Genomic DNA, 126,893 nt, shown 5'->3' on the forward strand with positions numbered 1-126,893 from the left:
CTAAATGTTCTCAAAATGTTCTTGAGCATTTAATTGTAATGTAATAAAATCATTTCAAGTTTTTTAACCGTTTTTAAAGGCGTAAACTTAGCTGCCCAAGATTAACTAAGTACTCAGGCAGTACTTTCTGTTTTCAGTTCATTCCTGCTTCTATTTTGCTACAAATCTTGTACGTTAACTCAACTATACTTTTATAACTTTAATTCCTTTGTTATTTTGCATAATTATTTGGGAATTTATTCATACTTTAGGTTTCCTTTTTGTATCTTTTTTTAGTTTTCATTTCTATGAATATTTAGACAAGTGGGTCACCTTAGCCTTCCGTGTATTATCTCTGGCAGCATGTTTCTTTTTCTGTTGTTCATGAAATTAACTATGGCTGTTACTTAAATTGTGTGTGTGTGTGTGTGTGTGTGTGTGTGTGTGTGTGTGTGTGTAAAAACAAAAAATAAACGCATTTCCTAGCTTTGTAACTTGAAACGTTTCACTCATTAAAGGTTTGGGCTTTTATTTCGGCGAGTCAACCCGGATGTATATAGCGTACTTCCGTTAATTTGTCGGCGCTCGAGCGCTGCCCTTGACTGACCCACGTGAGCAAGTCAACTTCTTTACCTCGTTTTGCGTCTTTGTAAATTAGCAGGCGACCTGACATTATTCCTCTCGGATTTTAATTTGCGTCTTAACGTCTGTTCTTCGTATGCGCCAACTGTTAGCTTGCTGAGATCCGGTTCGGTTCGCCTAAAATGTCCGGTAACGCTAAATCTCTCTTGTTTTTACTGCAGCGGTGTGTCGCGGTCAGACAGCTAACGTTAGCGACAGGTAGCACAGCAAGAGGCACCGCACTGTCAGGCAGGTTTGGGCTTGTTCAGCAGCGAACATGGGCATCAGCGACCTCGACAGTGTGTCAGCAGAGGGCCGGTGAGCTGCGGTCCTCAAAAAGAACCAGCCAGTATAGCTTCTGCACCAAGGTAAGTCTCCTCCGTGGTAGAAGGTAACTAAGTACATTGAGTCAGGTGCAGTTCTTATGGGCCAGCAGACTCAAATTGGGGAACAGTAAATCACCTTTAACGGAGTTGTGAAATCTCCTCTAAGTGTCTTTGTGTTATATATTGTGTGGTGACAAGGTGTTTTGAGCCTGGTATAGTGAGTTATCCGTCCAGGTTCTACATCGCAGAGAGATGAGCCAGTGGTACCTAAAGGACTCATTTACTGTTTAAAGTGTAAATGTGTAAAAATTTTAAAGTGTCAAAAGGGCAGAGCTTGCTATGGGTTATATTTATACTGTGAACAATTATTAAAAAATAGCACGACGGAAAACAAGCCCACATTTTTCTACTATAGATTTTGTGTAGAGTGGTTTGACTTGCTTAAGAGATTTTTCAGCATTTGGATCGTAGTATCATGGTGCTTTACGTTTCTTCCATTTGTTTGCGGCCCAATGGCCGAATTTCACACTGTGCCTTCCAGGCAGGAGCCCCCTGTGAAGAGCAATACCCACCACTGCCAGCATACCAACGCGATGCAGAACCAGAGAGAAGGGAGGTGTATATCGTGCAGGTGAAAGGTTTCCCGTGGTCGTGCACGGCCCAGGACCTCCTGCAATTCTTCTCAGGTGACGCCTTTTTACTCCGGATGTAAAACTTGAATGACAGCTGGCCGATTTGAACACATCTTTTGGACGCACTTTAATTGTATGACTGCAGCTATGCCACTAAAAACACATCGGGCACATAACAGGATGCGTTAACATATTTTTGCACTTATTATTTCACTTTGTTCAGATTTTTGTTTTTTCTTTAGGGAAATGCGTACTTCAAGGATTTACTTTATTGTTAATGCAACAGCTTATGATAATTTACTTCTATTTTGTACTGTAGTAAATGTTACTGTAACTGTTAAATATTCTGGCCACGCAGTACTTGATATGTTTAGGTCAAAAGCTTGTACTTTACAATAAAATCAGTTTGTTCTCTTCTCTAGATGCAGCCCAATAAAACCACAAAATTATATAAAATTAAAGGAGTATGTGTAGACAAATTGTTCATAATGATGTTGTCTTAGTTGCAATCACGCTGCTATGAAGGCTTTTCTCATGACGCGATGTGCCGTGCTTCAGAATGTAGGATCCGCGATGGGGTGAAGGGGATCCACCTCACCGTGGACAAACTGGGGAGGCCATCAGGTCGAGCCTTCATCGAGATGGAGCACGAGGAAGACGTCAGCAAAGCTCTGGAGAAGCACCGGCAGTACCTTGGTCCACGATACGTCGAAGGTGTGTTTGTGTCTTTGTGGAAATCTTGGCTGATTTGTAAGGAAACAGTTCAGAGAGAAATGACTGATACTGTCTAACAAATTCAGCTCACACTTTGAACAAGTGTGTGTGTGTGTTGTTTTTTTTTTTGGGGGGGGGGGGGGGGGGGGGGGGGGGGGGGGGTTTGTTCACATCTTAAGTAACTTAATTTGTCCAATACAATATCATTCTTTTAAAATGGATGATCTACATGACAGAGTACTAAAAGTACAATAAATGAGGGTCAATATCGTGCATTTAAATCATTAGTGTCCTGCTCTGTGTTTGCAGTGTTTGAAGTGACAAACAGCGACGCTGAAGCCATCTTGAAGAAAGCCCTCCAGACTCCAGCTCGTGACGGAGTAGTACGGCTCAGAGGTCTTCCCTTCAGCTGCACCGAGGCCGACATTGTGCAGTTTTTTTCAGGTGAACTGTCCTAAAGTTTTCCTGCCTTCATTGGTAGAGATAACACTGGATACGTGTTGAACTGTGGCTTAAAACCACAATGTCATACAGTCTGAGTACTTAACACTTACAGCTGCTTTTGTTGTCTTGTAGTTCAGTTTAACTGATTATTAAAATACAAAATAATGGGTAAAACAACTGAAAAATAAAGTTGACTGACAATATTTATTGGAATATAACTGATAAGTTTACAATATCTGTACCACCTTTTCAAAAGAGATTTTTGTCGGGACCCCAACAAAGATATTAGCCACATTAATCGTTTGGAGTGTAAAAAAATACTTATATTGTTTGTAAAACCTTCACGTTGCCCTTGAAAGCAGAAAGTTGCATTTATAAATTTTTTTTAAAAAGAATCTCATCAAACCAAAAATTAGAGAAGCAAAGCTGAGGATCTTGCTTTCCTTTGCAGGTTTGGATATAGTGGAGAACGGGATCACCCTCGTCACAGACCAGAGAGGCAGAAAGTCTGGGGAAGCTTTTGTGCAGTTTTCCTCTCAAGAAGTGGCTGATGAAGCTCTGCAGAGAGACAGAGAGGTCATAGGAAACAGGTGGGATGCTGCACATACACTTTTGTTCCAATTTTATAATCCCGCACAAATGTTTCCTTTATCTGTCCATGAGACGGAGCAAATGTTTCAGTTCAAGTAGCAAAACATGTTAGTTGGTGCTTATCATGTTTCGGTTGTAACCTTTGCAGATACATTGAGGTGTTTCCGAGCAGAAGTGACGATATTTACTCTAGTTGGAGGCGAAAAACGAGCCCAGCTGCTTCTCACATGGGCCTTCAGTCATCTGACAGGACTGTTCCTGAATCACAGACCAATCCCAAAACTGGTGTGGTGAATTTTTTTTTTTTTTTCTTTGCGCAAAAACTTTAGTTCCTCCCAACAAAAGGGTGTAATTTAAAAATAATTTGAAAAGAATTAGTGACGAATGGATTATATAAGATTAACATACAAACATCAGAAAATTTATAATTTCTTAGAGGGACTTTGGTGCTTAATCTGCCTCTTAATTTATAGTGTGGCCACTTTTTCCCCTATTATTCTTACGGAACGATTTTCCTAATGAGTAGGAGAAAACTGTAGCTTTATTATTTTTTTTTTTTTTCCCTCAATGGTTAGGAAACTGAAATTCTAATAAAAATTGTTTTAGACTGAACTATTCCTTTGAAGGAACTTCACTAAAATTGATGCTAACTGATTAGATTAGAATTAAAGCCCTGATGATACTTCATCAGTTATGTTAGCCGACAGTGGTAAACTGAGATCGTATAAAGATATTTATAGTTTTTACTGTCTGTGAATAAATGTGTTGCTCCTAAACGGACACGTGTGCTTTATCAGGATCCCCTCAGAGCTCTGCTGCACCGCTGCATTACGTCCATATGAGAGGTCTTCCTTTCCAAGCATCCGGAGAGGACGTTGCGAAGGTGAAATTAAAGAACATGAACCTATTGAAGCTGGTTGTGGTGTTGAAGAAGAGGACAGCTGGATGTGATGTTATAACATGTTTGCTTTTCCTCCTGCAGTTCTTCTCTCCTCTGGTCGTGTCCAAGATCCTGATTGAGTGTGGACCTGATGGGTGGCCGAACGGAGAGGCTGACGTTTACTTCAGCTGCCACCAGGACGCTATGTCTGCCATGTCCAGAGACAGACAGCACATGGGTAAGTCTCACGGAGAGTCTTTAACATGTGTTTAACTAATTCGGGATGTTTTTTAGGCTAAATTAGGCTGTGAATTTAATATTTGAACCTATTTTCCAGGAGAAAGATACATCGAGTTATTCCTGAACTCCGTACAAGCCTCTGATTGAAGGTGAGAAATCATGAAGTTTGGCTCCTTACTAAGAAAAGCTGTATTCAGTTCTTAATTAAATTAGCTTGTTTAACTTAGTTAAATAGAAAACTAGACTGTGCACTTCCTAGAACCCGTTTACTGGTTGTCCTGGTTTATGTGGAATAACAACTCACCAGCTGAAAGTTTCCACACTTTTGTGGAACAAAGGGTAACAAAGTAGTTTCTGTGCTGCTTCCCTTTTGTCCAGATTCTAATTTTAAAGTGTTGCATTTTAAACAGGAGTGAATTCAGTGGTTTCACCTTCTTGCACAACCGTGACCTTTTTAACCTCTTTCCATGGGATTTAACATGGCTCTTTTTCACCTGTAGGTGATTGCTGCTGACACACCGATGCCAGACACATGTGCAGGACTATTCTATTTATTTTCCAACCTGATTCAGACAAACAATAAACATTCCTGGTGTCAAAGAAACCAAATTGTCTTCATTTAACAGGAGGAAATAAGTTTTAAATGAAATAATATAATCTAAAGATGTATTAATCAGGAAGGGTTTTTAGTAACCATTCATGTAAAAATACATTTGCTAAAAGAAACTGTCCTATTAGAGTTTCACAAAGTAAGTTTTTACTTTAGAAACTTGCATTAAAATGACCAAGTATACTGGCTGCTATATTTGAAATATTATAAAACTTGCTATATTAAAATTTGGTTGTTAAACTTTTTTATTAAATATGATGAGGCTTATTTTCAGGAAGGGCATCCGGTAAAAACTGCCAAATCAAGCTGCAGACAATGATTTGCTGCGGTGACCCTGAACTCATGGGAAAAGCTGCCAACGATCTGAAAGGCTTATTTTAATCACTCAGCATCCTCTTTAACCAAGAAGCGTTTTCCTCTGCAAAATACACTTATTAAAAGCAATAAATAATACTTGAAATTAAATTTGAGTAAGAACTGAGCTTCATTCTGCTCGGTCATTAAGCACAAAGGCAACATCCAGTCGCACACTTGGAAAATGTAAATACGTTTTTATTGTTGAACTAAGAAGCATTTCCATGTTGAGCTAGCTACAACAGGAAAAGCCTAAAAGTTAACCCGGTTTCACTCAGCATCCAACTCTTCATATAAATCAACAGAACATAAAATCATCGCTCACGTATAGATGCTCTGATTTCCACACATCAAACCAGTCAGGCAGAGCTATGTATTTAACAGTGCATGTAAATGTAATTTGATAAGAGAACATTAAAATGTGTCTGCATGGCTGAAGAGAAAGCAGGCTGATATTACAATATTGTCAACATGAGGTGAGCTTTGGATTAGTAAGACACTTCTAAACCAAAGTGTGAACCAAGTGGGCCAGAACGGAACTTTACCACCTTGGTTCTCATCCGCTTTGTTTTCCACTGCCCTCAGCCTGCTGTGGAGACAGGAGCTACATTTCAGCACATTTAAACACATCCTGGTTTTCCCCCTATTCCAGTTAATGCCAATGAAAATGCCTATCAAGCTTCTCCTCTCAGCCTGGGAGCAAATGCATTTCCCAGTTGTTCCTTTAACCCTTCTGTCTGACAACAGAATGATACATGTCCATTTAATATTCACATAAATATTGTTATAAGAGAACAGAGAAAATCTAGAGAGGGGTTATAACATTGCAGTTTAGCGTAAATGTCTTTAACTTAAATTCTGCACTTTCTCTGAACTTATTGATTGAAACCCTTTTGTAACAACATTAAATTACATAAAAATCTTTTTACATAAATTCCCTCAATACTGTTTCGAATGTTTAATTTAGTCAGCATTCCCTTGAACTGACGCCACTTTAAGCACAAATTGTTGACTTTTTATATAAACCCTTTGCATCAAATGCAGTTCCAGCGGTCGACATCTGACACACTGAGTTGTGTCAAAGTAATTCCAGTTTTTTCTTTATCTTTTAAAATACAGGCTAAAATTGTCACTTGACCCTGAAACAATAATAGACTTAGTGGACATTTTGCAATAAATTACTGAGATGATTCCTGTCTCATATATATTGGTAACGTCCAACCACGTTTCATTTGCAGCATCGCAAGTGCAAGTTACTATTGCAGCTCAACACACACCTTCACCCAGAAGAGAGGGTTTATGATTCTAACATTTGATAAAATAAAAACCTGCACATACACAACTCTCTGTGGCAGCTGTTTCAACACTGCTGACTTAGAAGAACTAAAAAATATCCCACTTGCAGGACTCTACCAGGTCTTTCGCTCCAAGTCAGAAAATGGCCAGTTGCAATGCCACTGGCATCTGGTTCCTAGGTGTCTGATCACTGTGTGCAAGTGGGTTCATGTTGGTGTTGAAGCATATTGCTGGAGTAGTTGGGAGTTGCAGGTGGTACACACGGTCTCTGGCAGAATGGAGGAAGGTAACGGCAGCTCGTTGGATACACAGCTCTCGCAGAAAACCCCGCCACAGTTCTTACACTGTTTCTAGAGAAAGAAAATCAATAAACAAGACCACTTCTATCATTTATTGTGGTCTCCAGATTTAGCCACTGATTCAAATGTAATATTCAACATTTGGCCAGCAGATGTCACCACCCCCATTTGTGTCAAAAGCTATAAAAAGATGACCCAAAATAGGAACTGTATGTTGATTGAATGTTTCAAACATCTTTCTTTGATGCATCACTACAGTTACATTCTTAGTTTATTAGACGTGTCCAACACCTGTTCCAAAGAGGTTGATGTGCACACAGTGTTATTCCTATACATGCATCCTTCAAATGAGCCTACTGTACTTCACATACTGAATGACAGCTTTAATAGATGCTTCTTATATAAGTAATGGGAGGCAAAATGTACTGCTTTAAAAGGTAATTGGACAAAATTTGGATTCACCATCTTGTTACTTTCATTCAATACTAATGCATCAGGAAAATGACAGGCAATTCAACATTAATCGGAACTATTGCCTTGATTTAATTGACTCGGGCTGTGTGGAAGCCTCATATTAGGAATAGATTTACATTTTTTTGCAGGGGAGAGACTTGTTTTTGATTTGTTGTTTTTCCCCCCAACTGCTCACATTAAAAGCGAATTAGGAAGTTGGAATACTAGTAAATGACAAGTCCATTAGCAGGATCAATTAATTGGTTGACAGAAATAAAATAAAAGAACAGCTTTGAGTTCTCTTGAACAAATGTGAATCTGTCCTTTCAAAGTCAACAAATCTCTTTCAACTGACCAAAAATTACAACGTGTTTGTTTCTTTACACCTCAAATACATCTTGATAGTGTAAAATTAGTGTCACCTTCCAAACAGGACCTGACTGTGTGAGCTACACTAATCTAACTGAAAACCGATGGTAATGCAGCACTGTTTTCACATTATGAAAATTATTACATTTCTATTTAATGTTTTTGATAAATTAGATTCAACATTTTAAAATAATATTTGGTTTGAACACAATCTTCTCCTCTAAAATTATTAAAATATTTGTTTGTGCGTTTGACATATAACCTCGGTAAAATGCTTTTAGGTACTACGAACCTTTTAAATAAAATGCATATAAAATACAAATCCCTCTCAAATTAGATTCATTAATTTCTCTTAACAAGGAAGAAAGGCTGCAAATCCACATCTGTGCATTTCATCCGGGTCTCCCGATGCTTTCATAAGAGTCAACGAGACAACTAAATTGGGGTCCTCATACCTTTGTCTTAAGGAGGGAGTCGTCCTGTTCACACATTGCACAGAGTGACGGCTGACTAATCTCCACAAATGACTCGTCCTGCTGGAAATAAAAAAAATCCAACAATAATGTTTGAAGCTTTCCCTTTATTAAATGTCGCCATGTTAAACCTTTGTTAGTCCTTTTTTGTAGACTGGACTTTTTTTTTTTTTTTTTTTTTTTTTTTAAGTTGCCGTGAATTCTGTTTTATAGTTTGACCAAGTTTCATCTGTCGTATGTTAAGGTAAACATTGTATTTGTGCCTTACAGAGCTTACCTGTTCATCTTCATGGTGTGACAAAGATCTTAAACAGGGACAACAAAAGGAGGTAAATTATTAAAACGTTAAAAAAAAGCCATTATATTTATACTTTTAAAACTGTAGACTTTAACTAAAAAAACTTACAAGCTGGAGCTCAGACTGGTTTTGTCCTCCTGTCCGCTGTGCATCTGGTTAATCTCCCTCTTGACTGAAGGGGATTCTGGGATATGCTGTTGCAAAATTACACATACTGTTGAAGGGCAAAGCAGGTGACTCTACGTTGATTTTTAACCTTCTTTATTCTTTCTTTATGCATCAAGGTGAACACAGACTCACTTTTGGAATGTTCTCTGGGGGTCTTCTCACTTTTTGCGGAGTACTAGATTGTCTGAGATGATGCTCGCTCCTTCGCTCTCGTTCTTTTCTTAGCTCATGTTCCAGTTGAGACCTAAAGCAACAGCAAATTGTGAAGCAAAAAAAAAATAAAATACACTTCACTTGAACTGTTGAGCAACTGAAATCCTGTATAACAAGAACACATCAAACCATTGGTCTCTACAGGTTTAGTAAAAGAAGAGAGGATGCAACATGGTAGTAAACATGTTCCGTCCCAACTTTTTTTAGAGTTGTTTCTGGCATCAAATTAAAATTCATTTGTCAAGAAACAATCACATTTCTTTTAAGTACTACACTATATTTACAATGAAAAATAAAGAGCAGGAAAAAGACATCAGAGGACGCCGATTTTAAAGTTGCTTCTTCTGCTTCTAGTTTGGGTAGTAGATCTAATTAAATGCCATTAAACCTTCTGTTGACGTCCCTATATTAAAATATCTCTCTACTTCTAGCTGAAAAACGCCTCCAGATGACATCATGTGGAGGAATCTTCAGTTCAGATAAAGAAGTTGGTTATCATTGTCAACCTGCTTTTCCAGAGCTCCTCCAGATGACATCATCTGAACTACTAATGATGGAAAACTCTGGGTGATGTCATCTGGAGGAGATTTGTTTGATATAGAGGAAGTCAGAGGGAAATTTTAAAGCATGAATACACATTTACCTCCTAAAATTAAGCCCTGGAAACATGGTTGATATTGGTGAAGTGGCCCTTTCAGACTTGTTAGCAGGATCAGTTCATTTGTGGACAGTAATAAAATATTTATATTAATAGCTTAGCTTTCCATCTTCATTCCCTCAGACTTTACCTGTGTCTTCTCAGCTGCTCCACCTCAACCTGCAGGCTCTCGATTTTGTCACCAAACTCCTGTTTGAAGAGCCGGTTGGCCTCCAAAGCCAGATCCCTATCTCTCCCGGCCCGTTTGCATCTGGTTTTGGGGTATGAACGGGTTAACCAAAATTTATGGTAAAATGAGAGGTGGAACGAAAACAAACATGGCTGGAAAGAAATGCCAACTAAACCCTAATTGAAAATTAAAAAAAAAAATGAGGAAAATATAAAGTGTCCAAAGAGTGAAAGGCATCAAGGACAACAGGGAAACCTTAGTGAAAGAAGATGAAGCAGGCTGATTTTGTTTATTGTTTTATTAGCCTAATGATTACTACAGTTTACATCAATGGTATGTTCACATACTTTTCAAAATTAATAAATTAATTTTGCCCTTTTCTTCGCACTTTCTCTTGCTCCAGTCCTGGTCAAAATAACAAACTGCTCAAATAACGGTCCCTAAACATCAGCTCACTCTGTTTCATTCTGCCAGTCTCTGATGGTTGAAGATGTTTAAGCAAAGTCCTTTTGGAATGACATTACAGCAAGTCCACCAGCTCCCCAGATGTGTTTGTTGGCACATAAAATCACAGTGGACTTTCAGACCTTCTACTCATCATGCGTTTGCCCCCCCCCCCCAAAAAAATAAAACAAATAAAAGCATAAACCTGATGTGTCAGGAGAACACAAGGACTGAATGCTTGTAAAAGGATCGACTCATCCATCCATTCATTCATTTTTCACAGGGGGGTTGGAGCTTATCCAGCCGTCATTAAGCAAGAGGCGGGCTTCACATTGGACAGGTCTCCAGTCTGTCTCAGGACCAACACATTCAAACTCACAGTCACACCTAGGGGCAATTTAAATTCACCAATTAACCTGACATGCATGTCTTTGGACTGTGGGAGGAAAATGAGAGTAGCCGGAGAAAGCCCACACAAGCACGGGGACAACTGCAAACTCCACACAGCCAGCAGGTGGATTTGAACCGGGGACCTTCTAGTGAGGCAGCAGCACTAACCACTCCACCCCCGCGCTGCCAGGATGGATTCAGTCCACACTATTCAAAGCTGACAGCCACAGCAGGAGGTTGTGGGAAGATTTTTTTTTTATTATTATTTTAAACAACAAGGGAGCATCGTACAGAAAAAAGATAAGATCCTAGTTTTGGTTATTTCTATATTTCGGCAGAGTTGTATATTTGTCTTCAGATTTATGAAAGCACAGGGCTACTGCTGCAGCTGGAGCAGCTTCCCTGCTGCTGAATTCAGGTTTTTGGCCTGCTTCACCAAGTGTTTATCACTAAGTTATGAAAAGAAAAGATAAAGAAATGATGGGAAAAAAATAATAATAATGAAAGTGAAGGAGAAGAACGACACACAGGACAGTAAACAAAACCATTATAAATCCGTCTACTGTAATGATTGGGAACACACATTTTGGTTGTGGTAAACTGTCCTCACCTGGTCTCCAGCTGTTTTATAGTCGCTGTCATCTGGTTTATTTTTTCCTCCAGGCGAGTGATGACTTCACTCTTCTGTTTGGAACTGGCATCTGCGCTCTGCAGAACATGAGCCATGTGAGTCAACTAGTGTTTCATCCACCAAAAAAAAACTCTGTACACTAGATTCTGATGCTTCTGTTTAATTTTAGTGATGTGTCAATGTCACTGTTTTTCATTCATTTTGTTCAGACTTTACCGACAGTAATTGAGACAGTGAAAACCACATCCTCAGGTAATAGCTTCTTTATTTCCATCATTTGCCACTAGATCACCAGAGTTATCACTTAGTTCTTTCAGAGTAGTGAAATCCTTAATGACATTTACTGGTCAACCTGCCCTGCTGCAGTGCAGTCTCAAATGCAAAATACAACAGCGTGTCTCTTCATAGGTCAAAATATTTTTTGAAACTGCTGCTTCAAATGATCTGAGTAGCTGTAATTCCCGCAAAGAGGTCGTGCACATGCAGTGGAGTCTTGCATATTTCACACCCTTCTACAAAGTATTGGGGATTCAGAGCATTTGAGGCAAACAAACAAGCTGATTCAGGTCTGTCCACGTTATGTACGTTACTGGTGAGTGGTCGAGGTTTTAGTCTCAGCATGGAGATTATTAATAATTTGGTGGATTTTTAAAAAATGGACAAAGTTCTACTTAAGGTCACAAAAATGCTGCCTCACCTGTGACTTGTGGCTAAGCTGTTGGTTGATGGCACGAAGGTCTTCCAGCTGCTGTCTGATCTCCACCAGAGCGTCCTGTTTCTCACAGATGTCTTTCTCCAGCATCTTCATGGACAGCTCCATCTCCTGCTTCATTCCGATCTGCACCTCCAGCTCCCGCTCTACATCCTGCACAGCAATCAGGTCAGCTTTAATTTCACAATCAGATTTCAAGGCATTTCGTAAACTTGGCAGACATTGCCCCGAATATATTCTGAGGCAACAAATTACATAAATCCATGTCTTTTTAGACCTCTGACAATAAGATTTTTCCAAAAGCATCTATAACTTTCCTTACAGTTCGTTGACAATCTGAAGATCTTAATAGACTTAAGTCTGCAGCCATTATGAAGAGGCTGAAACTCACCAGTCGAAGCAGAGTTTCCTCTTTGAGCTGCTTGCGTGTCTCTCCCAAGGCTTGTCCGTCTGATGCAGAGTCGCTTTTCAATGCCTGATGGAATCAGCAACATATATAATATGACAAAAAGTACAACTTTTTTTCTTAACAGAGGAACTTTAGCCTTTAACTCGAAGCTCAGAGCTCTGATGATGTACAACATGAGGAAAGTATTTGCAGTATTTGCTTTGAGGATGCTGATGGAGAAGAACAGAGAGGGTCAGAGGGAGTTGCACTGTGTCTTCGTAGATTTAGAGAAAGCGTATGACAGGTGTACGAGGACGTCTGGAGTGGCAGAGAAGTTTGTGAGAGTGAGAGGGACCGGAGTGGAGCGGTGAGGTTACAGGGAGCAGAGGTCAAGTAGGTGCAGGACTTTAACCCTTTGACCTGCATTGTAACTGCACGGTCGACCTCTTTTGCCGCCATATTTCTGTAGTAAAAACTCCAGTCAAACATGTCTTTGGCTGTTCATTCTCATTTACCTCATTGAGTGCTGTATGCAACGCCAATTATATCCACTGTGTGGCGCTGGTGTACAAAAATATTATTGTCTGAAAGCTGTTGAAAAATCTAGAAGTACTTTAGAGTTTATAGAGGACATTTGTTCACCTTCCTGGACTCCAGGTGATATGAGCTCTCCTCCTTTACTCTCTCCACATCCTCTTGTAGTGTGATGATCCTGTTGTTTGCCACAGCAAGCTGTGGAGAAACACCAGCATAACACATCTGTAAACACCTGCAGCTGCGCAGAGAAACGTACATGTTTAGAGGAAATAAATACTGAGAGGTTTGGCTCACTTCTTCTGTTAGCTTCGTGTTGGACTTTTCCAGAGCATCCACCTTGGCCTGGAGATTATTTACCGATGCACTATGAAAAAAAGGAAACATGAGTCACTGGGTTCAATGAGCTGCTGAACACGGTGAAGAGAGTGAGTACAGACGATCACTCTAACAAACCTTAAATGTCTGTTCAGCTCCTCGACATAATTCTTCTGGTCGAGAATCGCTGTGATCTGACCGTCACTGAACACATAAATCAAGCAGACAGAAGAAAATACACCATATCATTCAGAAGAATGTGGCCACCTTAGGTATAACGAATACATAATAGTTTCAACAGTAAATCTCTACACATGGCTGAAGCTAGTAATACAGATTGTTGTTATTAGCATCTAACTAAGCCAAGTTGCACTTTCTTAAGTCCTAAAGCCCCAACAAGATAGATTGATGTTGGCAAACATTTGTCTCTCAGCCCAGACTGTTGAGTTAAATATGACAGCTGTTGGTAGTTTCTGAGATTAGAAACAGACTCAGATGAAAAAAATCCCTTTGGTTCAAAAAAGAGGAAGCGGCAACTCACCCTTCTGCACTCTTACTACTGTGACCACCATCTTTGAGGTACATTGAAAAATCAATCACCCCCACCTAAAGAAGCAATGTGAAAAACAGGAAATGAATGATTACAGAAAACACACCTCAGATCTGATTTTGAAAAACGTTGCTTGACCATTCTTTCCGAAGTAGGAGGGATGGGCAGGGTGTTGTGATGCATTTCAACTCAAACGGGGTTTGTTTAGATTGAAAAGACACTGCATTAACAACTATGGAAGAGGTTTTACTGCACTGCATCTGCAATAATAGTCATTAGGAAGATGATGAGGAACTGGCAACCCACCAGCCCTCCCAGTCATTCTGGCCTCATTCCCAATTAGACAACTAACAGAGCACGGAGCAAAGATTCTTTTGGTGTAGGGCTTGAATTGAAATGTTATTGAATTTTAAAGTAGATACAGATGTTCTAATAGCAAAGACGTCGAATATCTTTGCCTCTAGGTGTTGAGACAGCAAACACTGTAAATGTAATGCTCATACAAATTCCCTCTATTAGATTAGTTTAATGTCACCCCCCCCCGAACTAAACCCCCCCATGCACGTTCCAGTTTTGCGGACATGTTTATGTGCAGAGTTTCATTCGTGAACTTATTCTCACTTGAGACAAAAAAACGAAAACCACAACATAGTGGTAGATTTCTTTTGTCTTTTACTTTCTGCACCTACTTCAAAAATGAGGAAACAACCTGTGCTACTGCAGCTGCAAATGATGAAGTGAAAGCAGAATAACCTGCGAGTCCAAGTCCTCTCCTTTCATACAGAGATTGGCATCAATGACGTTTAGCCCAACGAGCAGCCCGGCAATCACAGCTCCCTCCTCCTCCATCATTAAAGCATTCGGCTCGTAGAACTCACTACCAAGAGGAGTTGGAAATACAGTTACTGACCGTCTCTGTTCGTAGTTATAAATCTTGTGCTCAAATAGTCTTGAAGAGAAAGGAAATGAATGCAGTATGTTGCCAAATGTTGTAATGTTGTTTGGACCTTAACACACCTGAGCAGGTCCTTTCTGTTGATGATAGTCTTCATGTAGTCAGAGAGTTTCTTCTGCATCAAGGCCAGCCGCAACCAGGCCCGCCCTCGTCCTAGGGGAGTTCTAAGAGACAGGGAAGTTAGATACACATAAATACACCTGAAAGCTAACGACTAAAACCCCCAAACTTAAAGGAAAAGCAGGCACATCATCCCTTAAACAGGTTTAATTCTGCCTCTTCGAGAAAGCGGAGTGACAGACGTACTTGAGTCCAGGCAGATCTTTCACGCTGGCAGTTATCTCTCCAGCCTCAGGCGTCAGCTTCTCAACCAGTTCCAGCGCCCCCCAGAATGACTTGTTCTGACCCAGGAAGGTCTTCTTAGCTGTTGGTTTAGACAAAGTATTTGTTGAAACATTGTATTTGGAGAAAACGTAGGTCGGAGAATCCCCACATTAGACCTAACGAGCAACGGACACTAACCAGGACGTATCCAGCTGTACAGAAAAAAGAAAACAGTACACTTACTAGCGCATTTGTAGTTTTAATCCTTTATGAGTCTATTAGGTTGTTTCTAATATGATATATAATGTTGTAATGGGGTAATAATGCTTTGTCAAACTACCAAAATTGAGGATTTTATATTTTTCCCGGTGACTGAAATGGTCAACAGTGTTCTTAGAAAATGTTTATGTAAGGATGAAGTTCGCTACACATACTTTTCAACCCATGTTTCAGACAGTGCTCCATCACAACAAAGAACTGCTGGAGAGGTGCGTAGTCTGAGTCAAGTGTGCGTCCAAGGTTGAGAGCAGACTCGATGAGGCCCTTGATGCTCAGTTTGGCCATGTTCATCAAGTTAAGCCTTTCGATCGCAATGGGATCTTTAGGATCTAAAAAGAGAAAAAACAAATACAAAGGTCTAAAAGCAAGAATGACTCAAAAGCGGAACTTCTCAAATGCTGTTGGGTTGGTTCTGTATTTTCGTCATCGCGACATTATCCACCGTTTCCAGGAAGTACAGATAATAAAGTTTTATATAAAAATACAAAATAACGTTTTTTAGCCAGATGGGAAAAAAAGAAGTGTTCTGACTTAATATAAAATGTTTATTCTGTCATCATAAAACCTAAAACTGACTTTGAGTCCTAACAACAAACACCTTTATCCATTTTTACCATAAAACGAGGGATCAATTTAAGAAAGAAAATTGTTCAACTAGGAGTTTTTACAAAACTAATAAAGTTACCACTCTCTTCCCTCCTTGCACGATAACACTGTCCACGTGAGCCGAACAGCGCCGCGCATGAGAATCTGCAATACGACGCATGTCACCATACAGTAAGCGTTGCATTGCAAATTATTTTGTGTCCAATTTTAGGAAAGCTGTCATAGTATCAGGAACACGGCATCATGTGCATTAAACTTGAGCAAAAGAGGTTTGCTGTTTATGCAACCAGAGCAGCAGCATCAGTGTATTTCTGTAGTCATCGGGTGTTTGAACACAGCACAGAACAACTTTCTGATTTTAAATCGATTGTAAATCGTTTTTTAGAAATGTATCAAGTTTTATTGAGTGTGTTATTTTTTTTAACACTCCTAGTGCCTAACCCAGTCACTATGTAAGCTGATATTGGTTCTAGACCAGATTTTTCTTTTTTTAACAATGCAAATAACTTGGTAAATTTGAATATATTTGATCTGTTGTTTGCATTTACAAAGCCTCTGGTACATAGATTGTGTGTTCACTTCATTAACACACTTTACTACATTTATTTAGTCCAAAACAACTTAACACACAGATGAACGCAAACAAAATTTCTGTATTTAACATAAGTCAATGCCAGATACCATAAAAAGGATCTTTCCATCTTCACTCAGCTTCAAAAATTCCTCAAAAAAAAAAAAAAGAAACCGAAAGAAGCAACGTGCAAAAATGCTGTGGGTTGAACAGGTTATTTGAGTCCACAGAGCCTTAAAGTTTCACAGGTTAACTGTACTAAATGAACCAATAAGAAATATTGCAACAAATATATCTATCTATCATAAATTTGATATATCTATATATCAAATATATATCAGAAATAGGTGAATAACTCAACATTCAGTGTTCCTGATAGTTTGACTGGTCAGACACTTTTTGTCCTGCAAATAAATAATAACACGAATGTTTCCTTAACTTTCTGCTGGGAGGATTCCTCAGTCAACCAGGTTATATTTATCCTAATGAACCACTGAGATTCACTGACTGACAGTTATTGGTGAAGTCATTATGGCAGATCATTAACCTTCTGCAGGGGCTGAATTTGCCAACTGGCGGAGGAAAAGTCTGAAGTGAACCCCCGAACCTGCAAGCTCTCTACTGTGAAAAAGCTGTGGTGAAAGAAGGGGGAAAGCCTTGTTGTGCAACAGATATTGTGTCTCCATCAAATTCAAAAACACAGAAACAAAGGGCAAACTCCAGAATGTGTTTAAAGCAAGATGATCCCACTGCCTTATTTAAATATTTGTATTCATGCACACTGTCTTGTTTACTATAGCTAAAGCTGACGTATTTATATGTTAGATTTGATAGGATTTTGGGAATAGACACCAAATATTATCTATTAAGTAAACACCGTCCAACTGATTTGCTATGATTGCATTCTCATGCCAAAAACAAGCTGCACTTCCTGGTTGTTCTGGGCCCAGCCCCGGCCTTATTTACACGCAGAGTCATCCCACTGTGTAAATCTCAGCAACAGTAAACAGCTCTTCCCTGAAATCCCTCATGACATAACTCAAGCTGGACGCATCACCACAGATCACCTGGCGAAACGTGTAATGCCTGTGGACCTTGTGTGACACCACGCCCTAACAGAGATCACACAAACCACCTCAGACACTGAGCTTATCTGGCACATTACCTTCATGAGCTGGCTCTGGGTCTGGGGTGAGGGAGATGTCGTTGAGCTCGCGGAGGCACAGCCACTCGCCATCGACAGACACGCGAAAGTTGCACAAATAAATGGTCTCCCGGGCGGCCTGGGTGATTTTGTCTGTGGTGGGAGTCGGGGTTTCGCTCTGAGGCGTCAGATCAGACATGATGACTCAGCTGATGCAGGGCAAAACCAAACACCACAGAGCGAAAAAGGCGTAGTAAGCCTGAAAAGGCCTCAGAAAAAGAAAAAAGAAACAAAACAAAACAAAAAAAACCCCAACAGGTCAGAGAGAAGAGGGAGTTAGGGAGGATGAGAAGAGCATGAAAACAAGGGAGAGAAACGGCCAAGATGGAGAAGGCCCACAGCAGCTTTCAGCAAGTGGTGAGACAGGGTGCTGCTTTCCCTCCTCTCTATGCCTGCATCCTCCTCTCCTCCTTGTTACAACTGAGTCAATACGGCTGCTTCTTTGAGAAAGGCGGGTCTGCCTTCTCCTCCTCCACCTCCTCTTCAACCTCCTGTTATCCCTTTTGTGCAGACTGGCTATTTAAAATGCAAAAGAGCACCGTGCTGGAAGTCACAGCCCTCCTCTGGTCAGCTTTGCACCGGTTCGCTCTGATTGGACTGCCTGTGCACCGCAGTGAATACACTGGGTGGGTGTTGACCAAGATGGCTGACAGTAGTGCTGGGTACAGCAACACACTGTCACGTGGGCAGATGGTGCATGCGTAAAAAAAAAAAAAGAAGAAGGGGGGAGGATGGAGGGTCCCCTGAGCACCCAGGCAACCCTAATTATGCAGCTGAGAGCTCATCAGTCTCTCAAACCTCAACAGTGTCCCTTGACCTGAAACAGAGACCTGGGACTTGACAGTGCAATGATTGAGCGGCTGCAGCAGCAAAGCAACACATTCCCAGTCCTGGATGTCAATGGCAATAGAAATATTAAGTGATTCCCTTCTTACAAATTCAGAAAAAGGAGAAAAACACTTGCATCCTGGTATAGTTTCTGAGGCCTAGTGCATGTTGAACACATTTAAAGCCACACTTGATACTGACAAGAAGATTACAGTGAGAGTCATCCAAAGCCAGAATACACACATGACAGAAAACAACCTGCTTACGATACACTGATTATTGTGGACAAAATAACCAAGGCAACAGATCATTGCCAGCTAATTTCATTTTGGCACAACAGCAGCGTTATTTGACAGGACTAAGTAGCTATCCCAGCCGAGCCGGCTAAAGAAACTGGCAAAGCTTCAGGACTACATTGCATCCAGCCCCGTGCTAAAGACGCTCTGTGGTACTGAACGTAGTGTCACCTCCTCCCTGTTTTATTTTATTATTATTATTCCTCTTCTTCTATTCTTTCCTTACATAGGATCAGCCAGGCTAACGTTAGCTGACTGAAACATAGAACTGAGCCTATTTATGACGTAATTGTGTCAATATTACATAGTGCTGACATGATGGGCAAAAATGAACATATGATAACAAAAACATTACAAGTGTTTTGAATAATTTCTCCAATATTGTGCTATACAAATGTATTTACTGAGATTTATTATCCACTCAATTAATTAAATTATATTTTTTAATCCAATTCCCAAAATCTGTAAAAAAAAAAAAAAAAAAAAAAAAAACATGTGCACAGTAGAATTTCACTTTATCCAAAAAGGTTCATTAACAGTCTTCAATATTAACAAGCCAGCACCAGCAAATGTTAAGTATTTTTATGATTAATGGAAAGAGTAAAAGACAAATTCCAAAACTAAGTCGTACAGAATCAAAAAAACTGTTATATTTGGCAAAATAGCTAAGATCAGCCTTAGTTTGGCCTTAATATCCAATGATAGAGTTATTTTGAAATGACAAAGAGAGTGAAACAAAAAATTGTTTTTTTTATTATCAGAGGTAATAAAATGGCTCCTGTTGTGATTTCAGAATAAGGGGATGCAAAGTTTGGCACCCAACTGGAATCAGTGTCATAAATTAATACCACGGACAGTTTTTTAATACTTTTTTAACACTAACAGAGGCAGCTCGCACCTTTTAATGGGATTTTCGTAGCTTGTCCCTCCACCCAGGATATTAAGGATCCACCAATAAAACAGAGCAAAACTCTCACATTAGAGAAGCTGCCTGTTTTTTTTGGGGGGGGGGGGGTTTGCCAGTGGTTTACTTTATCAGCTGTTGGTGAATCAACTTGATAAATTATTATTTTCTGCAGCGATCTTCCCGGTACTGACCTACTTACACGCCACTGCGCGCGAGTACTGTGCTCCGCTCCCCCCCCGCCCGGTCACAACATATGACAATAGCGCATTCATATTTCCAGATGCAATAACTCAGTCATAGCAGGACATGATTGGTTAGTTACGGTCACAGAAAATAAGAAAGCTGCACACAAACCGCTTTGACCTGAACAACAGCAAACAGCAGCGTAACAACTCCACCGGGGGAAACGGGACGAACCACACGTCTTGTTGACATCAACCATGTTTCACAGCAGCAACGTTATTTACCTGAAACTATGTTCATTTAGCTTTTTACAACGATAGATTTGAGCATCTATAACGTTCTTAACGTTGGCTAAATTACGGACGGTTTTCAAAAACGCCAAAAAGTAGGCAGATGTTTATTTATGGGCTGTCAAAGTTCACCGACCGTAAGTTAGCTAACACCCCCGCGACGACAAGCTAGCAGCGCCGAGGGAAGGCGCAGCTGCTTTCCGTACGAAGTGTAAAATCGTGAGGGAGGATGAGTTGGACTTTTCGGCACTCACTTCTCCGTTTGGACTCGATCCTTTCAATCCTGAAGTCATACTGCCGAAGTGGAGTGGCTGACACCGAGCCAATCTTCCCAAACCTCAAGTTGGAGTTTAAAGCCTCCTTGAAGTAAATCACCGAGGTCGGAGACAGAGTCCCATCCGGACTGTCAGCGTGTCCGTTTTCATCCGAGGAATTCGGGACCCCAGCACTTTCTGAAGCCTCCGAAGAGGAGTGCAGAGGTAGATCTCCCAGCGGCGCCTCCCGCTCCGCCATCCTCCCTCCGGACAAATTCACTTCATTGACCAGAGGGCGGGCTGGCAGTCAGCGGCTGGCTAACGTCAGCTAGCCGGCTGCAGTTAGCTCCTGTCCCGCGGCAACACCACCGGAATGCCCGTTGGACTCCTCCAAAATCTGCCCAGTAATCACTGCGCCTTTCGCCCTGTCCTCCACGGTCTCCTCCCGACCCGGAAACAGCTCGGCGCTAGCATGTTGGTTAAATCCGAGGCTAAATTCGCGAGAGTTTGTGCGCTGTCAGCGATCCAGCGACCCGTTCACATGACCAGAGAGGGTTCCTGCTACTGGAGATGAGTCACTAGTAGCAGATCCACAGGACAGAGGCCCGTGGCCCGATTTCTCCCATGATCCTTTGCGACATACGGCAAACGCTCCGGTGCGTCTCCAGTTTCTGGGGCTTCTGCGCCGTGTAAAGTACAAAGAGCGCGGCCTGCTGGACACAAACAAGTCCAACGTACAGACAACAGCGATCTATGGTACTACGGTGTTACACATTATTATTATTATTATTATTATTATTATTATTATTATTATTATTATTATTTACCACATCACAACCGGGACACAAACACCACATATATGGCGTCATTTTGTGTCTCCCTCTCTTTTTTTCAGTCCTTTTTTAGGTCCATTTATTAAATGTTTCATATTGCTTAAATAATGCTGAATATGAGACCTATTCATACATGTGTATTTGTACCAAATTATGACCCTATAGGAAGATTTTATTCATTATAATTATATAATAGACATAAAATATACTTATTTTCGAAGCCTCTTGTGTCTTCATTTGTAAAGTATTTTCATTAAATAAAGCAATATACAGTATAACTTAATGCAAAATTTAAATACATTTTTAGTGCAAGTAATTAAACATTAACCATATTGTAGTATTAGAGCTTAATTGTTTTCCACAAGGTTAATACTCGAGCAATTCTTCCTCCTCTGGTATTTTTCAGATGAAGAGAGAACTCTTCCACTTGTAAACCATCAGACATACACAACACTGGGAGATGCAAGACTAATATAGACTTGAACGGCAGAGGCTTGGGAATATGATATGTGTCTTTATTAGTTTGGATTCAGATTTGTTTCAAGTGCGCAGAGAGTAACTTATTTTAGTTTTGATAAGACATTGAAAGTTTTAATCTTGATACATTCAGGGTAATGGTGCTGTGTAGACCAGCACCCCACTGTTAAGAAAAACATAAATGACATTATCCACAGTGCCATCAAGCCACAGTACGAAATGCAGTCTGCATTAAACAGTAGTTTTAAAGCATCACCGTAAAGGTACATATTTTCTTGAGGGCACACCTCAAGGTCAATGCGAGGACCTCTCCGTTACAGATTAACTGTCACGTGAAAATTAGACAAACACTGACTCAGTTAGTCGCTCGGCAGATCGTGAGGAATTCCATCAGCTTTTGCAAGTGCGTCAGCCAAAGGTCGTCTTTTAATGACACACATTTTTAGGAGAAACGTCAACACAAGCAGTTCAATCTGTAAATGCTAGATTCACAGTATGACTTTGTGGTGCAACGTGCAAAGACCGACTGCACACGAGCTTAAATACATCATCACATATTGGGCAAATGGGGATTGGTAGGAAAATTGTCAGTCGAGCAACAATGAGCAGTTGCCGTTAATCACTTTTTATTTACTTTTTATTAGTTTCAAGAATAAATGTCATTAAACAGCTGTTGTCTTTGGAGCTTGATATTCTGAAAAAAAAGTACAGGATTTGTTTTGGGCACTAAAAGTAAAACGAAGCAGTGTTCAGAAAGGAGGTTGTAAAGTAATCATCATTTGTATGTATTTATTAATTTCACGCAGTTCAGTAAAAAGCCCCCAATCAACCAATTTTCCGTGACCTCCAACCCGGAGAAATCCACGCAAGCACAGGGAGAACATGCAAACTCCACACGGAAAGGGTGCGGCCGTCCAGGGATACGAACCGGAGACCTTCTAGCTGTGAGGGAGCAGAGCTTGTCCCAAAATGTCCTCACAGTACTTAAGTATCGGACTTAAAGATTATCTCTCGGCAAAGCACATCAGTCCAAGTTGGGCCCAGTGAGACTCAGAAAAGGTTTTTCCGTTTACTCTAACAGATTTGTTCCACAGAGTTCACAGTAAGCCGCATAAGCACATCTGCCCAACATCTTGTGCACATGCTGAAGCATCAAGGCTTTTTTTGTCGCTTCTCAACTGACGATGTCCCGTTGTCCTGCTTAGACAACAGGACTTTCACCTTTATAAAAATGCTCCAAATATATAATGGTTTTTGAGCCAGTCCCCATCTTTGCACTAATATGAAATCCACAGAATTCTTTAGGAACTGTTCCTCTTCTCTATGAACATTAGTTCATCACATGTCCTGTCTCATTTGTCCTTGGCTTGAAATCCAACTCTCTTTACTATCCCTGACACCCACACTTTCCTGGATTCATGTGTGATTGACTTGTAGACTTTTTTTAGTTTTGCGCCATATCTTTACGTTAAGTTCTTTAAAAGGTTCGCTGTTTTACATCCTTATATGTAATTTACTGATTCTAGGCTGTGAGACTTTTTCTAAAACCTCGAAAAGCATCTTTTAGATGAATTATTAGATCAGAAAGAAGTCAAAAATATAAAACATGTGGTTCTACAGTACATACCTTCCCAACACAATACTATGTATTTCTGGATTAACAGTAGTACTACTAGTAGTATTATAACATCATATAATGTATCTCAAAGTCATTTAAATGTAGATATGTTCATTTTATATTGTAGAAAAGGTTGAAAACACGAAATAAATCTAAAAGAGGGGAATGGTTTCTACAGTATTTCCGTGTCTTTACTTTGTCACTATATGAAGTTTGCTCTGTTGTCATGGAGACAGCAAAAGTAAAAAGTTGAAAGTTCTGTGAAAAGCTACCACATAAAATAATGTTTTCTGTTTCCTTTTTTCTCAAACCATACAGCTTATCCACAAACACCGATGTGGATAAATGTTGTGTTTTGGGTTCTTCTTCTATTTTTCTCATTGTTTATATGTTAAATATACTGTCTGTGGAACTGTGCACAATAAACAATACTGACATTTAGAAAAAAGATGTATCTGTGCCGGACTCAGCTTGCAAGAGACGCACTTTACTTCGTTGTGTTTCTATTTCTTACTTTTGCTGTTATGATCAGTCAGCAGGGTTATGTGGATGTTGAGTAGTAGAAAATACAAACTTATACTAGGGAGGGATGGATCTACATTTCCTGGAACATTTTCACATCAAAGGCGCGAGCTGGCACTAAAGAAAACCCTGTGGACAGACAATAGAGATCAAAACCACAGCATCAAATGCTCACCTACAGCAGAAGACGTTTCAAAGTGGCAGAAAGCTGATGCAAATAACTCTCAAAGCCTCCTTAAAGGTCAAATGCTTGACGGGTTTTTTTCTTGGTTTTGAAATGGAATCTGTAGTAAAGCACAAACTTGTCTGTAACGTTATCCCATTTTTATCATCTCTCCCAACTTTGCCGGCCACTTTCCACAAACAAAACTGGCCGTGCACGGGGAAAGCACGCTGACAGATTCGGGGTTTTTTGTGTTGTGAATAAAAACCCCAAATAGTGTTTGGAGAAGAAATTTCTACTTGCAGAAATTTTCTGTAGCGAAGGTAAAAGCACAAGACATGTTAAATGATAATAAATTCATTTACCATAATTTGACACACGAGTCCAAATACTTGCTCGGAAAATCAGGCAACATGCATCGATCTGTTTAAATATATTTTTAACATAAAAAGATTTTCAAAACATACATTACTTACACACATAAACCAGATTAGCCTCTGGCTACAAAGTTTGTACAAAGGACAAAAACAAATTCCCCTCATATATCACAAGCTGGCTTTAAGGCTTTGATTTGTTGTTGATTGCCCATACTTTCTCAAAAGTATTAGATATTAGTGTGTGTGTTATGACACCTGAAACATTTAACATTGACAGAAAGTGATGTACCCCATCCATTTGTTTTTTGGGTGAAGTGAACCTTTAGTACAATAGCAAAGACTGAGGCAACAATACAAAAAAAAAAGTATAAAGTCCACCAGGAAAACTTGTAGATAAGTGTTAGCAGGGTCGAAGCACCATGGTGTAATTTGGTCCCAGTAACCCCATTAAATGTGCACGTACAGTACACGGAGTCACTGTGGTGGGAAAGGAGAGAGAAGAGGTTCTGTTCTGTCTCTTCGAGTAATAAAACTCAAAGTTGCAGGACTTGTGACATCAGCCCAAGGTAAGTAAAGTGTTCTGGTTGGAACCTAGTACACTTACCGTGAAATGATTTTGATGTTTTAAACAGTAATTCCAAATACACCACACTGAGTTAAGTAGGTCACCTAAAGTGAATGTTGTACTGTACATGTGGTCACAGTTTTTCTAGTTGTGTAAACTAAACTGTTAGTGTATTAAAGTTAAGCAGGATACAATTCATACAAAGTACAATTCACGCTTCAGATTATTATTATTATAGTAGTTAAGGTTAGTTGATGTGAACTACTTTCCTGCCAGGTGGTGAATAATACACAAAAATCCCTCATTTAATTACATTTTGTATGAGTTAGACAGTAATTCAAACTCTAGAACTGTAAAATAGATTAATATAGTGGGTTTTGTATGTCGGGTGCCCTTCCTGACGCAACCCTCCCCAATTTCTACCTCTCACCCATTTCTACCAGACTTGGCCCAGCACTGCTCAGCTGGGGTTGGGAATGAGCTGTTTAAGGGTTCGGTGTCTTGCCCAGAGACACTTTGACCGGGGATTGAACCACTGACCCTGTGGTCGACTGCCTTACCACCTGAGCTACCGCCGCCCCCAAACAGACGCAGTAACCATAAGGTTTTTTTCTTCTCTGACATGTCCGGTTACATAAAATGTGGTCAGTAAGTACATGGATTGAAATACTGTGCAGCTTTAGTGGTACTTGTACTTTACTGAAGTATTTCCATTGTACATTACTTTACCCTACAACAATTATTCGGAACCACTGTCCTTTTATCTCGCTACATTTATTTAACAGTTTTAGTTACTAGTTACTTTGCAGATGCACAATTATAATACATACAATCAACTGGTAGTACAAAAAACTGTTGTTGTGTTTTTTTTGGTTGCTCCCCAAATCACAGGGTTACAAATGTGTGACTCTTGTTATTTAGTTTTCCCTCTTCATAGTTTGGTGAACAAATGTGAGAAAGACTGCTGCTGATAACGTTCATGTTTTCAACAGCATCAAATTAAATCCTGTTTAAAGTACGTTGTTGTTCTATTGGAATATTTTTGCACTGTAGATACATGTTAGTTCATGTAGTTACGCATGAGTAAAAAGGGTTAAAGTAAAAATAGATGTTTTTCTTATATCATGAAAAACCCAATAGTATAATGTGTTGCACTCCGTGATTGAGTGAACTGTATATAACATGGAACAATAAAACTGTAATGGATTAAAGGTTTTAAAGTGAAAGACTTGAGTCTACGAGGATCTGAGACCAGCTCCAACCAGAGAAAAATACACCCAGCTGCCTGTTGTCCTTTTTACATCTTCCAATAATAAACCAGGAGCTTTGTTTGAAATCCTCCTTACAGAAACCCCGAAAGCTTGTGGAGAAACTGAGTCTTTGAATGTAGAAATCCTCAAAATGTATGTAATCTAGTAAAGACGATCATAGGACTGGATCTACATCCAGAAGGGACAAATATCACACAGCCTACTTTGTATTTCTGAGAAATGTAATACTTTTATGTAATATTATTTCAGCAGATCATCCATTGAATAGTGTTCATACTGAAAACCATAATCCTTTACTTATTTATGATGTGATGAGAAATGAAAGCGTGAAAGCTAAAACAGTGATGACAAAGCATCATACAGAAATAATTAATTTGCCCTTTTTCCGGATCGTGACACTGCTTAAGTTTGAACCCAAAATGCTGAGCTATATAGCAAACGCATTTTCTCTTTTCATAAGTTTTCATAAGCAGATGTGTATGTTGGGGTCTGGAGGTGGTCGGTCAATCATACCGCGTTCCCTCCGACAGGTGGCGCTGCGGATTTAAGCTACGCGGTTCACAGCTGAAAGACAGAAACAATCCCGGCAAGCGGAGAGATGACGAGACACGGGGCAACTATCCCAGAAGAATCAGGACCGAATGATTTAGGGATGCGTTACCTGTATTCTATAGATAAAGAAGCAACGCGAAGATGCTAGAATTTTACTGATTCATTACCTAAAGAGACGGCAAAACGTTTTTACTAGTGCAGGTTCCAGCAGACACGTGGCTTTGTGTTTATTTTTTGTTTTCATTTCATAATACATGTATGTTGTTGTGTTTTTTTTCTAATGATATAACTATCACAAACTACGCTTGGTTCATGTTGGACCGTGCGCTGACCCCGTGCAATGACCTGCTTAAATCCGCCTTACGTGTGATTGACAGTAGCGATGAGGGTGCAGCTGTGGCGCGGTCTGACCTCCCACCGGAGGAGTGGCATGGACTGAAGGATGGGGGGGGGGGAAGAGAGAGAGAGAGGCGGCTGCTTGCTGAGCGCACCCGCCACGCGATGCCGCATACAAACTTCACCGAGCATTGGAAGTAGGTTTCTTTTCCTTCTCGTTGCCGCCGCCGCCGCCGCAGCAGCGTTGACGACAGGAGCGGAACACGCCGAGACAAATTAGCAGGTAAGTCCTCTTTACAACTTGGCCCCGTAAACCTGTGTCGTGAGGCGCGTTTTCACTGGAAACCACCTTGTTCGTACAGCGGCCTCAACCTGCTCTACGCTGCGTTGAATTTGTTTGAAGTGACGTCGCCCGCGTGCTTGCGACTGTCGCTGCAACGCTGAAGGACTTTAACAAAAGCATTTAAGCGCCGAGTTGTGCGTAAACGCGCAGCTGGAGTCCGTGTTGTTTTGCTCAGTCAGCTCTTCGGACCATTGATGGAGTTTTAGCGGAGAAACTCTTCTGTTTACATTCGGAGCCTTGGAGCTAAACCAGCTGCATCACATTATAAGGTTTAGATGGGGCGTTTTATGATATTGGTCATAGGAGTAATTCGTTCTTGCAGTGATGCAAAAAAAGTGATGGGATGACATAATGCTTGGCTTTCATATATCATCAGTCATTTCTTTTTGGATCAACAGCAGGTGCACAATAACTCGTGCTATGAAGATTTTGTGGTGTCACTATGTAATTTGGCAAAGCTTGAGCTTCATTGATGCCACCTGGAGCAGAGAAACGACGTCTCCTTGTGTTTGGCAGGTCAAGGATCAGAAGCCGCTCCAGTGATTCGCTCTGCCGGGGCACATTCAGAAAAAGGGATTTGTCCGAGACAACCTGAGGAGATGAGTGGCAGCAAGAAGTAAGTGACTTCGACCAGCATTAAAGCAGCACTTTCTACTTGACTTTAAATAAATACATTGACTGTGACACAACACAACACAATGACCTGAAATCAGCAGCAGGGTTCAGGTGCACTTCAGTAAAAAAAAAGCTCCAACATGCTCTGACAGGTTGAGAAAAAAAAAAAAAAAAAAAAGTGAAATATGTGAGTCACCTATGGTAGAGGTGGGTTAAGTGACTTTGCGCCACTTCAGGTTCACTCGAAAAGTAAATGATTATAGACACCTCAGCATGAGCGGCATTATTTAGAAAGTAAGCAAACTACAGAGAACTGGACATTAAAAAACTCCTTAAAGGTCAAATAGATCGAACACGTTAAAGTGTAAGCGTCAAGGCGTGAACAGCTATGCAATTACTTTGCGAGCAACTTTATCCCTGGAGGAAAAAATGGAACTGTAGTACAGTGACCCTGAACACACAACTTTTGTTTCTTTAGTGCTTTGTGCCACTTTGTGTCACTTAGAACCATGAAAACCATGACATTTGTATACAAATAGATCCCTGCAACCAAATTTTTACACAGAGACTCTTATGTTGGAGGCGATCGGGACCTAAAACATTACAATTTACTGGATTCCATTAAAGGTTTCGCCAGAGTAAAGTCAGTTTTAAAAGACTAATTATTCGAGGGTCCTCAATTCCAGTTTAACCCTGTTTTTTTGGCGTCATTTGTTTGAAGTAAGTAATAATGACTTTAAGCCAAAAGTGTGTGTATTTTTATTGTGGTGAAACCTTTTAGAGAGTCATGGAAATCTGATATCCTGTGACATTTTGCCTTTATTGCGTTAGAGATTTTGACTTGGGAAATTTGATTGCAACAGGATGCTTGATGCATAACCTGGACACACGGAATCTCGTCTTGTCGATATTGTATACGGTGACATGGTCCGGGTGCTTTCAGGCTGTCTGATCTTTCCGTAGTTTGGAGACAGTTGCGTCAGCATGGGCACAGCGAAACAGCGAGTGCAAGCTTCGTGCAGACCACTGTGGGCCTACAAGGACGGAGATGTTGATAAGTTATCTGTGCAGTGACACACTGTGCCCAATAAACAGTTATGAGTGCACGAGTGACAGCCTTTCAAGTTTGAATTGCTTTTGCATATTGTAAAAATCACGGGCCATTTTTCACCCCCCCTCCCCTTAAATAGGAGATGGTTCAGCTCAAGGGTTTTGTTTTTTTTTCTCCTGATAAGTAGTTTTGTTCTTCTATTCGTCTCATTGCTTGTAGTTGGACAACAGCCATTAGAAGTCACTCTCAGGTCCTTTATGTGCAGCTGTAACACAGTTTAGAATAACAACTGTTTAAAAAATCCCACTATAAAGGAAGTTTAAGATCAAGCTCCATGACATGTCATAAATGATTACAATAGGCAAGTGAATGATGATGTTCCGGAAGACAGTTGATAATGAAAAAGTGTCCTTTCAGAACATCACAGAATGATGGAACACTTTTACGTCTGACATGCAGAGAACGTGGTTGGACAAGCACCTTTTCTTAAAAAAATAAAAAAATAGTAACTAAATTCTCAGTGCATTTGTTTTCCACTGATGTGATTGATAACAGGCTGGTGCTCGGTTCCCCACTTCCATTAACTAGATGTGACCGAGCTCCTAACAAAAGCAAATTAATCCCAGTGGATGAGTCTCCGACAGAACTACAGCTTCAGCTGGGAATAACGCATTGTATTAAAAGCTGATATCAGCAGTGTTCAAAGGCAAGATTTTGCACCTCTAGAGTTTTTAGTTCTACTGTTTAACTTTGTGACGGGGCGTTGGAGCCATTTGCACACAGATCATTTCAATACATTTCTAACATACAGCAGCTGATCTGTCATTATGCTATTTCACAATGTTACATTACTAAACAGTATCGCTTAAAAAAACATCGAATGTTTTTCTCTTGTTTGCATGTAAACATGAATAATGTGCAGGTGAAAGGAAATTCATATGTCGGTCTGTGATAAAACTCTTCTGATTAGGATTCTAGGACATGTAGAAAATATAACGTCTAAACATTTTTCTTCCTTCTCTGCTGTATAAGGTCGTCCTGTGCTTTTCTGATAACGCGCTGCGTTGTGTCTGTACACTGATCTGAGGAGCAGACATGTAGGCTGTCAGCTGAGTGGAGTTTGGCCTGCTATGTCCATGATTGTTCCATAGGTGGCAATGGAAGTAGTGGGAAAGCTCTTACTAGTGGGGAAACCAGCAAAGTCCAAAGATAAAACTTTTTTTTTTTTTTTTTTTTTTACTGCGGCTGAGTCATGGTGTTATTTGTAAAACTGTTTGCAGCTTTGCCCGAGGCAAACAATGCTGCACATCACAGCTTCGGCTTGACGAAGCGCTTTCATCAAAGATTGAATTGTCGGCTATATCAGGTTTTTAATTAATATTAATCGGAGCAACTGTGAAAAAGTGCAACTATAACCCACCAATGTAAAGGTGCTATTATCCTTTAAATATTAAAGACTGGATCCATTTGTATAGACTGTTTAGTTTCAGAGGGGGGGGGGGAAACAAATGGTGTCGTTATTTTCGGAGAATAACAAAAATGGAAAAAAGCAGCCTGCGAAGTTACCTTTTTTATTTTAGGACGGCTGTACTTTGTGACATCAATAGCTAACGCAGGAAGTGTTTCAGGGTTTCAAAGTGTTTATTTTCAGCTCCACGTGCGTTGATTGAGATGCTGTTTATCTACCCGCAGTGCTGATAATGCTGCTCCAAACCAGCAGCCAGTGTTAAAACAGGGCCGAGCGCAAATGACACCGATCATTGTGCAGTGGTAGAACTGGATGTAGATATTTCTTTTTTTTTAAAAAAAAAAGAATTGATCCGAAAACACACTTGTAAACTAAATCTATTAGGCCGTGGGATTTGTACTCCATACAGCACGATGCAGAGAACAGAGAGCATGTCCTACTCCCTCTCTTTGTGCTGAAATGCCTGAGTTCGACATCCCAGCCAGCTGGAAGAACATTGTTCTGTAGCTGACCTTTGACCCCTTAACCGCTTGTGTCCAGGATATCTTTCCATGACAGATTGGCCTCGAGTGAACAAAGCGTCTGAAATGAAATTACACCAAATCTATACACCAATTATCCACAACACCAAGTTCAGTAGGTGGATTTAACCTTGCTGATTTAATGTTGTGGCTGATCAGCCTGTCTTCAGTTCATGGCATAGACAGAAATGTTTGTGGCCATACGAATGTCCAGTCAACTCACTTTGCCCACTTTCTTCCCCTGCTGATATTAAAATCTAAAGGGTGTGTTATTTGTTACATTCGAGTTCGTGAACGAGTGGGTGGCTGTAAATCCGTCTGTATTAAACGAGATTAATTGTTACACTTAGACGATAAATTAATGTTCGAAATTTTGAGCGAGTTTGTTCCCTTTTTTTTGGAGCACTCACTCCTGCTGAAACACAACGTTACCCCCCAGCAAAGAAAGCGGGCCATCAGTGACATTTTAGCTTCAGAGCCAGAGCCTCAAACATTTTAAAATGGTATTTCACGTTGCTGTTGGGAAACAAACCAACCTGTGTGTGTGTGTGTGTGTGTGTGTGTGTGCTGTCACTTAGGCAAAGCTGGCGTAATCCTGTAAGGGTGGATGAGTAGACAGACATGTGATGCCCCACTTGTTTCTTAGGTAGAGGGTGGTGACGAAGGGGGGCTTGGCGGGCATTACTGACCAGATGGAGAGGCTTTGTAGTGTGTGTGTGTGTGTGTGTGTGTGTGTAGGCGTGTGACTGATTATACACAAGACTGACACGTTTTGAATTGGTTTTTTTTCAATAATAGAACTCAACCCCATGATTCAGTGTGTGTGTGTGTGTGTGTGTGTGATTGATGGAGTGGAGACCGACCCAGGTATCGTCAGTCAGTTGGGTGTTTTTTTTTTTTTGCGCATAACCTGCACGACTTACTGCGCCGATCAGTCAATTAGCAGACTTCCTGTCCTCTCCCTCATCCCCCTACACCAGATTAAATCCAAAACCAAAACAGCGTTGCCATCGACTGCGCACTTTACTGCCGTCCAGGGCGACCCGCTCGTTCTCACACTCGGTGGTGGTTTTCCTATCAGATCTGAGGTACAAAGAGTTTCTTTAATGGGTGGAGATGAGCGCCACCAGCAGCACCAGGCTGAGCCCCAGTCCCAACTTACTGCAGGTGAACGAGCCAAAGTGCTATGGCTCCACGCTGTCGCTGGAGGAAAAGTGTGAGCAGTCTTTCTTCCTTTTTTACTACTACAGGATGGAGGATGAGGCGGTGCTGGACCGGGGTGCGTCCTTTCTTAAGCACAAATGTGACGAGGAAGAGGTAGAGGGTAAGTTCACCTGCTTCGACACCTTCATTGCTGTGCATGTGTTTTGAACAAGTGTTTTTCTCACTTTCTTTGTCGTGCAGACCGAAATGCACAAGAACCACAAGATAGTTGAGTTAGTTATAAATGAAGAGAAAAGTTTAAAACTCTGAGTGAAGCAGGAAGGGAGTCATTTAGTCTTTGGAAGGCAGCCAAATTTATCAGGCTTCCTGCGCGTAGCAAGCTGCCACGTGAAGGATGTCGAACTCTGGAGCACGTGATCCTGTGTTTACCTCACTGTTCCCCTCAAAGAGCTATAGCACAACAAAGACGGGATCCAAAACGGTCCTTTTGTGAGGAAATCTGAACTGATTTAAAGACCATCAGCAAGTGCACAGGAACGCGTGTCTTCTAATCAACGGGTTTTTCCTCACAATAAGCTGTCGATTTAGTTTTTATCAAGCAAATTGAATTAGCATGTAGATTTACAAAATAAAAGCCTTTTTAAATTTCCTCCCCTCTCAATAATGCACTAAAAGAACCTTTTCCACGTTTTATTTTATTTTGTGTGTCTCTCCCAGTGTTGTCGAGCCCCCAACTCTTTTCTTAACGATTTACTGTAGCTTTTCCTCGCTACCATTCTAATCTATACTGTATTTTTCTTCTTTTGGACCAAGTTGCCATAGTGTCACTTAACTGTTATTTTATTCAGTGGTCGTTTTTTTTTTTTTTTCCTTTTTTTTTTTTCCCAACCTTTAACCTCTCGTTGCTGCTCGTAATGCTTGTTGTTGCATAGAAACAAGGTTTACATGGTGATGACATAAACCCTTACCAAACATCAACAGGTTTCTTAGATCTGGTCTAGCGGAGTAAAAGGGGTTTGGCACAAAGCCAGTCTTGACATCCAAGAACCCTATGGTTGGGTTTTTTTTGTTTTTTTTTTTGGTGGATGTGCTCAATGGTTCCAGCACCAGCTTTCAGTTGTTCACTTTCTTTATTATTATTATGTTTCATTCGTTTTTCATCTTTGGCTAAAGATTTTCGAATGCGTTGCTTCATCTCTGTACGACTTGAACCTTTTTAGATTCTTGGAACGACAGTTAATTCATCACAGTGGATATCAAAGGTCTTGTTAATGCACGGATTTCAATTCGGATCAAATTTTATTGTCATTTAGCAACAAAGAGTTATTGTACTATGTGGTAAATAAACTCTTTAAGCTTCCAAAGTATCTTCATTAGTAGGAAACAATGGCTGTATACTGTATGTACTGAACCGAAAAATCACAGAAATCCACTCAACCTCGACTTCTCTCACTTGCTCAGTGCGTCTCGTGTTTAGTTTTTCCCCAGCCGCCTGTAGCAATAATGGTATTTGTAATAAAACAGAATTGAAATAATCCTTTTCGCTAACTTAGTTGTATGACATTAACCTGACAGAGTGAATGTTTGAATATGTGCAGCACTGTTGTTTTGGAGGTCATCCTTTTGTCGGGCATCACCTCTGGCTGAACCCTGCTTCAATCTCTTCCTGACTTCCTGTGCGTAACCAGCGTCTCAGCTGTTGTCTGCATGTGTCTTTGTCTGCTGGCTGAATCTCCCCTGAGCTCAGCGTGTTTCCTGCTGCCCCCCTCAGAGGCGACAGCCTGACAAAGACTGACCCACTGATTAAAAAGAACAAATGGAAATGAGGTAGTCTTGCCCCGATGGCCAAATTATCTTTGTCCGACACTGATTAGTTCTCCACGCCGGCACTGCGTGCTGCCTGCGTCGGTGTCATTGCTCAAGACGGCCACTGCGTTATGCCACGAGTGTTTTTTTTTATTTTTTATTATTATTATGTGAGCCAACTAATGGTGTGAGGTCAAACCAAATGAAATGATTAGATTGGCTCTCAGGCCACAAGAGCTGATATAGGTATAGATATAGTGTCTGATCTAAAAATATATTTTTCAGTTTGTGCAGCATTGGCAAGCTGTTAGTGCTGTTGGCCATGTTTCCACCCTCCCTACTGGTCCGGGCCTGTCCCAGTGGTGCGGTTACTGGGGAAACTGGGGGTGGCGTTGCCTCTCTTCAGAAATCTAGTGAGCTAAACAAACCTCCCAGTAAACACAAGGATTTCATTTCATTCGGTGTGTGTGTGCTTACGGGCAGCTCCAAAAGAAGTTCTTCTACCCCGAAAAGAGAAGAGGAAGTCTTTCACAAAGCTGCTCTGGCAACGTGCAAATCTTCCTTTCCAGCTCCCTGACTGGACTGTTTTTATTTATTTATTTTTTTTATTTCTTCTCCTCCATCAATCTCCTTTATTCTCTCACCTCCTTTCTTGTTGCCGTTCAGCCTGCGCAAACGTCTTCACGCTCTGCTTTATTGGTCATCTATCAGTCCCAATGGCACTGGGGTCTTTATTTCCTCCAGTCCTCAGTCCATGTCACTGTCCAGCCATCTGCTTAAGCGTCTTGTTTTAATGCCCACTTGCTCTGTGGCAAATCTGATTGCTTCTTTGGTCGACTCGAATGTTTCTATGTAAACCAGTGTAAAGGTAAAAGATGAAGTAGGACTTGGCATTTGTGTGTGAAGCTGGCACAGAACTCGTTGCAATGCCACTATAAAGACGGCAGCAATTCCGTTACAGGGTTGTTGCATCAAAACAGATTTGCTGATTTGATTTCAGTTTATTTGTATTTTTTTTTTATTTTTTTTCCCTTTTGCCTTATGTGGTGAGTTCAGAGTCTCCACAGTTGGCACAGTTTTTACGCCGGGCTTGGCCCAGTGCTGCACAGCTGGGGATGAGAAAAAGGCTGTTGGGGGTTCAGTTTCTTGCCCAGAGACACTTTGACACATAGCCGGGACCAGGGATCGAATCACTGACCCTGTGGTTGGTGGACGACTCCCTCACCAATTGCCCCCTGCTGATTTGATTTCATTAAGGTCTAAATATTAATGTTTCATGTATGAAATGGGCTATAAGAATGTACATATGAATAGATCTAACATTAAAAGTCATAATGTTTGAGTGAGCTGTTTCCACACAGAGGAAACAAAGGTGCTGCTCACAGCTGGGAGAAATAAAGCTATTTCAAATGTTGGCGCAACACATTATGTTACATTAAGTTACTATATCTGTATATTAAGTATTAAGTATTTTCTTTTTCTATGTTTTTAAACTCAAATAAGCAACAAATTGAAAAGTCTCAACCATCACATGTTGAGTAGATTTTTAAAATTTTACTTATATATTTTTTTTATTGCCAATGATGCCAGCAGGGCTCCAGCTGTGTGCGCTTGATCTCGTTTTTACGTTATCCCGTAAAACACGGGAGAGCTGCCATCTTTGTTTGTGGGGGATGTGGGTTCTGTCTACACGTGTTTCCTCCTTCTTCTCTTTTTTTTTTTTCCACCCTCTGTCATTTGTTGAGACTGATGGACCAAAAAAAAACAAAAAACGCCAACAACAACAACAAAGAACTCTGGTACGAGGGAATAATGAACGCTGTTGTGCTTTAAGAGAGATCATTGTACTGTGGGCTTCAGCCACTTCCTAGTTGGGCCATATGCAGTTCTTGGCTCAGCATTACCCGACCTGCTATAACAGGCGATGTTTGACATTGATTGCATAGAGATTTTAGTTTCAGGGCTTGATATTAAAATATAACACCCACACGTTAGATCAATTACCCGTAGACTATAGTGTTTTTTTTTTTTTTTTCATTAAATCAAATTTGCTGTGGAAGCATTACTGCACCATGCTTCTTGTTCTGTCCAAGTATTTGTTTAGACAGTGGACCACAACCTCTGTGACCCTGCTTTGCTACGCTGTCACCAATCCGTTGTGGGGCATGTGAGAATGTTCAGCACTGTAGTTGTGTTTTGTAACTAGTTATGCTCCTAAATTTCCACTTCCTCAAAGGGCTTTTCACAGTGAAACTCAGGTGCAGCACTTGCATCCTATCAATTAGGCTGTTTAGTGTCAGAATTGATCTGCCATTTTGCTTCTTGCAGGTCACCATACCATTTACATTGGCGTCCATGTGCCAAAGAGTTATCGGCGTCGGAGACGCCACCGTCGGAGAACCGGCCACAAGGACAGAAAGGAGAAGTTGACAGAGAACACGTCTGACAAGTCGGACACAGAAAACAACGAGGACGCCAACAACAGCATCCTGAAACCTCTCAGTAAGTTCCGACGGACTCCAAGTCAAGTCCGATTAGTGCTCATGTCTGTCTTTGCTAAAGGCTGCTCTCTTTTCAGGCAAAAAAAGCCTGTGTGACACTCAGTGACCCCAGCAAAGTTGCTGAGTCCACTAAGTGGCCAGAAATAGCTGTGCATGTCCTGCTGACGGACGAGTCTGTTTTGACAGAGCAGAGTGAATTTTCATTGGACTAGTTGCACTAGTGCTGATATAAGTGTCTTGGGTTCAGTGCGTAAGTGCGTTTCTTCCCGTGCTTTTGTCCGTGGTTGTGGTGTGTCCCGCTTCGTGCGCGCGGGCGTGTTGACATCTACAGTACACGTGTTTAGTCCTGTGGTTTTGTTTTGGGTGGAGCTTCTTCTGCTGCGTACAGTATAGAATGTGACGTATCCTGAGGCGCTGCAACCGATCAGCTCCAGCCAGTTCGAGGGGAAAATTGACGAAGAAAGGGGAGGAGAGAAAGATCACGTCGGAGGTATATAAGCCAACCAATCGGTGCTCAGTTCGGGGTTTGAATTATGAATAAAACCTTTAGCAGACCATTGATTTATAATGGCCGTTTTCTGATCATCGCGGAAAAAAAACAGAAAAACATGGGGGAGATGAATTCTCTGATTACAAGGTCTGTGTGGGATCCTAGTCGGCTCAAAATGTATTTGCTTTCTGTCAAATCCAATATTGCGCCAGGCCATTGTCATCGCTAGAGAATGATGTCATTTTACACATGCTTGCTTGCACACTGGATTTTATAATATGTACACATCACTTGATGTGGGGGATTTTCTTCGGGACATAAATCCAATCAGAGGACAGATTAGAGCCAGCCCCTCTGGTTGTTGCTACGGACCGTGGCGACGCATATTTGTCATACGCATATTTGTGTTTGAAATGAGGATGCTGGCCAATTTGAATGCGATGCAAAAAGGCCAGTGTGTAATCACTGCTTGTGGTTCAGTGTCTTTACCGAAATGCTACACTTGGGTCCAGCCGTGGTTCACGGAGTAAAACCCATTTAACCTGATCTTTCCCAGTGTGACTCTGGAGTAGCTCCGACTCTTTGCAGGCATCTGTTCCGGACTAAAAACAAATAGGCATGCAGTAGGCCTCATGTCGTACCATTGTGCCCTGGCCTCAGAAGTATTATTCTCTCTGGAAAACATGCCCAGCCCCAGGGAAAAAAGGCCCTTGTCTGTTGTCTGGACTTAAATCCTCTTGTTTGGTCAGATGGGCGCTGCAGGGACTGAGAGAACATCCTCCTGGTTACATGTGTGTCCGCCGCAGAGTTATTTGACCTCTGCTCGTTTTGATGGTGTGTGTCTGTGTGTGTGTGTGTGTGTGTTGTCCCCCCCCCACTCTTTTCCAACCAGCATCAAATGTTCTTGCAAAGTGGATTAAAAAGATTACTCAAAAACTTGGTTCTTATACAAATGGGTTTAAATGCCCAGAGTCAGGGAGAATGAGCTACACCTCTTGTGTGCTCAGTTGTGTGCGAACGCATTTCAAATCTCAGAGGAATTTTAAATTCATGCTTCCTGCTTTTATGAGAAGTAAACGCAAGAACCTTAGATTTACAAAGATGTTTATTAGAAAAATGTTTTCCACATTCTGTTATGTTACGGCCTTATTCCAAAATGGATCAAATTCAATATTTCCCTCAGAATTCTACAAACAATACTTCATAATGACAAAGTGAAAGAAGTTTGTTTGAAATCTTTCAAGTGTATTAAAAAAAGTACAAAAGTATTCATGGCACATGGCACATGTACATACGGATTGGACGTGTATACAAAAAAAATAAATAAATAAAAGTATACACCTGTCTGCATAAGGTCCCACAGCCAACAGTGCATGTCAGAGGACAAACCAAGACATGAGGTCCAAGGAATCGTCTGTAGAACCACTGAGACAGGGTTGTATCGACGCACAAATCTGGGGAAGCAAAACTGAACTTTGTCTCCTTCCAGTAAATTTCCCCTTAAGGATGAATGAAGTTGAATATTAAAGGTGCTTCAACATGTTTTTTTTTTTTTTTCATCAGGACACACAGGACAGAAGCTGTTACCAAAGAAACAAATTTGTCTTGCCAACACTTAACATCATGTTTCTTGTACCTTGAAAGCTACAAATGGACTCATCAGCAACAGTTAGTGTAACTTGTTTCATTACCTTGCTGGACGTAGACGTAGACCTCTGGCATCAACAAGACATTTTTGCCCAGAGAACTGCTGCTCACTTCAGGTTGTTTTGACCATCTTTACATGTCTAAAATCACTGAGTTGCTGCCATGTGATTGGCTGATTAGATTAAATTCGTGTCAACGAGAAGTTGAACTGGTACCTAATAATAAAGTGGCCAGTGAGTGTAGGTTGAGCGTTGTGATGTCGTACGTCCTACAGTCGACAGACTGAGATTGTTGTCTGGTGTCCAGAGGAAAAAAATAAATGATATGATTAGAAAAGGTCTGGATATTGATTGGACAAATGTTGGAAATGTCATACTGTTTGTTTGACTTTGGGTCTTTCTGGACAACATGATTAGTTAATCTTCACTGATCTTCTACTGACACACAGTAGAGCATCACATGCACAACCTTAGATGTATAGGTTAATCAGAGATGATGCATTTAGCTGTGTACCACAAACATAAGTCCGTTTTATATCTCAGTCTAGACCCTAAGATGAAATGTTCTTTGATCTGAAGTAGTACATGGAAGTTGACTCGGTCCAGTTACAACAAGAAGAGAAGAAATGTTATTATTGTTACGGGTCTACCTCCTGGTTGTGTTGCACCTTTTAGTAAGCGACCACGCATCTCCTCCGGCCCACGCGTTCATCGCAGGGACGTCTCGTTTACAGCGTTGTGTGCCGTCGCTCACAAGGCGCATGTTTCACGATGTACCAATGAGCAAACGCTGTGTGCAGGTAGTGCTCATGGGGAGCTGGAGAACCACATTGCAATTATTTAAGATGGCCTTTGAGACAAGAATGTCAAAAGACACACACACACACACACACACACACACACACACACACACGACTCAATCCTGTATGAGAGAAAGTGGCTCTTGGGTTTAGTACAGTCTCACTCCAGCTGTTAATCTCTGCTTGCTTGCTCGGCTCACTCATGCTGTTTTACTCCCACTCTGAATACATTTACACATCAAATAAGTGTTTTCCTGATTGCGAGCCATGGTTCCCCACAGGTCTTCATTTCAGGAGGCCGGTTTGCAACTTTAGAATTGGGACCAAAGGTTTTATTTCCTAAGTCAAGATAAATCCTGTTTGGAGTGGGTGCTTCATTAACCGCATGATGAGTTATTCTATAGAGAATTTTAAATCATTTGGTAAATGCTCAAAAAGGAACAGGCCAGATTTCATTAAAAGCAGCACCAAGACTTGTGATCTGATGCAAATCTCGACGAATGTTAGGTAAGTGTAGCTAGATCTTGTGCATCTCTGAATCTGATGTGGGTAGTAGTAGTAGTAGTACTTTCCTACTGTTGTTATATTTAGCATGTTGAAGACTAATCAATTTAAATTCTACTATCTAGTTTTACTAATCACAAATTTGTCTCAAAGGGCCTTTACAGCCTTCAAATCAGAAGGATAAAAAAAAAACAACTCCCTTAAAACCTTTTCAATGGGCTGGAAGGGATCCGTCTTCTGACAGCCGTCGCATTGTCAAGTAGGAATCAGATCTAGGGCCAAAACTCCCTTTGGAGAGTCTTCAGTGGGCCCTGACTCAGCATAAGATTTGTACAAAGCACACATGTGGCCAAGAGATGGACCCGTCCAGGGACTTCTGAACCTCAGGGACCCTAACCAAGATGGTGTCTACAAAGTGCTTGTACCTTCTTCCTATTCGTACAAGACGGCACATTTCCTTTCAGATTCCTCCCCCCCAGCTGGCATTTGTTATTTTCTCATCAGAATTTGCCCGACTCGGCTACCGCAACAAAGTAGCCGAGCTTGAGGAAATGCGGCGCTCTCAGTGGATCCCCCTCGGGGTGTCACTCTGCATTCAGCCCCGGCCCTGTCCGCTGCCTGTGTGCTAGCTGCCCTGCATACTGAACGTCCGACTTTGTGGAAAACAAGCCCTGTGCTCTGTGATCTTCTCGCCCCTTTGAACGATGCTGCACGTACGCTCACACTGAGCATGATGTTTGAACGTACGATTAGAACCGATGTAGCCTTTTCCCCTGTGCTTAGTTTTTTTCAAAAAGGTCAGATGAAGATGGAAGATATTTGTGTAGGATGCATGTCAAGAGTGGGACTAAACAGGCCTTTAGTGGCAGTCACACTAAGCTTTCTGCTGGGCAGTGGGCATTCTTCCTCCATCCCCTGTCCCATGAGCCTCTGCTGCTGGGACAAAGTGTTCTTTGTGTGCTCATGGCTCTTGGCTAGAGCACACAGAGCTTTGAAATTGCGTTTGGACGATGGGATTTTCATTTGTATCCCTCCTTTTCGTTCTTGCTCTCACCCCTCTTTTGCTTTTACTCTGCACCGAGCCTCCCCCCCCCCCCCCCCCCCCCAAACCTCCTCACCCATCCTCCCACCTTTTCTCTTAGCAACTGCTCCGAGTGCGACGGCGTTACATCGACACCAACCCTGTGCTTGTTATCAGCTTGGGGTTTTGCTGGATAGCATTGATGGGTTTTATCAGCTTCCTCAGTAGAATTATGAAAATCTCCACAATTTGAAAGTTAAAAAATATTTTACAGACATAGTTGATGAGGTGAGAGTAGCAAAAAAAAAAAACGTCCATTTCTATTTTCTTCCTTTGGCTTCCCGCTCTATCCTTAAGCATAAAAACATGACATGAAATCTGAAGTTAGCAAAATGTGAATATTAAAAAGCAAAAAAAGTTTCTTGATCTGAAGCCAAAGTGTATTGGACTGTATATCAGACTGAGCTTCACTGCTGTGCTCTACCTGCACGTCTTTCCCTGTTGGTTATTAGAAAGAATCGAGCAGTAGGTTATTTGCTCGAAACCCTTGCTGTGCACCGTTTGCTATTGTTTGCATGTAATTTTGACCATATCGATATTTAAAGCTAGTTCCAACTGTTTACTGTAATCAGCGTAAATCTCTGTATATGCGTGTCAGCTGAACACGGAGGCACATGTAAATTATTCCACCTGAGGTGTTATTAAGCAGGTCGCAGTGACTTAAGCTAGTTGCAGCTTGTGTGTGTGTGTGTGTGTGCCAGCAGACAGTTTATCCTCCACCTAGTAATCTTACAACTGCTTGTCTGGCTCATACTTGCTGCTGTTACTGTGCTGCAGGGAAAAAAGCACAATGAGGCGAAACTTTAAGCCTTCACCTCATGAGTCAGTAGTGTGATAGGTGGTGTGTATGTAAATGTGTGGATTTCACTTTTCATTCACACCTACTGTGCGTAAATAAGTCATTTTACCAATGTTTTAGGTGTTTTTTTACTTTCTACTATAGTTCTACTTGTCTTCATTACAAATTGTGGGTTTTCATTCTGCCAGAGCCTGCTGACCATTTCTAGGGTAAGTTGTCGTGTCCATGGCATTAAATGTTTTTTTTTTTTTTAAACCGTCTAAAGGAGACACTGAATAACAGCCATTTGGGAAACATGGATGTCACATTTTTAAGTTCAGCATCCATTGTCATCTTTGTGTTGCCACCGCATTCGCAAGCTCTCGTGCAGTCAGAACAGGCGGCTTTGTTATTATCTCCACAGACATGTTAACAGAACTTCAGTATTTCGCTGGCGTGATGCTAAGCTTGACCACTACTACATGACCGCAGTCTTATCCGAACTTGTACCTTGGTCAAACCTTAATCCTAAACCTAAAGCCATAACCCTTTAAATCCCTGGGGGGGGGGGAGAGAGAGCAGCCACAGAACATTACAATGTGTTTGAACCAATAACATTTAATAGACACAGAAAAATGAGTCAATCTACTGGGACACGTTTCACAGTAGCTGGTGTTGATATTGTGCAGCATCCGTGTGACAGACACGGCACAGCACACGTCACGCGGATCCTAATAGACCCTTTCGATGCAGATGCAGTATTTTGACGTGTCACGTGTTTAATCTGTTGTCTTCGTAAACCATCGTACACGAGCGTGAGCTTGGGGTTTGTTGTTTAAGTGCTGTCATTCAGAGGGCAGATACTGTTACACTTGTTACAACAAGCCGTGGGGGTGTAGACCCTTTGCAACATGTTTGAATAGCACTAAAAAGTAATTTTTCATTATCGGTCCTATTGAAATCCTGCTTGGTTATGTTTTGTGTTGCTCGCTAAATATTCAAATGAGAAGACAAGGGGAAGGACAGCCAAGCCTCCTCTAAAGAATAGGCCAGTTTGTGAGCCGCTTCCTAATTGTTAATGAGGGGCTCCAGGGTTGTTTGCCAAGGCTGGATGGCCAATGGCAAAGCCCTGTTTGACAGTGAAGTGGGGAGTGGGGGCAGAGCATGAGAAGGGCCTAGCTGTGGGGACACGGTCACTGAGAGGACCCCTAAACCCCATCAGCCCCCTCCTACCTGGGTTCCCGAAGTGCTGTGGCAGGCAGCTGAGAGCGACTGTCACTTCCACCCGAGACTTTAATGAGGCTTTAGCTGCTGCTTTGGGACTGTGGTGAGTTTGTGCTGCTTTGCCCACTGCCGCCCGAGGAGCAAAGCCTGTGTCAGCTGCTTTGAAAGAGTGAAGCTGGGGATAGTTTGAAGTTTTAGAAATGTCCAACAACAATAACCAAGAGGAGAAGGAAGAAAAGGAAGAGTACACAGAGGAGAAAGCAGAGGAGGTCATGGTGAAAATCCCACCACCTCCGCCTCCCCCTGAGGTCACTGTGAAGCCTCCGGCTGAGGAGGGGAAGCTCACGTCCAAACCCTTGCCCAACGGGCACCATTGCCAGCCTATGAACCGCAGTATTTTTCCTCTTTCCACAGTCTCTCCGGCAGCCGAGAGGATTCGTTTCATCCTAGGGGAGGATGACGACGGCCCAGCACCTCCGCAGCTCTTCACAGAGCTGGACGAGCTTCTTTCGGTGGATGGACAGGAGATGGAGTGGAAGGAGACGGCCAGGTAAAGAAATGGGCCTCGGAGCTGGGGGGGGCTTCTTGTCACGGCTTCTGTGTTTGCACCAAATTTCACATTCGATAGGATGTTTAGAAGCCACTGACCCTCACTCTGTCATTTGAATGATATAATAACTGACTATATATAAAGTCCAATTATTTGGGTGTCAAATAGGCACCGCAGAGTCACAAACGTCAGGTACTCGCACTGAAATCAGTTCTTCTAACATGTTGGAGTTGTCTGTGCTCTTCTGTACTTGGGAGCACAGGCAGTTTCACAGCTGCCTCCTGTGTGGCCCACTAGAGGAATGAAATGGGATGAAGATGGGATGATTGTTTATGCATCATTAGCACTGGGTGAGTGAAGCTCTCAGGGGGGAAACTGGATCCCTGGGCTGTTGTTTGAGGCTCTAAATGAGTTGACTTGTTGTCCTAACCTCTGGCCGACTGTTCTGAAGACAGAAGTTACATTTTAGTTCCCTGTTGGTTGAGCTCTTCTTAAGAGCTGTTCTTGTACATTCAGCTTTTCAGTCTACTTTCAAACTACAATGTTTCCATATAATGTATCGAATTAAATTTGGATTTGGTTTTTACTGTCCTCACCTCTTCCAGAGCCACAGACTTCTAAAAACTGTAATTTGTCGAGAAAACAAATACACTGTTGTCCTTGTCGTCTTGCAGAAACCTAGAAAGCTACTAAATTAGGACACATAATTAAATTAGTTTACTACAAAGACAAATAGGATTAGAAGCCGTGTGATGGGAAAGTTCTACTAGAAGCTTTTCTTATGTTCAAAAGAGCAGAATTCCTACTGACGTTTTTAACACTTATTTACAGTGTTACGCCTGTTGTAAGCGACGTGAGAGTCCTGTATTGTTGGCCAGTGTTGACTGAAGAGGTGAGGAGCACCCTCAAAGGACTTGAGATGAGTAAAATATCTCCCAAGTGCTGGGTAGTGTTGGCTGTGTGCCAAGTGCAGTGTCGTCGGCCAAACTGACCCAAGAGGGGGAAAAAAAAAGCCCTGCTGCAAAAAAAAAAAAAAGCTGCTCGGTACCACTTTTGTTCATCAGCCCTCTCATTTTGAAGAGGGGTGGGGGTGATGTGTTAAAATTAAGATGCAAGTACATAACTGCTGACCTGCACAGACGTACTCGCACATACATATGTGCAATTTTGTCTTTTTGTCTCCTTCCTGATTGTAATTGCTTTTTTTTTTTTTTTTATGACCAGCACGTTTAAACTTGTTCCGTAACTGAAATTTTGTCCTATGCATCCAGATGGATCAAGTTCGAGGAGAAGGTGGAGAAAGGCGGTGAACGGTGGAGTAAACCCCACGTGGCAACGCTGTCCTTGCACAGCCTCTTTGAGCTGCGGACTTGCATAGAGAAAGGCACCATCATGCTGGACATGGAAGCTTCCACTCTGTCTCAGGTTGTTGGTAAGTTCGGCCCCTGCAGTTTCTAGACTTGCAAACTTCTTTCCTCCTTAGTCAAAGAAAAACTTATTGAACTTTACACACAGGCCGAATCCTACCAGCCTTTAAAACGAAACACCGCAACCACATAATCAGCAGTGCATTAACTGCTAAGAGTGTGTATATTTGTCTGGTGCCAAACACGAGCAAACGTAAAGATGAAGCCATTCTACGCAATGGTTTGATAATTCGGGGAATATTGTGCGAGTATCTTCAGGCAATTTGTGCACAAAGACATCGATGAAGCGTCTCCCTGCCTGTGATGCAACAACACAATAAATGGTGCATGCAGTGCTGGTTTGCAGTGTTGCGTGCAGGATTATGGATTGATGAGCATCACGCAGGTTTTTCTTCCCTCCTGTCACTTCCATGTCTTTTAAGAGGAACGAATGGGCAGAAATAGTAGTTTTAACAACCATGCAAAACGTCCTACTCTGAGGACAGGCAGGCCTTTGCCCTTGTTCGGAGATGATTATGTGTCCGGCCATCCTATCTCACGCCACCACCCCAAAGTTTTTGTCTGCATGAGGGAGCAGGAGGAAGAGTTAGAATCTGCAGTGAATAATGGGAAGTAATTGACTGTGCTGCATGGACTGTACAGGCCAAGCGGAGCTGGACCTCTTACTCTGAGGGCGGCCAACTTGACTGATGGGCCATTAACAGCACTCGCCCTCCACAAGAAGAGAAACTCCCCGAGGCTGCTTTGTGTCGGCTTCTGACCTTCTTTTTAAAAATAGGCTATTGAGGTACTTCGTGATCCCTCAAACTGTCAAACAGGAGCATTACAGTCTGAGAGGCACTAATTATTACCCACAGGTGTAAGAACTCGATTTTGAAGCTGTTATTGAATAAAGGATGTTGGATAAAATCCACCATCGAACAATTGGAAACATTTGAAGGTATAACGTAAACTGACTTTGACATTATGCAGTTTGGTGTCTTTCATAATCAGTTCCCATTTTGATTGGTCAGAGTCTAAATGCTTCTGAGAACTACGGTGCTTTCAGAAGTAAACTAACTTTTGCATCGGCGTCAAAGGAGCTGATTCAATCAATTTATGTAGAAATACACGGAAATTCCGATGCTGGGCCAAACATTTAATAATTAGTAAATCATTAGAAGTAAAAACAACTTTTTATTAATTTAGTTTTCATGCTCCTGTCTCTCCTCTCTCTTCACCTTCAGAACTGATTGCTGACAACCAGATCGAGCTCGGGCAGCTGAAAGCAGACTTAAAAGACAAAGTGATGTACACGCTGCTGCGGAAGCATCGCCACCAGACCAAGAAGTCTAACCTCCGCTCTCTGGCCGACATCGGAAAGACGGTCTCCAGTGCAAGTAGGCTGTTTTCCAACCAGGAAAACGGTAATACAGCTGCCAGTTTGGTGCAGTCGTTTTATTTATTCATTTATTTTATTCAATAATTTGAGGAGAATAACATCAATGGTTCTACTTTAGATTAAATTAGCTTTACACACCTGCATCATTTGGTGTATTTTTCGTCACCTTTGGTTGAGGTGTACAGTGAGTTGTGAGGGCAGCAAGAGTGTAATGACACACTACTGCCCTCCTCTGCATGAACCTACTAACATACAACTAACTAGTTGTAAACCTGTGTCAGCTTCCTCTCAGTAGATGTCGAAAGACTCATAACTTTCTTAATATTTTGAGTAGTAAAAAGAAACAACCTCATGTCTTTCACTGCAACTGACATTTGTAGGTTTATTTTCCACTAGAGGCCACTAACTGCATTCAGAGGTGCACCGAGAGCCAAAGCTCACTTATGTATTTATTATGTATTTATTATGTATTTAGGTACTGAAGGGTTGTGTTGTTGCATGATTTTATGAGGGGGTTGAGGAAAAAGTCCAAGGCCTGCGTAACTGATAAAACGGACCCAGTGCAGATATGAGCTTGAGAGACGATTCTTTACAGCAGTGAGAATCTCTGAAACTAAATATGTACATTTTGTATTATTCTCACCTTGTTAACTGTCATTTTGAAATATTGTAGCTCGTTTTTACCAGCATGCATGTTTTTAACAGAGTGGTTTTAATCTGAGCAACTGAACGTTTCACTGTATCGAGATTATAATCAGACGTGGACCTTTGGACAGTGCAGCTATTTATTACCTGCTCTATCAGACTCAGGAACTGATTTATGATTTCTCAAATGAAATGCTCCCTCTTGCCATAATACTGATTTTTGGCAAGACTTGAATAGAAATTTGCCTTAAAGAAACTGGAGCCTCTTATCATGATCACAGTACTGAGATAAAGAGGTTCACATATAATCGATGACTGATTAGAACTTTGGAAGGATAAAGTACAGTTACTCATTTATAAAAATACAACTTGTTCCACTTTATCCTCCTCTTCTTTAATGACCTCCATCCTGTTGTCTTATTGTTTCTCTGCACAGCCTGTACAACTGCAGATTAACCATGTTCGGCCTTTTCCAAGTCTTTTAACAGCCTTTTGATTTTGTTCTTCTAGCAAATCTCCTGCTTTGGCTCATTTATCAACTCTCCTGTCATTTCTCTGTGCCATCTTTCTTTCCTCCCCCCTTTTTTTCTTCCTCCTTGGGTTGGATGTGATAACCTGCCGTCGCCGCTGCTGCTGCTGCTGCTGCTACTGCTGCTTACTAAAGCTCGTAGTCCTCTTGAGAACTCTGTAACTTGCCTGTCGGGCCGTAACTCAATGGAGGACTTGCAAAGCCAAGGGAGTACCAGCATGGACTGGCTCAGTAAGTTCCCCTGGACCCAGTCCACGTTCACACTGCAGACCCCACCGACCAGTTCTGGTTGTGTTGCTTCCCTCTCCTCAGGACACAAAAAGCATGAACCTGTTTGTGCTTTTTAGGACGTTTCTTCTGTGTTACAACTGTGTCAGCAACATTACACTGAATCACGTCTAAATCCATCAATGTGACCTTCAGGGGGATTTGAAAACTGCGACTCTGTTTCAATGATCCAGAGCTGGAAAGAAATCTGGTTTCACGTATGAGTGAAAAGAATCAGAACTGGGGTTTTTTATGGTGACATGCAGTTTTAACATAACCACACTGTCATGTACAACCACAATTTCCAAAACGTTGGGAGGTGGGACGTGTAAAATGTAAATAAAAACGATATGCAATCATTCGCAAATGTCGTCAACCCGTATTTTACTCAAAAGAGAACAACATATCAGATATTACAACTGAGCCATTTTTACCAATTAAGGGAAAATATTGGCTCATTTTGAATTTGATGGCAGCATCACATCTCCAAAGTTGGAAGAGGGGCAACAAAAGCCTGGAACAGTAACTGCCACAAATCAAAAACAAATGACGGAGCATTTAATGACTTTGAAGTCGGTTAGTTAGCAACAGCTCAGTCACACGACTGGCTATGAACGGGGCATTTCAGAGGGGCAGAGCTTCTGGAATGTAAAGATGGGCAGAGGTTCACCAGTCTGCGACAAACTGCATCAAAAAACAAACAAAACAATTTCATAAAAATGTCTGTTTCAGCATCAGACATGATGTTTGTTCTGTTGTGAATATAATATGGTTTCAGATTTTCTAATCATTGCATTTTGCTTTTCTTTACATTTACACATCCCAACTTCTTTGGAATTGGGGTTGTAGTATTTTAGAGTATTTAGAGTTTCGAGGTTGGTCATTTTCAAATACTACAGCTTCCTTTGGCCAAGAAGTCATTTAAAAATACCGGCTGCATCATACTGACACGCATGTTATTACCCACACTGCTGTGGTGGCAGAAAGGCAGTGGCATCAGGATTTGCACTCAGTCGGCCGTTCACCTGCTTCAGATGAGGGAAGCAGTTGCTGCAAGATCGTTACTAAGACGCTCGGTTAATAACCACAGTGAAATTATTGCTATAGCGTGAAGATGGATGCACGCAGAACATTTTTAAAATACAGCCTTGAATGAGCCTCAGATCTGTGTGACTATAGATTTTACTGCAAAATTGTAATAGTTTAAATTGGCCTAACAGCCCTTGATACCTGGTTGTGCTCTACAGTCTGTCTGGCTTGATGATGAGCAGTGCTTGAAATTTCTCTGTATCTCTCTGATTTGCGTGAATATCGCCGCTTTCTCTGTTGTTCTCTCTGGTGCTGCATGGAAATCAAACGGTCTCTGCCATCTTCTCTTCCACTCGGTTGTCACAGTCCAGTACATCCGGGTGCAGGTGACGCGGGTCTAACTACTCGCTGTTTTATTTTAACAGATAGTCCCACCACCGCTCACAGGAACCTGACCTCCAGCAGCCTGAACGACATTTCTGACAAACCAGAAAAAGATCAGGTGAGCGAAAACCATCGTTGTCTCATTTTTTAAATGAATTAATTTATTTTAATCTGCTACACTGTTTTGTTTGTACTGGACGCTGCTGCATTGCAAATTGTCTGGTCGGCAAATATGAAGTTAACTGGCTTCTGTTGGTAATGTTCTGTTCTGTTTTCTAAGCCGTTTTACTGTCAATTTAAAATGGACAACAAAACGGGCATCAAATCAACAGTATTGTCGGGTTCAGTTTTTTGTGGTCGGATATGTAATAAAGTCAGTGATTTCTTTCTTCCCACTGAAAACCTCCTAAGTTTGAACTCATTTGTGGGCCAATCAAGTACAGTTTTGGCTCGTTAACAGCTTTTTAAACCAGGCGTTGTTGATGAGAATGTTTGTGTGATTCCCTCACGACATTTACCTGCTATTTTTAAACCGTTTTTTTTTTTTTTTTTTTTTCAATAGTTAGGAGAAATTTCTGTTTAGCACATCTGGAAAGCTTTGAATACTGAAAATCAAAAGGAAAGTGGGGCACTGGACTCCCCAGATACAGGAAAGGACAAGAAGGGTGAGACATTTATTTACCAAGCAGCTCGAAATGACGTTTGTCTTAAGCGAAGGCCTTTGCAAGTACAGCTTGGCCACAGGTGGCACAACAGCAGGCTGGGTGTGTGATGCTATCATGTTTGCCTGGTGTTGTTTCATCCACTATAATGGCTGCAGTGAGGACGATGCTTAGGCCTGAAGTGCTTGTGATAATGATGATGAACCACCGAGAGAGGGAAAACATGATTAATCATTCATTTGAAGTGGAAAGTGCACAACCAAGCAAACCGCCGTGCTCCTCATTATGATACACTGATTATCCGTCACACCCAGAGGAGATGGGAGGTTCTGGTGCACAGTACTAACCAATAACGTGTTGTCATTTGCGATGTGTTTACTGCACTTTCGCTGTTATCACCCACAGCGGTAAATGAAGGAAAATGCATCGAGGGCCAAGTGTAGCAGGTGACGCACCGTAACTGTTCCTCGTTCCTGCCAGAAAGTAAATGTAGTCGGTATAATTTGAGATGCATTTGAAGGTGTTAGGTCAGGCCTGTATTGATAAATATTGTTTGTATTTAATCCCGTCATGTAGTGTTTCACTGTGCTGGATCACTCGGTTTGGGATAACTCGCCATTAAATTCCATAGTTCCCATTTCATTTTCCACTTTGAGTGGATTCATGACTTTAGAAAATGGGATTAGCAGGGAAACAAATGAGATCATAGATCACGTTTTTTGGACAGAGCTGCTGTTGGGGTGTGTGTGTGTGTGTGTGTTTCTTTTTTAAGCACTGTAAGCTTTACTTACTTACTCTACGATAGTGGAATAGTTGCCACCAGTTCACATACTTAAATTCCAGACCACCTCTCTGGACGAAGACAATCGGGTCAGAAGGACCTAGTGAGTCGTACTTTGGGAGTAGAAAAGAGACAAATGGACAGGAAGCATGTGTCCTAAACGGAAACTTTTCAACACCAACTCCACCTATTAAGTGTGTGTGTGTGTGTGTGTGTGTGTGTCCCGAGACACTGGGATCATTTTTCCACACTGACCACATGCCTGAGAATTTGGTGCTTAAGTGTAAGATGAAGAGAGAGGCTGATTCCCACTGTAGGAAATGAGATCATGTTGTCCAAATATTGTTGGTTTGATAGATTAGACCATAGAACGGATTATTTCTCACGCCTGACTTCTTAACGTCAGGACGCACAATACGCAATGTGTGTGTGCAATGTGGGGTGGATGGAGTCTCCTATGATGCTGCTGGCTCACTGACTTGTGACTAGTTTAAGAATCGATTGCTGTTTGCCTCCACGTCCCTTTTGCCACAGGAATCCATCCGATGTCTTTGGTGGTTTGGTTCAGGTCTTTGGTTGATGTGTTTATGGTCCTAGTGGCTTGAAGAACTTCCCAGATTCCACTCAGTTTTTGCCCTAAAACACACGAACATCAAAATGTGCAAAGCCGCTCAGTATCTTGCCGTTTTAAGTTTTCGGGTGTGCAGAGAAACAAAACAGTAACTTCAGTTACAGCTCGTGCCAGCATCATGTGGGTCAGGAACAGATTCAGGTAGGTCAGCGTGCTGTGGATTAGCAGTGTTCGGACACAGGTCAGGGTGTGGACAGATTTAACCTCCAGACTCAATCATTTACAGACAGACTCTTTGCCAAGAAGGCTCAGCAGCCTCTGATTGGATCGCGCCTGCAGAAGGTCACGGCTTTATGGGGATTCTGTTCTCAGAGGTTGATGGCAGTAGTCGTGCCAGAGCGTGATCTGAGTATGGTGAGCACTGTGAACAGTGGTGGAGAGATCACTTAGCTTTATCTTGATTTATCTGGTTCTAGTTACCGCTTGGCTCTTGTCCTTAAAGTTAGTTTATGGCAAAGTTAAACTAATCTTATTGGAAACGGTGCAGAATAATAAACGGTCAGCCTACAGTTTATTCATCAGCCTGGTTCTACAGGAGGTGTGTGTGGTGTATACGAACCACTTTAGGCTGACTGGAGGAAATGTGGGTGTTTGTGATCTAATCCAATTAAAACCCCGGACACACTTACATGTACCATCATCTGAGGCTAGTCATCATCACCGTTCTCTGAACCCTTTTGTCTCTGTAGCAGCAGGCTTTACCACAATGTACAAGAAGCGTAGTTAGACTGATGGGAAAACTCTAGATCCCAGCTCATCACTCGCTGTGTTTTAGTAACTGTGTCCTGCCTGATCTTTGCTGTGTTGAAGTGGCAAAGCTGTTTTTATGCTTCCCATGAATCTTATCGGGACAGTTCTTTTAACTGTTATTACATTATGTAACCAACAAACTGGAACCTCACTGGGCCCAGTGACTTGGCTTCAGTGCAGATTTGTTGCCTACTTTGGCCACATGCTCATTCTTGTGAACAAAGGGCAACTACAGAGCCACGTACTCAAGAACGTGAGGCGCACACAGTAACCATTACTCTAAAAGTACCTTAGCCCACAGAGAAGCCGAAGAGAAGCAGCTTTTTGGGGAACTAAAATGGTTTGGCTAAAGAATCAAAAGGGTCCTTTCATTTAGATCTCGGTGGCATTAGAAAGCTGTAACAAAGCACCTGCTTTCTGCTTGTACTTGGGGAAAGTCACAAGCTGGTAAAACACATGAATGTCAGCGAAGAAAAATGGTTCTGGCTGAGAAAGTTTAATGTCCTCAGAAGGTAAAATGTTGAACCTTTAGAGCTCTGCAGGTGTCCGACCTCCATCCTCATACATCTCATTATCTTGCTGACAGCTACCTTGAAACCATGGCGAGTCCTGGTTTGGTATTTGCACTGCACAGAGCACCTTGATGGTGTGAATCTAACATTTAATGTCTCCGTCTGTTCTTGTCTTTGTACCTGTAGCTGAGGAACAAGTTCATGAAGAAGTTGCCGAGAGACGCAGAAGCCTCCAACGTGCTGGTTGGGGAGGTGGACTTCCTGGACGCGCCGTTTGTGGCGTTTGTTCGTCTGCAGCAAGCTGTGATGCTGGGAGCTCTAACGGAGGTTCCCGTTCCCACAAGGTGGCTTAGATTTATGCCCTTCATATTATAAACAATACTCATGGAGACAGTTGTGGTCTTGTTTTAAAAGCAAGCTTGTTTTCCACATACCTTCAACTGGGCAATTGTGATAAGTGTTAAATCTCACACTTGATGGAATTTAATATCATTAGCCTCACAGGTGTCGAATGGATTGAATTAATTAATAACGGTGTTTACTTGGTTGTGTTCTACCTCCTAATGATTTTTATTTATTTTTTTTGCATTGGTTTTCATAACTTTATGGATCTGACTCTGAATCTTAAACTGGACACAACAAATGTAAAAAAAAAAACAACCCAAAAACTGCATGTTATCTGGTTTTGTGGTGGATTTCTATTCTTCAACTCGAATGCAATGTTTTTGTTCTGTTTGCAGATTTTTATTCATCTTGCTTGGACCCAAAGGCAAAGCCAAGTCTTACCATGAGATTGGCAGAGCGATTGCCACGCTGATGTCTGATGAGGTTAGAGTTTTAATTTTACTTTTACATTTATCACTCGCAGTATTAAAGTCCTACTGTGAGCTGTGAGGAGACGAGCTACCATAACGCTTCCGCTGGAAATGCTGTGATTCAACTCTTCAGGCTGCAGTTTTATGCTGCTGAGCAGACGCTTTTAAAGTGACTTACAAGTGAAGTACGAGGCAGCAAAAATCTAAGTCGAGGAGAAAACATCAAAGCAAAGTCCTAGATTTGAAATGCGTTTGTCTGTCTGTGATCAGGTCTTCCATGACATTGCATATAAAGCCAAGGACAGACAGGACCTGCTGGCCGGTATTGATGAATTCCTGGATGAGGTGATCGTGCTTCCTCCAGGGGAGTGGGATCCTGCCATCAGGATAGAGCCTCCGAAATCCCTCCCCTCTTCTGACAAGAGGTCAGTCCACATTATTAAAAACAAAACCTTTTACTATTACTATTTCATGACAATTAGTCAGCTTACACATTTTACACATCTTTGCATTTTACTTTACTCCCTATGCAGGGGTCACCAACCTGGGGGGCCTGTTCTAAAAATAGCTCACCATAGCCACTTACCAATGAGCTGCATCTAATTTTTATTTAGTTTTTTTTTTTGCTATTCTTTTTTTAAATCACATTTGATAGTTATTGTGAGAAAAAGGTTTGTGACCCCTGGCCTATAGTAATAAACCCTTCCTGTCTTGCCACGATTTACTATATCGGAAATTATTTAAAGGTGCGCAAATCATGGAAGACGGAAGGCAGTTTATACTATTAGAGTAACGTATAAGTAGTGTAAGTGTATACATACTTTTTCTCCATTTGTCTTTGGGGAAAAATATGAATAAAACTTCATTTGCTGCCATTTTCCTGCAGTATTATCTTCCATGACACATAACTTTCAAAAACATTTCAGGTGTTTATAGATTCACAATGGCTTAGGGTGACCCCCTGCTGGGTTACCTGCTTCTCTCACAGCTTTGATCGTCTCGGAAACCAAACGTTCACGGATTTTAAAAGCATGGGGAGTGCGAGTGTGTCTCACATTAAACATGCAGGAAGTGAATGCTGTGTGTGCAGGAACTACGCTATGTCATTAAAGAGCAGTAGTTGCTAAAACCCTGAAATGTGTTGAATCATAAAAGAGCAGCAGTGGGGTTTTTCTCAGTAAAGCAGGGACCTCTCAGCTATTTATGTCAGCACTCATCAATCAAAGGAGAGAGAGCAATAATGTGACGGCGCTTCGGTATTTGAGGTGTTGGAGTCAATGATTAGCATCAGGGCATTTTTATGTGAAAGCTAAAATGTGTTGTGTATTTCAGGAAAAACATGTATTCAGGAGGCGACTCTCAAATGAATGGCGACACGCCTCACGATGGAGGTCACGGAGGAGGGGGACATGCTGTTGGGGACGAGCTGAAGAAGACTGGGAGGTATGAGATTAAAACCCAATATATTTACATGAATGGGAGAGTATGGATCACCATATTTCGGACAACCAACATTGTATAGCCTGAAGTGCAAATATAGGTATTTAAAATTTAATTAAAAATATTAGTCATCGCCGACTGGACAGACGCAAAATGTAAACAGTGTGCACGGGTGGAGTTCACCTGATTACACAGGATGTCCTCCAGGATACAACATCTTTTAATAAACTAGTTGCATGCAGCATGTACGGCAGTTCCTCAGGACTACGTGCCAATACTGTAACCTGATACGTTAGCTGAACGTAGTTTGCCGCATGATGGAAAAAAGAAAAACAGGCCGGCTTCTGTTTCCAGGTTCTGTGGGGGTCTTATACTTGACATCAAAAGAAAAGCGCCTTTTTTCGCCAGTGACTTCACCGACGCATTTAACATTCAGGCCCTGTCGGCCATTTTGTTTATCTACCTGGGAACTGTGACCAACGCCATCACCTTCGGTGGTCTGCTGGGGGATGCAACGGAAAACATGCAGGTCAGAGAGAAAGTTTGGAACATTTTAGACAAATTTTGCAGAGTGTGCACTTTTTTGTTATTGAATGATTTCTGCTGCCCTCCATGAGTGCAGGGCGTGTTGGAGAGTTTTCTGGGCACCGCGATCACTGGAGGGATCTTCTGTCTGCTGGCTGGCCAGCCCCTCACCATCCTTAGCAGTACTGGTCCTGTTCTGGTGTTCGAACGGCTGCTTTTCAACTTCAGCAGGTACTAAACTTTCGGTTGGCCACAAACGCAGTCGTTAATCGCAGATTAGCTTGTTCGTCGTCTGAAGAAATATTAAACGTATCATCACATTTAATTCAAACTAGTGAAACTCAAAGGGGTCCAAACATGCATTTTCCCAAAGTGTTAGGCTTGGTAATGCCGCCTGGGAGTAATAGTCAATACATTCGAATGGAAACAGGGATACAACTTAAAGTATTGTGACTCTTTCCTTCATATTTAAAGCCGTAATCTTTTGAAAAGCAACGCGATGAGCAAGCTTGACATTTGTTGCAAATGGATGTTATTCTCAAAGGCCTGTGTTCGTCATGCAGAGATAATGACATTGACTACATGGAGTTCCGGCTGTGGATCGGCTTGTGGTCAGCGTTCTTCTGCCTGGTGCTCGTGGCCACTGACGCCAGTTTCTTGGTCCAGTACTTCACCCGCTTCACTGAAGAGGGCTTCTCCTCCCTCATCAGCTTCATCTTTATTTACGATGCCTTCAAGAAGATGCTCAAATTAGCTGATCACTACCCCATCAACTCCGACTTTAGGATAGACTACATCACACAGTTTGACTGCCTCTGTATGGCCCCTACTGTTCTAGGTAAAAAGAAAAGAAAACCTTTATTTATTTTTTTATTTTTATTTTTTTGTCACTTTGAGCCATTCTGCTGACGTTGATATGCCAGAATACTGGCACAAAGACAAAGATGGAATTAGTCTTGGCATGTCTATGGTGTTATTTACACGGAGCGTTTCTCGTGTTTGGCTAATCAACTTTGATAGGACACAGCATCCCTCTGTTTTTATCTTCGGTGGAGGTTGGGAGATGAGCTGGTCCAGCCAGGTTCGGACTAGTTGTCCCCTGCTGCTTTCAAAAATACCTGACACACTTAAATGTGCCGCTCCACAAGTGTAGAATATACCCAGGATGAGGAAAACGCATTTAATCAAAAAAAAAAAAAAACAACCTTTAGGGGCATGATCACATGGTACTTTCAGATTATTCCCAACATGCAAAGATGTTCCACTGTAATGTACCGTGTTGTACGAATGAGACTTTGTGTTTTTACAGAAAACAGCACTGTCATTGGTGATTCTTTCGAGGATGTCTGGATCTTGAACAACACTTACAATGTAAGTGTATTTGTATTTTATGTAATGTCATCTGTTTATGTCTAACTGAAGGACTCTGGTCCAAATTCTTTGACAATGTTGAGAAAACTTTGTGGTATTTGGTTGATGAGCACAAGTTATGTTACAGGGAAAAGTGAATCAGCAAGTCTGATAAGATGAGCAGACTTGTTTCCAATGTTGGGATAACTGTGACATTGGGACTTGTGCTTTCATTTGAAATAATGAGACCGGTGCAAGTCGGCTATTACTGTAATGAAGCGCTATAGTGTATAGTATCAGTCACAAGATTAATATTATTGTCCCGATACTTTGTGTGTCCTCCGTGCAGCCGAGGAACGTCTCGTGGTCGACTTTCACCAAGAGCGAGTGCCTGGAGTACAACGGCGAGCTGGTGGGGAAGTCCTGCGACTACGTCCCCGACGTCACCCTCATGTCTTTCATCCTGTTCTTTGGCACTTACACCTGCTCCATGTTTTTGAAGAAATTCAAGACCAGCCCGTTCTTCCCCACCACCGTGAGTCACTTCCAATGACGGCGACACGCTGAGAAATGATTAACACGACCCGTCACCTGTGGAGAATATTAATGGGGTTTCCAAATGTTATGGAAAAGGAAAACGTGTTTGTGTTTGCTTTCACCCAGGTGAGGAAACTCATCAGTGACTTTTCCACCATCCTGGCCATTGTGATTTTCTGTGGCGTTGATATGCTTGTAGGAGTAGATACTCCTAAACTCATTGTGCCAACCGAATTCAAGGTGAGTCCTCCGCTTCAGTTTCCATGCAAATTTCACAACTGCAAAAAAAAATGGTAGACATCACTTTGATTCATTATGACTTTATTTATTATTCATTTTGGCTTTAATGAGAATAATTTGTTTATGAGACATTAAGAGGCGAGTTTTCCCCATTCAGAACTCTAACATTTGTTTTAGCTTAAGCTACTGTCTTCCTTCATCACAGCCTACAAGTCCTAAGCGGGGCTGGTTTGTGCCCCCGTTTGGTAGAAACCCCTGGTGGGTTTACATGGCATCAGCACTTCCTGCCCTGCTGGTCACCATCCTGGTGTTCATGGACCAACAGATTACAGCTGTGATTGTCAACAGGAAGGAGAATAAGCTGAAGGTAAGTGCAAAGCATTACCGGGAGAAACCTCTGTTGAAGGATTTGTTTGGGGTCATTTCTGTTGAGGTGCTCGTACCACAGATGGGCAGATATGCTACTCAGTTTTCTCTTCTCAGAACATGTGGAAATTTAATTTCACTCCAGTTATAAATTGTTGTTCAACTTCATTTTGAGTTAAAGTGATTGTAGGTAAAACGGCACTTACAGTAATATTTTCCCTGCTCGAGCTAAACAACTTTTATAATTTCAGTAGAGTGATACATTTCAGACAGAAGAAAAGAAAAGTGCTCGTCCGCTACAGTTTGGACCATCAGGTTAAAAACAATCTCACCTAAAAGCTGCTGTTCACGATTGGCTCACGACATCAGCCAGACGTGGATAAAATGGCTGGAACCATTCAGGCAAAAAGAAGAACCTACATTTTTCTAGGGAAGAACTTAAAACTGACCAAACACTTTGCTGCACATTTAAAAAATGAAAGATGTCGTGAATCCATCTGGGCCATTGTCACTTGTTGTATCATTTAATATTTTGTTGACTCAAATCTAGAGCAAACTGCGTATTTACTGTTTGAAGTGCATCTGAACGGGGGTGACTCTCGGCTTTTGGTTTGCATGTACTAGAAAGGGGCAGGATACCACCTGGATCTGTTCTGGGTGGCTGCTCTGATGGTGGTTTGCTCCTTCATGGGTCTGCCGTGGTACGTGGCTGCTACAGTCATCTCCATCGCTCACATCGACAGTCTGAAGATGGAAACGGAAACATCAGCTCCTGGAGAACAGCCGAAGTTCCTGGGCGTGAGGTAAGACTCACCCGTTTGGTGATGGATCATTATTCAAGGAGTCAATAACTGGAGCGTGGTAAAAATCCATTTACTATATTCAGTAAGTCTCCAGCAACAACCCATAATATTCTAATTTTATTAAGGGAAAACTTTATAACAGACCAACAACAAATCATCTGCATATTTCCACCTTGCTTTAATTTTCCAATAGAGTATTAACTAGGTGCAAAATTAGTAGACTGTATTTTTAGAAACGTGATGGACAAAAATCTGCAAAAAATTAATTTAAACCAGATTTCTTGCTTTAAACTGTTACGAGCCAAAACATGAACTGCTTGATAAATTATGAAATTCCTGTACGGTGTGCAGCGAAATTACTCTTTGAAATGTCACTGGTTTTTGTTCAGTCCTGCTAAAACAGGGGGTGTTTTAGCAGGACTGAACAAAAACCCTCCCCTCCCCCTCCCCCTCCCCTCGGGAGCAAAATCACTCTTCTATTTGAGGTAATGAGTTGTAATAAGCTGATTTGGACTGAGAGTTCAGTCAACCTTGTAAAACATTTACACAGTAGATTAATGTTAGACTGTTAATCCTGACTTGGAGGGAAAAAAAAAGCAGTGGGAAAATAATCTGTCTGAGGTCATAAGAGGTTTAAAGGGTCTGACTCTAGTAGCACTATTGGCATTTTCAGTTTTTTTTAAACTTGTGCCAGGTTATTACTTTTCTGTTCAGAAAGATGTTGGCTTCTCCTCCTTAGAGCTTCACTTTGTTTCATCTTTGTTGGGTGACATTCTCAGAAGCCTCCCGATGAGTCAGCTGTAAGCTGAACCAACAAACTCGTCTTACCAGACACTGAACCATCACGCCAACTTTGAACTCGTAGAAATGCTTTTTGTTTTTGGCCGAACAGACTTGGCAGATAGAAAACAAATACAATTTTACATTTCTTCTGTGTGTGTGTTTTTGTTATTTGCAGAGAGCAGAGGGTCACAGGGGTTGTTGTGTTCATCCTGACTGGACTGTCTGTTTTTATGGCTCCAATGTTAAAGGTAAGAATGTTTTAATGCTAGTCACTGTGTCTTAAGTTTGACAGTGAGAGCTGCTCACAAAAGCCTTATGTACGAGTCCACAAACTTTGTCTGCATTAAATATTCGAATTTACCAAAATGTTGACCATAGAGTTACATAAAACTGTCAGAGAATGACACAGGACATCGGTTCACTTCTCTTGCGTGGAAATCATACTATCATTAGTATTAGACCCCAAACTCATCCCACTTACTGGTGTTATGGCTGGGGATAAAAATCCTAATTATTTTTGTACATTTCCTGGGTGCTACATCTGGTGACAGCTTCAGTTGCACAGTGTAGCTTTGAGCTAACATCCCACCCTCCCTCCCTCCCTCCCTCCATCTCTGCTGCATTTCATGTGGTCATTGTTTGCTCAGGTGCTCCAGATCTTACTATGCAAGCAGAAATTTCTTATAAAATTTGCAAACTCTTTAATTAAGTTTATGCTACATACTTGGTCAGTGCACACATTTTAGAGAACAAAGCATTGGTCTTTTTAAAGAACTTTTACTTTTTTGTCCCCTCCTTCTACTTCAGTTCATCCCCATGCCCGTGCTATATGGAGTCTTCCTGTACATGGGAGTGGCCTCTCTAAATGGTGTCCAGGTACATAGTCTTTTACAGTCTTCTCACAAAATTAATGTGTAATATTGTGTATAACAACACAGCCCAGTTCTGAGCTGTTAGACTGACGTGATCGCGCGTGTTCTTCTCTGCCTGCAGTTCATGGATCGTCTCCAGCTGCTTCTCATGCCAGCAAAACACCAGCCGGACCTGGTTTACCTGCGTCATGTTCCCCTCAGGAAAGTTCACCTCTTCACCTTCATCCAAGTCCTTTGCTTGGCTCTGCTCTGGATCCTGAAGTCCACTGTGGCTGCGATCATCTTCCCAGTCATGGTAGGTGACCTTTATGTAAAGATCAAGGAAATATAAAATGTACTATAAAGGTACTTTTAAGTTTTTACACTGAGGCTACAAATTTGTAGTTTTCATTTGTGTATTTTTAAAACTGCGTCAGTGGAAATATTCTAGTAACTTTCAGCTGCATCTTGTGGAGGTTTCTCACCTTTCATTTACATGGTTAATTCAGTTTATCAATTGACCAAACCATGGGTTATTTGGTCTGCAAGTCATTCTCTCTTGGATTTATTTATTTTTTCAGTCAGTATTCAATTTGATGTTGTATCTATCTAAAAAGGTGAAGACTTCTTTAAAATCTCTCCAATTCAACAGAGAATTAAAAATTGACTCACAGTGCTAATGCTCCTGTTCCATCTCCAGATTCTCGCTCTAGTGGCCGTCAGGAAATCAATGGACTACATGTTTTCCCAGCATGACCTCAGCTTCCTGGATGATGTCATCCCAGAGAAGGACAAGAAGAAGAAGGAGGATGAGAAGAAAAAGAAAAAACGGGGCAGCATAGACAGCGATGCTGAAGATGTAAGTGCTTCGATTTTACAGTATCAGTCCAACTGAATGGGAAAAAGCTAGAACAGTATCTTTACTCAGGTCGCAAAAACAAGCAGTTTACCGTTTTCTATGATCTATTTGACATGGCAGCCCATTCCCAAGTGTGTCAATACCCACCAGCCATGCTTTTAGCTCCAAGGTTTCAACAGCATGTACCCTGCGAGTGTTTATTCACTGCCTCGAAGTCCAGCCCACGGCCACAAGTGTCTTAGAGAATTAGTTTTGTGCTAAAGTGTCCTTTATATTTTTTGTTTTAGAATAAGTGCACATACATTAGAACAGACAGTCTTTAGACCCAGAAGTAGAATTTAACTAATTGAGTTTGAAAGTTGCTAGATTGTGGAGATGGCCTCTGTTGCATGAGGCTAGTGAACTTTGTTTTGGTGGAGTATCAGTCTTTAATATAAGACCTGCACCGAACAGTCACTACCTTTACACTCGTCACTTTTAGCAAAAACTTTATTTGTTAAATTCGTCAATCCAAAAGCTGGGTCCAGGTCCCAGTTATATCATTGAAGATTACCTGAAATTTGAGTCACATCAACTGCACTTCAGTGTGAGGAGACCTGAAGGATAAAACTGGGTCCTCTAGCCAACTTTCCTCACACTGAAGACACTAAAGACTATTAAATAACACTTGGAATTACGGAAAAATGTAATCACACTTTTATTATACAAGTATTAAACAGCTTTTGCAGAAAGCCTGTAATGGACTAGTAGGCGTAGCTGAAAGCCAGGTGGCTGAATCTGCAATTTTACGTGAAACTGTTTCTCGGTGTCTTTGTGTGTTGACGACAACTCGCACCACATCCTAGAGCTTCAGTCTGAGGATGCGTGTTTCCTCTCTCCCAACAGTCTGATTATCCATACAATGAGAATGTTCCCAGCATTAAAATCCCCATGGACATGATGGAGCAGCAGCCCTTCTTAGGTGATAAGGCCTCTGACAGTGAGTAGACTCAAAGCACCTGCAGAGTCGGAGGAGAAACGCTGCTTCCTCCTCTTCATCCTGCCTAACTCTTACTCTGCTTCCTCATTCAGCCTGATGACTTCTTCTGTCAGTAAAGAGTCGATGTTTGTCTCACTCACATTTCAGCTATGATGACTGCATGATAGTTATGTTTTTCTCTCCTTCGCTTCCTTTCTCCTTCCGTCAAATGTATTGTTTCCCAAAATGCATGAAATTAACACTTTGCCCATTTATTCTTTTGTATTTCTCTACTAAAAAATCTAATTTACTACATTAAATACCCACCTGGTTTCATGGCTCTCTACAGTGAAAAGTGTCCGGTAACAGTATTGTTCCACATATGACAACGGAAACATGAATTAAAAAGTGACTACTTGATTACTCGGCTGTTAGATCCATTGAAAGGTGTTTCTACCACATGCTTCACAATTTCGAGGAATTTACTGACTATCAAGCAGCAAAACTTTGCCTCTGGAAGTGGAGATGTTGTACTTGCCCTTCAGTTCTTTTAGAGGGGGGGGCAGCAGCTAGTGGAGTATTACACAAAATTGTAATTACCTGGAGTCACATTTCTCCCCTTTTAGCTGAGGAAACCATGTACTGAACCTGCTTACACATCAAATTCCTAGAAAGACAACAGACTGAGCCCTAAATCACAAAGGAATTAGGCCATTAAGAGAAGTAGAAAGTGTAATGTAACTACATTTACACCAGCATCCATTACAATACTGACAAGTCTATGGGTAAAAAAGTGGGGTAACAAGTTTTTTTTTTTTTTACTGATGTGCTACAGTATCTAGTTGCAAATGACAAATTGTTAACTTTAAAAAGCCTGAACCATCTGTTATGAAGGTTTTTCATCCAGTTTTCAAACTTCGCGTACTAAATAAGAGACGTCCGTGCAGATTGTAGCAGGTAATTTCAGTGGCTGTGACTCTACTCTCTCTCCTCTCAGTGATACTCAGACTGAGTGGATTTTAAACGTTTGAAGCAAGACTCAGAAGGGACCTTACACGCTAATGCCGGTTTATGTTTCTTTAACAGGAGAGAAGTCTCCAGCATTCCTTGAACGACACACATCATGCTGAGCAGCTGCGCTACTACCAAGCCAACTACCTGTCCAGGTGAGTGAACGAGTGGCTGGTACGTGTGGAATTCACAGCCTTTTCAGCTATCGGGCAAACTTCTAATGGTAGAGGAGGAAACAAAATATAATTGACACCGATTTTCATCTTAAATTCATTAATGGTCATGGCATCAAAGGCTGCGAAATGTCAGATGCTAACTAGCTAATGTGAAAGGCTAGTCTGACCTTTAAAGGTCATCCAGGCTAATTGGCTTACAGCCAAACTACTTTTTTTTCAGTGGCTAGTACAGGTGCATTATTTTAGCTTAGATGTGCCCTGTTGTGATTCGTGTCTCTGTGAATTTACTCAGCCAGAACCTAACACTTGTTGTTTTGCTCAAAAGTTAACTTTAATTTTAAGTAATCTAGGACAATTGAGAGCCAACTTGGTGCCTGACGTTTTTATTTTTATTTTTTTCAAACTCTGTGCTTCACTAATATGAGTTGACCAGGGTCACATTCTGTTTCATCAGCTCTGACTTTCATAATTGTGCTATATTTGGTATAATGTGGGAAAAGCAGCTATGACCACAACAAACTCTCTTGTATAACTGGTTCTCAGCTGCAGCTGAAACCTATAGAAAATGTTTCCTCTGCTCTGCTCCTCTAATTTTATTTTTCTTTGACTTACGACAGCACAGAGCTTTCAGTGGCTCCATGCTAATGGGGAAAAAACCCTTTAGTGATTTTCAATTTGTAATATTACTTGGTAAAGATCTGGACTTAAGTCACAGTGATGACATCATGCTCCCTCCGCCCAGCAGAACTCCTCTCGTCCCACTTTAAGTTTAGGTAATAAAAACCATCATCCCATCACAATTTAGCATTGTAATGTTCACATTGATAATTAACAGTTGATCAACACAAAATTAACTTATTGGACAAGTTCAGCTTTGGACGAAAAAAAGGTTGTGTCATAATGAGAATCACAAGCAAACCCAGTTGCCACCCGGATCTTTGCAAACATTGTGCTATAATCTGTTCCTACTCTGAATTACTTATCTGCACCATCCTGATGGAATCAAAAGATTTCCCACCAACTGACTGGCAGCAATATTATTTGTTTTTAAATCACAATCCAGAGATTTAAAGCTATTGCATTTCATAATGATGTAATAAGGCATTTGATGGTTATTTTGACATTGCCACCACCCAAGCTTTTTTTTTTTAAATGTAGCTTTCAAAGAGGACGGACAAAGTTTGGAAACCACCGCAGTGTAATGTAGGACGCCACCGGATCATTTCAGTTTGTGGATTTACAGTGTGGAACATTTAAAAAAAACTACTCGTGCACTACATTTCAGAGTAAATACTGAAATGGTTTCCTCTTTTATAAGTGGATACTTAGTTGATTAGGATTTTACAGACGGAAACATCAGTTTTATAGGTATTTAAAACAAGCTTTACATTGACCAGCTGCATCTTTGAATCGCTGTTTACAATGGAAATATGACATGTATAACTTGCTTTTCAGCCCTGAGATGAGTCCGCTGAAGTCTGTGCCTCAGATTAGAATAGACATGGACCCGGACGAGGATAATTCATTCTACTGGAGGAGCAGAGGATCTGAAACGTCGCTTTAGGGAATTGAAGCACTTGCAAGACAATTTCCTCTCTTCTGCTGACTTTAAACAATTTTTAACAGAGTATATTTTATTGTATGATTTCAAGACTTTGTTTATACCAAGTGGTACGGAAAAGGGAACACAGAGTAAAAAAAAAAAAAAATGCAGTCTAACACGAGACAGTAAAGAATTTTAATGTTAAAGTTTCACTCTTCTTACAGCTCCACCGTAAAGGTTTTGTGTCTCACTCAAACACTGTTAATAACGCCTTACTACTCTTCTATGCAATTCCTGAACAGTAAATACCATAGCTCTCTGACCACGCATGGAATGCACTCCTTGCTTTTTATATGAATAGAAATATAATTTTTATATAAATTGAATTTCTCTAATAACATTTTCCTGCCACAGGAAAATAGTTTTTATAGCTCTACCTCTCGTTTTAGATTCAGTGCTTATGAAGAAATGCAACGTGTTGATTTTTTTTTTTTTTTTGGATGCAGCGTGGGGCTTTGATATTTTCCCCGTCCTTTTTGTCGAGCTGATACAAGAGATTCACTGTACTATAGCTTATGAAAGAAATGTGTGCAAATAGATAATATAAGTTAATAAAATTATGTGCAGATGACTTAAATGTTTTAATAATCACTTTAAGCATAATTCTGGATCCTTCACTTCAAACTTTGTTTACGTGTTTAAGTTTCTTTATCTTTTTATAATACAAGTGTATGTTGGTAACCCTTTTTTTTTTATGTCCCTAGAAAACAGTTCAGCAATATGTAATCATCCCGTTTTCCTCAGCCATACTACCTAGGAATGCATATCACATGATTGCTTGCGCTACACCAACTACTTTACCTAAGTGGCTTACAAGAGATCGATCCAGACTGAAACTCTTATGGCAAGGGATTATAAGCAGGACACCAGGTTTATTTCTTTGTCTCAGAATCTGAAGTCTTTTCTTTTATACATAGATTTGGACTTTGTAGTCTGTTTTAAGACAGTGATATGCACGTTGAGGTAGTTTTGTCACTGTCAGAGATGAGGGACATAATTCACATTAGAGCCAGACCAGTTAAACGGCTGGATTATAGTGGAGCGCACCTTAGGTTATTACAGATGTGAGTCTGCAAGTGCTGTGGTGGTGACTTGATGCATATTTCTAGTAAAACAAACCCATTAGGTAGAGAAGTGTTGTTCAAGCCTCCTGTGACCCAGCAGCAGAGCAGAGAGGATGACATCTAAATGTTTTTGAGTGAGGCTCTACTTTCTGTCCAGTCAGAGAATTCTACGCATTTCTGCTGGGTTAATAAGAGTCACAGAATTCTTATGGTTATTAATAGCTAAAGGGAGGACTGATTCCATGTCTCATGCTAGCACTATGTACTTTTACACAGAAAGATCCGACTAATGACCTAAACTATTTGAGAGTGTGTAACTGCACCAGGAAGTTGTTAGTGGCAGACTCCTACATATCAGAGTATCCACCCTACTGAGCTCTAAAGCCTCTAAGATGTGACAACTTGACTTTTTGGCCAGTATTAGCTACAGGACAATGTGCCAGACAGGCCTCTTAAGCACTGTTTCTCCTTGCACCATCCCCACTGTATGTCTAAAGGGCACACTGAGCACTTTCTCACTTTGATTTCAAAGTCTGAGTGAGTCACTGACTTCATTTGAAACATGAAGTCCTCCGTCTTCAGCACAACCACAGAAAAACAAACAAGACAAACTGTAATAAATGAGCCTCATTCTGCTTCTGTAAATCATGTACATAAAGGCATGTTGGCACAAACCAAAATGCACAAAGTTACTTTGTACCATCACAGTCACTGTGTTTCACTTCATTTGATCTGTTTTCAGTTAATTTCAGGCTGGAGTGACGATGTAACTTATACTGCAGGTGTTTTTAGCTGTCAACAGCAGCAAATGGGAACACGTGACTCAGAGTCTGGGCTGAATAATGTGAGTAGTTGTTTAAAATCTGTCATAACGTGTAGGCATGTCAGAGAAAATCTACAAGAAAATAAAAAACCTAGTGTACGTAACACGGATTCATTTTTTTTAATTAACTTTGACTTTTTAGAACAGGTGAAATGGTTCATTTTAGAATTTATATTTTTTAAATGAAGTGTATATTGAAAATAAACAAATATCAAACTGATACTTTGCTGCTTTTCCTTCAAATTAATACGACACTGGAAGATCTACAATAACATGAATTAAGATCCACGTTAGAAACAGTTTTAGTGCTGCAACATACACTTAATAATAAAACTATATAACAATAGTGTATCTAGTATATTATAATATCCAGTACTAAATTATTAAACTATAATGACCTGCATTTTAGGTTAACACTGCTATTTTTTTCTGTTACGGATTAATCTGCCCTATATTATCTGTTTTCTGAGCCTTATGGTTTCCAACCATTCTATCAAAAACTTTATACTTTCAACCTTTGCTAATATGTAACCCCGCCACTAGTTCAAAACAATATCATATTTCCTTTCAAAATTTCTACTGGACAAATGTTAAATAAGTTCACAACAAATATTTTCTTCTTTTAAAAAGCCAAGTTTCGCTCGTGTGTCCCTAAATATTTGCTTTTCACAGCTACTAACTAAAGCCTACATTTCTGAATAATGAACATCAAGGATTTTTCACAGTAAATAAGTGATTCTCTCTCTCTCCCTCTCAAATCTCAATTACACTTTCTAGAGAAATGTTATTTGTGTGGCACATGGAACAAATGTGGACTGGACTTCCTGTATATCAACTAAAATACTTTGTAGTTTTTCAGTAACTTAGTTAAACCAGTGTCCGGCAAAAAATCATTCATAGCGAAGTGTATGTTTACTACTGTTGAACTTTGTACTTCAACTCATAAAATAAATTATAGTAGTGCTTTCTACAACATGTTATCATGTAACCATCGCCTCTGCAGTTCAGAGTGGATAGAATTATGTCTATTAATAAGGAAATTAATTGTCTGATTAAAGCAAGTTACAGAAGCAAGGTCTAAATCCCGTTTAGATATTTTTTTTAAAAAATCTAATGTATTTTACTTTGTCACAACAGGTCTTCCAGTAGAGGCTGATGGATGATTTATTTTTTAAATCTATTTAAAAGTGTAAAAGCGCTGCAATAATTTCCATGTCAACATTAGTAAACCTGCAGCGCCCTCTAGTGCGAGTCCAGCAGCACTACAATTAAACACACTACACCTCGTCATAATGCACAACGAATAACAAAGACCCTTTTCTAATCGCATCAACTAAAGTCTGTTATTAATGACAGTGGGTGAAGTAGCTATTAAACTGGGCAGGAAAAACTGCAGCAACTAAAACTACATTTTAAAAGTAGCATTAAAGTACACAAATCAAAGCAGTGATTTCAGATTCTGTGTACTCAGAAACATACCATACACAAACCCCCTTTGTCTCCACTAGAGGACTAAGAAGATCTGTAGAACACTGAACACTGTGCTCATACATTTCTGTGGTGCTACATTCGTGCACAAATTACAAACCAGAGGTACATATACTGTCTGTCTGCAGTGATGCAGTACATCTGAAAGCTGTACTAAACCTTGAAAAGAAAAAAAAAGCCATGCTGGTTTCTCCTTAAAATATCTCACATTTCATTTTAATAAGTGAGGACAGATGTACAGTTACAATTTCCCTGGCTTCACATGAGAGTGAAGATTGTTTCCTCAGATGTATCTTTACTGTCTGTCTATGTTTGGAACCACTACATAATAAAGTGGTTATTTATGGGATTCCATTCTTCCATGAGTTTGTTGAATGTCTTATTTTCCCCTTGTGGGCGATATCGTCTTTGTACTAATGTCTCCTACGTGTTGCTGTAAAAGAAGACAAAGCTTGTGACAGTCTTTAAGAAGATTCACGTGTCTGTGTAAACGCTAAAATGTTTTATTGTTGTCCATCTGTCCCGTTATCGTTAATGTGTTCTCTGAGAAATGCCACGAGGAAGTTTCTCTAAGACTGGCACAAACATCCACATGTACACAAGAACTAGCTGATTGGATTTTGGTGGTCAAAAGGTCATGTCCATCCCATTCGTGTCAATGAAATCTCTCAGGAATTCCTGAAGAGAATTTCATTACATCTAGCACAAACGTAGTAGAACTGTCCCCTCATTTCAGAGCAGACAACAGCACTTCATCCGAAAACCCAGGAATGCTGCCCACAACTCATCAGAAGCCAAAAAAAAAAAAACACCACCCCATGTCCACTAACAGAACACACATCGGGGCCCGTAATTACAGCCTGAAGGCCACGACACATCCCACTATGGACTGCAAGCAACCCTGGGATAAACATCACCTGGACAAATATCCACAGAGCCTCGCTGGCACCTGCTCTAAAAGCCAAGATTTGCTTTTAAAGCAGTCACGTCCTCAGTACAGACCAGAACCCTCCAAGCACGCGGAGCAAATGGTTCCAACCCAAAGGAAGACACACTGGACAGGTCTCTGTCCGGTGTAATTACCCTGCAATCAGAATCTCTCCCCCGGTCTCCACACAGTTTTTTTTTTTTAAAGAGTGGTTTAACCAAAGCTTTTCACAAATGTCTACTAATAGATGACCTGATTAAAATGAGAGTTTGGAAAGACGCACATGTAAATTGAAACTTGACTAGTTGGCAGAGTCACACAACCACAAGGAGAAAATTCTAACTCTAGTTTTTTACGACTGCTTGCTTGTCCTTCCTGTTTTATTATGATTACTTCCTCATTTCAAAACGATCAACTGCTTTCGGCTTGTCCTTTAAGGGGTCGCCACAGCGGAACGTGTTCTGCACATTGATTTGGCGTGAGTTCTTATGCCAGGTGCCCTTTCTGCCGCAAACCTCACATTATATCCGGGCTCGGGACCGACACTAAGGTGGCCTTTAGTGGCTGGACTGGGCCACATCGGGTGGGATTTTAACCTGCGGGTTTCTGCATCCCATCCCAGTGCTCTACCACTGATCCACCGGGCCCCCCCTCATTCATTTAATAAAATCACTGGGGAAACAGTGTTTTGAGTTGCACTACCATAATGGTTTGATTAATAAATAATGGAACTCAGCTCTGCTCAGTTAAAACATTTATAAAAAATTAAATCACAAGAGAGCTGCTAAAAGACACTAAATGGTAAATTGTCTGCATTTATAAAGCACTTTTCTATCTATTGGCACTCAAAGCACTTGCTTCTCATTCATCCACACACACACACACACACACACACACACACACACACACACACGGGAGCTGCTGGCAAACACTCACGGGAGCAACTAAGTGTTCAGTGTCTTGCTCAAGGACATTTCCACATGTGACGGCAGTAGCCGGGGATTGAACCAACAACTGCGGGCTTGGTGGACGGCCGCTGTACCTTCCTGCACCAGAGTGGCCGAAAATGACCACAAAGAGATGCACAACAACCGCAAAGTGTTTAAATGATGATGAATGTTGAATCCAGCAGAGGGGCAAAGGAGAAAAAACTGAGAAAACAATAAACACTAATAAAAATCAGAAAGAGATAAGACACGAAAAATGACCAAAAAATAAAGTTCTGTCACAGAGGGCCACAAAGGGCCTTTCTCTCACATATAAGAACATCAGGAAACAATTCTAAAACAGGAACCATCAGGCAAAAGTGTGCGTCAGTGTTCTGAAAATGGGTCAATGATGAATGGAAAAGGAATTAAAGTAATTACAAGAGACAAGAATAGATTACGCGACAATAGAGGAAGGCGGCTCTTCCACTGCCAGTATAAATAAAAACTATAAAAATGAACCATATCATTAAAGCGTCAGGAGGAAGCTGATTGAGAATAATCACAGTGCTGCTGCAGGGATCTGTAGTGTATTAAACACTATGTGCCTGCTTACTGACGTCATTTGTCTTTAGTGCCGCAAGAGCACAGTCCAACAGGGACAAGCGGGAGAAGTCATCTTCTTTCAACTGATTTTAAAGTCAGCAAGGTTTTGGAGGTTTTTAATCTCCTGGAGAAACACAAAGATGTGACAGCAAGGTGCATTATGGTGGAGAAGCTTCTGTTACACTATTTATGCAGAGGGACACTTTGTTTGCTCTGCTCACAAAAATCATTGTGATTTATGTCAGAAATGTCATCTTCAGTCTTGATCCGAGCCTCATTTCAGTGAAGTCAGACTAAGCGAGTTCTCTTTGTTGCCTCGCCCGCAAACATTTTATTTATGTTATTGGGCAAATTATTGTCATAAGACCCAAGCAATTAGCCTGTTGGATATGGTGATCGAAATACCTTAAATTAAATTATAATGGCAGCCTTACAACTTACAAAGGATTGTTTTCTATACAGTAGTTACACACTTTTTTGGTTGCATGAGTTCAGTAGATGGAAAGAAATGAATCCGCAACTATTCACATATTTTGTATGTATTTTACTTTCAAATATATTTGTTACTAAAAGCTTGCTACATGATTATTTGCTGCATCTCTTTGTTATGTCTGATGACAGAAAATAATATTTAGCTCAACTGTGTGGTGCTTGGCAGTGTTCATTTGGACAAAGTGACTTACAGTGTTAGTAACACACACCAAGGACAACTTCCACATGTGGACAAAGAACCGGGAGTCAAACCACCGACCCTGTGGATGACTGCTCCACTAACTGAGCTACAGCCACCTCCTGTTTTCTGACTTTATTGATAGTTGAGGTTAAATACCCAGATTAACTGCACCTTAGATTTTCATATATAAAGAGAATATGATTGAGACAAGTTTTTAACTTTGGGTCTGAAACAAGCACTGATGTGGAATAAATTAGAAAATCAACCTTATTCTTTAACACGTACACTTGCGTTTTCGTCAACATCAGTGTCACCAAACCCTAGTGGAAATAAAAAACCATGACTCAGCCATATATGCTCCACATACTGAAGAGTTTAGCGAGGCTCCAAAGTAACAGATCCCAGATTTACAGCAACACACAATATTGTTAAGAAGGAGCTTTGCTTCCTTTATCTTCCTCCCTCAGCTCTCTGCCTACCGATTCTTTAACAATGTGCCAAACACAAAGAGATTTCTATTCTTCTGTACACTAGTCATTGTGCCTAACAAGTACTTTTGATAATTTACTGTAGCTAATAACTTTGTACTGAACGCTGGGCTTTCAGTTGAGGATTTCTACACAGTGGAACACAAACCTCCTCCTTCCCCACTGAATGTAAACATCAGGGATTTTCTCCATTTGCACCTTAAGAGTCTGGATGTGACAAAACGCTAAGCGGTCGATCACACCAGCCACCATCAACCAAAGGCTCCACGTGGCCTTGAACTGGGATTTGTAAAGGAGTTGAACTGAAATCAAGTTCCTTCAGCTCCCACCATTATTGTAGCTCAGTTAACCAGATTAGAGCAGACGGTTCCTGAGAAACGCTGCATAATGTGTTTAGGTGAACAGGACAGAGTCTGATAAGGAGACTCTGAGATGTGAGATGCGAGGCACGTGGAGAGAGGATGATGCAGCTTGTCTGCTCACCTGTAAAGAAATCTCTCTCTGCTCCTGATCCCTCAGCACTGCATCTGTACAACAGCCGGTCTCTCTGCGTCACGGTGCTCCAACATGAGGCACGTCTTTGTTTGGATTGTTCCCCTCGCAGTCGTGACAGTGGGAAAGTACATTGTCTCAAAATTCGAGCCTGGCTGGATGCACAGATATTCAGCTCGTCCAGTGAACCCAGATGGGGCCCTGAGGACGAGGGAGAGTGGACCAACACATTTCTTTCTCAACAGTCCTGCGACTGTGAAACGCTCGAAAGCTACGTGTTCTCATTCTCGGTTACAGCAAAACAAAATGAAAGCATTGCTCCTTTCACTTCTGTACTGTGCATCCATCCTTTTTGCTCCAACCACCTTTTTCTCAGTTTACTGTTCATTTTGTCTCTTCCTGCTGTTCATCGCACAACATTCAGCTCCAGAAAGAGCCAAAGGGACAATACATGGGATGTTTACATCTGCATATTTGAATACGATACAAAGCCCGAGAGAGAGAGAAGATTTTCCGCAACAGAATAAAATGACAAACGGGTAAATGTAAAACATGTTTATGGCAGCAGGATATACATGTATCCCCAGAGATATCCAGAACTGTTGGTCAACAGAAGCTGAACATCTGTTTTCAAATGAAAGAACAACAACATGACAGAACAACAACCGCTAGTATGCACGAAAAACTAAGTCGATTTTGACTTCAAAAATGGAGCTAAATTAAAATTTTCAGGTTACTAAAAACTGTGATTGGTATGATAATACTTTTTATATAAAACATAATCATGTACATAAAAAGAGATGGGATTTATTGTGATTAATTTCAGTCTCAGAATTCCTCAGTTCAGCTGGAAGTGGCCCTGCCCCTGGTGGCAAATTTACACATTTCTCTCAAGGTTGACAATTTGCGTGAACAGCAGATTGTAAATACGCTGATACTAACATATTTTCTTCTGCCAAAACATCCAAAGTTGCAGTAAAGCATTCAGTTTGACTACAGCATTAGTAGTTTTTTCTACGGTTTCTCTTAGGCACTAATAGCTCGTGGCTCTTTTCAGTCACAACTACTGTAACTTTTCTTGCATTATGCTTCTGTGGTTATAATTACCTTTTTATTGCAGTATTATTGCCGTGGCAATGTACATGCATGACTCTTAATAAAAGGGATTTGTAGGCTTTGATTTGAACTGATTTTGTATGTTAACTTTACTGAGTTTGTTCAAATCTGTGAAACTCCTAAGTAATTTGGATTCATCACGTTACTCTTCCTCCAAAACATGACTAATCACTTGTTCCTACACAGTTTGGTTGAAGGCAATTTATTTATTTATTTTTTGGTACAGGCCACCTTCCACATAAGAATGTGTTTTTCCTTCCCTCAGCTCTAATGCACTCCGTGTAAATGGAGCGAAAATATTCAGACAGTTACGTACTTTGGAACCACAGCATCTGCAATTCCCAGTCTGACTCGCTTGGGATTTTGAACAGGTCACCAATTTACAGAGAGTTCTGGACAGGATTTAGCAACTTGTCAAATCAAGAGCAAATAATCACTTATTGGTTTGAATTTCTTAAAGCGAATCCAGGTCAAGGTGCACATTTAGTTTTCTCATAGCCCTACGGCCGTATGATGAGGTTACCTTGGCCTGTTGCTGTCTTTCAAGTTATGTAATAGTTTCGATTGTTTGTGGGACCTTGGCATGTGTTTCTGGGCTTTTCATTCTGACTGCACTGCCTGAATCACGCTCATTTGGTTCCTTTCAGTTTAGATCCGAATGGCTGTGAGAGGTTTTGGATTGATGTAAAAATATCTTTACAGCAGTGACGCATGCTTTGGACTAACCAGTTAAATAAAAAGGAAATGAAATCATGCTGAGTTGTCGTCCTTCTTACACTTTAAAAACCTGCGATAGCGATAAAGTAACAGCTGAACAGCTAAAACAAACAACTACAGTTTTCAATAGAAAGATACAGGTTTGAGAATGGAGCACACTACTCGGCTTTTTGGATGGGAGTCAAAGGGTTGATGCTTAAATATCATAACAGTATGTGAGCACAATGAAGACATGCTTCTTCGTTACGCACTGTATCATCCAGATGCTTCTGATTATCTGTGGATGCTCTGCTTACCATTTTGACACTTAATGAAACTGAATTTGCATCTTTTGTTCCACATTTAGTAACCAAAACAATCTTCAGGAAGATCTAAAGTCCGCTGCAACACTAAACGTCTACTTTGTTTTTTGTTAAATTAGGAGCCATGTACTTCGGCACTGAGTCTGGCCTATAACTACTATTTTTATCCATTACTGCTTTTTGTCATATGCTGTACTTTTACCCTTATCTGCCTCATCAAAAGCGCTGAATTGAATTAAATCATAATTCATCTTTTACTGCTGTCAAAACCCTTTTAAAAGTGGGTGTGGGTGGCTGCAGATGTTTAATACAATACATTATTAACAGGCTGAAGTAACTTCATGGGTAACTCACCCTTTTCTGTTAGATACCGTCTGTTTTATTTGTGATCTTCAAGATGTATATGGTGATGTTAAAAATGTACAATGCGTATAACAAAACATTTCAGTGTTAAATAGAAGAAAAAAAAATGTAAGCAAGCAAATTTCTTAAGGCACTTAAGAGAATCATTTTGAAGCTTGTCAAATGGAGCCATTTGTTACTTTTTAACCTATGACAATAGCTTTGGGTTTATGACTATTACGGAACAAGACATCTTAATGTGTAAACATTTTAAATATAATGTTTTATAGATTATCCACAAAATAACGAACACTCATCAGCTATGAAAATAAATGTTATTTGCTCTTGTATTAAATGACTAGCATTATTGTCTCAAACATGTCTGTAACAGTCTATTCACTGCCCACATTCCCCTCTGTCCTCCTGTAGCTGTTTGGGTTTGATTTGCATTATTCGTGACCACACACCCCAGTTGGCTGAGGGTGTGGCCACCACGTCCACCCGGAGCCAACCAGAATTCTGCCTCATGAATAACGCAGGGTTTTTACTGCGTAAAGCATGACGAGACGAGTGTGTGTGTGTTTTGTCAGTGGGGACACAGACAATGCTGCAGTTTGTAAGCCAATAGACTGTTTATATAATGTGGGAGGCATCATGAAAAATCTGAATCTTTATGTAGTTTCAACTTGAGCTGAGAGGCTTCTCTAGTAAAACCATCAGTTTATCTTAGATCAGTTTTATTCTTACTAAAAATAAATAAAACCAATCTGCTTTTAATTTTGAACCATGACTTTCAGTATATGAAGCAAGGAGCTGTTGGAAAAATAAGATGTGCCAAAGTAAGCGGTTGAGCGGTTGTTTGATAGTTTTAGCTACCATATGGGAAGTTGGAGTTTAATGAGACCTGGACTGAAAACTCAAGTTGTCATGCTGTTGACACACTAACTTTTTATGTCCAATAAGCATGTGAATTTATTCAATAAACATTTTCTTCTCCCCCAAAAATACACAGTAAAAATACAGTGACTTTATTAGAAATGTATTTACGCCTAAAGGCTGGTACACATGCAAATACATGTGTGCACACAATCAGGATGTTACCAACTCCATCTCATTTTGAGCCAGGACAAACCCTGCATAATCCAAATAGCAGTTTTACCTTCAGTAATGGCTACTGCGAGTGATCCAGGCTCACGAAAAAGTTTGATTTATTTGGTAACCTCCTGTTTTCTTTCTTAAGTGCTAGGAAAAACTGTCGCCATTCAGCTTTCAGGACCATCTACACCAGGGGTCGACAACCTTTACCACTCAAAGAGCCATTTGGACCAGTTTCCCACAGTAAAGAAAACACTGGGAGCCACAAAACCCTTATGACGTTTAAAATGAAATAACAATGCATATAATGTTTTTTTTGCCTTTATGCTATGTATAAACTAAACTTTAACGTGTTGCATTTTTGAAATCAATGAACGACTACAGAGAAAACAAAATTACATTTCTGCAATGTTTCTGCATTTCTGCAAAATTCTACAATGGCTTCTCTGTCTCCCTTTGTCTCTCCTCCTCTCACTTGCTCGGTGTGTCTCATGTTCAGTGTTTCCTCTGCCTCCTTTAGTGATAATGGTAAATGTGACAAGTGTAAGGTTTTTGCAGCTTTGGAGGCGAGGCTCAAGCAATTGGAAGCGCGGTTCCGGACCACGGAAAATAATCCAGCTTCTCAGGCCCCAGTAGCTGGTGCGGGCCAACCTAGCGTAGCCCCTGTTAGCTGTCCCCCGGCAGTTCCCGAGCAGCTGGGAAGCCAGTCCGGCTGGGTAACAGGGTGACGCGTAAGAGATCTAATGCTAAACAGACGCCCGAGGCTCATCACCAGTCGGTTCATGTTTCTAATCGACATGTTTGTAATCCAACTCTGGTAATTGGCAGCTCTATAGCCATAGTCAAATGTCTTCCTGGGGCCAGAGCAGGACGTTGAATCATATTTAAAACTCCTGGCTGAAGATAAAAGTAGATACAGTAACATTATTCACACGAGAGTTAAAGAGATCACGCAAATCGGAGGTCACTAAAATGAACGTTGAATCGGTGTGTAACTTTGCCGAAATCATGTCAGACTCCGTAGTTTTCTCTGGACCCCTGCCCAATCTGACCAGTGACGACATATACAGCGGCATGTCGTCATTCAACGATGTGGGCTACATAAACCATTAGAAACGATTTTGGGGGAAACACAGGCTGATTAGGAGAGATGGCATCATCCTACTTTAGATGGTGCAGCCTTACTATCAAGAAATATGGCTGGTTTTATTAACCAACCAAAAGTATGACAATCCAGAGTTGAGCCCAGGATGCTGTGTTCCCAGTTAACACCCTCTCTACTTTTAAGTCTAGGCTTAAAACCCTTCTCTTTGATAAAGCTTAGTTAGCTGTAGTCGTGGCGCTACAACCCCCCCGAATGCGCTGAGCTCCTTTCCGCTCTTGACCCTCTCTTTTGTCCTCTCAACCCACAATTGTATTACATTAACTGTGTTTTCTCCCGTAGTTACCTTTATCCTTCTGTCTCCCTCCCTTTTCCAGTGTGCAGCTACCCGTTGCCACTGCTGCCTAGAGTTTGCTCCAGGGGGAGCTGTTTTTGATCAGTTTGAGTTTGTACGTCTGTATTTTTTGGAATAAATAATTGGTCATAAGAAGCCTGCTGGATCCCCCAATGATCCAATTCCACCTCATCTTTCACATTAAAACACATCAGTGCATCCATGGCAACGCCTTGGCCTACCTCAAGGAGCTTATCACTCAGCAAACGTCATTGTCCAGTGTAAAACTCTTACATATCACCAGAACTAAGACTATATGGGCTTTCTGCTCAGCTGCCCCAGGCCCGTGGAACTCCCTTATTGAATGTTTGAAGCCCCCACAGTCTATAGCTGCTTTTAAAAAGGACCTGAAGACTTGCCTCTTTAAATGAAATTATAATAAACATTGAATTATAAATTACATGTATTATTATTACAATTTAGCAAGTAATGTAGCATAAGTTCCATTTACTAGCAGTTTATAACCGTGGTCCTCAGAGACCCCTGCCCTGGCCCACCTATTGCCCTAAACACTTCTGCTTAGCTGAATCCAGTGTGTTCAGTCAATTAAAAATTTGAAGATAGCAATCAATATTGATTTGAAAATTATTAACCGTTCATCTTATAAGATAACATAAGTTCAAGTCTCATAAGTAAACAAGGAACAAAACATTTTTATGCAATAATAGTTTTTTTTCCCCTTCTAAATCCAGAAGCCACATGTATGGACATGTGATCAGTTGAAGCCCAATATCTGCGACCTAATATTTGTTTTTCAGGATGCCATAAGTGGTTTGTGTGACGCTGGAGGAAACCAATGCCAGACAATAATGTTCTGGCCTTTACAAGACCAGTTTCCTCTCATATATAAAATGAAACAGGCTGTGAACCACTGGCTCTTTCAATTCCACCCGGATTAGGCTTTCAATTCTGTGTGCATTTACTGGCGAAGAAATCCATTTCGTCGTCATTTTCTCTTGAAAAGCCTCACTCTCTGATAAAATTCTAACATGTGTTGTGACCATTAGCTACAATTTTATCAAATTTTGAGTCAAGCCTTTTGGTTATAGAAAGTGCTAATCTGTGCTATGTGCTCATCTTTTTCATAGAGTTATTGAAATTCCTCGTTTTGGGACACACCTTGTTCTAAAGAAAGCAGCTTATTATTCTGTTCATCTTCAGGTTAAACCTCATTATTACTGTGATAAGTATCAGGTATCTGGCTTTTTATAGAATGAATTAATGTTTTGCAACATGAAAAATTACACACTATTCAGATCTGTCAAGACAACTGTAAGAACATGGAGGACGCATACATATGATTAGCAAATGGTAATATTACTGACCTTAAAAAGGGAAAAGATTAATTATTACACCCATGTACAGTAGATACAGTAATGTGCTCCTATTGCTTCATGAAACATAATGAGTAACAATTAATGCTGGCAGTGGCTGCGCCCATCTGTCGCCTCACTTTTGTCTTGAATCCAAGCAGGATGTCATCTGGTCCAATTTATTCAAATGCTGAGAAGAGTCTAGAAAGAAATGTCTGAACTTAGCTGTGATTTTCACTGCAGGTTGCTGCACTGGTTGAGAAGTTATTTCTTTATTTTGCCTTGAATGTAATTTAAAGGAGAAATTCAAGACTGCATAAACTATTTGTGGAGTCGTGATTTTCTATTTTGCCTACATTAAGTTTCCTTTTTCTTAAATTACACCTATATTATCAATACACACAATAGACAAAAGTTAATTATGATGGCTGGAGTAAGTTTTTGTACAGATATTTTTGTTGCCCAGACTTTTGTGATTTTCTTCTATTTTCACCATTATTCAGTATTTAAGTGAGATTCAAACACCAAAATCAGCATATAAAAACACCTTATAGGAAATATTTCACAAAAACTGCTGCTGCAGACTTGCATCCAGAAAAGAGAGATAAAATAAAATGTCCTCAAAACTGGGCAAGTTGCCTTCACATCTGGCAAGTGCTAATGTTACAAGACAACCAGTTGATTTGAGGAGAGAGAAAATTAAAGCTTTAGTCCTTTAAACTGAATCAACCCACGAGAACACAAACTCATGTCAGACACCAAGGTAAATCTTTCAATTTGGAAAACAATGTTTTAAAAGGTTGCATATCACACACACACAATTCTCTATATTAATACTAACATATTCCAAGTTAAAGCTGTGATCATATTGCATTGTGAGCCAACTTGTGATTCCTACCTCTTATTACTGGTTGCAGCATTTGCAAGCAAATATTAAGTTACAATTACGTTAAAACTGTTTGCTCTGATACTTTGAACCCTTAATATCAAAATCAGATATCAGTTCAGATACTGCTCTGTGTACTTCTCAGATACTGCGTCAACTTCATGTGGGTTGAGCAGGTACAGTAGGTGAAATTGTCTGTGGTTTTAAGATAAGTGACAATGACAAAATTAAAGCCAAATGTTAAAGTCTCAAGCTTCAATTGCTAACAGTCATTCTCTTAAAAACTTTAAACATGTTTAATATTTACGACTGGCATCATTAACAACCAATAGAAGATGAAGTTCTGAACTTTCATCTTGTATACATCTTATGAACTAAGCCTTTCTGTCCCAATGGGTTTGGGAGAACTATACATTATAAATTTGCTACTCCATATGAAGACTTGATATCTAAAAGACACGTTGCTTTCAAGCACAGTGTGGCTTGGAAGAGCTACATAGCCATACGGGGTGAAACACAGGCAGCATATTAAATATTCTATTTACCAGGAGATGTACACAGTCAAGGAAACAGAAACGAACTAAAAAGGGAAAATGAGTGTTTTCTCAAATCTCACATCCACAGGCAAGGATAGGTCAGTTGTCTCAAGTCTAGACTGAAAATCAAAAGGTAATTGTGAGCTTGTCGTCTGGACTCCCTGAAAATAGCACAGTGTGCCTCAAAGTGCCATCATTTAAACAGCTTCACTTCTGAATTGCTTTATTAATCTGACAGCCTATTGCATAACTTAGTTTTTCGCCAATTCTTATGTAACTAGGTTTATTCAAGACAGTTTATGGTGTTTGTAAAATGTAGCAAGCAGCTTTGAAACCTGTCAAAAACAGCAGGCTTTTATTACGAGCCCCTTATTAATGTGAGCATGTACTCGTCTAATCTGAGCTGCAGTTTAAGGAAGACAATCGATGTGGTGATCAGACAGAAGAGCAGAGAAAATGACATGGCTCATGCCCTCTTTGTTTTCATATTGATATTTCCATATCAAGGGTTCACCGAAATTTATAGCTTGGCAGCAATTAAATCCATGTACTGCCATCACTTCTTTGCGGTTTTAGTTTGGCTTTCCCTGGGGCGCAAGACCGTTACTGTCATTGCTTGAGATACAATCATACCATCTACACTTCATGATGTTCTGCAACGTGCTCATCGGTCGCACATTTTATATCTGCTTTTCAAAGAGGCCTGCAGCATAATTATATAAACTAGCATCAACTTGATTTAAGGTTCTTCCTTTTTCACAGGCAGTTAAGATTTGAGAAAAGTACAATCACAGACCTATTTGACCTATTTTGTGTCATCTCCAGAAGTGGCAGAAGAACAATAACTGAATTCTCAAGTGAAAGTACAAGCACTTGCCAACACAAATTCTCCACCATCACTACAAATATTTCTTCTTCTTCTTACTTGAGTAAAGGTCAGTGCTCTAGAATTGCCAAAATGCATTTAAAACACTATTGAATTTGATACAGTTGCTAATACAATTTCCCAAATCTAGTCAAGATTTGTTCAACAAATTCTCAAAAAGGCAAAAATGTGGTAAAGAGAATTTCATGTAATGAATAAAAATGAAAGGTCAATGATCTCTGTTACCTAGCAACTGGTGTGGAACAAAACAGCAGCTGGTAAAGGTGCAGCTGATTTTAAACCCTTTATGTCCTGACATGTCGTTCATCCATATCAATACATCTTCTGTTTTTTTTCATATGCATTTCTACATCTGCTGCAAAAATAAGGTAAAGATACAAAATAACTGTACCACAGTTAAAGTATGGTAGTTTTCTCTTTAATCTAATAGAGTAAATTTCCTTTGTTGGTTAGGACCAATTTTCTTATACTGGTACATAAAATAATTTTACTTTATATACCTTTCATGAAAGTACATAATGTAATGGAACCGTCATTATATACTGAATCTATAAATAATACAATACAATGTACTGTACATTCTTTTTAGGAACCATATGTGGACAATGTGACATTTTAGCAGAACCAAATTTCATATGGTAAAAGACAAATATACAATAACCTGAGGGTACAGAATAAAGGAGATGGATTGTGTATAACTAAGTCAAACTTTACCAAATTTCAAGTTGCTTACAAGATGAAAACCTTCTGATGACATCATGGAATTATGCCAGTTTTAACTGAGAAACTCTAGATGACATCATCTGGAGCAGTTTTTAATTCATACACTTTTTAATACAGAATTGCAGTTAACCTGCTCCTTCAGAACTTCTTCCAAATGACATCATATGAATTAAAACCTCCTCCAGGCAAAGAAAAATCTGAACACAGGGAAAACACTGGGTTAAACATTCTTTGTATATACAGAATATATACAGCCAAAATAGTAACACAAGCTGCTGGTTTTAACATAAAATATGATTTTTTTTTAAATAAAATATTCTGAACTAATAAATGCTGATTTATTTTACCCTTATTTTTGATTAAATACTGAACATGATTTGCCATAATTACCATATCAGAATGGTTTAAAATACATTGTTTTCATAGAGGGGTACTTTTACTTTTACACTTGAACTAAAATGTAGATAATCTGCTTAGTACTTCTAAGTAAAAGTTTTGAAATTTTACTACTTTTAATACTTGTACTCAAGTATTGAGTTTGTGTACTTCTACCACCTCTGATACAGAGAGTATCACATTTTGCTGTGAATGGGGCTGTGTAGCTGCAGACCGAGTGGTCATGCCAACCCTGCTCCTCCATCACTTTATGAAGACCACCGGTATTAATATTGTGACTGATTGGTTTATTTGTATTCCACAAACTAGAACCACAGGAAGCTGTGGTAGCTGGAAATCCGTGTACACAAGTACACACAGAGGTGTTTCGCACACACACTCTTTCTTACAAAAGAATGTCCAAAAAAGACAAGTGGACTTAAAGGCATGGTAGTGCTAGCTTTGTCCTCATAGGCAGTCAGACAATCAGCAGTTCATTTTCTCTCTGATACTTTGCAGATGCCAAAAAACCCAAAGCAAAGCAAAGCAACTGAATTTCTGCGAAATGCAACACAAAAACAAAGAGGTGTTGAGCTTCACTGGTGCTAAAGGTCTGTGGAACATTAATGATGTTAACAAAGACAAGCATAAGAGAAAATTATTGATCCACCACCAACATATTCATCACAAGTTTTGGAAAAAGAGGTCAGAGCTTGCATGTGTTGGCCATGTAGCAGATATAGATAGACCAAAAATTTGCCATTCTAATGAACCTGAAGCCTGGAGCAAACAGCCTTTCAGGTGTTGAGTGTAATACCTGTCAGTTCGTATCAGTTGAACTCGACCAGGATGTCCGTGCCAATCAGGATCCAAGTTTTGTTACCGCCATGCACTTTTGGTTACCACACTGTGCATTTATGTGACCACCTTCAACTGTTCTCCATTCCGACAGATGTGGGAGTGAGATTTCTTATAATTAGTATGTAGAAAAGAAACGTATGAGAGCCGAACTAAATACAAATACAAATTCCTGTTTTTTGTCATCTCAGTGAACAGAGAAAGTTTTTAAAAATCCCTCTTTTGAAATCTTTATTTTTCCATGATGTAAAGTCTTAACACTTTAGCATACAATAATACTTCACAGAAAATTTGCCCCTTTCCTGTTTCAACATGGAAGTTCCTCCGTGCACAAAGCCATTTCCAATAGAATTTCTTCCCAGTTTGATGCAGCGGACCTTGACTGTGCTGCACAGAGCCCAGACCTCAAACCCATCCAACATTTGGGATGAACATTACCACGAGCCAGACCTCATCAGCCTACATCAGTGTTGGACCTCATCAATTCTTTTGGCTTAAGGAGAGCACATCCCTGCAGCCAGGTTCGGGGATCGGTGGAAACCTTCCTACAAGAGTGGGGGCTGCAGAATGGCCGGTTTTTTACTGAATTCCCTGCTTATGCGTGGGGTTTTTCAAATAGTGGCGTGATCATGGTTCACAGTCTGCTCATAATTGTGCTCCTTATATACACACACAGGTTGCGAGTTTGGCCTTTTCTTTTAAGACACGAAAAATTAAATACAGTATGTCAAGATGAGCAAGAAGACAAAAAGAAATATTGTGTTATACTAATTGCTGAACTACATACTGCAGATTTTGACTTTTTGCAGTAGCTTATAATTAGACAAGTTATTCTTCCTCCTCCTCCTCCTCCTCCACCACCACGAAGCCATTTCAGCTCTGGCACCACCTAACTCATCCACAGAGTAACACAGAGCAACTGAAAACACTGAAACAATCGCCTTACAACAGCGGAAGTTAATCCTCTGAAAAGCCCCAAACCTCCAAATCAAAGCCGAGTTGCAGTTTCCTCTCTGCCTGTACACATTTGCTGCCTTGGGAATCGTTAGCCCAGTGGAGTTGTGCTGACACTATCCAGCCAGAGACTGAAGGATTTTTGCATGAATCCCCAGCCAGTGTGACACCTCAGAACTCATGAAGGGAGGCCCACGGTAAAGCAGTCACAACAATTAGCATCCTGTTCGCACTGTCACTGGAGACAAAAGTACAGCAGCAGAAAACATTTCACTCACATTTCAATACTTTTTTTCACCCTGAGGAAAACTTGACTTCCTTTTTTTGCTCCTGTGAGACAGAACTGAATATATTATAACAAATAACTGTGTCCCAAATTACTTAAAAAAAAAAAATAGCTCAACATTTTCCTTTGACTGAGCAGAGGACAAGACTGATCTCATAGTATTAAAAAAAATGCATTAACTGAGGACAACTATGGCTACATTGAATTTTGATTTTATTAATTCTTATTAGAATAGGGTTAGCACGCATTAAACCCAAAGCAGCAGGCAGGTATGTAGAAAAGACTGGATTTGGTTTGAAAACAATTGTGTTACAAAGAGTCTAACATGACTATGCTGATAAAGTAAAGCTGTTGTGTGAAACAATCCACTCCACTAAATTTGGCTTCAAGAGTATTTATGGAGTATTTAGAATATTTATTTTGCATTTGATAATTTGGTAGGTTTGCAGGATTTATATAGAGTACACTAAAATTTACTAGCACGTAGACAAAAATCACATTCCATACATGAGAGTAAGAATTTAGGCTACTCTAAGATTAAAGGCCCTTCTGTCCTACTCACTCTGGGATTATGATAATCTTTGCCCCACCCCCTTCTTTGTACAGTAATAAACCAGGAATACATTAGCTACTGTAGCTCTACAAAGAAATGCAAGAATATCATCTGTGGGTTTCATCTCAGTCTGTACATTTCACTTATGTAATCATCATTTACATTTAAGGCCTTTTCCATGGGTGTCCACCACCTCCAGAGACTGTTTTCATAATGTTGTACCTACATTATGTCATTTCAGACATTTTGATACCAGTAAACGAGAAAGACGGCGGTTTTGTTTGCTGTTAACCATGTAAAATAGAATCTTCTTTTCAATAATTCCAAACAGAGGCAAAAGGAGAATGGACTAGATTGGGTATAAACAGCAGAAAATTAGGTGACAGTGACTGGTCAGGAATCCATCTTAGGTTGGTGCGCTCTGAACCTTGACTCAATTTAGAAATTATTTGTATTATTTATATAACTATATTATTTTCATCTCAAAAGGATAAATTGTGAAATGATGGATTTTCCAAGGTTGCCCGTGGATTATTCAGAGTAGCAGGGTCAGGGTTTTTGTGAGTCAACAGTAGATGTTATGGTTGTACTCCAGCATAATGGATTTCAAGTGGAAAAATGTGCACGATGTTACAGAGCTGACTCACAGCTTTAAATTGAAGGTTCCGTGATTATAATGATTAGGTGGTAACAAATCAGCATATTGTCACTGACTCACTTCTCTACTGGTTAGCAAGTGCTACTCAGACCACTGATGTGCTCGTCTCAAGGATAGATGACTGTTGTACTTCATGAAGAGATGCTGAGCCCTTATTGTGGGTAATGGCACCTGCCTCACAAGGATACTTGTGTAGTACTTCTCTCTCTGACCTATATTCAGAATTGTCTTTTATGTGACTAAAGGACATGACTGTGGTTATTACAATCACAATTGGGGACACCGGTAAATTAATCTGGGAATTAAACTGGTCAATTATTCAAGGATTACCTGCTCACGCCTGGATCACACCCTTTTATTTTGTAGTCAGAAAAATCATTTTATTGGTTAAAAGTTCCTAACATTTTGGACAAATTAGGTTATTATTGGACTTGATCAAAGTCTACTGTAATGAAGAGCTCATGTGCATTCAGAACTGCACCATAACATTTGGTGACCAAAACAAATTAGGCTCCGTCTGTAAAGTTCACTTACTTTATAATTAACTCCGTCGACGCAACCCATAAACCACTTTGCACTCCATGCTGTGAATTAATCTGTGGAAAGATTCAATGAAAGGCCAGATTTCATAAAGTTTTGGACACTTTCAAACACCCTCAGCTGTACTGGAGCAGCCCCACTATCTGCAGATTCAGTGCATATAAAGCAGGTATTTTCATGCAGCTCTGTGGAGTTAAAAAAAAAATATGAAGCCAAAGCAGCACCTCTCAGCATTGCTGAATGTCTCCAATCCACAATGAGAAACTGCCTTCTTGTTACCATGGTTTCGTCAGCACATGAATTACAATAAAAAAAAATAAATAAATAAAAAAGGTTCCGGCGCCTAAACCAGGAACACCGTTTTATGACGGGAGGTTTTCACCTGGTAATTGAGCAACTAGTGGGCTCAAGTCTAATTCATAATTTTTAAAAACTAATTTTCGTTTAGATTTCAGATGAGAGGATTAAATCCAACTTCAAAAAAAAAAAAAAAAAAAAAAAAAAAAAAAAGCCCAGTGGATGAAAACTGTCTAATTCTGCCCCATTTGTGTGCTTGATGCAGTGTAGAAAAAACTAATACAGTACAAGAAAGCAAAGAGGGAAACCACATTAAAACATAATCATCACATTTTAATGATCAGACGGAAGAGCTAGTAAATCGTTTTTCAACTACAACAAGCAGTGCACATACTCCATAAGACCATATACACCACAGGATCTGATGCAGACATGCACAGTTTATCCTCCTGTATTTGTCTTGGCAGCCACTTGTCTCACTATGGAATACCCTTGCTGCCACAACTAGATTATGATTTTGTGTTGCTCTGTTATTATTCTGTTTTCTATAAATGTATCCAACACAAGGTGCACAGCACCAACTCTATACCAGAGTTCTCTCAATTCTACCTAGAGTTGCTCTGGTTCTGAAAACATTTGCATAAGACTCATGTCTTCTTTGGTCTGAGGTTTGTTTAAGCTTTAAGAAAATGTCTTATTTTATTTAACGTATGTTACATTTTTAAACATATTTTATATATGTATTTAACCGTTTTTTTAATAATTCAATTTTAGGTACTTCTTCTACACAAAAGAAACAAAGTTACTTAAGAGACAAAAGATAATACAGCCAAAAAACTTCAAAGCAAAGAAAAAAAAACAAAAAAACAACCTTAGTCAAATATTTAAAAAAAAAAAGTAAAGACTGGAAAAAGTTTTAAATAAACAGAGTGCTGACAACGTGACTAACCTCACCTTGGTTAACATTCCAGTTCAGAGGACCCGTGTCCTTAAAAACTACATAAGGCCGGCTGGCTAACGTGCAGCATAACGCTACCGTTGACTATTCACCAACATAAGATTTTGAAGACGAGAGCTGAAGTCTCTCCTGTCTGACTGAACTGAGCCACGTGCAGCAGCAAGCCGAGTACTTGGTAGTACACAATATGACATAGTGGTTCAAAAAAAAAAAAAAGTAGTTATGAAGCGATGTTCCTTGCAGTGCAGATGTTAATGACCCACAGGCCCCAAACACTTTTTACACACATATGCAGATTCTACATTATGTGCCTTTAGCTTGCAGCAGCACATGTTCTATGGATGCCATGTTAGTTTACTACTGGGGTTAAAGGAAATGCACAGAGCTTAATAAACCTCTATCATTATTAAAGGGCACACGCTGAGTAGTGGGGATGTGCATTTGTGATGACTGGGCGAGAGGACACTGTTGTCGTTCAAACAGCAGCAAGGTTGCTTGTCAGGAAAAGAAAAAGGTTGTTTGAAGCAACTGAACAAAAGTCTGCAGCTGCTGTTTTTCTGCCAAGGACAGTCTCAATAACACTGCATCATATTTTCCGACACAACAAGTTCAACTATTATGTTCATACAAACCCAATTAAAAGTGCTTTGTAAATAGCTTCGATTGTTAGTTGTCTGACTTTTTTTCCACCTCAAGACAAAAAACGCAAATTGAATCCTCCCATTTGGTCCATACGTTTGTCATTTCTTCCTATAATAGTCATAATACTACAATCTGAATACCTGTGTGGATTCTTTTGGGTGCACGGGTTTGTGTGAGTTTCAATCGAACTACATTAAAATCAGCGGAGATCTGGTTTGATTGGTCTCCTTTGTGTTTTAGCACTTTGATGGAATGGCAGCCGGGTGATTCAGCCTGATTCGCTGCAGCACTCTGACCTTCAAATGGATTCACGTCAACCTTATCTGTCTTTCTACCTGGTGAGCAGCTCAGCAGCCTCACTTCCAGTTTTCAAACAAACTGCAAAAAACTCGTAATATTCGAAAGACTACTGAAAACAGAACTTTATCACAATTTCCTATGCATTTAAATAATAATAAAAAAAAAAAACATTAATAAATAAAAAATAAAAAGTTTCATGTGTTGCACTTGCATCTCAATGTTTTCTTGTGCCTCTCATGTAGTTTTGAATAAAAGACATCTGTCAAATGACTAAATGCTGCCCCACTGGTCTCTCACCATCCACTTTACTCCCCCATGATACCTTGCGTGAATAATGGGCACCACGTGCGAGACGTCGCCCCATGCTAACCCAATTATAGCAAATAAAACATGTAGGCAGGTATGTCCAGAGGCGCTCTTTGCCAGCAGGCAACCTGCTTGGGGCACCAGACTGGCCGGGAGCCCCCGAGGGCTGAAAACACTTAAACCATGTACAGCACTGGCTGTGTGAAAAATGTGCAATGACTCTACCAGTCGCAGAGTGAGAGCTTCGCCTTCTAGGTAGATTAAGACCTTAGTGCCGCGTTTGACACCGCTGAACATTTTATAACTGGAACATGGATTCGGGATTAAAGGAACAGCACTGCATTGGTTTAAATCTCATCTATCAGACAGATTCCAATTTGTTCAGGTTAATGCACAAAAGTTACTTATAGGGTTCCACAGGGCTCTGTGCTAGGACCAATACTTATCACTCTGTCTCCATCACCTCTAGGCAATATTATTAAGAAACATTCTATAAATGTCCAGTGCTATGCACACGATACCCAGCTATATTTATCTATGAAACCAGAAGATAATAACCGATTAGTCAAACTTCCAGCAAGCGTAAAAAAATCAAGGCCTGGATGTCCTATCATTTCCTACTTCTAAATTCAGACTGAAAACTGAAGTAATTTAATTTGGGCCTAGAACTATGAGAAAAATGCTGTCTAACAATATAGTTACTTCAGATGGGATAACTTTGGCCTCCATTACTGCTGTGAAGAACCTCGAAGTTATCTTTGACCAGGATTTATCCCTTACCATGCACATAAAACAAATCTCTAGAACAGCTTTCTTTCACCTGCAGAACATTGCCATCCTGTGTCAAAGTGATACTGAAAAACTAGACCATGCAGTTGTTGCTCCTAGGTTGGACTACTGTAATCCCCCACTTTCAGGATGCCCCAGTAGCTCACTTCGGGGGGCAGACACCCACTCTACTTTTAAGACTAGGCTTAAGACCTTCCTTTTTGTTAAACCTTATTGTTAAAGCTGCTCAGTCAAGCCAAACTAACTCTTAGTTATGATGCTTTAGGTTTAGACTGTTGGGGAATCAGGGATCAGTGATAGTGACTGATTTCATGTTCATTCTTCTATTCTGTTACAGTATTTAAACTAAAGTAAACTCTGGGTAAATGTAGATTACACCACTTTCCTTTAATTTGAATGGGACAAACTCGCTTTAACTTGCTTTAATTATATTATGGAGAGAGTTGATATCAGTTTGTAAAACACAAATTACCAGTTAACACTGGCCTATTTTTCGAGGGAGGATTAATGTCCTGCAGTGCACAGTTTGAATTGTTATATTGAAATATAAATTATTGATGAAATGTATTTTTTGTTAGATTATATATTAATTGAAAATTTTTGAATAAGCAATAGATTAGTCAACAAAAAAAGTAATTGTTAGGTGCAGCCCTGAAAGCAATTAAAAAAAAAAAAGTCTTAATAAAAAGCAGCAAAGCTTGAAATTACTGAAGCCAAACCCAAAGCAAATCGGGCTCCATGTTATTTCCTTTTCTTCTCTGGGCTTTGTTATTTACACCATGTTATTAGACAAGATAAAAAGAGCACAGCATTTATGGCTACACTCGGATTTGCATTCAAAACCTGTGAAGAAAATGTAAACTTGGCCTTTTTTCCCCAGATCTTCCTGCAGGCACGTTCAACACCATCTAAACGTGAAACGTATGCTTTTAACAAACAAACCTTGATTAACTATCAAATATCTGATGTTTACTGAGTTTCAACACAGCAATCAACATTTTTCCATCAAAATAACGGCATCACATAGATGGCTTTTTGTGTATTATAATTGTTTCATTACTACATACTTCGTATGAAGATATTTTATAAGGCCTAATAATTTTTTTCCTGTGGATTCCTGCTACAAAATGCAATTATTTTTCAAACTCTTTTCAGGTGTGAAATAACCTCAACCTGATAAAGGCAGGACCCACAGCCCTCCATTTGCACATTAATCCCCAAGGGCCAATGCAGCTTTGTCAACATCGGCAAAGCAATTCAATGGAGTAACATAACACTAAACTGTTCTCAGCAAGGTTTTGTGCACAAACTCTAGTACTTACTCTAGTAAAATTAATGATTATGTATTTTTCAGCAAACTTCGGGTGATGCCATCAAAGGTTAGATCCAAGGTTCCTTTACTCTCTGAGACACACAACATTTGCCAATCATGGTTGCAAGCGATGCTCATTACAATGAAGAAAACATTGTTGTGTTTGATAATCCCAGCAGGAAATCTTATTTACAACTGCTAGTTTGAATAGATTCTACCTTGATGAATAAATATTTGTGACAAATAAAACTAAGTTGTGACGACTTTCCTAAAATGGTTTTCTACATAAAGACAAATGCTATATTTCATATATCATTAGGCTTTTAAAAAAATAAAATTTTAAAAACATCTGTATGACTTACGGATCGTTTTGTACGCAGAGTAGGTGTCGGCAGGTTTTTCTACACAAACGTAAATTTCTTTGCGTACAGGTTCACACAGACAGGTTGAAGGAAAATCTATTGTTTTAAATTTAACACCATAAAAACCATAAGTAAAAGTAGTCAAAGTTTGGGTCTGTTTCAGCAGAATATTGACACTTAAAAGAAAAGAGAACCTGGTTGCAGACAAACAGTGGACTGCTGACAGATGTTAACAGTGTCATCTTAAACAGTCATCTCCTGGAACCTTAAGACACAAGTAGTTTTAGACAATTTTGTGAGATGTAACTGCTTCCACCAGTCCACACATTCATTATTCAGGCATATTTATTCTTAAAGTCTGTTAAGTACTAAAAATAAATAAATAAAATTTGGCAGAGGGATCAGATGGACATAAAGCCGATCTCCAAAACATCTTTTGGAAAGTGGTTAATGACATGGCACTGATAGCACCAGGCACTGTAAAGGTGACGTCCGGCAGAGATGAAAAAGAATATTCATATTCAGCAGCAAGGGGCAAACAGCTTCATAATAAAACACTTATTCAACCAATGTCACAAATCCTTTTCATAATACCACAATTCTCTCTGCAGGGTAAGTTTTTACACAAATCTACTTTCACTACCCCAGGTAAACACAAAACACAAGCTCGCCATCACTTCACAACCATCATTAGAAAGTCCAATGAACTCTTAAACATTCGCATAATAACAAAAGCCAAATTTGCTCCTTTGCATGCTGCTGAACAACAGAACTAATCAAAGTCAATTTTAGTCCAGGTTTTGTTTATTGGTGAACTTGGCTTGTAGTTGTCAACTAAAAATGTATTCATATTTAATCAGTTAATCACATAACTTTAGTGGATATTGATAAATACATTCATAAATTAAGCCTTTTTGTACTGTCAGGCCAGCAGAAAAGTTCCCTTTGGGTGCAGCTAGGGCAGTATGTAAATCTGGAACATCAAACTTCTCATCTGTTGTGCATTCGGCCATTTCAAAGCTTAAGTCCATCCAAGTCAGAAATTGAATGGCTTGAACTCCTGTGCTCATGCATAACTTCTAAAGCCAAATGAAATAGAAAAAGATAGAAAATCTCCGGAAAGGGGGAAACTGGCAGCTTAATCTACCTGGAGGTTTAAAGGCTGAGTCTGCTGACCCTAATACGAACCATCAGTCACTCTCCAGGTGAGGCTGAAGTAAACTAAGAAGGTCAAGCAAAATAATACCCAGATTTAAATTCATAACCCAATGACGTCCGTTTCTTAGTTGGTGAATTTTATCAAGCCACGTAACACCAGATTTTCTCTCCAAAATTTGACTTGGTCCACCACGTTGTTCTTAACCGATGCCAGAATGGCTAACTGAAAGGATCCGCACACTTCCCAGTAGGCTGCTACCTAAACTGGGCTCAATGTTAAAAAACACATTGCAGCCGAACATTGAAAAAGAAAGAAAGAGAGAAAATGTCGTGTTGATCTTTCCAGTCGAGCTGCTGTTCGGCCCCCAACGCTTCCATTTCACCATCACCCCTTCCTGTCTCGCTCTACACCACAGTTTGGTCCCAACATTCAGTCATTCATGCATTTCTTCTATTCATTAATTGACACTTTAGATTGTATCAGTGAAAAAAAAAAATGTTCGGGCTACACACCAGATAAACCGTGTGCTGACAGCTGCTTCATCCATATGTCAGCATTTAATTACAATTGGTTTTATTTTCATCTGACAGTAACATAACTGACAGACACCAAACTCTCTCATGATTCAGCAGGAAGGAGAAGGGTGTATTCAGATAGTTGTAATCTGCAAACTTCCCTATAAATCTTAAACATCGCACCTTTACTGTAATTAGCCTCAGTTAATAAACTGGATGAGTTGGGCGGTGGGTGAGAAATGAGCAAGGAGCAGCATGCGTTACAAAGAACCATCTTTAAATAAAATACAATGCATGCAACCAGCTGTTGCATCGGGGATAGTCATCATCTGCTTTTTGCACATTTTCACCTATCAATCTCCTGTCCATGCATTTGTATTTTTCTTTTTTAATAAATTACATCTTGAGGTTTTAAAGCCTTATGAGGGTGCATATACATACACACGAATCATTGTATTATGAATAATGAGAAAACTCAGAAGCTATACAGATTCTGAACATTCAGAATTAGAAAATAAATGTCACAATACATATTAAAGCTATTTTAACTTGCTGGAGGCTATATTCTATATTTATTATCTGTTAAATTAATGTCTGTGTGTTGTTTCGTCAGTAGCAGTTATTAAAATTTGTGTCGGCAAGAACCTTGGGTGCATAAAATTTTTGTTTGCACGTTTCTGGCATTATGGAGTCTTTATTATTAAGTCTATAATGCGCGCGTTTGCACAAACGTGCGTTTCTGTGTCTTCAGTAACTGGATACAATCATACAGTAACCATCACATCCGACTTTATTTCAATGGCTGCCTCTTGACATTTCAAAGACTGTAGCTGCAATAGATCAGGAGGGTGGGGAAGAAGGCTGAGGTATCTGAAGCATTAGCGTGTTCATCTCGTATCCCCCCCCCGCCCCCCCCCCCTTTTTTTTTTTTTTTTTACTGTCGACGTCACCGTATCAAGTAGGACGGATCCGGCAGTATCTCCCTCACTTGCGCTCTGACCAGCTGAGCGCATCGCCTTCAACACCAAGCGCTTGTTGGCGACGCACATGGAAACGCGCTGATACGGACACAGTGGGAGACTAAGCTTGGCTGCTCCCCCCCCTCATGATCATCTGTGCTAAGTTTACACGTTTTATTCAGAGGGAAGTGAACATTTGCTCTTTTCGTTTCTTCAGAGGACTTAACTTAAAATAAACCACGGTAAGACACGTTATTGGAGTTTTATCAGCGCTTAATACCCGGTGCCATAGATGTGGTAGCAGATAGATGCTGGAGATTTTTTTTTTTTTACATTAATATTGTGTCAGGTCTGAAAGTTTGACTTGCACTTTGTTAATTTAAAAGTCCCCAAAACGTTTCTAATAGGTGATTAAGGCGCCGCGTTTCAGGTCGGTGACCACGCGTTCTGGTGCGCACTCGTCTTCCCGTCATTTTTGGAGCCACCATCTCCAACTGAAAACAGGCATCTGTTTGCACAGCAGCGGTCAGAATATACTGTACCTGCTTTTGCACAGCAGTTTCCTCGAATCTGCATTTAGTTCAAACTTGCACAGATTGGTGTCGGAAGTTCTCAGTAGGGTCGATGAAAAAGCCAATTTTTAGAACGAGGCAATAGTTTTTTCCGCAGCGCAGCGACTTGTTCGTGGTTTCTGTGGTGGTTTTGTCCAAACTAATATGCATGTGTTCTAGTATCAGAGCAGAGCTCATTGTAATAGCTGGTCTTGGTCTTCGTAGGCAGGGGGATAAAGTGGGTGAGAGGAGTCGCGGGCAGTGAGGAGCTGGAAGTACCCTTTATGAATTTTTTAATGATTAAAATTACTCCTGGCGTGCATTAATAATGCGGAACATGGGCGTCAGTGTCGAGTGAGACTTAAGATGTCACGCACTGAAATATTACCAACTACATCTATAAATAAGCGCAAATTGCCCTTTTGTAGTTATTTAAATATGCATTTGCAAATACCCAAAGAATGCAAATTACAACATTTCTGCATCACAGGCTACTTTTGGGTACAATTAGGGATAAACTGATAAACTGATCACCCTGAGAAGTACTACAGCCACTACCTTAGTAACATCTGCACAGTGTTATCCCTGTGTCCCGGAGACTGTTATTACTATGACTCCCGTACTGTGCTAAAATATTGAGACGCTTTACTGGTGGTGGTGTTTTCTACCGTTGTTTCGATTGTAGCATTTAGTCCAAATGAAACCGAAGGGAAGCCTTTCTGGTCTGCAGTGCTGCTTGGTTAAGGACAGGTGAAAGTGATGTAGTGAGGAAGGTGTGAATTATGATCCTATGATCCCAAGCGAGTTTGTTTTGCAAAAGGTCAATCTGAACTCTCTTACCTATAGTATAATAATTTCCAAAAACATAAAAATGTCTTTTACGTGACACATATGGGGAACTGAACAGCTTGGTACTATATAGACCTGTAATCCGAAATTATATCAGTCAGAAGGAAACTTATCAAGACCAATCAATAAAGCTGCTTATTATCATCATCATCATCATCATGATGTAATCTCCTTCATCCCACTTTCACACTTATGCCAAACATGAATGATACATTTAGTCTGTACAATTATGAGGCACCATAGCTAATAGAGCAAACGAGCTGCTGGTGTGGTGATATTTGTGCTGTGTTCCAAAGTTTCATCATGGCAGGAATTGACATGGCAGAATTTTTGCATATACTCAAATTTTCTCTTAAAAAGGAAAAAGCCTCCAACACCAACCTGTATATTGTATGTTTGCATTAATATACATATTTTAGGGACAGAGACATGCGAGTAAAAGGAATGTGGTATCAGTGCATTGCCTTAACAGCACCAAATAAACACCAAAATCACCAATCAACAATCGGTTAAAAACATTGACAACTGCATATTTGAGCTTTTTCCATCAGTATCCTAGAACATACTGTACATAAACAACACTGGGTTTCTGCACCAATTGTTTTAACCAGTGTGAGAGAAATTGTAAAGCTCCATCAGAAAAATATGTGAAACATATATCCCATTTCTCACTCATCACACTGATCCAGAGGAGCACTGTGGACCCACCACATCCCTGGGGTACAGTGAAATCAGGTTAGCACTGTTCTTCCATTCACTGTCTGAGATGAGTGATGCATGAGTAGCATCATTTGTTTAGTCAAATTTACCTGTGTCTGCAAAACTCATTCATCTACTTGACGTCTTATATGCATAAGAAAGTCGAGTCTTTTGTTAAGGTCATTGTAGGTGTAGATCACCCCTTTCGTGATGAAAGATTTTCTATTAGATTTATTTTGTCCATCTGACCCCACAGACTGCGAGAAAGTAACAGAAAAACATAAAAAATTTGTTTCCACAGGATACAGCAAGTCGGTCTTTTCTTTCAGGGAACAATGACTGAAATCTCTAGAAAGGTGCGTCTTTTTAGCCATCATGAGCTCTACCTTAACCAATTGCAGCACGGCAGAAGTAAATCATTACCCATACACCTGATTTCTTGCAGGCCGTGATTACAGATCGACTTTTCTGTAACTGTATCTCCAATTAGCCACTTGTTTGCCCATTCACATTCTATTCAGCTCACTGACACAGAGAAAGCAGCAGTGAGCCCTACAGAGAGATTTTACCAAGTGTAAGATATATCACCGTGACATAGACCCAAATTCCAGAAAATATTTGGGGACATTTGTACAAGCATGAAAGAGGGGAGTAAAGCAGCTAAGAACAAGTGACCGGATGGAAATGTTTTAAAGCGCAAACAGCAGCAAAGCCCAGAGGGTCAATAAGTACTCTTCTGTATAAATGTTGCAACTGTCCTTAAGCAAAGCCACATGAGTATTATCCAATCATGATTATGCACAGTGAAAATGAGACACCACTCTAATTTCAGTGACAGACTCTTTCACAGCTGTTTGTTAGACATAATCCACAAACATTCACCAAATCCTTCATAACAGCTTTCAGGGGCAGAGATAGTATTTGCATTTTTTGGCCATTATGGTGTCTACTTATAAACAGTAGGTATTGTCCAATTTCTCTGGGTGTCTCAGTTTCCTGTGGAGGTGCAGGGGAGTCGGGCAGCACATGCTGTTTACAGGAACTACACAGAGCACTGTGAGCAGAAAATAGCCCAGGAGGCCAGTGTCACAGGTAATAAATTAGTTTCCTTCCATTTAAAGGTTGCCATTGTCCTGAAGCACTGCCACAATAATCAGCTACCAACTATGCAACGATTATAATGAGACATCAAAATCACAATTCAAAATACAGCTGCTTATCTGATGTTAATCTCTGTAATTATACAAGTGGATGCTGTCACACAATTCAAATTAAAACACTTGTGCATTTAGCCGTCAGAGATAAGGATGAATTAGCATTTCTGGGCCCATTTTATAGTCCACTTGTAACCAACATCAAGTTATTTTCCTTCTGTGGATGTGAATACAATCCTATGAAAACGAAAATAGCAAAAAGTAAACAGTAAATAACATTTTCTGATTGCTGGTAAAGACCTAACGTTAAATCATGGTCACATTACTGAATTGAGTTGTAGAGAAGAGTCCTTATTTTTATATTCTAGGAAAACAAAACATTGTAAAAGCTGCAACAGATCCACATGTGTTTGTTTCCATAAAATAACTACAACATTCACAAACAGAGATGTCAATGATTGATACAGATTTAATTCTTGTTCAAACTAATGATGCAGAAGATGAACTGTTGGAAAATTTACATAGCTTGTAGTAGTCCTGCCATTAATTGTGTTCAACATAAGCTGTATTCTCCAAATGCTTCCACCAGAGCTGACACAAATGTGATGAATTGCATAAATGACACCCACCTGCTTTGAGTATAAATGCATTTGGCAGAAATGTAAAACTGTTTCTAAGACTAAAGTTGGTGGAGGAGTATGATGCAAACATCTAACAGGAATATCTAGGTCCATATAGGCAATAATGAACTCGGCTTCATTCGTTATGATGAATTCTACATATTTTAAATATAAATGTATTTTAGATGTAAGAAATAGATGTAATTTACAGATTTTACTTCTAGTATTTAAAACTTCTGAGGGTATTTTATTATCATTGTTTCGGTTGTACTGATAATGCAACCACAAGGGGACACAAGCCAGTGTCTTCTTGTGCCAGTCCCAAGTCTGGATAAATGCAGAGGGTTGTGTCAGGACGGGGAGCCGACGTAAAACACAAGACAAATTAAACATGTGAATCCTGACTTCCACACCCAATCTGACTTTGTTACCGGATCGGTCGCGGCCCGGGTTAACAACCACCGCCAGCGGTAATGTTGACCTACAGGTTGCCGATCGAAATTGGGCTGCATTTCGTCAAAGGAGGAGATAAGGAAGGCGTGTCTGCAGAGAGAGAAGAGGAAAGCCAAGAGTGTAGGACTGACAGTAGGGACTCTGACAGGGAAGGCTAGAGAGTCTGTTGACACGACTCAGACAAGGAAGGTGGATATACTGTGTGTCCGGGAGACCAGGTGGAAAGGTAGCAAGGCTATAAGCGTCAGATAGGAAGAGAAATGGAGTAGGGGTTATCCTGAAAGAGGAGTTTGTGAGGAATGTTCTAGAGGTGAAGAGAGTATCAGACAGGGTGATGAGTCTGAAGCTGGAAACTGAAGGCGTGATGTTCAGTGTTGTTAGTGGTTCTGCCCTACAGGTAGGATGCGAGTTAGAAGAGAAGGAGAAATTCTGGAGTGAGTAACATGAAATGATGCAGAGCATCTCCAGAGGTGAGAGAGCGGTGATTGCTGCAGATTTCAATGGACATGTAGGTGAAAGGAACAGAGGTGATGAGAATGTGATGGGCAGGTTTTGTCTTCAGGACAGGAATGCAGAAGGACAGATGGTGGTAGACTTTGCAAAGAGGATGGAAATGGCTGTAGTGATCACTTTCTTCCAGAAGAGGCAGGAACATAGGGTAACGTTGAGAGTGGACGTAGAAGCGCTCAGGTGGATTACGTCTTGTGTAGATGTTGTAATATGAAAGAGATCAGTGACCATGAAGAAGTGGGACACAGAATACTGAAGACAGACAGGGAGATGCAGCGTAAGGTGAAGGTAGAGGTGGCAAAGGCCAAACAAAGCATATGAGGACTTGTATGCTAGGCTGGACACTGAGGAGGGAGAGGTGGATTGGAACTATGATGCTTGCAGATGACATGTCAGGAAGCAGGTAGAGGAAAAGCTAGAGAGGTGGAGGTCTTCTCTGGAAAGCAGAGGAATGAAGGTCGGTGAGTCGATCTGTTTTAAGTATTGTTTCTGTAAATTAATGTGGAAAGACACCTGTCTGGGATTAAAGGCAGAGATGCCCATGCTTTGACCTGCTTTCTGCTCTTACTGATTGGACCCCAAAAGTCCAGGTTCAGATTTGCAGCTCAGCTGTTAATCTTAGTGGCTAATTTATTGGGAGCAGCTAGATACAAATTCTCTCAATTTCACATTGACTTGTTAGTAATTATTCATAACCCTGTGCTTTGATTTGTTTTATTACCTAGAGACTAGGTCAACTTTTGATTAATAAATGTGTGCAAACATACTTAATGTTAACACTAGGAGCAGCAGCCGCTGCCACATGTTTGTTTGGTTTGGTACAGTAGGTGCTCACAGCTACTTACGGCATAGCAGGTTCTCTTCTTCAACAACTCAAGGTTGGTCTCGATCGTTGGTCACTTGTTTATGAATCAATCTCTTAAGCAATAAATAATATACAGATTCCACCTGGTGTCTGCAGGTTCCTATTTGCACTACCTGAGCTGGGTTGGATTGTTCTGAAGTTCCCATTTTTAGTTGCAGCAGATTTTAAGTCGAAAATGTTCTATAAACCACAACGTACTAAAAATGTCCCCAACTAGCTGCGCAAGAATTTAGAAGGTAAACAGATATGTCCATGAAATTCTTAAATTCCTCCAAACTTTCATGCCCTTTCAACACTTTCCCATTCAAAGACGCTGTAGTAAACCTAAGCTAAATCCCCACGTGCTCATCTTTCACTTTCCAGGTTTAAAATGAATATAGGGCTGGAGAACAACTTGACTCAAATCTATGACAACTGGACTTTCTACAACTCCACAGTGGAGTCCGACATACCAAGGAACAACGTCACTTATGTTGGATTTTACCTGCATCAACCATCAACAGCAGCCATCTTCATCGTGTCCTACCTGCTGATCTTCCTCGTGTGCATGGTCGGGAATGGAGTGGTGTGCTTCATAGTCCTGAGGAGCAAAAATATGCGGACTGTCACCAACTTGTTCATTCTAAATCTTGCTGTGAGTGACCTGTTGGTTGGGATTTTCTGTATGCCCACAACACTTCTTGACAACATAATTACAGGTGAGCAATTAAGTCATTTGACTCTCATTTGTTTTTTTGATTTGATATTTTGTGTCAAAGGTAAGAATGTTTAGATCAGAGCCATTCAAAGATACAATACAACGCCAAGAACAAGTTTTTAAACACCTACACACTTTAGTATTTCTATTTTATATTGCTTCTATTTAATCAAATAGAAAAACAACTCATTTTAAGCATATTTGAGCACAGAATAATAGTTAAATTAGATTTGCACTTTACTTTCTTAAAAAACTTCCCTTTGCAGCAATAACTGGCTGATTAGTGGTCAGTTTTTGCAGATATTAAAAGGTGTGATTTCCTTTTAGACCTTTTTCCTAAAGGTCTGCCATGATGCTTAGTCTTCGGTCGAGCTTCTCCAACACTAGTTCTCCCACACTAATTTCATTCCAACAGATATTTTCTTCTCCAAATAATCCTAAGACAAGTGGGAAAAGTGCCTGGTGTCTTTGGCTGGGTGCAAAGTGAAGTTATTTTGAATTTGTTGTTGCCCAGAAGCCAGTTGAATGCTTCTTCACTATGGACTGGTAGCCGTGCTGATTAACGATGCCTTGCACACAATGGAGATCACCCACTCTCCCATTGTCAAAGCGTCCAACACCTCAAACTTTGACACATTAGTCCTCAAGACATTGCTCCAGTCAACTAAAGTCCACTGTTGGTTCATCTTGGCCCACTACCACCTTTTCTTACGATTTGCCAACTTTAGTTTTTCTTGACTACTCTGCCCATGAGGCCAGGTGACGAGTCACCTACACACAGTGTCTGTGTGCAGAGCAGTGATGCATCTGTTTTTCATCTGTGATGAATCTGGTTTTGTTTGGCCACTTGTAGTTCTAAATTACACTGGAAATGACAGGTCACTGACTATGGAGGAAGATTAACTCATCAGATTTACTGGACAACTTACTCTAATAAGTTTTAACACCTAGGTGGGGAAGCAAGATCAATTTAAGAGCATCCACACTTAAATCTCTGGAGAAACGGATCATTTGAATGCTACAGATTTGGCAGGCAGTTAGTGCTGAAAGTAAAGTTTAACATGCAATTTTAATTTGACCATTATTTTGTCTAATATGCTTAAAATGAATTGTGCTTTTTTTGTGTGTGTTTTGTGATCAATTTACAGCCATTTGACTGAACACAACCAACAAAAGATAGCAGAAATACAAAAGTGTGTAGGTGTTTCCAAAAGAATTCTTAGAGTACAACAGACCTGGAAATGCAGTTGGGCAGATTAACTGCAAGTGTTTATTAACCTTGACCCATAATCCCTATCCCATATATTTTTACATTAATTGTGACGATTCCTTTGTTTTTCAGTTTAGACTTGCATTTTTATGGACTACCAAGATGTGTGGGGGCCTCCCACAAAGATGAAACACAATTATTAAGTAACATTGGTGGTTATTCAAACACTCAAATATCCTGCAAAAACTGTAACTACCCTCTCAAAAGGATGCTCACAAGTCATTCTGGAAGGCAATAAAAAAGAAAATCTTTTTGTCTGTTTGACAGATTTGAAGTTGATAGTGCCAGGAAAGGAAAGTATGGCTTTAAAAAATAATAATAATTAGCAGTTAGTAGCAATATGGTCTGTACTTGCCAAGATATCTTCTGTGCCAAAATGATAAAAATACTGCCAAATGTTAACCATGTTTCCAGAACCAATAACAATGTCTTAGGATCTCTTTCTTTAATAAGAAGAATGGTAAAGCTTACCTTTTAGATAACTAGGTCTGTCAGGGCTAACATCATACCACATTAAAACAAGTTGTTACCAGTAATTCTTTGACGCCGTTAACACGTGTTCTGTTGGGGGGGAATTAGAGGTGAAATCCTGATCAAGTGAAGTTGCATATGTGATACCTACTGTATCATTCAGTTTCTCCACTGTCTCTCTTTATTTCAAGCTGCATCTCCCTGTACTGTGTGCACCGAGTTATCGTCCTCCAAAATATAACGCGGGCTTTTTAACCGTTCACGTCTGCTGCCCAGACAAAGATTTGGCTAAAGATTTTAAAGATCTGTTGGACTCACATAACCTCTCACAGCTTGTGCACGAGCCGACCCATTTAGATGGACATACTCTGGACTTTGTGATCACTAGTGGTATTCTCATCTGTTAGTGTGTTCCTGTGTCATGCTGGTATCTCGGATCATTTCCCTGTGTTATTTGATATTACCGGACGTGCTGCACCTCATACACCCCCCACTTCAATCTGCTGCAAATGTATCATCACCGCTTCCACTGTAGGAGAATTTTCAGCCGAGTTTATAAAGTCCAAAATGAATTGCCAGGACATGAAAGCTGAATGAGATCTTTAACAACTTTAGCTGCCGTATCCTGGACAATGTTGCACCCTATAAGGTGAAATATCTTTGTTAAATGATAACACACGTGCTTTGAGAAGTTGAGGATTGGGCTGCAGGTGTCGCTCTACCTAAGGGATTGTCTTTCTAGTTACCAAGCTGCTGGTAAAAATGCAAAAATCATTGTACTTATCTAGCAAACATACTTTGTAATAACCAGAGCAAACCAAGATTTCTCTATACTTTGGATGGACTATTGTAAATCCCGATCCTTCTCCACTAGCTGAGGCCACTGCTGAAACTTGCGGGCAATTTCTACAATATTTTGATGACAAAGTTGCGTCCTTAAGACCAATCTTATCTGCTTCTTCCATTGGCCTGCCTGTGGAGCCTCTGGGCTCTGTTGCACTGCGTTTACCCCAGTGTCTTTGCTACCTCTAGAGGAAGATATCTGCAGGCTGAAAGCTCCTGGATGCTAACCATATCTATCAACTCTTGCCTCAGCTCAGGGGATTTTTTATTTTTTTTAATACTTATGTTGATAAATATCATTTCACTTTAGAAAAATATATCAAAGGCAAGAGTTTTTCGGGTTGTTTTCACTTTTGATAACAATAGCAATCCTGAGCTGTACTCGAAATAATAAATTTTCACTAATGGTTGTCAGTTTATTAGCTTCACCATTAATACCACGTGCCTGCTCGTAAGTTGGTGAGAATATTAAAACTTGCCCCGTTACAGAAATTCTGAGTAGATAAATTCACAATAACCCTTCTAAAAATTCCTGACAGAAAACAATGCATTTTAAAAGTAATTTAAAAATACTTTGTATTTCAGCTGAAACAGTAAAAAAGGGAAGAAGCTGAAGTGGTAATGTGGATTAATCAGCAAGCATTTTGAATCAGGTATGATGTAGCCACTGAAAGTGTCGTGGCTTTTGTGTGCGATGTGTCTGCCCTACTGGTGGGATTCCATCAGCAATGCAGTGTATTTAATTCAGGAAAATGCTCATTAAGTCATTTAAAGGTGCAGTGTGGTTCCCAATTTGCCAACTGAAGTGAAAGATGATCAATTTAAGGAAAGTTAAGTAAAGAAAAAGGGGGAATGTCTGTATCATCACCATTAATATACTGGTTCCACCAGTAGTATGAATCCAGATAGAAAGAACTAGAATCTGGACGACAGGCCAAAGTACCAGATAATGGTCTCGCAACCCATTTGGAGGAAAATAAGAAACCCATGGGTTGACTGCACACAGAAAATACGTCACAAAATAGTTAAATTAAGCAGAATCCATGACATGCTGGAATCTTTAAGATGGTGTGCCTACGATTTTATCCCCAACGGAGGAGAAAGTTTGAATCGTGGATAAAAGCAGCCCTCACAACTGAGCGCCTTTTCAAAAGAAAGAAGATGAAGAAAGATTGAAAAGAAGCTATATTAAGTTAACAAAAAACATTTGATAACCAATTCAGTTGTGAGCTCAAAAGGAACTTCAGGGTTTTTAACTGTAAACATTAGATTATTCAAATTACCACCCTTCTTTCTAGGAGGAAACCTCAAGATTAAATGGGATGATTCTTTCCTTGGAACATGCAAATAAGGAACTGTCATACTTTCCTCAGAGGGGAGACAAAAAAGGACAAACAAAAAAAAAACACATCAACCAGACAACCACCACCACCATCGCAAAAAAGGAAATATGCTGTTAATAGAAATTCTACTGGAGGCCTAATGGTCAGCACAGTGCTTTTCAAATTAGAGCAGAGTAGGAGTAGAAGAGAGCGATGCGAAGAAGAAAAGGTTCAAGCAAAACAGGCTGGAGTTTGCAAAAGGGCAAATTAAAGATTGGCTGGTGTCAAGGAGATGAAAACTAAACTCTATAAGCGACTAAACTCAATCTGCTGTAACACAAACCTCTGTCAATCAGATAAAATGTCTTAGATCATCATCAGTCTGCAAGCATCCCTAACAGGAAGTCTGATGACGGCTTCATCCTGTAATAAAGTCAGTGGCTGGGAGTGGGAAGCTCCAACGCCGATGAAATTTGACCAGGCATGGAATCAAATTAACAAAGCAGTGATGCCAAATACATAGTAGTTTTTGGAGATTCTCTAGAGAGGTTCATCAGTAATGTGTGTGTGTGTTTGTGGTATATTAATCCCTCCAAGCAACTAGATTTGAAGACTTTTGCACAGCAGAGCTTGCATTTGGCATTTCTCAGCCTCCGCCAAACTGCATATGGGTAAACGTATTCGATCAGATCCAACGCCCAATACAGGTATCTGCATCAGGACATCCCTAATTTTTATTTCATTTGTATATAATTCACATTTCCTAACACCAGGAGATTGCAAACAGTCGGGTAGAGAAAAAAGTTCAATAGATCAGCAACTATCATTTGGGTTCTACCACAGTGTTGTATGCAATACAAAACAGTTTACTCTGCTTTGGTGCAGAACATCAGAACCTTTCTTTTCAGTCTTTAGCAGTAATTTTTGCAGACATCCCACCTCTCTTAGAAGTTCCAGCAGTCTTCTGTATAGTAATATACAATATAATATACATTATTGAATTTTTCCTCTCTGCCAGTTGTATGTGGCTCTATTTGGCTTGGTAAATAGCTTTTTCTTTAACCAACACAGCAGCTCTGATATCAGCACCATACATGTGAGTCAATAAGGGACAGTACAGAGTGTGAGTCACCCCAATTTCTGTGGTAAGACATAAATTGCAAGGTTGCACAGAATTCACACGGATTGGTTAAATTTGCATTAATCGTTGCAGCTTCAACAATGCAAAATCCTAGAGACAATGGTTTATGCTTTAACTGACTGTGTGGCCTGAAAAACAATCAAAACAGTTTGTTGGTCAAAAAGAACAGTACTATATAGCAGCACATAGCAATATAGAGATGGAACATTCAAGACGATGCATATTAGGCATCCGAGTGTCAAGACAAGACAACTAGCAATCCCACATTGTCCCTCACAGAAAGCTTTCATCTAATGCACCATTCGAACATTCTGTCAGTCACATCAAGGTTTACTGGCCTCTTGCAGTTTGTGAGCAGCATTAAATAAGCATAACAAGTAGGAGATGAAGGCAATAATGTCACTCAAAAGTTTTTTCTCATCTTTTCAACTTCAACTGCTCAAAATGTATTTGCTTTTTAATAAAGATATTGTAGATATTGGCACTGGATGTCTTGCTGCAAAACGGAATAATAATGAGTTTTATTAATATAGTTGCGACTTTGGTATTTGAAAGCTTTAGCATTTTTGTGGATAGAAACAACAACAACTTAATATTTTGTTGTAGACACTCTACGCAACCACAAGTTGTCTGCTTTACATAAACCAAGAATCAATACATGAGTGCAAAAGCAGATATTTAACAGATATTGGACCATCTCTTTGGGCTGTGGTACCTGACATGCATCATTCAGAGCCTCATAAAGCCATGGATGGCTTGCTCTCCTGCAATATAACAAAATATTTGAAAAGGTTTTGCATTTTAATATAAAACAGACAACAGGAACAAAGGTCTGTGTTCCTTAAAAAGAGAAAGCTAGAAGAAGTTAAAGTGACTCCAGTTCATTGTTACTTTTTAGTGCATGAATCCTCCCAACTGAAAGAACAACCATCAGGACCGTTGACGCGTCCACCTCTATGAGGCTTCAAAACTCAGCAATGAGCACGGTTAATCTGAATTTAAAGAAAATGCAGATGGGGGAGGTGTAAAGTCTGGACAGTACAAGCAACCAAGGTAATACTGCAGGCTTCAAGCAAGCACAAGACCTGTAGCAAATGCAAAGTTCTCTAATGACAAAAATTGCGCATATTTCCTCACAAATAATAAGCACAAATACTTTTTACTTTGTATTGCATGCTTACTGTTACAAGAATTAGGTTTAAAGCTCAGGAAGAAGTAAACCTGATGGTATTAGACAAAGAACAACCCTTTTCACAAATGAATAGTACTACAATTTTACATCCAGGTGTAAAATTGTCTCTGGTTTAGCTTCTCTCTCACTCATACAATAAGTAACCACTGCTACAAACTCAGTCGAACCCTTATTAAGTATAGTCTGCAGGATCGTTACTTTGATTGAGCCACAGTAAGGCGCCAACACCGTGTGCCCCTCTACTACTAGGCACCACCAGCAGTGATTACAGTATTGTTTTGGAAGGTAAGGTTCATTCTGAACTATCTGGATCTGTTCTCCCGGTGGTAAAGAAGTTAAAATGTTTCCTTGTTGTCGACAGGATGGCCTTTCGGAAGCCTGGTCTGCAAAATGAGCGGGATGGTGCAAGGGATCTCTGTGTCAGCATCGGTCTTCACTTTGGTGGCTATTGCAGTTGACAGGTAAATTGTGTGTATCTATTACTTTTACTTAAATCATGAATGATTTATTTATTCAGTGCCATCACTGGCTCATTTGAGTAGATTTTTTTTTTTTTTTTTTTTTTACATTAATATAGTAAAACTGTTGGCCTGATGTTACAAGCATAAAATCATAATTTTACTAAAACATGGAAAAAAGTCATTACAATCAGATTGTTAAAAACACAGAAAAGCTTAATAAAAATATACACCAACTCCAGTTTGATGGTGAAATCATCATGCAGAGACGTTGTGATTGACAGGTAAAGCAAAACTCCGCCTAAGCAATCTACATTTGCCACCTGACAAGGTGATGTCAGAACCGCACAGCTGGATCCCCTATGGTTCAGCTGAGCTGAGTAGCTACTCATACACTTTATGGCTTGAAGTTTAAAACTTTAAAATTGTCTCAGCTTCATAATAATGTATCTCTGAATTGCTTTCATATGTACAATTCTGCACTGTGCTTAATACTTTTGCGTGAATTTGGTGTCAGATCAGTGGACACTTAGAGTGTGTCAGTGGATTCAGTTTAGTTTCATCCCATTAACATCGTCGTACAGCAATTTTTCATGTACTATTATATTAGTTGTGAGGCTCAAAAACTCACATGGTGCATTTCCTTCTTCATTGTCCTTGGACTACTACTATTACAAGCATAACCTTTTAATTTAGCTGTAATGTTTGATGACATAGCATTTAATAGTCTGGCTCCTGAGCTTCCTGCTTTTGAAGTTATATTCAGTAACACCAACTGCTGTCCACTGGCGTTTTACATATTTTGTATTTATAAAAGAGTTTTTATTATAGCTGGATAAGAGAAATGGGACTAGGGTTCTGCAACGTTAACATGTCTGGATGGTAATTATTTTCTTTCGAACGATCCTACTGAGTTGCCTCGTCACTTTTCGTTGACAAGCAAACAGTCGGTTGTTAGTTTTTCTTAATCACAAAAAAAAATTGGAGGAAGCTGCAGATTCTTACAGTGGAGATTTGCTGCCAACATTAAAGCCCAGGATTGACACGCATTAAGTGGAAGTAACGGTTGTTATAGAGGACAATGAGTAGACAGACAGCTCTTCACGCTGCAAACATGACAGCTGGTGTTTTATCATCACCCAGTCCTCAGACAGTACATGTGCAGTGACGTTACTCTGTCATTCTTTCAAAATGACTGGAGGCTTCTGAAGTGGACAGATGGTTTTTGACAGGCTTGGACATTTAAAAAGTCAGTGTCACCTTATATTAATCAGCCACATTATTAGAATTAGATTAGAATGGATGTGGCTAATAAAGAGCTTGTGTTTCCTGCTGGCCTTATTATTAATGTACATATAAGCTAGATGAAGGAGCAGTGTATAAGAAAGCTATAGAAAATACTGAATATTACATAGGCAAACTCCCTTTTAAAATCTTAGCATATACTAACTAGGTTATAACTTCTCAGCTTCTACTTGAAACGGCCAGAATGGTGATACTCCACTATGTGTTTATTATTACTGTCAGGGAGGGGTCACATAATGTTAGGCAGTTATGATCTTTATTTAAGGAGGAAAAACATCATTGAGATTAAAAATCTCTTTTTCAAAAGTGTGCAACATTTCAAAGTAACCGCCCCATTTAAGCCCAAATTCGGCAAGTCCAGTGCGCCACCAAGAGGTTTGGCCAAGTTCAGATCATCACTGATCCACCCGGCGGATCAAAACCACACTCCAACCTAATTCACTTGAGGGCGGCGGTAACCGGGCGGGTCTGAGTTCATTACATTTTGCACTGGGTTGACATTCAGCAGAGAGTCTGTAAGGGACATGTCCCCCATCTGACCAGACTCAAGCATGATTCATGCAACAGTTTTAGGCTGCTCCATCTTTAGATGCACTTACATTGGGTCTCATTTTAAAGGCAAAGCCACAAAGCCCGTTAGTCACTCCAACAACAGCGTGTCAGTTATCAGAGAAGAGAGGTCACCCAGACACTTCACTTGAACATGGCTGCCAGCCTCACACACTGCTGCTGAGGGGACTGTCACAGACTACAGGAATTCACTTCTAAAATATGGCACATTATATGTTCAGATATCACCTCTCCCTCCCCCAGAGCGAGAGAGAGAGAGAGAGAGTCGACATCTGTGCTAATTTATCGACCATTTAATGTTAATTTTTTTGATTTTTGGACTGTCAAGTGTTCCAGCAGCTACTAATTACCACTGAACAAAAACAGCATATTTTTGCTGCGGCCTTCTATGAACCTTTGTGGAAAGTGGCATCGTCACTGAATTATTGTAACTCATTAAAACAAAACAATGCATCACGTTTAAAGTAATAAGGCAAGCCGGGATAATTCTGCCCTCATTGTTTTGAAAATTCTGGACCAAATCGCTCATTAGTTTACCACAGACTAAGAGAAGCAGCCAAATTCAGTTTTTCATTTTGTTGGTTCTTTAAACATTGTCCCGTACATCTTACTTTTTGCTTGTGCACCCTCCCACAACCGAGCTTATCAGATTACAGCATAGATTTGTCTCCTTCTGAGTTACAATAATTTAAATATCATTGAAGTACAACTGTCGATAAATACCGCTGGTAATTCAGGTTTACAACCACCTCCCCTTATCCTGTCTTTTGAATTTTCTTTGCAGATTTCGATGCATTGTCTACCCATTCAAGCAAAAGTTGACCATATCCACAGCCACCTTGATAATAGTCATTATCTGGGTTCTGGCCATATCCATCATGTGTCCCTCTGGGGTGATGCTACAAGTGACTAAGAAGCAGAGCATTCGGGTGTTGCTGGGCTATGACAACAAAACAAGCCCTTTTTATTGGTGCAGAGAAAACTGGCCAAACCAGGGGATGAGAAAGATCTATACAACTGTCCTGTTTGCCAATATCTACCTTGCCCCTCTTTCACTCATAGTGATCATGTACGCCCGGATCGGTATCACGCTTTTCAAAACAGCTGTTCCCACAGGAGGAAAGCCCGGTCACGACAACCGCCACACTGTGTCAAAGAAAAAGCAAAGGGTGATTAAAATGCTCCTAATCGTTGCTTTGCTTTTCATCATTTCCTGGCTGCCTCTGTGGACTCTCATGATGCTGAGTGACTATGCCAGCCTGACTGAGCAGCAGTACAGGATCATCAACATTTACATTTATCCCTTTGCCCACTGGCTAGCTTTCTTTAACAGCAGTGTCAACCCCATCATATATGGGTTCTTCAATGAAAATTTTCGCAGAGGATTTCAAGCTGTGTTTCAGTTCAGCTTGTGCACAGTGGACGGACATCGGAGGAAAACCTACTCGCACAGGCTGCAGGGAAACTCTGTGCTCCCAGCTAATAATGCACAAAGCTCCCTGGAGCCCATTTCTCTTAACAGCCTGGATAAGAACACCACCAGGAGACTCAATCATGTCACTGAACAGGATTTGGTCATGGAGGATCTGGAAAAGGCATCTTGCAGTAGTGGGGGTGTGACAGCCGTGTCTATTTGAGAAGACAGACATTCTTCAAGGTGACAAGCAAAGGTGTTAATGTTTTAAGAAAATTGACACTAGTTGCATTCTCTTCGGGGCCTATATGTATTCAGCTAAATTTCAATATTACCAAAAAAATAGGAAATAAAAAACAACAAAAAATAAAACGCTTGTCAGCCATAATCGTAATCATAATATGCATCACTATAAAACAATTTCAGCAAGCTACACCTCAACATTTGCCACTGACATAAATATCTGTCTTATAGTGCCATCGAAAGGACCAATCTAAAAAGAAAAACTAATTTTAGTTATTAATCTTTGCTTGCCACCTTTTAAAAAAGGCACATGATGTCACACATACATTAGGTTTAAAAAGCACCTTGTCCTGTTGGGTCTGTAGTTAACAAAAGGAAAACAAAGTATTGTTGTCCAATCCAATGCATAACTAACTGAACTGATGGCAGGATGTTGTACTGTTCCAGTAAATGACCTAATGAAAGCTGTGTATATAAATGTATAAAGATTCATAAAACAATTATTTATTGTGATGTTTGCAGAGCAGATCACAGACATCACAGGTTTCCTAATTTAATGACCTTTTAGATATATTAGATAGTATTACCCAGCATGTCTTCAGTGCAACTCAGAATAAAAAGTACCTTGAAAAGGAAAACCTCTGACCTGCAGCACAAGGACATGTCAGTTAATCCATGGAACAGATTTTTAAAGTGCTGTACAAGGCTAAATTAGTAAAAGTGCTGTAAAAGTCAATGGACTCATAGCTAATCAAAAACAGCAAAGCAACAGAAGGAAAAGTAAGTATCAGGTGTGAGATCGCATATATATTGTACTGCATAGCAGAATAGAAATACAAAGACTGAATTGTGGGTGTAAAACTAAGACCAAAACACTAGTTGGGTGCTAATACGAGTACAATTATGTCAAAGGCCAATTAAAAAAAAAAATGTGATCAAATTCATTTAAAAAGTTAGAGTAAACCTAACATGGATGTATATACACCAAACATTTATGGTGTTGTTGAAATTGAGTATTAACTTTTACTAAAAATTTTTTAGTATGAATATAAGTGATTTCTTTCCAATTTTTTTTGTTAAAACTAAAAGAAACCTGCTTAAATCTAGTAGTTTGGCCAGACATTACATCGACAGTAACATGTGCCCACCTGGCCATTTTGGCAAAAATGACTCCTTACCATTCACTGACTACAACATGACTTCTCAGCCAATAATGTTTTTACTGATTAATTATGAATGATTTACTGGTATAATTAAAAGCATCCTGACGGCCACTCGCAGCCTTTCAGGGTTTTTGTTGGTAGCTTTTCAAAATTCAGCCCACATGATTCAGCTTGCTATGACAAAATCATCTTGCTGAATAGTTTTTGCTTTTAAATAAACATTAAATGAAAAAGGGTAGTGTGCCACAACAGAAAAATACCCGTGACTGTTTTTGCAATAACACCATCTAAATCTGTTCCATTACAATGAATACTGGTGGTGACAAAGCTCTGATGAGTTCAGTTGTTCCAAAGCAGGGAAAACAAGCAACAATTACAACAAAAGACCGATTTGATGGATAAAGTTTGTAGATAAGATAAACAAATTTAGTAGATATTACTACCAACAAATGGGAAAACGGGCTTCATGCAAGAACATTTTAATTAATTTTCATTCATTTTGTTCTTTGTGAAAGTTGTTCATACAAATACACCAGGCCAGATTCTCTAAACTCTGTTCAGAACAAACTTGTGATTAAAACCTGAATACAGACAATAAAATAGCTGTTCAGTGCAAACACACTATTTTTGTGAAGAAAACTACCATGAGTGACCCATTTACATAAAAGTGAATTTTATTTTGAGATCTGCTCTGTAAACATGCACAGGTGAAATGATGCTAGATTTAAATCATATTTGCACACAAATCTCATGAGCCTGTTATGAATGTGAATCTCAGATCAAATGTTCTACTCTTTTTTTAATCTCTGTATGAAAAGTCTTGTGCATATTGTAAATGGGAAAAACAGAGGGTCTCATATGGCCCCAAAATATGTAATGTTTACTGTGAGTAATGTTACTAAGTCAAAAGTTTAGAATAGGAATGTTAATGTAAGTCAGTCTGTCTGTGTGAACCGATGACCTGGAAAAGTCTTACTGATGTAATGAACTTAAAGTGAGGTGTTTTACATGTGTTAAATCTCTACAATAGGTGGCATCTGATAAACAATTAAATAGGGATGATATAAAAAAATTTGTACAGCAAACATTGACAATAACGATCCGGAAATCATTTTAAAGTTAAGGTTTCAAAACCATATACATTTAACAACATTATAGGCTCTCTGGCGGCCATTTTGAGGGTTCTTAGCTGTTCTGCCTATACAAAAAGTCAGTAGATTATAAATTCAGTTCCACTGTTGCTTCCAAGCAGCCTTTTTTTGTAAACAGTTACTTTGCATGATCACACAAAGAGAGCAGCACTTATGAAAGTGCAAAAATAACATCGGTTGAAAACCATCTACATAATGGTAATAGCCTGAAGTAAACAACAAATTAATTGTTGAAGAAAGAGCACTTTAAGTTATTTGTAACGTTTCAAATCATAAATCAGAGCCTGATATGATCATAGTTTACAAATGGCTATTTTAGACTGGTTACCAAAGTGACCAAAAATGGTTCCTCCTTTTTACTGGAATGCAGTTAATTTAAGGCCAAGTCTGAAACTATTCCTCTTTCTGTAAATAAAAAAAAAACAAGATTTAAAAAAAATAATTTACTACTCAACCAGCAGTAAAAGATTTTGACATGTCCAAGTCATACAGGTCACTGAATATCTAAATGTTGTACGCCAAGAGCATCATTTTTATTTGGTGGAGAACATGTTGTGACACTATCCAAGCAGCCTCGTCTCTTGACTGGTGGGTAGCCTAAGATATTACACTCAGTGACAGATATTATTCTAGAAGGCTGGGAAAAAAAGAGCAGCTTCACAGATCTTCCGTTTGCTTCTTATGCTTTTCGCTCGGGAGTACACACACGAATGTTATTAATAGCCCTCTGCCTTCCCTAGTTTCTAATCTCTGCTCCACATGACCTCATCTCGGGGATAAATTCTCCGGAATATCCATCTATACATAATTCATACAGTCATTCATTCTCTTCAAACTAAAGCTATAATTAAAAAAAAAAGCTGTCCCTAAAATATTGTCAGCTTAATTAATAAATAACTCAAATTAATTCTGAATTGTTCGACAAAGACCAAATTAGTCCCGAGGGAAAACTCGGTCAAACCACTGCACGCCTTAATCTCAGCGTACGTAATCTTTTTTGCGGATCTCCAAAATAATAATCAGATTAAATCAAATTTCAAATTTATTGTAAACAGCTGGCTTAAGATTAAGGAAATCAATGTGTTTAGGCCAACATTTGTGTGATTTCTTGTTTGGCTTAATTCCCAAGCAAAAGCAAGTACTGACTGGACAATTCTCTGTACTTTACACTTAGGCTGGTTGCTGGCTTGGATATTTCCTGTCCAAGTGTCATATTCTGCTTTAAAATTGGACCTTGTGCTCAGCCTTAACATTTAATTAAAGCATTATGTTTTCATCTGTTAAAACTTGCACTTCTGCTGCATCTTGCAAGCAGAAGCACAACGTGCTGGTCCTCTGCTGCTTCCTTGAAAAAGGCATTTAGGAGATTCAGCGACAATGCAGAGCATAGATTTTGAAGTCAGATCACCAGGCAAAAATACAGCCTAAATTATTAACCAAATTTACTGTGGGAAAAAAGAGTCAAACATCACAAGGTCATGTGGAGTTTTTGCCCTTTTCGCCTCGGTTATAGATGGGTTTTGTTTCTAAAATGTTGTATATATGTGCTAAGTACCAATTCCAAAACCATAGCTTTTATGATTACTTTTTTTGAGAAATTTATTTAGCTTCAAATTTCTGACCACACAGTAAAACAAAAAACGTGATAAATCGTCCACGGACCACAGGGTCGGTGGTTTGATTCCTGGGCCCTCTGTGTCGAGGTTGCTCCCAGTGGGTCATGTGAGCACCTGGTATCACAGCCACTGCCACTGGTGTGAGTTGTTAAGCACTTTGGATAATGTTTGATGCCATTTTTAGTTTGTTTTGGAACAAAAGTTCCGTTTTTGATGGGTGAGCAGTCATTTGCATTGATTTTTTTCATGCCAAAGAAATCTGGGCTCTTACATTTCTAACAATACAAGGCTCCTAATGGCATTTGCAGTATTGTTAGTGACATTTGGCACCAACATGAGGTTAAGCGTGTGACACTCCAGCAGTGAATGTAATGAATTTGTACATGCTGTACATGTTTGGTGCCTGTAGAAAAAAGAAAAAAAAGAAGAATATTTCTATTTCTGTGTCAGCTGTTTTTCGAACGAGTAGGGATGAATTACTGCAAACTCCTGGTGCATTTGTACAGTCTGCATGTGTATATCTTGTGTAGTAGCATGTCCTGTTTTTGAGTCTGCACCTACACGTTCTTAAATAATGTACAAACTAAATTTTAAAGATTTCTTTCTTGTGACGCAAATGCTAAGAGTTTTTACAGGAAGAGGGGGGGATTTTATAGGAAGTATGGAAGTAAATAGTGTCCTTTTTAATTGTGAAGGGCTATTCATCACATTACCATTTACCTGTGACTGCAAAAAAATATAACTCCAACTTTTATATTCAAGGCTATGACTAACAAAGGCTTATTAATGCCACTGCTCGTGGCATGACTTGTTTTTGCACATGATATGATGCATTTCCATACAAGTAAAGAGAATGGAAAGTTTAATTACCAGGAGATTTGAAATGAAAACTGCTGTGCCTCTGGGAAACTGACTCAATAAAATACAATTTCCCCCAACATTTCTGATACACTGTAATACAACGTTGGCCTAGAGAAATACTTATGTATGTAGGCTACAATATTATAGTTGCCTCACTTAATATTTAATATTTAGTTAAATAAACGTTTTTCTGATTAACGCTGAAATTATCAAACTTTGCACACTTTGCAATTACAACCTCAATTCCAAAGTTGGGATGATGTGAAAATGTAAATAAAAGCAGAATACAATGATTTGCAAATCTCACCAACCCATATTTTATTCACAATAGGACATAACCAACACCATACCACCAACAACATAGCAACACCTCTCAAAGATATGGCACTGGGGGCCATATTGATGGGGCTTGTTTTTAGTGATGTCATAATAAACAATTTAATTTGAGTATCATCGTGCATTTAGGCCTCATCAGATGCAAAACCACTGCACAACTGTTTTTTTTTTTAATAAACATGATTTGAACAACAAAAATACAGTACAACATTCATGTTACAAAGTAATCAAATAACAATGTACTTACTAATTTAGGATGAACGAAGGGGCTTTTGAGATAAACTGTGACTTTCCAACAAAATGTAGAGCAGCCAAACAATTTACCCATTTACTAAATAAGAATACTCTTAAGATTTTATGTGAATTTGTGTAGATTTCCTGGAACACATGGTCTGGAACCAGCAGTTTTCTGCATTTGATGTGATGAGAATCATGAGAACTGATGGGAGCATCTGTGCGTGGAATCCACATTGGCATAACAATTACAAACAGGGTTATTCTTAACTACTCCTTGGTTGTTTGGTCAATAAGACAAGATGAAACTGTGTCATAGTGAACAAGGGTAAAATTATGGCTGTGTCTGAAATTGTTTACTATGTCACAGGGGATAGTTACTATCAAAGCACAACTTCCAGAACAGAAAAGAAAATCTACTGGAAAAAATGTTTGTCCAATTTGTTTATTTGGAGAAAATTGTTTTGGGTTAATGAGCAATTTTTGAAACAATTGTCCAGTTGTTGGAGTTATATTCTGCCTTTTCCATGATCTACCCATCTGAAAAGACTAACTATAGACACTCTGTGACCAGGAAAAGAGTCCGTCTAGTATAATTTTGAACCACTTTGGCCCTGACAGGAGCAATCAAGTTTCCTGTAGCATCCTGATGTTAAAATTGTAGGTTTTGGATATGTAACACATCGTATAACCTCTATCAGGATGAGGTTATGTACATGTCCCTTGATGCAGTCAGGGTGCAATCACTTTTCTCATTTCTCTTTACACAAGCGATATTCAGCTACTTGACAAGTTGATCTTGTGGCTGGATGTCAAATATGTTTTTCAATGCTTGCAGTTTCATTACATCAATACATTTTGTTTTTTCTCCATAGTTCGACAGCAATATTATTTAGAAATCCTATTTACCTGGAGAAACCTCTATGGCATCACCAGTGACCTATTCATGCAAGTTGAAATCCCAATGTCTCCCATAGCTTGAAGTCTTTACCCTGATTGCCCCCCTTTTAAAATAATTCCCTCGCATAGTAAGTAAGCAAAAAGAAACTAATGGTCCACTTAAAAGCAGAGGTTCCATTTCCCTGGTCACCGAGTGTATTTTCCTTAAAGTAAACATTTATTTATTTTGTTATACACTGTAGAGAGCACTGAACCCATGGAGGGAAGGTGTGCTTGTACTTCTGCTCTTTAAAATTGTCCTGCTCTTTTCGGTCTTGCCTTTGTATCGAGCGATATTTCAATGTGCCCAAACAGTGTGAGGGCGCATCTGTGTTCTTGTGAACAGCAAAATGTCCAAATGGTCATAAATAAAGATAATCGTCTGAACCTATTAAAAAGAAAAGACTAAATTTCTTTCTCTGAAACAAACCAATTCACAAATCATGAATGTGTCCTTAAGGAGAAGTCGATTTAAAATATTACAGTATTAGGTCACAAATCTTACCAAGCTTATTTTTTCCTTTTTTAACTAAGAGTAGTATTTTGAACAAATACCTAATATAATAATTTAACTTTAATGAGAAACACAGTATTTTTTTACTTGTGATGAGCATTTGAATCTAGTGCTATATTATTGTCTGTGTTCCCAACTGGTGCAGCCTCAGGGTCCAGGTTTCACCTTGTCAGAGATTAATAATACATTAATTAATACATTCAAATGTATTTAACATTAACAATACCTATGTTCAACAAAACATTAAATAATCTGCATTACCAGAACATTCATTTGCAATGAGTTTAGCAAATACTAGAAATGCAGAAGAGAAAAAAAAAAATTAAAAAAATGGAATAATGGCTTAAGACCAGCATCATCACAAACACGATCAGGAACGGGAAGATAAAATAGCTGCAGTGCAGAGGAAAGACAAAAACAACACAGGCTGGGATTGTTAGCTTAAATAAAATCAAAAAGACTCCATCCATCCATCCAGGAGCCATCAGATACTCAAAGACACTGCAGATAAATTAGTGAAGAGGCTGAAAATTCATTTCATCATTTGTTTGAAAGTCACGAGTCATGTATGATGTTTACCTTGTTTTAAAAAGTCATATATATATTTAGTCTTCAGCTGCACCACAGCTGAGAAGCAACTTTCACTAAGACACTGTGCATTGTGCTAAAGTTGAGATATGTCTTACTGAATGAGAAAGAATGAATACTCCATAATGACCATGCACCGAAACAGAGGGGATCACTTTACTGAATTACATTTTCCAGTCGCTGTCAAATGGGAAGTGGACCAGACCAGCTTCATCATTGCTCAGCAACAAGACACTTTCTGCGTCTACCCCTACATTTCCTCACAGCATTCTCACAACGAAAGCTGCCACAGAAAATAGTGGACCCTTATCCGGTTTCAAAGGGTGGTTTTTTTTACATTATGAACACGCAAAAGAATAGTCATGTTTCAAAACACCATATGTTGAGAAAACAAGACATACAAAAATGTCAGCCTCACGTGAAAATTAAGTAAGGCCAATATTCAGTACTCTGGAGACGACGAAATATTCACTTAAAAAAAGTAACCAGCGTAATGTTAATGAGAATGTTCAACTGCTGCCCATGTCAGAAAAGCCCATCAGTGTTAAGTTATGATAGTAAGCTTTTATTCAAACAGGTAGGTTTGTCTGTGAAATGGAGTTCTGTCTGGGCACAGAGGACAGTAAGAACAGAGCCATTTCACTCACATTATCATAACAATCTGACTGAAATAATGTTTGTCTGCATAGAGGAATTTAAAATCTTGTGAACTTAAAGATCTGATGGTGTGGCCTTAAGCCACCTGGTGCCTCAGCTGCCATTTGTCAGGAGCAGGAAAAGTGCATTAATGTCAATTTTCTTTTTCTTTTTTTTTCCTGTGTGCAGTTAACCTGTTCCCATAGACTATGCTTTCTTTGGCTGATATAAGCTGCCGTTTACATTGACATTCTTGTAGCCAATGGTCAGGGGGAAAATGAGTGCAAACATTTGATAATGCTAAACATAAAAGATCCCTGGCTTTCAGCTTGCTCCTTCAGGGGTCCTAATGTCAGTGCTCATGAAAAACAAATCAGTTCTTGACTTAAAACCATCAGTTTTGAACTTTTCAAGTATCTACTTTTGTGCATTATGTCCAAAGCCAACACTCCAAGACACATTAGCAAAAGTCAATATAGCAAAACAATAGCAAACCCAATTGCCAGTTGCTTTAAAATGAAAATTGAAAACAGCTTTACAAATGCTTATAACCCAAACCCCTATTTTTGTTACGTGATGATGCCAATATAATTTCTGACCAATTTCAATAAAAAGGCAGCCATTCCCTCCAACATGATCCAAACCATAGTGCTGAGGTGGAGAGAAAGCGGCTGCCAAGGGTCAACAAGGTCCCATGGGGAAGAAGTGCCAGAATAGATGGAGGAGTAGGTGAAGCAGCAGCTAAACATGTTGAATGTGCAGATTTTGCCCAGACAAATCCATAAATATTTGATACATAACAGATCATTGTTTTATTAATTAGCACTTTGGAAATACTTTACATCTTGATAATTGATAGTGTTTCATAACTGCAATAAATAAAAAGTTCAATTCACAAGACTGCCAGAAATTATATCCATGTATGTGGTACATTTAATAATAAAACAAAAACAAAAAAAATAAGTGGCAAAAATAAGTTCAATCAGAAACCCCACTGCTTCAGTAAACATCTTGACTGGAATAAACTTCATTTAAAAAGTTGAGTTCCATCTGTCGTTATCAAAATTAAATCAATCGCCGTCTCATTTTTGCAAAACAATTAAAAGTGCAAAGCAATTTTTGGAAAAGCGCATGAGAAACTGACATTTCTACAGACCTCCTGAAAGTACTTTCAAAACAACTGTTATCAGAGCTCATGTAAAATAAACTGCTTAAATTTCCTGTATTGCAACCCACAAGCCACCGTACAACTGAGCCTCTAAAAAGGGAAACGCATTAAACTACACATTTAACTTCAGCTGCTGGGTAATTATCTCTATGTACATGAGCAATTAACTGTGAATACATTTTCTTTAAGCTAGTATTAGTGGCTTCCTCAGTCATTCATGGATAGCAAATTGCTTTGTTCTGGGATTATATGCTGTACACGACACCCCAGTGAACAGTCAGGGCTGACATCATACTCACAGCAGGCAAACAGTACGTCCATAAGTTCACCATCATCATAGATTACAGACCAGAGCGAGCCTTCATAAGTTAAAGATTTAAAAAAAAGGAACGAGACGTCCTGCTGTCTTCTTAGAACTACATACTTAGACTAGATATTTCAGGTATTCACACTTAAAAAATCTCAACAGTTCAGACAGATACTGGCCAAATACCGGCAATGCAATAGAATCACAACTGAAAAAGGACAACCAAGATGTACAGTAATTTTTTTCCCCCCATCTTTACCAGAATGCTATAAAGCTTTGACTTGTTAACAAAGGAGACATTTGTAGCACATACAATCTCTCCCATCTCTGCTGCTGCAGCATGTAAGTCTTTCAGAGCAGTCACACAGCAGGTATCTCAGGTGGCCTCCCTCACTGCTGGACTGCTTTTACATGCACCTAGGTAACAAGGTTACTGTGAGAAACCAGCTGAATGTAAACTGTTTACATGCAGTTAAGAAACGTGGTTAATAGAAATCCACATACACATGTAGCAGATGAGTAATCTAATTTGGTCTCTAACGGGGACTAACTGGGACTGGGATGTATAAAGCTTGCAATATGTTTTTAATAGCCTAACTTTGCTTTAAACTTCACGTCATCTCTGACCTGTCAAGTGTTATACTTGGAATTCATGATGCTGTTTGTTCACTAACGTTCTCTAACAAACCTCTGAGGGCTTCACAGAGCAGCTGTATTTTTATTTTTATTATTTTTTTACTGAGATTAAATGACACAAGTGGACAATTTACTGATTAGGTGACTTCTGAAGGCAACTGGTTCCACTGGATTTTAGTAAGTGGTATCAGAGTGAAGGGGGCTGAATGGAAATGCACACCACACTTTTCAGGTATTTGTAATACATTTTGAAAACCCATTTATAATTTTCCTTTCACTTCACAATATGTGCCTCTCTATGTTAGTCTATCACATAAAATCCCGATAAAATACATTTACATTTGTGGTTGTAATGTGACAAAATGTACTACCCAAACATGTACTACCTAAACCATAATAGGCAAGTTTAAAATCAAAGGCATTCAGTGACTGAAGTTTGCAATCATTTATGTTCTGTTTTATATTCACTTAATCTAGATAACTTTGTAAAGATCTGTTTTTACTTTGGCATGAAAAAGTATCTCTGTTGTTAAGTGTCAAAGTCCAAAAAATTGAAAGCAACAATGATTCAGTGTACTAGCAAAATAAAAAGGTAATGAATCTCTTGTCAGCACTGTACGTGTCAAAATGTTCTTTTGCAGCTCTAGCTCATCATTATTTGTACACTGAACAGAGAAATTAATCTCTAAAACTAAAAATGGTACTATGAGCACAGAAGCTCTTGTTAAGGCTATATCTAAATGTCACGACTTGGTAAAATACATTTTTAATCAGACATTTCATCAGCCCTTAGATAAGTAATAATCACTGTTCATGCACTTTCAGTTCAATGAAGCCAAGCAACTAGACAGCCATTAAAAAAGATAAGCAGGCAAAAATAAATACAATATAGCACATGTCTTCTGTTTAAATCTAGGGACTGATCATCAAGATTATTTATCACATTGTTAGTCTTTAATCTTTTCTATTCCACATTCGTGCTATGAAAAATAGTCACTCAAAATACCCAAACAAATCTGCAATCACCTACTTGACGAGAGACGAGGCAAATGAAAATTCAAAACGGTTTCCAAATTCAAAGTCACACCAAAAACAATACTGAAAAAACAAAATAAATAAATCAATCTCAGGTAATTTATTTGGACTGCTGAAGCTGGTTCAGCATGTATTAGGGAAACAAGAATTATACATATGCTACACTTTAATGACCCCTGAATATATATTTGAATAATCTTCAAAGTAGAGTAAAGGGCTTCCAAGTTTAGATAAACACATCAAGATAAATGTAGCCACAACTACATGTCATAAAAAAACTTCACATAAGATACAACTGTATATTTATTTTAACCCCGTCAAACTTCTCAGGCAGCACATACCTCATTTATCTTTCTTCTGCAACTTTTCCTGTGGGGCTGATGATCTTGATCTGCTTGGAAAAGCACTGACCAGTTTCCCTAAAGGATGTGTGTTAGGTGCAGCATTCTCAATTGAATAAAATTCAAATATTCTACCATCCTAGGTTAGGGTGGAGTAGGGGAAGGCAGAGCAAATTCTGACCACTGAACTAACCTGATCCAGCTGATCAGAAGTGGAAAGAGCACTATTTGGGTAGGTGTGGTCTCAAATGACTAGCGTTGGGAGCCACTGCTGTACTGCAATCATTCAAAAGTCTGCAGCAAAGTGCAAAGGTTTAAGGAACCCACACAACATTGGTTTATATTTTCATCCATCACACAATCCCATCAGGGAGACATCTGGTTGGCTACAAATACATCATAAAGAACAAGCCCAGGTTCATCCCAATTCCCTTAACTGCATCCACCTTTCCCTCACTAATTTCTATTCCCTGCGTCTTCCTTCCTTCCACCTAATATGCAGGAATAAGAAGGAAGAGACATAAGCAGAGAGGAAACAACAAAATGTGTTATTAGAGAGATGAGATGTTATTTCTTCTGATCTGTCATCTACAGCGATGTCAGTTCGACTATAGAGATACAATGGTCTCATGAGTTTGTCTTTGTACAAAAACACAGCGTCTGAATAATTAGGATGTACAGTCTTCACCCGCTTTTCAGTCTTTGAGTTTGAATATAAACGTGCTAATTTATTAAAGCTGTATTCTGTATTTTACTGTCCTCAATGTGTTTATTTTAATTATTTGCTTGTACATTTATTGGTATTCAGTATGTAAATTAATTATTAAGAAATCCAAATTATTATTGTTGATTTGCAGAAATGCGTCATTAGCTCAAATAGTTGAGGCAAATGGGACTTATGAAAATATATTTAAAAGGCCTATATTTATATACGGCAACATGTTTTCAAAAGCTGTTTTGGCAAAAGACAACCACGTAGCCTTGCCCATCTCTCCTCAAACATTGCTCCTCAGTCCTCAGAGTGAAAGACCAGGATTTGGGATGTCCTTGACCATGGAGGACTGAACAGGTTTCGGGGCAATTGAGGATCGATCAATTAAGTGAACTGGGATCCCCTACCTCAACCATGGTCCTCGAAGAACATTGCCTTACTTGTTTTCTCAATCCACCCAATACCTGGATCAGGTGTGTTCAGTCAATCAAAAGTTGGAAGACACCAATTTGCTTTGTTGAATACCAACCCTCATCATTTTAGAGAGCATCTTCCAGCCTCTGATTGACTGAACAGACTTGATCCAGGTAATTAGCAGTTGGTACAGCAGAGATAGAAAACTCTGCCTTAGGAGATTCTCAGAGCAGCGGAGACCCCAGCACCCTAAATTCAACATTACATGGTCTGCCTGTGATTACATGACAAGTCCAGAAACTGACTAAATCCCGAGGGGAACAGTGGACATTTCTGAAGATACTTGGAATATCCATAATTTGCTTTCTAACGCTTAGGGTTAGGGTTAGCATGGTATTATGTGAGCCTATACTTCATCATACAGCATCACAAGGTTATTGTTAACTCACACTTTGTGCAAGTTCTTCACTAAATAAATTGGATAGCTGACAATAGTCTAATTTACATTTACATTCAGACCTACGACAGGGTTTATGAGGAATTACAATTATAGCGAGACCAGACTGGCAGCTCCGCAGCTAGCTACTGTTAGCTAGCGTTAGCTAACAGCTAGCTGCCTACCACTTCCAGTAGTATATTTCTTGCCATAAAAATGTAGCTAAGCCTGCCAAAGCCGCTCAGCTAAGCGCAGATATGATGACGGTTGATAAACTCAACTCAAGATTTAAAACAATATGACATTATTATTATTATTATTATTATTGACAAAACTTGATAATACTCACAGAACAATCCGGAGCAGGTGACTCGGTTTTTTCCCGCTGGCGTTTGAATAGTTGGAACATGCGCAGTGGGTGCGCTTTAATTTTAAACTTTTTTTTTTAAATGGGGCATTTTTAATTCCACTCGGCGTACACCGAAGCCCGCACGGAAATGTGGAGTCAGCACCTTATATCCAAATATAAAGTAATGACGCTTTGCTGTTTTACACATTCAAACATTGTTACAACTAGAGTGAATGAATACATACATTATACATCCTATTAATACACTGACGACTCATGGTTGGAAGAATGACACCGCCCCGTTAGTTATAAAATCATAAACAAACTCCACCTGACAGCTCAGAAATACATCAACACCAAATTATGTGAGAAATATTATTTTACGATTAACTTAGATTAACTTTCTCTCCATAATACTCTTTTATTTTATTTTATTATAACACGTTTGGTTTACAATTCATCTATCATTTATGTGTATCTTTGCTAATACACTTTGAACCACAGAATAAAGATAATATCTTGAAAGGATACTTGCAATGCTGTTGTTCATAACTTAAAAATAAATAATTTTAACATTTTATTATCATCATAACTTTTTTTTTTCATATCTTTGTATTATGCCACCTGGCTCAGGCTCGCTCATCTACATTTACAGGGATTACTGCACCACCAACCCAGACACCCTGGTGAAAACTAATTAATGCCACTTTAATCCTGGTGAGTTTACTCAGTCAACTTTGGAAACTTGAATGCATGCTAATTAGTGCAATATGTCGGATAATAAATTCATATTTGAGCTGGTTTAGTGGAGCTGATTCACGATCAAACAACTTTCCCTCTACAATTTTGAGAACATTTTATTTTGTTGTAATTTGTTCACCACTTGTACAAATGCACCTTTATTATGTTCAGTCTCCTTTGATAAAACGTTTCCTCAAGAAAAAGACTCATGTTGTTTATTCAGATTTAAACTTAGGGTTTACATTCACATAGTGGCTATACAGCTCTGAAAAGTCAAATCCAAGTAGCGGGTCCCCTATAACCTAAAATATTGATCACATGAATACCAAGGATAAGGTAAAACTAGTTAGAAAAAAAAAAAAGAAAAGATTTTTATAAGTGAACTCAACACAAAAACAGTCAATATTGATATTTTTAGTTGATATTTTTTTATAATTGCAACCTTACCCAACTTATTTTCATTAATTACACACATTTGCATGTTTTAGTGTAGCAAAGCATAAAGATAGCCGTTGCTCTACAGAGTGTACATGTGAAAAAAGGAATTACTGCAAAAGTGCATTTTTGAAGCCTTGCAATGCTTCAGACAAAATGCCTGTTGGACTGAATATGTTCTGAAAGCCTAAAATTGCAGAACAAGGAGGGACTGCGGCTGACAAGTTTAGTAAGTTTCCTAATCAGACAATCCTCGTTATGTAACCTTTGGCCAGGTGTATTGGGGGATGCAAATGTAGGCAGGCTCTGATGCTCTCTACTACGCCCGCTAAGCTGCCACTTTTCATGAACGCATGAGGAGAGAATGTCTGCAAGTGTGCACAGCTCCCCTCATTTGTGTGATTCATCACATTTACGCTACGCAGACATGCAAAAGAGCCCGAATTCTTGGGGAGGGAGATCTGGGAAGCAGTGTGGTGTCCTGGGAGGATCCCTTGGCCCCTTTTTTGTAGGAAGAAGTTAAAACAGTTTTGCCACATGTTATCATCCTGCCTGGCTTTAAGGCGTTCTATAGACTTCTTTTTTAAAAAGGGGATTGTCAGGAATGGAGGGGACGAACTGACAAACTTTGTCGGGGCCACTTGTCACGTTTCACTTTTTAACGAGCTGTGAGTAGTTGCACTAAAGACAGATTTCCCTTTCTGATTGTATCATTGAAATCTTTATTTCACTCTTTGAGCCTTTACCTACTAATTCGCATTAACCATCACACAACCATCCACATTGGTCTTGTGCCCATTTGTTTTATTGCGATGGTTTGGGTCAGAGAAAGTTTATAGGGTTTGTTACAGCACTGAAACGCCACTAACTAAAATTATCACACTGAGGATTTGAGTCAAATGGACGCACTAGTTACAACTAAATTGCATACTAGTCAACTAGTGAAGCCCAAACCTCACTAGTTAACTATCTGAAGCCTCGTTGACCTTACAAGCTAAGACTACTGAATATCTTTACTAGTAGTACTAGTGAGGTCAAAATGTTCTCTTGTCAACTAGTGACATTTTACACCAAACAAGTTAACTGGTAAAGTCATACAGTAAGTTGCTTTAACTAGTTAACTAGTGGATGCTGTGGACCTCACTAGTACTATGAGTAAACATTTTGAGCCTCACTAGTTGACTAGTAAGTTGGCAAAAAAGGCTTAAACTAGTAAAATTTGGCCCACATTAATTAAATAGCATGAATTATTGGAGTGTAAGTGTTTAGGGACAAAGTAAAAGAAACAGATCTTGTGGAAAAATAAATGGGGTTTCAATATGAATGGCAAACAAAAGGGGGTTTTATATTGAAAAATGGTGAAACTATCCCTAATCGGACATTGGACCAAATAGTTTCACCAAATTTAGCCTTGAGTAGAAACGTGAGTGCTTGGAAGAAGCCCACATGCAGCAGGTCGTGACCCTTCTTACTGCTCCCAAATCAAAACAGTCGGGTTTGTGGATCACAGGTCGGCAACGTGAGACATTTTCACCTCCCTCATCTTACATTTTTTATGTGAAGCTGTTTGTTGCTTGGTTCTGGTGATGAAAACCCTTAACCAGGCGCTTGGACATCAAAGTTTGTGATGCTCAGAACAGGCCGGGAGAAAATGCAAAATGGCTGCAAACTGATTTACAAATGTAATCACATCCACTGGGGTCCACTCAGAAACAGTTCTGCGGAGATACTTTGGCGTGTGTGTTTAGAGGGCTCGATGGTAAACAGGTCACACTAAGAAGAGCTCAAGCAAATGATGGTTTTAGTGAAAATTTGCTCTCTGTATTGCTGTAAATGCTTTGGGACCCACAGATGCTAATTTATACTGGAGTTGTTTTTGTCTTACAAGTGTTGCATTTCCATGTTATTA

General features: G+C 39.8%; 4 protein-coding genes across 15 annotated transcripts; 3 read left to right on the forward strand and 1 right to left on the reverse strand.

The window, feature by feature from the left end:
* Positions 1-541: 541 nt before the first annotated feature.
* On the forward strand, positions 542-5,036 carry grsf1 (G-rich RNA sequence binding factor 1). Its single transcript, XM_067522578.1, has 10 exons — positions 542-968; positions 1,468-1,612; positions 2,117-2,272; positions 2,582-2,716; positions 3,168-3,306; positions 3,456-3,592; positions 4,105-4,190; positions 4,290-4,425; positions 4,525-4,576; positions 4,928-5,036. Exons 1-9 carry the CDS (start codon positions 744-746, stop codon positions 4,572-4,574), a joined length of 1,209 nt encoding a protein of 402 aa, XP_067378679.1. The 5' UTR covers positions 542-743; the 3' UTR covers positions 4,575-4,576; positions 4,928-5,036.
* Positions 5,037-5,573: 537 nt separating this feature from the next.
* On the reverse strand, positions 5,574-21,102 carry rufy3 (RUN and FYVE domain containing 3). 6 transcript variants are annotated; one of them, XM_067522574.1, is made up of 18 exons: positions 20,452-21,102; positions 15,468-15,641; positions 15,016-15,133; positions 14,772-14,873; positions 14,508-14,631; positions 13,746-13,810; positions 13,343-13,408; positions 13,184-13,253; positions 12,995-13,084; positions 12,356-12,439; positions 11,950-12,117; positions 11,232-11,329; positions 9,749-9,868; positions 8,880-8,991; positions 8,688-8,773; positions 8,559-8,586; positions 8,264-8,341; positions 5,574-7,037 (listed from the first exon to the last, which is right to left on the reverse strand). In XM_067522574.1, exons 1-18 carry the CDS (start codon positions 20,708-20,710, stop codon positions 6,894-6,896), a joined length of 1,986 nt encoding a protein of 661 aa, XP_067378675.1. In that variant the 5' UTR covers positions 20,711-21,102; the 3' UTR covers positions 5,574-6,893. The 6 variants fall into 6 exon arrangements, 5 of the variants coding, with proteins under 5 accessions (XP_067378675.1, XP_067378674.1, XP_067378676.1 ...); XM_067522573.1 differs by having other exon boundaries at positions 8,264-8,344; positions 20,452-21,098; XM_067522575.1 differs by lacking the exon at positions 20,452-21,102 and adding an exon at positions 17,655-18,312 and having other exon boundaries at positions 8,264-8,344.
* Positions 21,103-27,290: 6,188 nt separating this feature from the next.
* On the forward strand, positions 27,291-67,129 carry slc4a4a (solute carrier family 4 member 4a). Of its 7 annotated transcripts, none has more exons than XM_067520876.1 (28): positions 27,291-27,448; positions 28,025-28,124; positions 32,414-32,487; positions 36,462-36,635; positions 43,572-43,707; positions 44,979-45,139; positions 46,361-46,540; positions 47,825-47,920; positions 49,411-49,487; positions 52,892-53,049; positions 53,446-53,533; positions 53,791-53,945; positions 54,853-54,963; positions 55,315-55,489; positions 55,583-55,716; positions 56,049-56,323; positions 56,795-56,856; positions 57,185-57,370; positions 57,499-57,612; positions 57,818-57,979; positions 58,603-58,781; positions 59,740-59,812; positions 60,372-60,440; positions 60,558-60,731; positions 61,116-61,274; positions 62,160-62,253; positions 63,319-63,398; positions 64,875-67,129. In XM_067520876.1, the coding sequence occupies exons 2-27, from the start codon at positions 28,108-28,110 to the stop codon at positions 63,360-63,362; spliced, it is 3,327 nt and encodes a 1,108-aa protein (XP_067376977.1). In that variant the 5' UTR covers positions 27,291-27,448; positions 28,025-28,107; the 3' UTR covers positions 63,363-63,398; positions 64,875-67,129. The 7 variants fall into 7 exon arrangements, with proteins under 7 accessions (XP_067376977.1, XP_067376979.1, XP_067376980.1 ...); XM_067520877.1 differs by lacking the exon at positions 27,291-27,448 and adding an exon at positions 27,638-27,909; XM_067520878.1 differs by lacking the exon at positions 47,825-47,920.
* A 26,647-nt stretch (positions 67,130-93,776) lies between these two features.
* On the forward strand, positions 93,777-110,712 carry npffr2a (neuropeptide FF receptor 2a). The gene is made up of 4 exons (XM_067520882.1): positions 93,777-93,987; positions 99,810-100,144; positions 106,744-106,843; positions 109,500-110,712. The coding sequence occupies exons 2-4, from the start codon at positions 99,817-99,819 to the stop codon at positions 110,350-110,352; spliced, it is 1,281 nt and encodes a 426-aa protein (XP_067376983.1). The 5' UTR covers positions 93,777-93,987; positions 99,810-99,816; the 3' UTR covers positions 110,353-110,712.
* Positions 110,713-126,893: the final 16,181 nt, after the last annotated feature.

This window comes from Channa argus, chromosome 11, assembly GCF_033026475.1.
Source record: "Channa argus isolate prfri chromosome 11, Channa argus male v1.0, whole genome shotgun sequence".
Lineage (NCBI taxonomy): Eukaryota > Metazoa > Chordata > Actinopteri > Anabantiformes > Channidae > Channa > Channa argus.

What these genes read in the sequence shown, in the direction of transcription:
- npffr2a (XM_067520882.1), top strand. Translation starts at nt 99,817, where the DNA reads ATGAATATAGGGCTGGAGAACAACTTGACTCAAATCTATGACAACTGG. An exon ending in TCTTGACAACATAATTACAG is followed by an intron (nt 100,145 to 106,743) that starts GTGAGCAATTAA and finishes TGTTGTCGACAG; the next exon opens with GATGGCCTTTCGGAAGCCTG. An exon ending in GTGGCTATTGCAGTTGACAG is followed by an intron (nt 106,844 to 109,499) that starts GTAAATTGTGTG and finishes TTTTCTTTGCAG; the next exon opens with ATTTCGATGCATTGTCTACC.
- rufy3 (XM_067522573.1), bottom strand. Translation starts at nt 20,710, where the DNA reads ATGGCGGAGCGGGAGGCGCCGCTGGGAGATCTACCTCTGCACTCCTCT. An exon ending in GAGCTGAACAGACATTTAAG is followed by an intron (nt 13,254 to 13,342) that starts GTTTGTTAGAGT and finishes TTTTTTTCATAG; the next exon opens with TGCATCGGTAAATAATCTCC. An exon ending in CCCCAGAGAACATTCCAAAA is followed by an intron (nt 8,774 to 8,879) that starts GTGAGTCTGTGT and finishes ATTTTGCAACAG; the next exon opens with CATATCCCAGAATCCCCTTC.
- slc4a4a (XM_067520875.1), top strand. Translation starts at nt 32,280, where the DNA reads ATGAGCGCCACCAGCAGCACCAGGCTGAGCCCCAGTCCCAACTTACTG. An exon ending in CACTCTGTCTCAGGTTGTTG is followed by an intron (nt 45,140 to 46,360) that starts GTAAGTTCGGCC and finishes CTTCACCTTCAG; the next exon opens with AACTGATTGCTGACAACCAG. An exon ending in TAGACAGCGATGCTGAAGAT is followed by an intron (nt 61,275 to 62,159) that starts GTAAGTGCTTCG and finishes CTCTCCCAACAG; the next exon opens with TCTGATTATCCATACAATGA.
- grsf1 (XM_067522578.1), top strand. Translation starts at nt 744, where the DNA reads ATGTCCGGTAACGCTAAATCTCTCTTGTTTTTACTGCAGCGGTGTGTC. An exon ending in CCGGAGAGGACGTTGCGAAG is followed by an intron (nt 4,191 to 4,289) that starts GTGAAATTAAAG and finishes TTCCTCCTGCAG; the next exon opens with TTCTTCTCTCCTCTGGTCGT. An exon ending in CAGAGACAGACAGCACATGG is followed by an intron (nt 4,426 to 4,524) that starts GTAAGTCTCACG and finishes CCTATTTTCCAG; the next exon opens with GAGAAAGATACATCGAGTTA.